The sequence below is a fragment of the Lipophrys pholis genome (genome assembly GCF_963383615.2).
Source record: "Lipophrys pholis genome assembly, chromosome: 6".
NCBI lineage: Eukaryota > Metazoa > Chordata > Actinopteri > Blenniiformes > Blenniidae > Lipophrys > Lipophrys pholis.
In genome coordinates this window covers 4,214,763-4,358,941 of record NC_137629.1, presented here as the reverse complement: position 1 = coordinate 4,358,941, position 144,179 = coordinate 4,214,763, and positions in this window count along the sequence as shown.

Below are 144,179 nucleotides of genomic sequence, written 5' to 3'. Positions count from 1 at the left end.
ATTTATTACCATGAGCAGACCGCTGGATGTTGGGCTTCGCTTCCTCACAGCTGATGATGGGAGAGCTGCGTTGGTTGCCCGAGCCAAATGTTTGAAGGTCCGGCATAGATTGCTGATCTCCGGCACAGATGCACAGATTGCAGGGCTTTTTTTCTCTCGCCTGGGAAACCACACTGCCTAATAGTTTACTTAATCATGCAAGCATGAAATTCAGCCTAAATGCTAATTAGAGTCCACGCTTACAAAAAAAGCGGGTTTGCCACGCGAAATTCCAAGATGCTGTCCTGTTTTTAACAAAATGGATGCCGTCAACACTAATAATTACTTGTAAATTGCAACTACTTTAAGTAACACAACTTTTTTCAGTTCAAAACCTTATTTTGTTTGTCATAGAGGATGAAAGTTGTTGGGTTTTCTCAACAAGTGACCATTAAGGGACATACATGTTTGTAGTTCTATGTACAATGCTTAAAAATTTCAGTTGTTAAGCTGACTTGGTAAAAACAAAGTGGCGTAAGTGAAGCACAAAATAAAAGGTACAAGAACAAACAGCATTGCTACTTCACTTTAAGAAAGGCAAGAATGAGTCTCAATGAGATGGTCAAATATATTAGAGAACTGCACCATAGTGATGAGAAACCCGACTCCTTAAACTGACTCAAGGGTTTTTGAGTCGGTCATCCAAGTGAACCGGGTGTCTGAATCATGAGTCAGTTGCGCATGCGCGCCATTTCCACCCTCTCCCGGACCTGGACGCTGAGCTGAATTGCATCATGAAGCACGGGGAGTGTCACGTATCAATAGGAAGATGCTGAAACACTTTTGAGGGAAATAAACAATAAGTACACACTAGTTTTTAGTGGCACTGGTCTGTTTATTCTACATTATTTGTGTTGTTTTTAGGTTAATTTGAACCAGGAACTAAGTTAAATAAATCATTAAACATAAAGTAAATACCAGGTATCCAGAATGGTAAATATATCGTGTATATATATATATATATATATGTATGTATGATTTCGTATATATGATTTTTTCCTCAAAAGTTGAGATTTTCTTCTTACAGATTTCAAAAATAGTTTTACTAGTATTAATAAATAACGTAACGTTCAAAGGTTGGACTAATTATATGGGACAGCATTAAACGCAACACAATAAACGGTACAGTCGTATTTCAACATTATTATGTATTTATTCATGTATTTATTATAACGATTTGTCCAAACTCACACATCACTACTGCGCAAGGCTGTACAAGTCAGACCAGGGGCCTCATCTCTAAAGGTTGCTGAAGCACAAAACAGGTCCTGAAAGATGCCTACGCCACCTCCCACGCAAAGTTTGTGATCTAAAAAAATTAACTTTGCAGTAGAATGTGCGTACCTGTACGCAAACTTTGAACCTTACACAGCACATTTTGGAGAAGGGGAACCTGACAGTGCTGATTGTGAAGTGATGAATTGAGGCCAAATTCATGTCATACATTTAATATCTTCAGACTTACAGATCAACGTTATCATAAATAGCCAAGCTGCAGTGTTCTAGATGTTTCTTTAGTGGAACATTACTACTGAATCAGCAGCACCATGATCATCTGTCAGACTTTCATCTTCTAATAAAAAAGAGCGGATAGAACTGATTAATTATCAAATGTGACAAGGTGTTTAACAATCAGCGTAATTTCAGAGTGTTGGGCTGAAGATTCCATTGAACTGCTCCAGAAGATTCTCCCCCAGAGGAGAATCACCAGGGACAATGAACAGGCCAGAAAACAGCAGGGGAGAAGCCAGAGACCCCGGAAGTTTCCAACCCCCCAGGTTGGCAACCAATGAGGATGGTCGAACCCGACCCGGACACCACAGGTGTCCGAAATTCAAGCTTGGTGAAGCTTTTTCTGCCAACGCTCTCTGCTTCTCAATCCGACCTCCGAGAGACACACACGTCTCTGCCTCAGGATGGTAAAGAGAGCACCAAGTAGGTCCAAGAGACAGAACCAACGCCAGCCCGTTGGACGAGCAGGACACAGTTTGGACTACTTCTTCTCTTTCCTTTTTCCTTTTTTAGGGGATTCTGGAGACCAGAGCCAGCATCTCCTCTCCAAAAGCATCTGCCTCGCTGTCCACTCCTGCCGCTGAAGCCAGGCCTCTGAATTCAGGACGCTGAATTCAGAACCGGTAACAATCAGTTACCACAGCCTCACAGAACCAACAGCACAACGGACGGTGAGAGCTTTTGTCTGGGCATAATAGGTAGAATGATGTTCTGTTGAGATTTCTGTGTGTTATATTTTGTACCGCTGAGAAGGCCGCAGCATCTCATATGTTTGTGTACGCGCGTTCACGCGGACCAACCAAGTCCGAGAATCGGGTTTTCCACCTCAGAACCAGAGGTCCAAGTGAGCTCCAGGCCCACTGGGAGCTCTGGGTGGAGGAACCAGGGTTCAGAACCGAGCGTCGCCAGAATTCTCTGTCTTTCTCTTGTCTTCCCCCTCTCTCATTCTCCCCCTTCTTCCACTAACCCGGATCTGCCCGCAGCCATGCGCCCCTGTTATCTGATCAGATAAGCTCACAGACACACACAGCTGCATGTAGCAACCAACTGTTATCTGTCGCAAGACCACATCTCCCTCCATCACCAGAGTTCTAACTGCATGTCCCGACATCCACTTAGAACTCCGGTGCTCAAAACCGGGCCAACGGAACCGCCCGTTTGTTACGCCCTTGGTAGACTGCCTCGCTCCGAGACCGCCCTCGCACATGCGCGCTCGACGGACGTCTTGTTTATCTGGCCGCTAAGCAACCGAAGTCCCCCTGAAAGAGCGAGTCAAACGCCTCTAGTGGTTGCGTGGGTCATCGCAATCCCTCTTGACGTTCACCTGGTGGACACATCAAGTCATTGCGCTCTCCCTCTGCGCACATAGTGTTGAAATATGAAATAATACATTTTGTTAATAAACGCCTGTTAGCTGAATTGAACACTTCTTGGTGATTATTGTGTATTTACTGTTGACAATTCACTTGTTTGTAACAGTCTGTGCTCGGATCTCACACCTTCCCCTTTTATTTAAGATTGTTATATTTTATGCAGATATATTAACTAACTTAAATAAATCTGATATTTAGAGACTGATATTTTGGTATTAGCTATTTCCAGTTTATCTGGTGGTGCCCCAATTTATTATTAATACATAAATAACAAAGGTATGCAAATGAATAATTTTTCATTAATACATTATTTTTGATAATTTATTCATTATTAAGAAAATTACCCAATTACTTTAGGAGTTGTTAATGAGTAAATGACCATTTACTTCCATTAATAATTTAAATTTTCCATAAATTACTTCCAGTGATTTATTACTTTCAGTAATCTATTACTTACAGTAATTTAATGCTAATAACCAACCATAAATCCCAACAAGAATAAACACATATATAGTACGTAAAACTGCAGTGTGGATGCTCTACACCGCCATTCGCTCTGGACGCTCTGGAGCTGCAGACAGACGACCTCCTCCACCCTCCGCCTCCAACTCTCTAGTGAGTCCACTGAGCCTTTTTACAGTCCCTGTTTAAATATTTAATTCATACATTTGATATACAGACAAAACTGAACTTTATCGGTCTGCTGTGTCTCCACCAAAATGTCTCCTTCCCGCTACGACACTCTGACAAATGGTGGCCATCACAACCATGAGGGCTGTTTTGGGGTGCGCTGGGGTGCTGAACCATGATGTCACTCTCCTCTGGCCTCCATGATGTCACTCTCCTTCATGATGTCACTCTCCTCTGACCTCCACCTTCAGATCAGATTCTTCTCCACCACCTCTACAGTCACTGATCTCTCTGTGACTCTCACACTATTTCCAGCGGTGACGACGAGTTGCTGATCGTTTGTTTTTCTTTTATTAGTGATTCCACTACTGTGACACCAAATAATATCATTCTCCTGACCTCCACCCCCTCCATGACTATTTCTCTCCGTAAAATTCCTTTTCTTCATCTTTTCTGTCAGGATTTAACGTCCAATGCCGGCGATCAACAGGCTGATCAAGATGCAAAAATATTGACGAGGCACTTTGTATTGACAATTTATGGTAAAAAGTGGGCATGTTGAGGGCGGGGCCTGAACTGTCAACCTTATAGGTGGACTGTGACCTATAAAAGGAAAGTGTGTACAGATGTGCGTACGTACGGTTTTACTGATCTGAATTTTTTGGGGCGCACGGCATTTTCAGCTTTTGGGCGCACAAACATTTTTAGTAGGAATCCTGTGCAATGTTTTATAAATGAGGGCCCTTGGCCAGTAGCATTTGCACCTGGAACAGCGGCCAGACTTCAAGCCACACTCAGTGAGCTGTTCACAACTCTTTGCTATGGGAGAGTTCACTGTCCAGAAGACTTCACCTTCTTTGCCAATCCTCTCCCATACCCAGTCAGCTTCCCATCATTGAGTGTTGTGGAACACTCTGATGTGGCAAATCAAAATAATCGGCTCCTAAATAGCAAACCTGGGCTCATATCCCTTCAAATTCTGACTGATATTAAAAGGAAATTTCCTGTTATCAATAACCCATTCCATGTCAGACTGATAGAAGACCACTTCGGGATATCACTCACAAAGTCCAAGCCAATTCTGATTTGTCATTTCAAAATAATAGCCAATTGACAGTTTGAAAATAACTCCACATGATATGTCCCGATTTAAAGTTGGATTATCTTCAAATGTCCTAGTTATCATAATCATAATGTCATTTCTCATCACATTGATAGTGGACCCTGGATACCATTCAGTTAATTTTAGGATATTCTGACATTTCAAAATAAAGGCATTTGAAAATTGCAATATGACCAAACACTTGATATGATATTGCCTGATTTACAGTGATGTCAACGCTGCATATAACCTTTATAGAAAAAGTAATAAGAGTTGTATAACAAAATCTGTAAAATCATACATTACAACAAAAAAAGGAAGATTAAACCATTGATCACAAAAGAGATAAACAAAAATGCTCATAAAAAGAAGGACCATCTCTACCCCCCTTTTATAAAAACACAAACAAATGAAGCAGAAAACCAGTATAGAAAGTATAAAAATAAATTACTATGGATCATCATCAAAAAAAAAAATGAAGATTATAGTAAAAAACTAAGTGAGAAATGTTTTTTTTTTTTTTTTTTTATTTGGGTTCATCTTACGGGCATTTGGTCCTCATTATATTCCGAAGACAATTATTGCCTATATTAAAAGTTTGGGGACTATTAGTTGTGGTGAGTGCATTCAGGTCTTTGGGATATGTTCTTTTTTGATTGTTTCGGCTCCGCCTATAAACAGGCTGGGCTTCGCGCTCACCTCTGTCTTGCTCATTCAGTTTATCTCGGCTTCCTGGGATGCTGATCGTCCCCGGCGCACTCCCACCTTCAGCTGATCCAGCTCGCCCTTTAGGACTTCCGGTAGCTGGTAGATTTTAGGCGGCTTCGGAAGTTCTTTGATGTGGGTGGACCGGCCGTCCTGTTTTCACTTTTTATTTGGTTCCGGGTTGAAGGGATAGCAAGTATTATACTTAACTGAGCTGCTATGCCACTTTCATTTTTAATAACTGAAAATGCCTGAACCAGGGAGTCATCGAGACATCCGTACCAGTTACTGTATGTGAAACACCTGCAGGAGTCTCTTGCTAGGGAGTCACGGTGTCCTTGAGATAAGAACGACTGAAGAATCCTCGACTCATTAGTTGGCCTCATTAGCTTCTCCGGGCAAAACGATACACACTGTGTGTAGGCCTCGCCCCGACATTGGGTTGGTCTTTTCGCAATTGGTCAATTTGGTACTGACGTCTGTTACCAACGGAAATTAGACGTCCCATGTTTGATGAAACAGTTTTAAATACAACACAGTCATCTCACTTTTACTATTCCGCATGATAAAAGCAGAGGAGACGAGGAAAGGGAAAACTCCCTTTTAACAAGACGAAACCTGCAGAACCAGCTTCACACAGTTACACTGAAGACAAAATACATTTACAGACAATTACAAACTACTTCATGGTTCATTTTGCTGTCAATCGATGCATTTCATTCAATTTAACAGTTTCAAAAACTCTGAAGGACTTGAAATTCGACTGTTTCTAAAATTCTTTACTAATATCATTCTTATTGGCCATTGAGCAAGACCCCAAACTGGTTCCATTGGATGATTGTGCAGAAGAACTATTGACCACTGCCGCAGTGCACTGCACAGTAGCTGTGCTTCAGAACAGTTGCGTTTGCCTTGTTTCCATGGAGAGGCAGTTGGAGCATTTTCAAAAAGTTCCACTTTGAGAGCTGTTTTCACACATTTGTGTTTTCATTGGCTCAGCGTTCCGTTGTTCCCTAAACAGACACTCAAAACACTATGAAAGTTTGTTTACACATTGAGGCTGAGTTTACACGTCAACAATGATCGCTCTTGTTTCTGCCTCAATGGCAAGGTGCAAAGATTACTATTCTAGGTGGCTGTTTAATTATATTATTATAATTTTTTCTGCCCTTTTTGTCTTCATGTAATTAGTCCCGTATGGACACAAAAAGCACATCAAATCATGTGGAATTTTCGGGAATAGGTTGCTATGACTTTTGGTTTATGATTCCGTTAACTGTATCCAAATAAATCGCAAAAAACTGTGGAAAATGGTCCCATACAAAGCAAATGCGAGAGGCACCTCATGGAGATCAATGGAGACCAGCGTCTGTTGCTATGGAGATGCTGAGATCAAAAGATGTCGGCAGCGAGAGGCAGGCACACAAAGTTTCCGGTTACCGTCGCCAACGAAAGTTGAGTGACCAACGAAGCAGAGAGGGTTATGACTTCAACCGCGTATATTTATTTATTTTATTGGTTTGTATGTATTTTACCAACTTTTAGCAAAAACTACTCACTCAAATTGCATAAAATCATCAGGGATGAGTTGTCATCATCTAAAGACCAATCGAATAGATTTCGGGACGTTAACGGCTAGCTGTTTCTGAATAAATCGAAAAAAAATGTTAAGAAATGTCCCATACAAAGTGGATGAGAGACGCACTGTTACCATGGAGACGCTCCATGCTCAGTGTTTCACACAGTGATGTAGCGACCTGACCTACCTGGGCCCCGCTTACACGACAACGTTTCACGTGACAACACCTAATCCACTAAAAAAAGGAATGTGTTTACACTGCAGCAGCAGACACCCTTACAACGATGTAGTTAGTATGCCGGGCCACAGGAGGGCGCTGTTGTTTGATTTTCTAATGAAAGCACAGAGACATGTGTGCAGAGAACAAAATGTGAAGAAAATGGAGCGATCCCAACATCCGTATGGACTGATAACGCATCGGATGCTATCAAGGTACAGTCTCAACTATGAAACTACTGATTTGGACGATATAGCTAGAATATGGACTGCGAGTAGTACCACTACAAGTCCGCCATGTCTGTTTACATGTTTGCAGATATTTAAAAAATGAACTCGCTGTAGTCAAGCAATAACTTGGGGGAAACACAAAACAACCATTTGTTAACTGGTGAAAATGTCTACAATCCATATTTCAAAAAGCTTCCATGTTAACATGGACAAATGGCTGAGAAAAGCTTCCGCCTGTTAAATTGAGTTAAAATCCCTGTGAGGTTCATCCATCACTGTTCCTGCTCTTTGTGTGTTACGGGGCCTGAAGCCAAGCAGTTCTCTGCCGGGACTGCTCGTGTCAGTCAGATTACATGAAGTCCTCACGTCCGTCTTTCTGTGCGCCACATGAGTAATTGCAGTGCGTTTACTGCCAGCCGGAGTTTTGAGACACGAGCTCCGAGAAGCCGATGGACAGGTGCGGCCTTGTTCTGCTCATTTCCAGGCTCGCATTACCGCCGTACATCTGCGCTTTTGGGTTTTGTTCACATTTTTGTATCTCGGACCGAGAATCTGCTGGACACCGGGAGCATTTTTCACATTTTCTCCCATTCCTGCATCCACGGTGGTGTAATTAATCTGGCTGACAGGTGTCTGCTGCGCAGGTACAAACAGCCAAATAATAGGGTCTGTTCAGGATGTGACGACTCCCGCTGCGCTGCGTGGAGAGGGGGAAAAAAAGCAAGCAGGTGTTTACTAAAAATGAAACAGAGTGGAATCAGCAGTTTGCAGCAGATCGAGCGAGCGCAGGGAGATTTTACTGATGATTCTCATCCTGCTGCTGCTGTTGGTTCCAGCTGCACAGCTGAGACCTGCTTCACATTCAGACGTTACCCTGCAGGTGATGTCGCAGCCTTGAGACCAGCGCCGCCGTTTTCAACCACCGACATGAGTTTATGTACGAAAAAAAAAACAACAACTTTGAAGTGTCAAGAGATCAGACCGCAGCCCTGACAGCATCAGATTCAGGCCCTGTCCACACGACGACGCCGTTTCATGTAACCGCATCGTTTTTGTCTGATCATCCACACGGCGCAGCATTTTAGGAGCCGGAAAACGTTTTTTATTTTTTTATTTTAGAAATGAGTTCCAGCCTGGAGACATTTTAAAACACGCCTGGGCTTTGACGTGTGGAGGGACAAGACATACATTAGTTGAAAAAACAACATGGCGGACGACCTGCTGCAGGTGGAGCAGCAGAAGCTGCTGAGGCTCATCGCTCTAATGAGGCCAGATGTGGGATGTCTCCAATTCAAGAACTTTTTTATGTTCCGTGTCGTCTCTCTGTTTTTTTTGTGTACTTCTGTGGCAAAGTTACAGCACCACTTAAAGGCCTGGCATATGTACTGCATTGTTTTGAGTCATGTTCACAGTGACGTGTGGAGAGAGGTTTTTTTAAGGGTCATATTATGTAAATTTGACTTTCTGGAGGTTTTCCAACAGTAATAATCGTCCCCATACCTGGAACAATGCCCCAGAAGTGAAGAGAGTCTGTCCTCTCGCTCCCTAGCTTGTTTCAGTTTTTAAAAAGTGTGTTGCTCCAACCAGCCAATCAGAAATCAAACCCTATATAATGTCATCAGGGGATTAGCCAATCCCAATCAAGGCAGGCCCTCCCTTTGACTCCTCCCACAATTAGGAAGCTCTGCTCTGGCACATGGCACCACGAGAGGAAGTACTTCCTTCTCTTCACAAGATGGGCATGTGTGGGCGGAGCCAGTCCAGCTCGCACAGACACAGCAGATTCTGAATGTAGCTCCTATGATCCATTATTCAAATTGAGGAGAATCAAGGAAAAGCAAGAAATGTTGAAGACAAGGGTTTTGGAACAACGAAACCATGTGGAAGAGTTAAAAAGCTGGAGAATATGAGCCTTTAAGAACAATGGGGAATAAAAAGATTGTTGTGGCTCGTCGGGACAGGGACTTAATTCAGACATCATGGCTTAGAGCTTGGTGATCACTTTGCACCTGTTTTTAATGTAGTTTAATAGAACATAGATTGAGACGTCCAAATAGGAAATACTAAACTTCAAACAAAGAATAACAATACAACACAAAAAAAGTTCATTTTTATCTAACAAAAACCCATAAAATCTTGGATTTCCACCTGTTATGATGAATAAAACCAAATCCCTGATATCTTTTTGTGTACACTTGTCACTGAAAAGGTGGAGGTGGCTCAACGCTCATACAACATATTTTACGCTGTTGTTCCAAATAAAAAGCCTGTCAGGAAAATGAGGGATTAGAGGGACTGAGGAGGGCTGAAACTGTCCCCCAGGGCCCTAAAATCATACTCACAATGAAACATTAAGCGACAGCAGCCTTTAAAAAAAGATGTGCTTGTTTGTCACTAATGCTGCTTTTATTTTAGGATTAATTGCAAAGTGTTTCGGGTGGAATATCTCTGTCGACGTGACAATGGAACGAAATGGCAGTTTTACAGAGCGCGTTGGGGTAGCAGAGGTGTGTTTGAATTTACACGCTCATATTTTAATCCAAGGCCCTGGACGGAGGTTTCTCTACTCATCAGGTTTTTGCAATTAATAAGAATCAGTTTTAGCTGTACAAACAATCAATCTTTATTCTTTATACTCTGTCCAGCCAGTGTGATTTAAAAACAAGAACTGCATTGGGGGGGGGGTTCAAGAAACTCTCTTGATTTTAAAGGGTCTAACTTTTTTTATTTTTTAAAAATAGGTGAGTCTGCATTCAATTCATTCATGTCACAAAGCTAATCATTTTAAGTATTTACAGATAAGCAATCATTTATTTTAGATGTGTCTTCAATACACACAAAGGTAAGCCCTAATCTATCTGAATTGTCTAAATTGAATAAACTGCATTTCACATATGATGTGTTATGAGTTATGTTCTATCAGTATTTTGGTAGGTAATTGCACAGATTGTGATGGGGGGGTGATGGGTGGAGTCTGTCTTTTTTTATTCTTTCATTTCAGGCATTAGGCACTTCACACGTGTACAATCACATACTTAAACCAATATCCATATAATCCGTACACACACACACACACACACACACACACACACACACATCTCATATATCTAGTTAAGATTGACTTCTTTCTACCCCTTTTCAGGCAAGTTATCAAATACTCCCTCTTATCCAATTATGAATAGCTCTATTTTACAAATATCTTTCTGTAATAAGAATAGATAGTATTTTATATATAAATATATACAGGAAGAATCTTATCTAAGATAGAAGACACACACACACACACACACACACACACACACAAACATATATAAAGAATAAATGTAAAGTTTTGCATTCACTCCACTCCTCCCCAATATACATGTTCACACCAAAACCCAACATAGAAATATACCATCAATCCATCGTTTATAGTCTGTTCACAGTGTAAGAGATGTCTGTATAGTTTCGTCGCGATCTTCATCCCTGTGTCAATTTTACAATGGATCCACCAAGAAAAGGTTGTAAAACCATTGACCTCCACTTGATAATCAAACTCAAACTCCAGCAACAGGAGAAGCCCAGTCATTATCAACCCCACATGGGGTGAACAAAAAGCCACGTCTGAAACTTAAGGCAGTGTCTGGACAAGTCTATCTCTTGTCTGGACCCCCCACCTCACCTGGTCTAGACCAGACCCGGTGACAGAACCACTGTCGCCAAAACCCCCAACCAGTCGTTCAGGGTGTTCAATTAAGTATTCTCTATCTTATTCTGTTATATACACATCTAAATAAATAAATGAATAATTGTATATTATATTTATGGACCAGCAGTAAAATATAAGGTGATCAAATGAAAAGTAATTAAAAGCCTGATTAAAAAAGAGGTTTTGAGCCTGTTTAAGAAACTGTGGATGCGCTCTGTGGCTCTCGGCTCCCCCTGTAGGCTGACTGAGAGAGAGCGGCATCTTTGCAGGTTTCTGTCTTAACGGAATACCTGAAAGTCTGGAGCCAGAGGACTTGGGGGGTCTACCAGGGGTCATGAGATAAATCTTCTGGCATGTAGGCAGGAGCTAGATAATTATTTGGCAGTAGCTGCAGTGAACAGTATTTTAAAAGATGTGACAAACCGACCAGGAGAGTCTTCCTGCAGCTCACTCTGTAAAACCTCAAGAAATCAACTGAAACAAGCCAAACTACTGAATGTTTTTTTGTCTCTCCAACTATAACAACGAATTTAGTCCTGTTGTGACCTTGCACAATTTAATTTAACTAAGTTAAACTGCTACTTGTGTGGCAAAAGTGCACACGTTTTCACTGGATTTATCAAAATTCTGACCGAACAGACCCAGTTTAGTGGTAAGTTGTGTATTCTCTCTCTCCTCTGTGTTTTGCTGCCTTCAAGCATACCGAGCGTTGAAAACGAGGAGCCGGGATGAGAAGAAGAGGCTATTGAACACAGCCGGTTTAACCCGCTCACCTTCAGAGGAGGAGGTAGAGGATCGGCGGCTCCTGTGAGGAGCTGATAGCATCAGATGTGAACAACCGTACATATAACTGATGTATAACCGCTGGATGGGCTGATGAGGAACTCCATCAACACTTTATGGAAGGAATTAGGACGAGTGCGTGCGGATAAGCTGCCTGCTCGGGTCAGAGGGAGCAGCTGTAAAAATAGTTTATTGGAGGAATTAGAGCTGATCATCATTAACCCGGAGCCAACATGGAGCCATAAAAACCACCGCCAGAGAACCGGCGTGGAGGCCGACGAGCTCCTCGGAGTCCTGGCGGAGGAGAACACACCGACATGGAGCTGGTTGAGCGGGTTCAGCCCCGGAGGAGGAAATCACCTCCACAGCTCGATAACAGAATGCTGCCTGCGTGCGCCACATTAGCATTAACACAGCCTTCGCTACAGTTTGATTTTGTGGGAAATAATGAATATTTACATGAATTCAAAATCAACATTAAATCAGAATTTAAAAAAGCTCACTGGAATGTTGATAGTTTCTACGTTAAAATCCACACGTATGGGACTGGAAATTACATCAGCCAAGATTTCTCCTGATCATAATGCACAGCTTGGTTTCCAAATGATAATGCTGGTGTAACTATAAAATAGCAGTACGGTTTACTACTAGTAATTCTATCCTAACGACATGGAAGACAAAATTGCATCAACGGGTGCTTCCGAATAGTCCCTCCTTTCTTCTTTCCTATCCACTTTTCCTTAACCCCGTGGATGACGTCACCGGGTTAAGGAAAGGTGTTAGGAGGCTTCCTAAAGGAGTTGGGGAAAGGCGATCACGTTGGTGTGACCACACTTTCACTTTGTGACATCATAATGATGAGCCGGCAACGCAGGTGAGTCACGTCAGCAGTGGTGAAAAAAACTACAAATTTCTGAAAATGGACTACAAAAAGTGCATTTCTACCACTTCCCCCTGTGGCTCTAACCGCTGATATAATCTCAAATATCACAAGGGTTGAATGTAAATCAAAGGAAAAGAGGCTGCCAGGCTAAGAGGAACTAAAGGTAAACGGCTGCCAGGTGAATAAATAACCAATCAAACTGAAAATAGGCTGCACACAAACTTTACTTTACTGTGTTGGTTTTACAACATCCGCATAACATTCGTAGTTGGGATCTGGGTTTTAGATTATTTAAACATATTATGCCCTTTCCAAATTATAAAAAAGCTCAGACCGTCTTTGAGATATCACCATAAATGGAAATTGCAATCGAAAACAATGTTGCATCATACCAAGAGCTCATGGGCCTATCGCCGGCCGGTGAGTTAAAAATGTTCCTCCATCATAAATAAAACAAATTTAAGTATTATTATCAGGTACTTCTGCTTTTAAAATGACTCAGTACAATTTCCAGCCAGTAATATTCTCTTTAAAAGTGCCAATTATTTTGTAAGTGCTCATGACACGAAAAGAAAACCCCAAACAAAGTATTACAGTTTTTCTCCTACTACGCTCACAATTCTACACACAAATCAAAAAACACACACATGATGGTAAAACCCCTCAATTCTCCAGCAAAATAAACTTCACGTTCAATACAATGTTATTTCTTCTCAAAATTGTATTTTGTTTTCAAAATGTACATTGTGGTATAAACTGGGTTTTATTCTGGTTTGTGCTGTCGTAATAATATTTTGTAACTTATCTGGTTTGTTCAGCAAAATAATATGAGCTTTTTATTTCTGAAAGCTGAAGGTTTATTCGGATGAAATACAAATTCTAGGTTAATAAATCTGCTTCACCATCATCATGTTATTTTAGATTTATCCGGCAAAACAGTATAGGTTGATTTTGGGGCCTTGTTGAAGTCAGTTTCACTGCATCAGAGCAAGTTGAAGTTAGCATTAGCTCCATCTGGCGACTGAATCTTGATTTATGAAGGCGACAAAGGAAAGAGGCTAATGCTAGGCTAACACCAGGTTTAATAATTCAGCATGTCGGTTGAACGATGAGACCTTAGTTTGCTTAATAAAACAATTTGCCAAACTGGTGAACGCACACATTTGAAATACCGGAATAATTCAGTGTCAAATCCTCAGGAGTGATTTATTCTGGTTTCTTTTGACAGGTGCAAAGCTCATTTGGACGACCAGAGACCCGACAGTCTTGTGATTATTTCCCTCGGGCAGGACATGCTCTCTGTTTGACTTGTGTTTTCATTTTCCTCCAGAAAAAGAAAGAAAGCTGCGTGTGCAAGAGACCACATCAACCCTGCCGGTCGAATGAGCGGGCATCACCTGCAGCAGCCGCTCGGGCTCGCACGATGAGGAAGTGGCATTTTAATGTGGTGGATAGATCAAAACAGCTAATGTTTTATTAGCAGCCTGCCATCAACTGCAGGTGAAAACTGCTTTTATTGGTGCCTTTCCCTCTGCCGGCTTCTCTGTGCAGAAATAAATGAAGGTATTAACATTAAGCACCGCTCTCATCCAGGCGCCGGGTCCCTCTGCGCTCGCCGTTATGTCCTCCGGTCAGAATTTACCCACAGAGTCACCGCTCAGCTGCCATTTCCGATGCCCTCAGCCAAGCGGATCCAATCGCTCCTCGGTTGCGGTTACAGCTGTTGTATGTTCCCGTTTGCGGGGGATGTTGTTAGAATGAATCGGAGGCGTCGGCTCAGCGCCGATAGCAGGCCGGGCGGCACCGCCGTGTTTTTCAGGTGAGGAGTGAAAGACGAGTGTGAAACAGCAGGAGTCACACTCCGCTGGCAGGTGCTCACACACACCTTCAGAAGCCTCCGGTCTCAGGTACTGTCACACCAAACCCGTCTGATTGGCTCAGCCGACTCCCAAGCTTCCCAACCAGAAGGCTGCAGGTTCGATTCCCATCACCACCTGTCCACATGCCAAAGTGTCTTTGAGCAAGACACTGAACCCCAAATTGCTCCCAGTGGGTTGATGACTCCAAGGCCCCGTTTACACAATCCCTAAAGCAAAAATGCTTCGGTGTGAGTTTTTGTTTCACAATAATTTTGCGTTTGCACGACCAAGTTTTGAACATGGAAACAACAGAAACGCGGAAAACAATGTCGTGAGCATGCCAAGCCACTAGTTGGTGCTGTTGTTTGTTTTAATACTGAAGTGGATTGTTTTTATGGTGACTGTCAAAATAAAACTACCAAGTTCAATTGTTATTACGATGACTGTGAACATAAAAGTATCAAGTCCCAGGAAAATGTGGACTGGGATTCATGACACCACGGAGGAAACTTTGTTCTGATTGGCTCTACTGAGCATGTGCAGATACGGATGATGGAACTCCTTCGTTCTTGCAGCTACTGGTCTTTTGTAAATTGGTCTGTGTGACGTTTTTTTGTCTTACTGCCAGCTGCATCCGACACTGCCTCTCTGGTCTAGGAAAATAAAGTTCACCCTAAACCTAAATAAATAAATACATAAAATATATGTTTATATGTATGTATATATATATGTATATGTATGTGTATATACACACACACTATCAGTGTTAAGTATTACATTCAAAAGTGCTCTATCTACCAGTAGAATTGGACTGTTTGGGTAATTCCGGGCTGTGCGGTCCAGATGTGACAGCGGCTGCTGATGGCGGCCTTCCTGTGTCACACCGGTGCCGCAGATGCTTTTTGTTGTTGTCTCTTAACTCTGCACACCAGGAGTGCGACACTTGACAATCTGGAGCTCGTAATGTGCGGCGAAGAGGAGCGCTCGTCTCGGCGGCGCGCCGCTCTGTGTTCTCCCCCGCTCCGGTTCGAGCCCTGGAGGAACGGGATAACGATTCATAAAGAGTCGAGTTCTTCTTTTTTCTTTTTTTTTACAGTTATTTTATTTTTATCATCACTCTGCTGCTCTGAACTCCTGGTAGTATTGTGTCAGTTAGGCTGCTCTTCGCTTGGTTGCATGTTTCTTTCAGGCTTGTAAAGGCATCAAGGCAGTTTTCAAGTTTGATGGGAGGAAAAAAAAAAAAGAGGAGACGAAAAAAAAAACCTCATGTCCAGAGTTGCAGTTGAATCGCTGAACAAGTCAGAAACTTTGATGCCGTATTGTGCAGCATGACGGAAGTGATCTCTTTTGGTGCTTCCACTTTTTACAGTTTTTCTCCGGGCAGCATGAAATGGCACATTTCATCTGGCAGGCTTTGTAACGGCGAAGATGTGCTGAGGTTTGAGTCACTCAAACGCACCCCGGCACAGGAAGGAGGGGGAAAACTGGAAAGAAAAAAAAAAGACCTGAAAGAAAAGTGTCCTGCCTCTGAAAAGTTGATGACATGCTCGGCGGGCTCGTCTGGCAGAATGGCAGCTGTGATTTCGAAGCTTTCAGGTTGTTCTTTCGCTCCAAACTCGCCGGGAGAGTCTGGGTTTGATTTCCTGGAAGTTGAGATCACGTCACATCATCTCGCTACTTACAGGTGTCAGAAGCTGTGTGGATGCAGTTGGACAAACACCAGGAGAGGAAAGCGCCGCTAAACACTGCAACAACAGCTCCTGGTGTAAAAACTCTCAGAACTGATAACAGCTGGATAAGACTGCCTCAGCTCAGAAAAAGACAAAACAAAGGCAGCGAGAAACAACATCAACTCGGTGGTTTGCTGATAAGAACAAAACAGGTCATGCACCAACAGTCCATCCGTTCTCTTTGAAGACTTTATTTGTCCATCTGTGCTACTGATCCGTGTAGAGTTTCAGGACTTTTCCTCTTTCTGAATTCTCCCCCCAAAAACATTGGCTTGGCTCCATTTCAGCAGTATTGGATTGCACTCGCACACTTCTAGTCTCACCAACAAACCTTCAAAAGAAAAGCACTGAATATTTCCCCACGTTAGCTCCAGGTACGACGTTTCCTCAATCTGCTTTTCTCTTTCAGTTCAAGTCTCGTTAGGCCAACGCCAATAATTCATTATTCATGTGTCTTTAGTTCATATTTCATGTTTACTAAATGTAGACTCTGCAAAGATTTTTTGTTTAGAATATAGAATAGAAAAGGGCTGGTTCAGGCCACAGTGCAGCTTTTTTTAGTGAAGCTGCTGCAGGTTTAGACTGCTGGAGCGTTCTCTCTCTCTCTCTCTCTCTCTCTCTCTCTGTCATATAACTCCCTGGTTCTGCAGAAAGTCTTACCCCTCAGTCTGGTTCTGCAGGTTTCTTCCTGTTAAAAGGCAGTTTTTCCTTTCCTCCGTCTCCTCTACATGCTCATGCAGAATTATTGCCTTTCTCTGTAAAAGTGCTTTGAAATGACTGTGTAAATATAATTGGCATTGACTCAGGACTACCTCTCAGGAGACCTATGGACTTAATCTCCACTCTTTGATTTTCTAAAACATGAGCGTAAGGTGCACACACCCACTTTTACCAACATACAATAGCAGGAACCTTCAAATTAAAAGCACTGGCACTTTGGCAAGCCCAGAACTTCGCCCAGTGCTCTCTGGTTTCACCCCCAAGGGGCTCCTTGCCCGAGAGCCATTGTTCCCAGCTAACTGTCTCCAAGGTTGCCACATGAGAAAACAGAGTTGTCCTCTAATGTGACTGTTTGGAAGATTTCTAAAACTTTGAACAAATCCTGGGTAGTGAGTCACTCCAACAACCTCCAGCAAATATTTAATGCTAATTCCAGATCAGTGAGCGACCCTGGTATAAGAGCAGTAATCAGTCCTCGTGGAGACAGTAATGGACTGAGTGAAGGAAACATCCACAGAAGTCCATTATTATCTTTGTTGTGTGTTTGCTGTTAAATTTACTGTGAAGTTTCATTTGCTAAATCCTGAAGTTAGCGCTGTGCAGCACTCTGCTGTGGGAGTCCTTTCTTCTTCCTAATGGTTCAGACACAGTATTAGCGCTGCTGTTTATTTAAATACAGTGAAAAATAAAGCAGTGAGATGTTCCCAGTAAATGCAGCAGTTACATAAAGAGAAGTAATGCCATCTTAGATGCCGCAGAGCCTCCTCACTTCTGACGCTAATTCACTTCTATGCAGAAAGCTCTTTAATGGGCTCTTATAGACTTTGCCCGAAAACCCGGGCGCCTTCACGTCCGCAGCAGACATTAATCCATAAACTTGTACAGTATGTAATTTTACGCTTCAGAGTCACTTCATGTCTCTGTGACTTTAATGGCGCTAAAAGATAAACAGGAGTGAACGCTGCTTTTCTCTGAGCTTATGAAGGATTGAGTCGAGGCCAGCGGCGGATCCTGATGTAAATCCAGGACGTTGCTCATGACATTAAGGAAGATAAGAGTGGAGGGATGATGAGGGGATTTCGCTTTTGGTAATTAAACAATCTCATTACTCTTAGGATCAGATGGAGACGAGGACTTTTCGCACCACTCCGGGGAGTCTCCGGCGTCGTGCAGCTGACAAACAGCAGCCGGTGGAAGCCAAAAAACATCCCAGCCGAGAATACCACAAGAGTTCCTGAACTTTTGTTGTTTGGATCTGCAAGTGGGAGCTGATACAAACTCTTCAGAGTTGGATTTCTCAGCTGTGCTGCATTTAATCAGGTTACCACGTCTGTCAAAACATTCATGGATGTCTGTTCCTGCATTACGTTTCATTGTGAGGTCATGTGTTTTTCCAGCATGCCTTATCAAGAATTCCCGAGAATATAAAAACTAATTCTATGAATTTAAAAAGCACCTTTTAGAATCTAATGTGATGTAAATGTAGCCATCCGTCTTTTGAAGCTGATAATGAATGAAGGCACAGTGATAGACTCACATTCACACCTAGTCAGAGTCACCAATTATCTTCAAATGTGTTTTTAGACTGTGGGAGGAAGGTGAAAAAAAACCCCCAAAACATGCAAACTCCATGCAAAAGATTGCAAATCTGGACATAAACCAGAGATTTTCTCACTGTGAGACAAGGATGCAAGGCATGGCATGGCAAGGCCCTCCGGGTTCAGTATCTTGCTCAAGGACACTTCGACATATAGACAGATGGGGGATCAAACCTTTAACCTGTCACAGTGCACATTTTCTGTCTGGTGTTTCCAGTTTAGTTTAGAATTTCAGGCTCATTGACTTCCCCTCATCATGTCTGACTGTGTTTTGCCTGTGTGGTCGTCTTCACCTGATAACGGCAGTGTGATATTGGGCTTGACTTCTGCGTCTTGCGGCCGACTCATTTATGTTTTTAACTGTGAAGCTGTGTTTTGTAGGATTCTGTGTTACAGTGTTTCTTGGATTCCTGCGTTTCCTGTTGGTTACTTCAGGGAGCGCTCATCTTTTCACCTGCACTGTCTTTACGCTTCTCATGAAAAAACCTTCCAATTGAGAAAAAAATACAATGTCCATACTAATAAGCTAAAAGTATCTGAACAATACTGAATACATAGAGTATGTGCAGGAAAATGTTTCAAATTGTCAAACGGGTATTCACCAGCAGCAACATTTTGAAGTGATGAAGCCTCTTTTTGTTTATTAACTAACTTGCTCAAGTTGATTGTCACATCTGGGCCACATTTCATTATATCTTTAGAATTCTCTGTGAATTCACCACAGGTGTCTGTGCAGTGCTATTTGCAACAGAATTCAATTTGAGTTAGTAGGTGGTCTGTGCACTATGGTCACCTACCTCATGAAAGAGGACTTTGCGGGATGGTGTGTAAACTTTAAAGTCTGAAAATTCACCAAATGAATGCTGAGTGACATTCTGAAGCCATGTTTTTATTCAGAGCATTCAGTGTCCTGACTGAGGAAACGGATTGATATGGTAAATTCAGCAGTCAGTTGAATTTTTACACACAAATCTGTATGACCTCAGTGAGTACACATGTTGGATGTGCCTGAACGTTCACTGCAAATGCCGGTTCCCACCAAACAGCTGCCGAGCCTCCGCGCTGCTGCGCCGCCGTGTCGGAGGCCAGCGTTTCCATTAGTGCTGGAAGCTAGCAAGGTGTAGCCAGCAGCGACTGATGCCGCTGGCGACGCCATGCAGCCGCTCACCGCCTCGTGCTCGTACACCAGAGGGAAACAGGAAATGCAACAGGGAGTAATGTGGAACAGATTTGACTAGTCTGCAGCCAGCCACTTTATTCTGCCAATGGCAATAGCTGACCAACACGCCGTCCAGGATATCGTTTCATCAGAACGGGGGGGGGGGGGGGGGGGGGGGGGGGGGGGGGGGCAGCTGGACGATACAGGAGCCAGAAACTCTGCACGACTTTACAGCATGGAGTGATGCTGCTGCAGAGGAGAAATCTAGGCAAACACTAGAAAAACTGATGCTGGAAAATCACACAAAGATCCATCCATTGATCTTTATAGAGGATGGAGCCGGTCCCAGCCTAAACTGAGCGACGGCGGGATACAGCTTGCACAACTCGCCAAAATCAGAGAGACAATTGCTCACATATTCACACCTGTAGGCAGTTTACGGTCAGGCATGCACCGCGACACGCAAAGTCCTGGAGAAAACTCCACTGTCTCTGACACCACGACGCAGGGAATGTAAAATAAAATGATGAGATTGTAAATAAATAGAGACAGGAAAGAGAGGACATGATGGATTGTAAGAGGTAAGAGACGACACGAGTGGAGAAATGACTTGATCTATCGCTCCCCCTCTCGATCCTTAGCATGGTGGCGCTAATTAAAGCTGGACGGTTACAAGCAAGCAGCGGCGATCAATACCAGCCTCAGAGCCCCGCGGAGGGGCCAAACGGGGGGGGGGGGGGGGGGGGGGGGGGGGGGGGAGTGAATTTGCTTTTGCTTATTGAATTTCAACTTGCTTTACAACACGGTGCTAAGCCGAGGCACGAACTGCCTGCAGCCATGAGTGGCTAACCAGCAGCTCGCCGGACCACACATGCTGCTTTCCCACGACACTAATTCACAGAAGGCTTGTCTCATAATGGACCTTTTTCACAATTAAAGCCTGAAGACACAAGCTCAGCGTGTCTCTGGGCGGAAGGCAGAACCTCCAAATTGATCGCAAACGGAAAAGTGAAATACATCAGCGACTGGACTAAAGCTGAGAAATCACTTTTCTCTGTCACCGAGACAAAAAATCAAAACCACGGTGCTTAATGATAAAATCAACAACAAAGAAACATCACAAAACTCCAAACACAGTAACTGGCATCATGAACATGAATGTATCAGGAGTCAATACAGAGCCATTCAGTTGAATATGTGTGTGTGTGTGTGTGTGCGTGTGTGTACATAAAAGAAAGTTCACTAAAACTCATCAAAATTGAAAAAAAGTTATGTAATATAGGTTTTTATAATAATGATATTTAATTTATGATAAATATAATAATGTATAATCATGATTATGCTATTTATAGTATTCATATTATATTTATATTATTTTAAAATATGACAACTACGGAAAACATATTTATTACAATAGACTAAATATTTCTCGACATGTATGTACACATACGTCGCAGATGCTCACACTACTTAGCTGACAGTAATATCTTCCTCTTTACACATTTTAAAAATGATTCCTTTATATTTTTGCACCTGCACACAGATGGCCCGGTGGTCTTAATGTTATGGCCGATCAGTGTCTTCAGAGCACTGCTGGTTTCCAGGCAGAAGGACGGAGTCTCTCCAGTTGGATCGATGGCGATAAAGGTGAGCGACCCTGTGGCTGCTCTCCACACCTTCACGCTCTCCATCCCAGCTGGTGTGAGCTTGTGAAGGAAGAAGAAAGAAGTGAGGACGGGGTTGGGCGTGCTGGTGGCTCTGCTGCTTTGATTACCCAGAGGCCTGCCGCCGCCGCTCGCTCCAATTAGTGTTATAGATGAGTTTGGTTTCATCCACAGGGCTGCCTCTCTTCACTCCTCCGTGACGGCGTGTGGATAACCGACCGCAGCGATGGAAGCCGCCGCCGGACCTCTGGGGAAAGGTGGCTGAGGTTTGTGACACCCTCAAAGAAATACTGCGATTCCAATGAGACCGTTTTCGCTCTGGCCAGGCGAAAGAACGGAAGGCACGATTGAAGAAAAATGTCTATCCTGGGATGATGGCTTGAGAGCCAGCCTGTTAACTCACAGTAATCCATCTGCTCTGCGACTCATTATTCCCAAAGAAGAGCTGATCAGGTCAGAGACAACCCACACACGCAGGAATATACGGCCAGCTCTCGGAAATGTCAATGAAAGCTGAGAAATGAGACGTGCAAGGGCCACAGCAGGTATCCGGGTCCTTGAGGACGTCGCAGAGATGCCCTCAAACAGAACCAGGTTCTGTACAACGCAACATGAAGCCGCTTTGCTTTTTCACTCCTGTGGTATTCGTACATGTGAGTGACACGTCAGTCCACTGAATTACCCATTAATTGCCACTTTAACCAGGTTAGTTGACATGAAGTGAAATGCAGTGAACATCCGGGAACACACACACACACACACGGACCTGCAGGAAATGTAGGGCTGTCAAAGCCCAAAAACAATTTATTGGTGCATGTTTGAGATTGTCATGTGTCCCTCCCTCACGTTGGTGTTGCTGTTCATCAGTGCATCCAATAGGGGGCCGTGCCTGCCGTTAGTTTCATTTGGTACAACCTTTCAAATCTCACCTGTCTGCTTATCATGAGTCGGACATATTTGGGCATTTAAGACGACCAAAAGACACTTTTGGTGATAAGTGAAGATGCCTAGTCACCAAATGCAGTAGTGTTCAGGTGTTAACAGACCCGAGCCTCCATAGCTTTTTCCTGCAGAGGTCTGGTGACGAATGGAGGAATGAAGACTTGAGTGGCCGACAGCTTTCCTTGCTGTTTGCTGTGGCTCCTTCACACATCTTACAAGGGCAGAGTGAAAACTGGAACAAATCGAAAAGACAACAATCTTTGTTTACTCTGCAAGATGTGCTTTTCCACAACGTAAATCATTATAGATCATACAAATAACACTTCTTAAAATTAACTTGTGCATTTATCTATGAAAAGATTTACTCACGACATTGCTTCTGTGGCGTACTGCCCAGGGGAAACTCACGTGTGCAGATTCAGAAAGTTTCCTCAAAACTACTAATAGGAAGTAAACTCAGGTAGGATAAACATATTTCAGAATAAAGTTTTTTTTAGTTTTTTTTCTAAATAAAAAGAAATTCAAATGTATGTCTAAAAGGCAACACACTGGTCTTTTAATGAGGAGCTGCTGCCTCATATTGACTGATGGATATCATAGCACTTAAACCTGAAGCGTCACAGTTAAAGTTACCTCTCAATGGAAAGAGGGATGTGGAAATAGACAATACTAAAAGACAATTTTTTGCCAGAGGGAAATGTTTGGAATAACCGAAAAGATTTTGATATAACAAATAAAAACACACAATACACTTGTAAAATGAACAGATATTGAGAGTCGCATACTGCGCTACGTATTTCCAAAGTCTTTTTTACTGCACCAGAGGCAATTCTTTTGCTTTTCAAACCGAGGCATGAATTGTGGTAAGAAAATGAAAAAGAATCAAAGAAAAGGTTTTAAAACTAAACCTCACTCCAGAACACAACATGAACAAGAGAAAAAAATGTTCACCTTTACCGCACTGAAAGAAAAGAATTACTGAAAAAACAATTCCAAATCTAGTGTGAACACAACAGAATAACAAAAACCACTCACTGTAACATTAAATTTCACTCGGCTCACATACTATTATCCTTTACTTGGTTTAAAGCTTCACTGACCATCAAGTTTTTTTGTTTTTTTCCTCTCCTTACCTCCTGTTTTCCTCTTTTTTTTTCATTTGCTAGGGGTGCTGCGATGCTGGCTGCCTCGGTGGGGTGCCACAACTTTGTCTTTTTACCTGTGTTACAATGACAATAAAGACATTCTGATTCTAATTCTAACTCCAAAACGGTTTGTAGTTTAACTTGTCTTATCTCCTTTGATGTTCCAGATCATGTTTAGACTTGGCTGCAAATACATGATTCAAAAATGCACTTTATTATTATCTTCATTCAGTCATCTTCCTTTTTCTTTTAGTTGGAGAGTCATAAGAAAAATCTCTCGTTCAGTTTGAATTCCAATCTCCAAGCAAAAAGAATCATATTTAGCGACTCAAGCTTGTCTGAAACAGTTCGAGAGAAACTGCAGAAAATCCCATTTTAAAATGATTACAACCCAGAAAGAAAATAAGTGTCAGTTTGCTCTGACAAAAACTGAAGCTGAACGACTTAGAAAGTTCCCAGTAAATTAGAAAAGTGTGAAAATGTATTTTTTTTTTTGCATTTCACTCACTTTGGCTTCAACATGTCACATTCGTTGTGTGTGTGTGTGTGTGTGTGTGTGTGTGTGTGTGTGTGTGTGTGTGTGTGTGTGTGTGTGTGGAGAGAAGTGGAAAGATGGAATTCACCAATATTTTGAAAATGTGTCCAAAGAAGAAAATACAGATTTATGACATGAGACCAAAGCAACAATATTTGCAAGTTAGTCCACAGTTGGAATGAAAAACGCATCATTCGTCCTTTCCAGACGACTCAGGGAACACAGACAAACCGGCACAAGACAAACAACAGAAGCCGATATATCATGCTGCCACCAGGTGCAGACAGTCACACACTGAGGCACAGGTGAAACACATCAGGGCAGGGAGCAGTAATCAGACATGAGTGTGGGAAGCCAATCGGCCTGAGGCCACGTTTACTCAAGAATGTTTGTGAAAGAAAACACAAACTTTTTGTTGCATTGTAGGGGTCCGTTCACACAACAGCAGTGCTCAGAACCACTGAAAGCACAACTTTTTGAAAACAGCTCCCAGAGTAGAACTTATCCAAAAAGCTCGAACTCTGCCTCCATGTAATTGGGAAAAACACAAATTTTCACAAACGCTCTGACTTCGTCTCCGTGGAAATGGGGAAAAGAACCACAACTTTTCTAGTTGAGTCAACTTAACAGCAGTCCAACTTCATAGTCTGCTCATACGAATGTCAGTGTTGTCCCATTGTTAATGTTTATAGCATATTATTCTCTGTAATGTAATGAAACCACACACATTCACACAATCAACAGCACTGATTATTGGCTTAATGAAAAACTACATTATTTTTAGCATTTGGAGCGTTTCCGTGTAAATGTACATTGTTTCCAAAAGATTACTAAGTCAATGCTTTTCTGAAACAAAAATGTAGAAACAATGTGTTTTCAATTGAAACGTTGTGTGAATGGGATCTAGATTTTAATAGGAGGCTCTGATACTGGTTTGGTTCAGATCAGTGTGTTCATACAGAAACTAGCCAGACGTTTGGTCTTTGGAAGGATACATAAAGAAAACCTCAGGGAGAACTTGCAGACTTCTCAGTGAATGGAAATGAACGTCGGGACAAAAGATGATGTTTTAAGCTGAATACTTCGAGAATCCTTCATAGTTTTTCTCTATTGTTTTCTGACTTTACAACAACCAAACAAGTAAAATAATCAACGACACTAAGCAGCAGCTATTAAAAGATGAACACTTGGGAATGCATGTTTCCATTGTGTCGTATCATTCCACAAAAGTTGTGTGCGAGCATTTACCGAAAAAAGGCTGTAAAACTCGTTAAAAGTTCTCAAAACTCTGTTGATTCCAGAACATTTCCAGGTGGAATTAAATCCATTTTCCAGGGAAGTCGTGACTAGAAACCCTGATGTTTGTGTGTGTGTGTGTGTGTGTGTGTGTGTGTGTGTGTGTGTGTGTGTGTGTGTGTGTGTGTGTGTGTGTGTGTGTGGCGGGGGGCATTCCAACACTCTTTTGACTTAAATTAAGATTAATTTCTCCACAGTCCCATCTTATTCTATATTACAGTGCAGCCAAAACACAGCCAAGCAATACATTGTTAACATGAATTATGAGGGCCGGCACTTTGGCCCCCGGGCTGCCGCTCAGGGACGCAGGACTCGACGCAAATGAACTATGTGCTGTCTCACGGCCAACCAGGGTCCGTCCTTAAATCATATTCTTGGTAGTTTGCTTCTTTCAGAGACGGGAAATAAAAGTTTTACACGCTCTCAGTGTTGTTTGCCTCATTTATTGACTTTTGTAAAAGCTTAAAATGGCTCATTATGCTGCATATAACCCTAAATAAATGTGGAAAATCTAGTAGAGCAGGAGCAGAGAGCAAAATCTCTGCGTTCAGGAGTCAGTTTTTGGCATAAAGGCTGAAAATTGTGTTTATTAATGAATGTAACAGCAGGGTTAATGAAAGCACTGAGCTGTGTGTGTGTGTGTGTGTGTGTGTGTGTGTGTGTGTGTGTGTGTGTGTGTGTGTGTGTGTGTGTGTGTGTGTGTGTGTGTGTGTGTGTGTGTGTGTGTGTGCAGATCTTCACGCTGCGCTCATCAGGGCTGCTTCTCCCCCGGGATCAAAGCTCCTGAGCACATTAAGCAGCCGTCGCCAAACCTTCTTCCCACTGAAGGTGTTTTTTTTTCGACTTTCTTCTGACTGACGAGTAAAGTCAAAGTAAGAGGTGGGAAGAACAAAAAAGCGGCGTGAATTCGAGACACGACATTAGCCAAGTGAGCGTGCGCATGCCAGCCAGGGGGCGACTCGTCCTCCTTATCAACAGGAATAATCCTGCCGTCCAAATCCTCCTGTCAGATGAATCAGCCGCTTTTGTTTATGAGAGTTTGGTGAATGGTCGTCCTCTGAGCGCGTGACACTCATAAATCGCAGCGGTGTATTCTGGGAGGCAGCCCGGGTTCACGGAGGAGGTCACCGGCACCAAACAGAAGCAGCGTGAGATAACAAATAGTCGCATAAAGAGGAAGCGAGAATAACGTGTGGAAGAAAGCTTGTGTTTTCGCTCTTTTGTCACCCGGACAGGTGTGACAAAGAGGAAACCGTCCTCGGCGGAAATGTGCGAAGTAAGCAGCATCTCAGCGGAGGCAGAGCGGCGAGAACGTGGAGGCCCACAACAACCGAGGGAGAAAAAATAAATAAAGGAGGGCAAGAAACAAGCTCAGAGACACGAGCCGTGAACTGGAAAACAGCCTTATCTGTTAACTGTGTCCCACGGTCCAGAAACAGGGTGTAATTCATTTTAAGGAGCATATAGCTGTAAAGAAAACTGAACAGAGGACTCACACCAGAGAGAGGACCTTTTTCTTTTACTCCATATATTGTGTTTACTGAAAGCAAATAAAAACCAAGCTTCACAAGTCGTCATAAACCCGGAGAAATATTGTAAATATAGACGATCATCAGTCTGTTATAGAAGAGATTACCTTCCTTATTCACTTAGACCCCGAAAAATACTTTCTCTTGCTATCAGCACCTTCCTCCTTTTACCGAGAGGAGAGGGTTGTTTTTGTCTGCATGGATTTATTTATTTGTTTGTGTATACGTACGTATTTTACCAACTTTTAGCAAAACCTACCCACCCGAATTGCATAAAATTGTTCATAGCTGTCATCAAAGGGCCAATCAGTTATATTTTGGGACATTAAAGGTTTTCCGAGTGAATCCCCCAAAACTGCAAAAAGAAAAAGTCTCATACAAAGCGGATGAGAGAGGCACCTGATGGGGGAGATCACAGGAGATCAGCGTCTGTTGCCATGGAGACGCTCCTTGCTCAGTGTTTCACAGTGATGTAGCTTTCGTGCTAGCGATGCTAACTCGGTTCCGCCAACAAATGTGGCGTTGTTGAGGGTCTGCGCTCTACCGAGTGTAGCTGTAGTTCTTTCATTATTCTGCGGTTCAGTCCCACAAAACAATAGTTTTTAGTTCTTGCTGACTTCAGGAAGACCTCCCTCCTCCTTGGCTCTGAAATAGTGAAACCGTTAATGATCTTTTCATGCGACACCAGCAAACAAGAATTTCCCAAAAAGCCAGTGTGTTGCTCTTAAATAACATATGTGCATGCTTACAGCCATCGCTGGAGCTGAATCTTTTGGGGGCAACTCGGATAGAAACGATGAATAATTCAAGCCCTCGGTGGTAAATAAGTGTCCTCGCAGCAGAGTTGTGTTGTGGGATAAAGTGTAATTATTGGAGCTGCCAAGGTGCGTCTGAGGCATATGGCCGCTCCTCTTCGCTGGGTGGCCGTTGTTTTTCCGCTGGGTTTTGGAGAAAAAGGACACCCGTCTTTGTTCTGGGATTTGTGACAACAATATGTGATTACGGCTGTTTTATTTATGGCCGCCTGTTTTTCTTACTTTCCAGCATCCTTGTTTCTTCTCCCTCCCGCTGAGGATTCCGCCTGCTGCCGAAGGCTCCATGCCGGTCATCCATCTTTCATAGGTGCCAGTCAATAAATTATAGCAGCGAATGATTCATTCAGGCACTAAGTGCAAGCAAATACTATGTAAGCTACTGTTTGTGTTGGTGTTCAGAAGAAGAGCTTCCTCTTTAATTCATCACCATGTTTCTCACTGAAAACCCCCAGGACTTGTCCAGACACCTCCTACACTGTAAAAAACAAAAAACAAAAATCCTCTCCTATGTTGGCTAAATCAGCAGCTTTCAAGTGTTTAATGGATAAAGAGGATCTTTGTTTCTTGGGTGAAGATTGTCTTTTTGTTTTTGGTTCATACAGTTATTTAATATTTCATTTAGATACATGTAATAAAAAAAAATGCAGGATATAGTTTAGATCTGCCGGACATTTTTTGCCCAATGTGTGGCGTCACCACTAGTGAATTCTGATTCTCTTTGTTCGGCTTGTGTTCATCCGTCTGGGGAAACTGTTGACCAGTGACATCTCGAGGGAAGTTTTTCACGAGGGGCTCTTCATTATTATTTAATTTCAGCCATATTAACTTAAATACAGTGCGTTTATAAAGCACATGACAACAATCTTGTCTCTTTTACATTGCGAGAGGCCCAGTGATGAAAATTATTGTACTTTTAAACGGCGAGTGAACAGAGAGTACTTATTAAGATGAAACCTTTATCAACATACTTGCTTTATTTAAACTTTGTGAAAGCGATCAGGCAAATTTCTTCTTCCAAACAGTAAATTAGAAGAGCTGTAACAGCTTTAATAATCAGGGATTCACTACTCGTTGCCGCCATCTAGACATCTTGTAAAAACACGCAAGAACAAACCAGAACGGAATTTCAGCCAATCACAGAGCAGGTCTAGCAACGGACGATTTGAAAGTCGCTCCAAGTCTCAGGGTGCATCCTAATAGTCCCTCCTTTCTCCTTTCCTATCCACTTTGGTGGAAGGCGTTAGGAGGCTTCCTAAAGGAGTTAGGGAAAGGTGATTATGTTGTTGTGACGCTCGGACTTCGCTTTCACTAGATGACGTAACGATAAGCTAACGGCGGCGAAGGTTAGTGACGTCAGCCATGGTGAAAACATTTCTGAAAATGGACAACAAAAACTAATTTCTACCACTTTCCCCCCGTGGCTCTACCCACTGATATAATCTCAAATATCACAAGGTTTGAATTGAAATGAAAGGAAAAGAGGCTGCCAGGCTGCGAGGAACTAAAAGTAAACAGCTGCCAGGTGAATAAAGAACCAATCAAATTGAGAATAGGCTGCACAGGAACTTCACTGTGTTTATTTTAACAACATCCAGAACATTCCTCGGTGGGATCTGGGTTTCCGATCTTTTAAAGTTGTTCAAGGCAGATTATCGCTTTGGTAACAAAATATGATCTGCGTTGATTTCCCTGAACGCTCTGATGAGCGGGCCCCTTTAAATGTTGTCGCAGCATGGAATTGTGGGGCAACATGAGCTGGTCTCTTTTGGTAAAGGAAGCATCAGTGGTTCCTATGCTAAAGGAGGTTCTAAAGGAAGTACTGAGCCTCCTTTCCTTAGCTTAGTGAGAATTCCAACATTCCTTATCATGGCCGCCACTTCAACACTTCCTGGGTTAAGGAGAAGTGGATTGGAAAGGAGATAGGAGGGACTATTAGGAGATAGGAGGGACTCTCGGGAGATAGGAGGGACTATTAGGAGATAGGAGGGACTCTCAGGAGATAGGAGGGACTCTCAGGAGATAGGAGGGACTATTAGGAGATAGGAGGGACTATTAGGACGCACCCTCAGACTTCAAACTATGCTGATTGGTTTCATGTCAGTCACTCATATGGTTGATCTCTAATTGGTGAAACCGTGACTAAACCCCGCCTCCTCGGGGCGGGATCTGGAGCACACAGGCGGCTCACTCACTCACTCACACACACACACACACACACACACACACACACACACACACTAGACCCGAGAGAGAAATCAAGAAATCCTCTTATATTGAAGATTATCTATAGGATGTTCAGGAATAAACATTATTACTGTTTATTCATTTATTTTATCTATTTTTTTTTTTTTTTAATGCTCTGGGTCTGAGGGGGTGCGGGGCGCCCTGGCGCCCTCTATTGACCAGCCACCACTGCAGTTGAGGAATTGCACACCGTGCTAACCACAAGGCCAGAATGATTACATAGGAGAAGTCCATTAGCCCAATAAGCATACACACACATTGACAAACTGTACAACTCCTGTTTGTATTCACATTTGTGCTGAGCGATGCGAGCAGTGTGGAGACATATCAGCGTGAGGAACGAGCAAATAACCCGACAAAAGAGACGTCGTTCTGAAATATGGCGCTGCGATGGGCTCGTCCAGTCGGTTTCATATCGGAGCTTTATCTGCTGCACCATCTCCATTGTGCTGATCTGTGGTTTCCCTCGGCAGAATGATGAGCAACAGCAGGGGTAATATCCTGCTGTCTAAAAGCTCATTTATGCTAATGTATGAGTCTGAGATTACACTTTCTTATTTAAGTGTCAACTGGAATACAGACGCTGTAACATATACATCACGTTCTGTGTGTGTTGCGTAAGTGAGTGACTGAGCAGGCAGTTGAAACAAAAAGAAAGCGTCTCCATTCTCCTCACATCACCTCTCACCATCGTAATTTTTAATATGAGCGCATGTGGTTTGATTTAGTCACTTCTGTTCCCTCGGTTATTTCCGTGAGCGTCCCTGTGAGATTTTCCAGCAGGCAGTGAAGAGGACAGCCGTGTTTTCAGACGTGACTGAAACAAAGGGACTTCAAAAGGAAAATACTGCAGTTTTCCACCTTATATGCACACTTTTTATTTTTGAAGGAAATTTAAGTGTTTCAACACGTTTGTAGTGAAGTTTCTTCAGAAACACTTCCACTGATCCACAGGCATTAAAACAGACCAAACTACACTAGTTTCTGTAAATACTGAAATAATAGTGATGTTGAAAGTCTATGTTAGTATAATCTTGGGTTTTGAAAGCCAATTCCATTATTTTTCAAGCTGGATCCAGATCCAATAACAAAGGGCAAAAGCATTTTAATGCAGACGCAGACCTTGTAATTTTCTTTAAATTTTTTATAACCTTTTTAATTCAAATTCCATAATTCTATGCTGTTGTCAACTATATGTATAAACATTGTTCTAATCTAAATCATCCAGAATAACTTCATAAAATATATAGAGGTTATATAAACATATATCTAAATACTGTATGTTATACAATATTTCTGAGTGAAATACTATTTTTTTCCCATTTACATCTAATTATATAATATCTAATCAACATAATTCCTCTTCCTTTCATCACTGAACAAGGCTTACAGTAGAAATGCTTAATACATAAGTGAGTCCAGTGTTCCTCCAAGTGAAAGAGTCAATTGTGACATTCAGAGAGCAAATTAGATATAATTTACTGTCATGTTGTGTATTTTCCAAGGGAGCCCCATTTACTTCCGAAGCTGCATCCAGAGAGGCAGAAAATGGACCGAACCATTATGAAGCCGATGGGGGTGATCAGATCTTTTTAAACTGACAAATGTGTCATTTATAATTTGGAAATGTAAACCAGTTCAACCAGTTGTGATGTACAGAGATGAGTTTAGTCATAGTTTTGGGCCTTTTAGTGTGTTTTGAAAATTCTTACAAAAAAACAGTGTGTGACTCTAACACAGATTAAGATGTTTGTTTTTGGTTTGGCCATATTCAAAGTCGACCTGGAAGTGAAGTCAAACCAGATCAAACCATAGTGAAGGAGGAGGATATAATCTTTCCAAAATTACAAACGTATTATTTTGTGAATATGTCAAAGGTTTCTATGTTTATCTTTCTAAATCAGCAAATGCATCCATTCAAGTTTTTATTTTCTTTAACAAGTGCTCACATAATGACTTGTTTTTGAAAATTATATGCTGGGAAGACAATTCTGTGTTTTTCCAGACGTTCTAACCCCGCCGACACCCGACGAGCTCTACGTGTGAGTAGAATGAATGCATTTCATTTTGATTGAGCTGTAGATTAGGTTTCCTTCAACAGCATACAGATCTGTTACGATGTAGGTCGGTTGGAAATGGTGAAAACTAAAACCCAACAGGAAACAGTCGTCTTCATGCCTGTGCTCCTCCTCGACTCCAACATTGTTTAAAGCTCTAGAGCAAGTTACATAACCCACACTCCTCCATTTAAAAAGGCAGAGTGCAGCAACGACAGATTCATTTCCCTGTCACACTCTCCATATCTGCCGCTGACGCCGCTCGGCGACAAGAGGCGACGTTTTCCGGTTCAGTGTTTGTGGAATAAAAGCAACAGGAAGACAGACAGGCGCTCGCCACCCGAGGCCATAATTATCCTGTTTGTTTCAAGGCCGCCGTTTTTGTTTTATTCAAATCTCCGCGGGGCCGACGAGGCTTGGGAAAGGCTCATTTTGCTGTCATGTCAGGTTTGTCAGGGCAAAGACGTGGCTTTGCATTAAATATCGCAAGTCTTTTGTTACAGTGCTGAGTGAAGTTCCGGAGAGAACAACAACAAGGCTTCAACATCCACAGGAAACCTTTAGAAAGGAGATGCTGGTTCTGGTCTGACGTGCGGGTGAACGTGCCTCCATTTTCACTTGTTGTGTTGGTTCAGTTCCTCTGTAAGTGTGTGTTTATGCAAGTTTGTTTTCTTGATGGTCTGAAGTGATTTTTGATCTGTTTTTGATATTTTGAAGACAGCAGGTAGGACAGATGTTTTCCAGGGTTGGCGGTTTGGTCTGTTAGGATACAGCTGGCCTTCTTTATAGGGTGAACGTCTCTAAGGGGAGCCACTGGTGTGTTTGTGCTCTGCCAGCCTCACCGCCTGCTGCAGGTCCTTCCTGTTCTCTCATTGATTGATTGACTGATGGAAATGAATCAGGGGACAACATACAATACCCTTGTTAATGCTACATATACTATTTAGTTATCAGACTGATCCAAAGACTTTCCAACTGTTATTAGATGAAACCAGCCTGAGCAGCTCTATCTAGACAGTGACATGAAGCAGGAACATAAATGAACAAAGAAGCAACATTAAAAGAAGAACATGATTTTGAAAGTTGAATGAATGATGGCAGAAAACAAGAAACATCAGCAACACATCTCATTGATCTCATTGATAAATTAAATGACTTAATGAAAGCACTGAGCTGTGTCTGTGCGTGTGTGTGTGTGTGTGTGTGTGTGTGTGTGTGTGTGTGTGTGTGTGTGTGTGTGTGTGTGTGTGTGTGTGTGTGTGTGTGTGTGTGTGTGTGTGTGTGTGTGTGTGTGTGGTTGGAACAGTTGTGGGGAGGCCACGGCCCAGCCCAGAAAGCACCAGGCTGCCAGCTGGGCCCCCACCAGGCCACCGCAAGATCCCATCCTCCAATACTCCAACCACGAATGGGGAGGGAGAACCACACCCCAGCCCCCCTGGCAGAGCCATGCCTGAGCGAGTGTGCCCCCCGCATTCCAGCCGTACTTGCCCCAGGCCGCGGTGAGACCACAGCGGGAGGTTCTGGTGGGAGCACCCCCCTCCACCCCCCCAACTCTTCCCTCGAGTTTTGGATGCATGTCGGGGTGTGTCTTTGTGTTTTGAAGAGGTGGATGTAATGTGTGTGTCTAAGATGCGGTTTAAAATTGAGGGGTAGCTGTGGCCCGGGCGCTGTGCTGCTGCCAAGCGGTAGAACCCCGAGTTTGGAGGGAGGGGCAGGTACATCAACAGGTAAAATGTGGCGGTGATGGGTGTCTTTAAAAAGCACGGTTGCAGTCTGTATGTAAAATGCTCAGAAGGAGTTCAGCTTTTTATTGTCCATTGGTCTCAACTGCCAAATGCCATTATGTAATTATAATACATAAGAAATGAGGAAATTCTACATATTGTGCCTCATGTGAAATGGGAATTTATGGTTAAATGCTGGTGAGTTGAGGAGTTTAATCTCGTTGAATTTATCTGTCTCAAGTTGACCCTGTGACACGACCTGCAACAGTTACGCAGCAAACAATTCAAAGTGAATAATACACTTATAGCTGGATGTTGTTAGTGTTTATTAGTCATTTGAGTTTTTGCAAACTGAACAAAATACAGTCCACGCTGGCATCTGGAATGAAATCAGGTGGTTATAACCTGATTTTAATTTGCCATTAATTGTATAAACGTGATCAGTTTGCGCAAAGACTGATGGAACCCATCGGTCTGATGCTGCTTTTGACACGGTGCAACTTGTCCAAGTCCTGCTGGAGACAGACGCTCCGTAAACACCTGATAATGAGTGTTTAAAACACCTTTACAAACCTGCTGCTAACCACTACACGCTTACATTGATCCACACCATGATCTCTCGCCAGCCCCCCTATAGGGTCCCATCAGGCAGGTTGAGAATCACTGTATGTCGTACTTCTGCTTGGTATTATGCAGTTGGCAGCTTCTAAAAAAAAATACACTCTTGGATACATCAATTGCTCACAAACCTGTATTTTGGACATCTCTTCAGCTGTGTGGTTACTGTAACTGTTGAGATATGAAGGCGTTCCTCTGAAATACCCCGTGAAAAGCTCAGAAATCACTCAGCATCCTGAAAGTAGAAAAAGAAGAGCGAAAACAGACGCTCTTGGACGGTAGTGGGTCAATTCTCCTAAACATCCCGCTGCTTGAAATGAGCACACAGACTTTGTACATGGATGAAATAACTCGGTAAAAGAGAGAACTTTCCTCTCCTGCTGTGGCTGACATGATTATTTCATGTAATGACTTTTTCTTTGGAGGTGATTTTCTGCAGAGCTGTGCTCTCTCGTTCGCTTCCTTCCAGCCTTTAAAAAAATAAAGAAATATTCCTTCTCTCTCTCTGTTAACTTGCAAGATGCTCCCTGTTCGCTTAGTGCCGTGGTGAGACGATGATGACTCTGTTTCTGTGTTTTTTGGGCTTTTAATGCTCCAAAACACACAGCGAGCCGAAGTAATATTGGAAAGCAGTTTTGTGACGCTGACGACTGAGCTCGCTGTGTGCTGAATCCTGAGAAAGTGGAATGAAAATTATCAAGCAAAAAGATTACAAAAAGAATGCTGGATGAGTGACAACGCTGTGGCGCTTTCCTCTCGCTTCACTCAGACTGAGGAGATCACAACAGAGTCACATAACTTAAACATTGTGTTACGTTCTACTCCTCTCACACGTGAACCTTTCCTCCCTTTAACTTTGCTTCATGGCTAGTATTTTGAATGGTATGAGGGTATCCTCGTTAATCCTGATCTACCGCAATACGATTGACACCAACATGGAATATCTCTCCTTTGTTACTGATTTTCAAGTTTGGCATTAGCTGTATTCCTACAGCAATATAAAGGATGTAAGTATTATATGTTACTATAACTCGAATTACCTGTTGTCGTAACTGCTACAAATTCAGATTTTAGAGTATCTTCCTCCTGAATTATCATATTTTCTGGACTACTAATGTTTTTAGTTTTTTGCTTGGTCATGCATAGTAAGAAGCAACTTATAGATCAAAATATACAGCTACATACCACCTGTGACCACTAGATGTCACTGTGTGACACCAGCAAGCTGCTACTTCATTTCAGAAAAACCTCAATTACTATTGGATTGTAGAAACAGAGAAACTAAGTAAACAATCGGCTTCTTTCTAAAGGAAAGAAGAAGATTTAAATGATTTGGTGAAACATTGTATTCATGTGTGTTTTCTTCGCTCAACAGAGACATTTATTCATCTTTTAAAGCGCCATGGTGTGTTTGATCACCAGCGACCAGCCGTCTTCCATTAAAAAAGTAAAAGTGAAAGTCAGATGAATTATTTTGCTTTATAATCATATTCTCGTCAGAAAACTGCTCTCATTGGCTCTCCTCACTTTCAGCCTCTCTCCTGGGCTGCAGCTGACTCGTCCCGTGAAGAGGACACCGTGTCCTCCCTCCTCCTCCTCCCGACATGTCCTTGCTCGTCATCGGCTTGGTGTTGGCGTCCTGACCGCTCTGTTCCCCCCGTCCTCTCTCCTCGTTCTGTCCCGGCTGCTAAATCAGTCCACTCGCTGTTCCTAAAAGTGTCTCCAGCTTGCATCAGGGCTTCCTCGCTGCCCTCGCCCCTCCCACCTTGGTGGTCCAGCTGCTGTGTGGCTTTGTGGTGGATTGTGGGCACCATGCTGGAGCTGATGGATCACCTGCCCGAGCGAGAAGCTGCCAGGTTCAGGATGGTGAGGAGGATGAAGGTCCAACCTGGTCACACACTGAGGACATCCAATTCCAGTTTAATATGATTAAATAAAATCATGTTTAAATGATTATATTCATGCCCCAATTACATAACAATGTTTGAAGTACAATGGGACAAATAGAGAGCACAGACATTCCAGTGGGACAACCGGAATAACAACAGTGACTGTCAAAATAAAGCTACCAAGTTGGATTGTTACTATGATGACTGTCAGAATAAAACTACCAAGTTGGATTGTTATTACGGTAAGTGTCAAACTAAAAATATCAAGTTGGATTGCTATTATGGTGACTGTCACAATAAAACTACCAAGTCTGATTCTTATTACGGTGACCATTAAAATAAGAATACCAAGGTGGATTGTTATTACGGTGACTATCAAAATAAAAGTACTAAGTCCAGGAGAATATGGACTGGGAGTCATGACACCAAGGAGGAAGCTTTGTTCTGATTGGCTCTACTGAGCATGTGCATGAGAACTACTAGTTTCCTCTAATTTCGGCAGTGGTGTACATGTGCATTTCCACACTGTTGAAGTGTCTTCAAAAAGTTCTACGTTGGGAGCGGTTTTTAAAAAGGCTCTGAGCACCGATGTCGCGTAAATAGGATGTCAGTCTTTAAATCCCACAACTGAAGCCAGAAACCAAACAGATGTCGGCTGCTACGTGCCATTGCAGGTAAAACACTCATCGTAAAAGCATTAAACTGACCAAATATACACGTTTCCACCCTAAATATATCCCAAATTGGCAGAATTTCTCAATGGATTTCTGGTCAAATATTAGCAACACACTTATGATTATATCTTTCTATTTCTTGTTTTATTATGACTAACTGGCAGCATCGGGTGTACGTTTCAGCTGGAACAAGTTGGAATTTGCACTATGTTTAAGTGCATGCTCCTTATGTGCACATTTTAAAATAATTTTGGAGTTAAAAGCAGAACAAAAACATGCAATAGCTTCTGCATAAACCTCCGGGTCAGTAGAGTAAGAAATGCCTGCACATTCCTCACAATACATATTAAAATACCATATATGTCCCACGGGGATGAGGTTTGAAGAAATGTACACAAAACTAGTATAGACTGAATAATTCAACTACAGAAAAGAGCTGTTGGATTAATAAATAATGTTGGTTATTTTGATTCCATGAGGTGGACTCACAAAAATACTGAGGAATACAAATGGAAAGTCCTGTACAGTATTTCAATGTTTTATTCTTATTTTTGAGTCACATAATATGAACACAACTGTACAATAAAGACGTATTTCAATTATGGGAGTTAAACTGTGGAACGCACTCAATGATGAAAAGTAAGTACGGGCTTTCTTTCAAAAAATGCTGTCACATACGACATAATTAAAGAATTGAGTTTATACTAATATTGAGAAGAGTGTTACATTTGTAAATTTCTTTTTTTTAAATATTGTTCCATGAATTTTTAAGACAGGGAAAACCAAGCCTGTGTTTACTGTATTTTTTTTTTTGCCATTACAAGTGTGTCTTAGAATAAATGGCAAATAAACAATCCATTCAAAATAGTGCATCTTTTATAAGAAATATTATATATATATATATATACATATATTATATTATGTATATAGAAATGACTAAAGGAAATCTGATGTCTGCTTAAGGTTGACCTGGGCTCATTAAAAAAAAAAAAAAAAAAAATAATTGGATTAGTTTTGACATAATCTTGCTCACAGAAATAGAGACAGACTGACAAATATACGCCTTCGATTTCATTACGTCCGCCAAGAACGTATCAAATGGAGTTGATCTAGTGCCTGAACCTATCGATCGATCTATCTATCTATCTATCTATCTATCTATCTATCTATCTATCTATCTATCTATCTATCTATCTATCTATCTATCTATCTATCTATCTATCTATCTATCCATCTTTTTCCTAATATAAATAAAAACATTTGTATTTTATATAAAAATATAGTCACACAAAACAGATCATCTATAATTGACTATACATACGCAGATACTTATGAACATGCACACATTCAAAGATACATCCTATATCTAATGAAAATGCCTGAAAAGGGGTAGGAGGAAGTAAAACTTTTCTAATCCTTCCCCTTCTCCTATATTCGATGTATGTGATGTATGTGTCGAGAAAATTTAAACTTTATTTGTTTATATTTCCAATCAAATAGCTCTGAATCTTTGATTAATAAAGATCTTTTTTGTCTTGTACTTTGTCTCCTCCCCCCGTTATACCAAATTAAACATGTCTACCAAGATAAAACCCTCTGAATTAAATTGAACAAACGTCTTTGCGTTTTGTCTTTGACCTGTTTGCTTTGACTTGTTTGGACAGCAACGAAAAAAGACATCATACACCATGGAAACACGTTGTCCCAGCATGTTTTAAAAACCTGCTCGCCTGAAAAGAACACATCAAAGTACTTTATGAACAAACTAAGTGCATCATGTGAGAAAGAGTGGGGTCTTTACCCCCCAGTTGTTTTTGCATTTGCAAACACAATCTGCCATTTTCCCCAACGTTTGCCTTGCTGGATGCTTGCACCTGAACGCCTCACGCTCCAAGACAAACAGTTCGACTGCGACGCCCGGTCCCCCCTGAGCGCTGTGTCACTATTTGACTCGGCTACACCTGTAGCGGCCGACAACTCCGTGTTAGCAAACAGGCTAACACGTGTGAGAGCGACGACGCCTCCTGACAGCACGGCGAGATGAAACCAGAGGGGGACGCCTTGTTTGAAGAGAAAACAAACCTGATTGGAAACCTGCGAGGTTGACACTGATGTAATTATGACTCCGGTACACACGCCACCGTGTCGGCGGCGGCGACCTGGCTTCCTGACAGTGAGGGGCATTGTGGGAATTATCTGTCGGTGGTAAACACTCAGAGAACGCTGATTTCCAAGATAGTCAGATTCACTGTTGTGGAGGTGAAAGAAACAAACGGGGGGAAAAATGGCGGTGACAGGAAATAAAATCAGAGGGAGTTGAAGTGACTGCAGGAGGAAGGTTAGCCGAGCGCGCCGTAAATAGGCTACTCGCAGGAAGCGTCCCCGGGGAGGACAGACCCAATTAACAAATCCCATTAATTACCAGACTATCACAACTGATTAGGATATGGCCGTCTGCTCTCGGCTCACTGCGGCCGCACATTTTCTGCTTCACGGAGAAGAGTTACAGAAAAAAAATAAATAAAAAAAATTAAAAAAAACTTGAATCTACAGACTGCCACGTACCATCAGATGCTGCTTGAGTGGCCTCGCTAACACGAGCTCGTTAATACTGAAACACCACAGACTGTGACGAGGGAAGAGGACAGCAGGAGATTAATACAAGAGGAGCCTCAGCCAGGGTGGAGAGGCTCCATTTGTTCCCACTGCTGCAGGAATCTTCTGAAAATGAGCCTGTGCATGAATTTTTATTGAATCAACTAAACATAAATTTGGTTTAATTTGTTAACGGAGAAGTTTTTTTTTTTTCCCTTTTTTAAACATGTGCATATAAAGCTGGATCCTGAAAAACGGGACTGTGGAAATTGCCAGAAATGTCATTTATCCTCAAACATCGCGAAGCCAGATGAGGAAAAATGAGCATCCAAACCATTAAATAACAATGTGAGAGATAAAGTGACGTAAACATGGCAGAGGGATTAATGTGTGGATGTGCTGCTGATATCCAGAATGAAAGCTTAAAATGCAAAATCTTATCCTGCCGCCTCACTGCCAGGCCTTCTGTTGTTTGCAGACTGCTGATTGGCTGGAATTTGACGCGATTCAGTGATTATATAACCACATTATCTCATTTATTTGAGCTGATGTCAATTAATTTGCATAATCGTTGCATTTGTTTACATACAGTTGGATAAGAGCTGCACAATGGTATCGTGGTTTGAACTCCTTGAGTTCATGTTTGCGGGCCTTTCTGTGTGGAGTTTGCATGTTCTAACGTTTCATTCTCCCTGTTCATTAGTTGAGGTCAATTGATGATTTATTACTCCATATTTGTGTATTTGTTTGTACTGTGATGGACTGGTGACCTCCGGGTTGATAAAGAGGAAATGGGACGGTGGAAAAGAGAATCAAAGGCTTTGCGTCGTGGACCGAACAGGACATGTGGTTTTGGAGGAGCTGGATACTGACAAGTCAATGTTTGGTGTCGTTGCCGCCGTGAAACAGGAATTTCAGACTTTCAAAATCACCTTGAGGGCCGGTTTTGGCCCTCGGGCCACCATTTGCCGCCGACAACGGTTTACAGGATAAAGAGGTTGAGTGAGTGAGAGATATTGTAACTGTGAATAATCATAGAAGTGGAAACAAGTAATGACTTGCAACAGTAAGAACAAATACTTAATGACTTGCCACCTCTGGTAAAATGTAGTGTTAATGATTTGCTTGGTGAATTTAGTGACATTCTTTACTTCTGTCTTTGTTTGTGACGAACTGCCATAATGCTCTCCTGAGCACCATCCTGCAGACGCCGCTGAATGAAAACAAACGCGTCTCTCACCTTCCTTTTATTCTTCATTCTTCTATCTGCTGTGGGCCGCCCGCCCCGCTGCTGGAAGCTGATGACCATGATCCAATAGAAATCCCAGCGGCAGGTCTCTATCGTCACATTTCAAACCCAGTGGAGACTGATGGTGCGATTTGGAGCGAGCTGTTTTTTCAGCGGGGGACGATATTGGAGGCAGGAGCTGCGTACTCTTAGAACATAACAGCCCCAATAATTATCACTCCAGTGAGCCGATAGGAGTCAAAGTGTTTCTTTACAGAAGCTAAATCATTTTCATTATGAAGACAGTGGAAATCAATATGTTGTCTGTACATGCACTCCCGCGCTGCGGGAAGTCAAATATCCAATTATGCTTATCTTATTGTCATGATTAACAGTGAGCAGTTTGACCACACAAGAGTCGGCCGTATCGTCTGAGGCAGCTCGTTCACTGCTGCAGCAGCTTAAAAGCCCTGTGTGGGAGTGTGGGTGGAGACATTATGAACAAAAACAAGATTATAGAACACTTTAATTTTCCAAATGTTCGAACTAACTGTTTGTAAATTCAAACCTTGATGAGCAAACTCCCTCTTGTTCTACAAATGCATCGTTTCCTGCCCTTAAAATGTGAACGGTACTCCACTTGTCCAACTATAATTGCGTACATCGTGTATCATTTGAGGGGGGCAGCTTCAGGGGGCTTGTGGGCAGAGCCGTTAATGCAGTTACTTGGGGCCTTGCGCCTGTGAAAATTTGGTATATTATTGTGGATAAAGTGCCAAGTAAACTTTGTGAGATGTTATGCAAACATGGTCTGATGAGACGTCTGTCACTTTTCATGTGCAAACCATGAAACCACAGTGACGAATCGTCTTGCTAATGAAGCTGTTCAATCACAACAAACATACCTACAACCTGACGGCTGCTATTTGCTCTGAATGAAATCTGCAGCAGGTGGTTGGGAAGGTGGCGTGTTGGTGTTCAGCTTCTACTTGTTTCATTATTACGTGGGTTTCTAATCCTGCTGGTTGAGATCTAAGGTCCGACATGTTCACAGTTGCAACACACCGAACGAAGATGAGGGTCGAAGTCGCTCACGGCCATAATGCTCCAAGGATCAGCCAAGACACCACATCAAAGTCGCTGGTGATGTTTATTTTCTGGTCATAGAGTTGGACAGTGACGCTGTGAATTATAATCTTTGGGAGCAAACGAGCAAACACAAGCTCACTTCCTGTACGGTGCCGTTCATGTTATTGCAAAGCGTTGTGGATGCACTGCAGCCACATGTTTTTGCTCCGCCCCTGGGTGGTGTGTGCCATTCACTTTTGAATTCAACAGCTTCTCCAATAAAGTGCACATTTATCGTCATCTGGCCCAGGAGGAGTTTCTTAACATGCCCCATGACGTAGTAGAACGATCAATCACAGCCCTCGTGGTCTGTGTCGCACAAGATGTGTAGTTTGAGGCTGTTGGAGGGGTTTGTAGCGTCGAGGGTTCGTGGTAACAAATATCCAAGAGACACATTTTATGTCTTACAAAGAACTGATATTGAATTGATCAAAGTAAAGAAAAGAGTTTCAATGTTTACAGCGTACTGTTCTGCATGCATCCATACTGTAGCTGGTCTCATTACATAAAAACAGTATGGATGCATGCAGTTGTCCTGTAGGGCCACTAGCATTGTTCTCAGCATTTCCTCGTTCTCACTTGAAACTTTATTGTGTCAGCAGAGCTCCAGTTTACCGGTGGAATGAGGGACTTTGCTCTCAGTCTTCTGTTCCACTCTCTGTCCATAACCTTCACATTCACTCAACGGAATCCTCCTGTCCACATCTTGTCCCTCGCAGTTTTTAATAAAAACATATTACCTGGAGAGTTGGAGTTTGCATTTGGGTCCATTAACTATTTAAAGGACCTTAAGCCCCAAATCAACAAAGAATGAATCTTTCCAGACGGTGGTTCATGATTTCCCGAGTCTGCTGTTCTGGCATAGCTTGTGAAGGGCAAAGTTCAGTTTCTTCAGCAAAAAGCCTACATCATCATTGGCGCTGTGCAAGCGCTTTCGTGCTAATTCAGCTGTCTGACACTAAAAGAAAGACCTTGTCAGCACGGCGCTGCACTTGCACATGTGGCGTGAAAGCAGGAAGCACTCGGAAGAACCGGACTCGTGGAAAACGGAGCGCCTAATCAGCTGATTCAAGTCGAGGGGAATCAGAAGCAACTGAGCGTGAAAAATCAGAACATACCTAACAAGGGAACAGCAGAGTGTGTTAACAGGGAAACAAGATGGCGAGGAGCCAGGCTGCAGAGCTGTGATTCAGAGGAGGGCAGAAACAGCCGATTGGCAGGCTAATGAGGAAGGAGAGGTTGTTACAGAGCTACAGGAACTGCAGCCAGGTAATTTTAGCCCGATGGTTTCCTTAAGATCAATAAAATGTAACTTATCAGTGACAAACAGTGGAACAGCTAATACTGTGAGACTCGAGGGCCCGCCGATTCTCCTCAAGTTCACTGATTGAGAAAGTTCCAGAAACTAAACTAAACTAATCATACTTTATTAATCCCTTTTTTTCCGCATTGACCATCCTATTTTTAGAATACGGGGAAGCAGCCACATTCTGGATATCTGGGGAGACGATGGGGTCAAGGGTCTTGCTTCGGACCTTTGAACTGCTCATCCTTGAAAAGCATTGTGGGTGATTTCATAGTCATCACCTGTATCCTGCCAATTGAGTCCAGGACCTCCATCCATCCTCCATGAGGAGGGAAAGAAGCAGAGTGGATGATTTTAATACGTTTCCATTTCCACTAGTTAATGCCAAGATGGTGGCGCAGTTCTTCACACTTCAAGACATTTCGGGTCAGATCGTGAGCTGCTCCTATGTAAACGGGCACACAATAGATTAATAGATTAATAAGACTAATAGGTTGCACTGACGATCCAACTGACAGACTGGCAAAATAACACACACTATCCCATTTCACGCAATTGACTTCATGAATATGGAATATCGGGGGTGTCTACCAGATCCTGCAAAATACAGTGAGGACTTTATGCTAATAAACTAATGGAAACGCTTGCTTAGTTGATGATTGAATCTTGTTCAAGGGTGTTTGAAAAAGAGGTGCCAACCAGCTCAGCCGTCAGCGGAGATGTTGCTGTTAGTGTGGTGAGAGACATTTCCTCAGCTTTCTCACTAAGGCTTTGGTTGGCAGTCTCCATTATAAGATATTTTCCATGTTGTACTTTGAATTCTGAATTTGTGTTCTGTTATGTTGGATAATTTCCTTAGCATGCATGTCCAACTCCATTTTATTTTTTCTCTTTGGGGCTCAGTCCATCCAAACACTCAGTGGACAAACTGGTCAACGTCCAGCTGATAATTTCCATGTAAACAGGGCTTAATGCTCACAAAACCTTACTTTGAATACTGCTGCAATGACATCAATCACAGTGTTATTCCATGTCTTTCAACATGCTGTGTGCTGGATCTCAGTAAATCAGGCCACAGACAGAACGGATTATGTCGCACCGGACAGGACAAAAGGTCCTGGTCCTCAGCAAAAGCAAATAAAAAAAAAGAAAACAGATTCTTTTATTACCTTTATTGTTGGATGAAATATTGAAACCTGTGAAGAAATGCCAGTTCGCCAGGCTGAAAAGTGACTGTGCTTTGCTCCTATTAGTCATTCAGCAGTTATGAATCCATCTCCCCAAGCCCTGGATCACAGGAAACAGAAAGGATCGATACATTTTATTCCGGGACCAGGACAAGGACAAGTCCTGAAATATCGAAAGGTTTGGATATGGGCAGGAAGGCTCCGGCTCCAGAGCGGATCGGGACAGATTTCTTGTCCTAAGCAAAACTCAGTCCCAATCCACTCTGCTTGCAGCATCAGTTAGTCTTCAACAGGTTTTTTTGGCTGCGGGAGGAAACTAAATGTAGCAATATGAACGCAATCTGGTTACAACCATATCTGTATTCAACGAGCGCCGTAACAATATCCCTGAATGGGCTTGAAGGTCCAGCCCTGAGGACTGGGTGTGAACAGTGACTGCTGTTCCTCCTCTGGAGTTCGTTCGGCTTCACTCAGCGTCACTTCCTGACCTCCACTTCATGTGTCTGAGCCGGATGCTGCTCTGCTCTCAGTGTGTCTTTCTTCCTCCGTTGCCACAGACTACAGTCCATTAACATGTTTAACTAATCGCCACGAGCAGAGCATAGCGCTGATCCAGCTCAGCGTGGAACGCGTCACAGTGAAATAATGCTAATCAGGCCGGCAGAGCTGACCGGCTCTCCTGCAGCTCGGTCCAGCCTAACAGGCAAAGAGGTAATACATTTTTAATTGCAAGTGTGATTATACGGCACGAGGAACCTGCACCGGCTGATTAAATGCATTTGGGTTAATATTAGAGGCCAATCATTCCCAGTGACAAAGCCTCTGGAGGGGGGAAGGTAATTGCGGGAGGACAATTATAATCCCTCATATTGTAATAACGGAAAATAATGTCCTCCAGGAGTTTTTTTTTTTTTTTTTTTAACCAAGCAGACAAAAGATAAATGATTGGATGAGTCCTCATATGAGCAGTACTGGCAAAAAAAAAAAAAATAGGTGAGATTCATCAGAAACTATGATTGGACACTTATGTCAGCTTTTTAGGCTGCGGTACAGAAACAGTAGCAGCAATAACAGACTGGGCATTATCAACAAATAATATCACACGGCTATGGTTTGCCGCTGCTTTGTTACTAAACCAGATACTTTCCATTGAAATCTGTCTCCCGCACAGAAATGTCCCGTATTGCACCCACGGAGAGTAACACCTCCTTCAGATGTCCGTCACATTTTGTGCATCAGGCAGCCGAAACCGTTCACACTTGTTTACAGGTGTGAGTCCAGAGAGTGAGGGTGGACGCAGGATTCTGCTGACAAAAAGCGAATGTACGTTTCGTCCTTCACCGTGGAGACCCACTTATTGATTTGACAGGAACAGGAACATTGATTAACAGAACAAAGTTGTAAATGAGCCAAAGTTGGCCCAAACAGGCTACTTTTCATCTGTTGTCCTTGGTCAGTTCTTGGAAATGGCAACTTGAAATTAAAATGAAATAGGACCGAGGACACAGGAAAAGGGCACAGATACTAAAAGCCGGCCTGCTTTTCACGTTTCTTTCCATAATAGGGTGTCAGCAATCTGTTTGTGGTGCAACAATAAAGAAAAATGGACCATTATCACCAGTCTAGCATGTCGTCTCCAGGAAACCATTTGTGCTTCAAACACAATCAAAGCTGAGCTGCTTTATTAGTGCTGGAGAGCAAAAGCTTTGAGTGTTTCTTCTCCACCGGTGAGAAAACGGTTCAGTTAACGGCTCACCAGCTGACAGTGTCCATGACCTGCAGCATTTATTACACTCGTCCTTCATGCTGGACTCTCCGGGGATCTACAGGATCTACAAGAACATTCAATCAACTGTTTGAGTTAGAAGCTGCAACATGAACTTCCCCGCTGTCTTCCAACCTGATAATGTCGAGTTGTTGCTGTGTACACAGCTGATTTAATTGGTCCAAACAAACTTTGAATTCTCATTTACTTTAATTGTATTCAACCTGGAAATCACAACATACATGAAAGCATCTATTTTCCAGTACAGAGAACTATTAACCGAAGAACACAACAAAATATCCCATCCAATGACACCGCAGTGCAAATCATGGATGTAATTTTCATATATGCCCATCAAATGTTGCTTCCTGAAGATGGCTGGAAAGTAATCCTGGAGAGGCTCAGATTCATGCAGCAATGATTTCATTCTCACAACGGGAACCAAATATTGCGGTTTTCCAATGAAGTGGCGAGGCCTTGCAGGCAGAATACATTAAAGCCTTTTCTAACTTCATTCCGCGTCGACTTCAGGGACCATTAATAAATATGAGCGTTAGAGAAAAAGTGGAGAGTCATTGACACATTTTTATCCCGTGAAGTTTTTTTGTAGAGATGATTTTTAAATAAATGTGTGAATCTGCAGGATGTATTGATGTTTAGCAGAGTTGTGACCTCATGGACCAATGATGATGTGTTGTTGCAATAGTAATATATATATATATATATTGCCTTAAAAAACTCTTGCATGCCAAACGCTGTAACTATCATACATCATACATACAAACTGAAGTTCACGTGGTGACTTTCGAGCCCGGTTCGCACGACATCTTCAGGTGAAAACGCTAAACTTTCACCGTTTTTAGGCGTCCGTTTACACAATGAAACCGGCTCCCGAGGTGGAGCTTTTCGAAAATTCTCTAACTCTGTCTATGTGTAAATGGGTGAAAATGCCACACTCTGAAAACGCTCAGCATCTGACTCCACAGCCGTCGTAAGCAGCTCTTCTGCACATGCTCAGTCGGGCCAATCAGAACGATGTTTCCTCAGTGATGTCATGACGCCCAGTTCATATTCTTCTAGGACTTGGTAGTTTTATTTTGACAGTCACTGTAATAACAATCCAAATTGCTGGTTTTATTTTGACAGTCACCATAATAACAATTCAACTTTGTAGTTTTATTTTGACAGTCAGTGTAATAACAATCCAACTTGGTGGTTTATTTTGACAGTCAGTGTAATAACAATCCAACATGGTGGTCTGTCCACTAGAATGTCCGTGTTCTCCCATTCTTAATGTTCATAGCAATACTTTTCATAGCTCACCCTCTATAGTGGCGGTTTGTCTTAAATGGCATTATTTCCAAGCATGGCCTAAAATATTCCTCTTCAGCATTTACATTGAATTGATCCCCTGAAAAACATTTGTAAATGGTACTAGAGAAGTTAAAGTTTTTGTGTTATGGTTGCATATTTTAGAGTAAAGCCTTTTTAAGTCATAAAAAAAAAAAAAAAAAAGGTAAAATAAACTACCCTGATACCTAAAGCAAAAAAGAAAAAGTGTGTGAGTGAGAATGTAAGTGCGCCTTTGGTCATACAGAACAAAAACATACATTCTTCAACAAAATGAAGCCCGTGTTTTTAACCTGGAGACTTGGATTTTTCTGAGGCTCCAGCGCTTTGTATGAAAATCAAACAATATGATTTGTACAGAAAACAAATAAAAGGTTTCACCCGCAGGCCTTTTTTTCTTCCACGCTTTATTTGCTCTGAGGAAATGAACACACTCCGAGCGGCTGAAAGACAAATCTCTCCTCTCTGCACGTCAGGCTGCAACCGGGATCATTCGCTCGTGTCTCGGGAGGTGAACCGGTGGTTGCTGCACGTTGACCAGTACACCCCCCCGTCCAGCCACCCCCCCACCCCCTTTACCCCCCCTACACCCCTCAGATGGGTACTGACAGTTGCTAAGTAACTGCACACTTGGACATCATGCAGACTGAGTCGGAGGTAGAGAGGCATACCGGGCAGGGTGCCTCCTTCAGCACCAGGAATATTATGTTTGTGTGGTAATTGGGTAGCGGGATCGATACGGTCCACAGTCTGGCTTATCCTCCTCATCATCCGGGAAGACCTGTCACTGATGTGAGCCGCTGCTCTGAAAGACATTTTAACCTGACTTACTTCTCTGTCACTGTTTTTCTGTTTTTATTGGTCATTCAGAAGCGACCACAGTCAGATCTTTTCTTAAAACTAATGCTGATGATGCCAGAAAGTCAAATTTGCAAGAGGAGATTCACCGAGTAAGTTTCTCAGATCTTTTAGGGGTTTGATTCATCAGTCCATCCATCCATCTTCTGTATCACTTATCCAACGAACCACCAAAGGGTGCCGGATCTGATCCCAGCTTATTACAAACGGAGGCAGGTTGCACCTTGAAAAGTGAGTTGCTTCCTGCATCTACATATTGAAGTGCATCATGATTCTGCTTTGGTGCCCCAGCTAGCTCAGTTGGTAGAGCATGAAACTCTCAATCTCAAGGTAGTGGGTTCAGGTGCCACCTTCCCGTGGGCTCACCACCCGCAGGGAAGGTTCTTAATCGGTGCAATGTGATCTGGGTGACAGTGCTCAGACTGCCAACCCGGAAACGGATAAGCGGGAGAAAATGGATGGATGATTCTGCATTGACTTTCCTGATGAAAACACATGGATGGAGAGAAAATGTGAACTCCACTGCCTGATGACCTCGGGGTGGGGGGTCTTCTAATTCTATTATATTTCCATAGCGCTAAATAAAACACAGCTATTTCAAGACACTTTTACCAAGGGAAAACCCAACACATCTATAAGAGTACTAAGCAAAGGTGGAAAGCAAAAACTAACATGCATCTAGCATGGGCAGATCTACTTGTTGCTACGGCCGTGATGAGCAGTAGCTGCGATTCCGCCTTCTACAGAGAAACAGAGCTTGAGCGTTTCCAGAAAGTGCTGTTTTCCCCTGTTTACACGACAACGGAGTTGCGTTTTCAGTGGCTCCGAGCAACGTTTCACGTTAACGGGCGCCCAAAATTCAACCATAGTTTTGGGTTTTCTCTTGCTTGTAATGTGTGCTTTGTAATGAAGCCACACAGACATGTGCAGAGAAAAATATGCTATAAATGTGAACAAAATGGAGAGATGATGATGATGATGATGATGATGATGATGATGATGATGATGATGATGATGATGATGATGATGAATCCACAACCTGCAAGGTGCTCGTTATCTGAAGAGGCAAAGCAGATGCGAGTGGTGTGGGCACGTCATCTTCTACAGGACTGCTTTAGTTCCAGTGCAAAAACTCTGGTTATTCTTGTTAAAGTGACCCATAATAATTAAGCTGTTTGATAAAAAAATATTGTGGAAAGAAAAGTACTTGAATCTCATTGTCAGAGTGGCCACAGTGCACAGCCAGCGTGAAATCACTTGGACAGTTGTTGAAGCCAGAGTCTTCCGGTGGATTTGGAAACCTGCTGCGACCGAGTGGCTTCATTATGAGTGACTCTCCGTTCCGTTTGCCTCGTGCAGGAACGTAGCAGCGGCACAGTATCGATCAACAGGAGGCGATAATGAGGCAAGAATGCCGACGACATGCCAACACAGGCAGACAACAGTGAGAACATGGAAACAACACGGGTCCAAACAAAACAGCGGCTTCTACACAGTCCTCACTGGGAGACATTTAATAGGAGGAGAGTTTGTGATTTTAAGTGTTTTTGTCCAAAGATACTGCTAAATATTCTCTATTAAAACTTGTAATTCCTAAAAGCTTAATTACAGACTAAATTCCTGTTTCTAAAGAGTGCTTTTGTTTCACCTTAGCATTTATTCCTTCATATTTTCTTTGTTTTGCCAGTTTGCCTCTCCTGACCATTATCTCATCATGTTTTCTGTGCCTGCTCTTTTTTTTCTTTTTTTGTTCTGGTGCTTTTCCATTCATTTTCACAATGTTACGTGTTACGGTGAAAACCGGCTGTGCTCCACCTGCATCCAGTCAGTGTTTTACTTTATCATATTGACATTTCATCACATTTTCTTTGAAGATTTATTTATGTGCCATGTATGCACGAAAGAAGATATGTGCATTTAAACATCGCTGCATGCAACCAATGCATTGGACCATTTGGTACTAAACATCCAACCAGCAGTACTCGCTAAATACCAAGAAGAGGAATGGAGTTCTTTATTTGTAAAAAGAAGGTGGTAACTGATATATATGATTGTGATGGTGTCGCAGTGATTTTGATATTGGAAAACAGCCTGATCAGGGTCAGTGGTCTGTGAGGCCTTTCGACACCCTGATGAGCTTCTCCCAGTCGTTATTCATTTCAGATTGCAACAACTCTCCAACGGTTATTCGCATGGTAGTTCAATCTGGACCATACACGAAAAACATGGGCTTCATATACTGTATATCCGCACATTTACCAGGGAAAAATCTACCTTTAGCCTGCTAGTTTAGTTGTAAACCTCTCGTGGCCACAACAGTTATGACAGGACTAATGTTCAGTTCAGTCCAGCTTTATTAATGGGAAAGGTAATTCATTTTTCAAATGTTTCGCTCTTCACTTGAGGTTTTGCTACAATGAAAACATGGAAACTGTTTAGTTGTTTTCAGTTTATTTTCAGTGCAAGTGTGTCTTCACACGTTTGTCATGCTGCTTCGTTATGTGCTTTTATTTTCTTAATTAAGCCTCTGTCTTCCTTTAAGTGATGGACTGTGAGGCCACGCTTCCACATACCTGGATATTTGAAAAAACAGTGATATTTTTCTGCATTTGGGCCACACATTTACACATGAATGCAGCTACGAATCACAACAAATGATGATTCCTGAAAACTCCGGCCACAATGGAGATCTGGATAAACTCTGTGTCTCCGGTTGCATCCACAGAGGGGAGGCGGATATTTAGGTCAAAATTCGTGACGTCCTGATTTATTTTTCCAGGATTCCGATTTGCTATCATGGCTTCGTGCCCCTCGCTACACTGCCCCCTACAGGTTTGGCTGCTGATAGCAGCTCTGAACCAGGGGTATGTGCAGGTCCGTGTCAGGACCCTTGTCTGCTTTTCTGTGTGTTTAGGTCAGTTTAGGCCGTCTTCTGTTTGTTTCTCTGCATCCTGCTAAGATTAGGTTTGTCTCTGCATTTTTTTTGGCAGATTGTTTTACATTGGCTTTTTATCATTTCAGAACTTCTCTTGGTCAGTCACTTTGAGACATTTTTGTTATGGTTTACATATTGTTACTTGTGTTATTTTTGAAAATCTCTCTAATTTCAGCTCCTTAATGTCCCCTCTTTGTATCTGGTTGCTGCTCCCCGCCCTGATGTGTTTCACCTGTGCCTGAGTGTGTGATTGTCGTCACCTGGTGTCTTCTGTGTGTTCTTGCTGTTAGTTCGTCTGTGTTCAGCATTCCACCATCCCACGACCATGACAATTTACCCGTTTCCCCTTCACAAAATGGACCAAATAAGGTGAAGAAGGCACATTAGAGTTCCCTGGATACAACGGTCTTCATGTCTTCATCTATGGCTGCTGCGTGTCAGTGGCAACGGTAAATAAAGAAATACTGCATTCTGAAGCGAAGCAGCTTCTGTTATTAACTCCAAAAGTGACCGTTTCTTAATCTAACAGAGTGGTTTTGGTGCTATAACTAACTGAAACTGCAACCTCATCGACACATTAATCATGTGTCCACTCAATCAGTTATTTCATTCATAAAGCACTTTGTAAGCAGGCTGGTAGAATTCTAAGAGTTTCACGCAGATTGATAAAGTGGCAAATCAAAACAAGGTAGGATGAGGTGGCATTACTTGAAATACACAAAATACAAAAGTTTAAAGGAAACAAGAGGGATGACAGAAATGAACAGAAAGGTAAAGTTAATAAAAAAAAAAACATATACACCATATTACCCTGTATAGAGTACTCATTAAAAAACTTGAAAGTGGAAAATTTCGAGCATCGATTTTTACCCGAGACATTTCAAAATCACACACACCCCCAACAATTTTTAAAAGCATTTAATTCTCCTTAATTTAAAGCCAAAGTGTCATTCTTTGTCATAATATACACACTTATCAAAAATCCTACAACAGAATCTTTGGTAATTTGTCTCACAGCCTTTGTTTCATGAATCATCATCAGTTTGGATGAAATTTAGATTAAGAAGAAAACGAGACCAATAAAACACAAAATAGATTGACAAATAGAGGCTAAAACTTAGGTTTAAAACAGAGAATTCAGTGTCATTCTCATAAAGAGGATTTAGTTAAAGCAGAATGCTGGTACACTGTGAAAAATAACATGTTGACTTTAATAACCCAAAAGAAAAATGCAAACTCAGCCTTACAAAAACTAATGAATGTTAACTTAAATTACTTCTTGTGAGTTTGCAGTACTCAAATTATAGTAATTTGTTTATTTTGATTTTGCAGTACTGAAAGCTTAAGTTTTAGTCATTCATCATATTAAAGTCAACATAATAATAATAATGCACTGGTTTTATATAGAGCTTTTCTTGACACTCAAAGATGCTTTACATTGCATTATTCATTCACTCCATACTGGATGGTGGTAGACTGCTGCTCTGTGGTAGACTGACGGAGGAGAGGCTGCTAATCTGCACCATCGGCCCATCCAACCACCAACAACCACTCACTCTCACACAGGCACTTTGGGGTTCAGTGTCTTGCCCAAAGACACTTCAGCTTGTAGGCAGGCAGAGATGGGAATCAAACCTGCAACCTCCCCTGCAACCTCCCAATTGGAAGACAACCGCTCTACCAACCGAGCCACGACTGCAGACATGTGCAGACAGGGTGTGGGATAAAAGTATTTACACATGTCCGAAAGAATGCGCAAAGGACACTGGGAAAAGAAATCATTTTTCCCAAGTGAATGTAACTGGGACACATCAAGTTAAGCATGTTTTCCAACCCCAAGTTACTACTCAATTATCTAAAAGTGGTGTTCTCAACAGGCTGGTAAAAACTGAGTTTGGTTAAATTATCTTTTTCATTAATTTGTATGTTAGCATTTACAGTGTAGATATGATGCACTGTTTGTGTATGAATATGGACTTTTTAAGAAATATATACAATGCTATCACAACTTTTTGAAGACTTGGTGGAACGATTGAGATTCTAACTGATAAAATCCTGACTCTAAAAGTTTCTTTGTAGGTCAAAAGCTGCATTTGAGTGTCAGAAAAGAGTTTATGGTGGAGAAGCTCAGAGAATCTGGGTCGTGTGCTTCTGTCACAACGGATCAATACCAACAGAGAGAACAATACAAAGTACAAGAACGGTTTGGCAGAGCTGGCCTGCTTACACAACACACACATAAAGAAGAAAGGTCAGGGATGGAGAGCAACAGGCCAAGAAAAGAGGAGAAGTGGCTCCAGAAACCCTGAAGAATTCAGCAAAATCCTTTATCGGCGACAGTGGCGAGCTCTCCCTCATGGTGCTCCTCGCTGCTCATAGTGTCTGAGTGAGTCTCCTCACAGGACATGCTAATGCTCTCCCACTGCTTTGCGACGTCTCCTCCTGCCTTCACATTTAAATGAAGTGTAAAATGCAAGCTGGCGGTGGGGCGTCGTCACAAACTAGGCAGAAAAGTCTCACGGCACCGATTCGCAGCCATGAGACGATGCAGCACCTGCTTCCTATCTTCAGAAAAATCACACCACGACACACGAGAAGCCAGGAGACCGAGTTCCAAGCCGACGATTCAGATATCAACACGATCATACGTGCTACTTATACTGCTAATTCACCCATCTGCTCCAATCAAACTTCACCTTCCTCAGAGCCGCTCTCAATATTCAAGTAATCTCCATGATCCTTTCAATTAGTGCTGTGTAACTGAAACGTATCGTAATGTTTTAAAAGTATTTGCTGAAGCAGGATAATCAGTATGTTTTCATTGTTGAATTCATTGATTCGAAGAGGAGATAATGCAACATGACGTGTCTCGGTATTCACTCAGCAGAACCAACAGCCTCAACAGCAAACCACAATTGAGCTTGCAAACGAACCAATAGCATTGAATTACCAACCTGGCCTGCTTACACAACTCAGCTCCGTAGAGAAGCATCACAGCTGGGAGCACTTTTCTGGTATACTGGGCTGTTTAAATGGTTTAAGATGCAAACATGGTCAAGCGATGTTTCTGGGCCACATGCAACAGTGATACGAGGTTCACAACGATGTTTACTTCATCCCATTTCAAAAACCGAATCTGGAGGAATGTCTCCAGTGGACGAAGCTGTCTAATGTTTATTATGATATCGTTTCTACACTGATAGCTGCCATGTTATCACGCCGTCAGCTGTGACGGCCTGTCCGAGTTAGCAACAGTAACTAAGCGGGGGCGGAGCTTAGCTCAACATTGCGAGGCTCATCAAACTGTCACATTGAGCTTAACTTTGAGTAAAACTGGACTTTGTTGGATTCATCAGCCTGCTGGCTCAGCTACAATCACATTGGAATGACAGAGTGTGTTATAACAAATCTTTACTTGGATTCTTTACTTGCAGTCAAACCTACTGTCTACCAAGGTTTGACAAATCCACGGTGCACAACGTAGCAGGTATAACGACTTTGTCAAAGTGGCTCAGTCTTAACTTGGATTAGAAGACAGACACAGGAGTGGTCAGTCTTCCTTCATCTGGAGTGAAGTTGTAGAATCAGACGCTACAGTATTCACCCAACCCTTTTGTCTTCGTCCGTCTCCAGTTTGAACCCGTCAAAGCTTCAGTGGTCTGAGCAGATGAAACATTATAGTACCATTTCAGGTGGTGAAGAGTTTCCAGGTTCCAGGCCTGAGAATCACACTCTGTGGCGTGACAGAAGCTGACAGCGTGGTCGCTGTCGTCCTTGGAGGCTGGAAACCTGTTTGGCCTGTAGAGCAGCTCGGTAAACTGACAGCGAGAGTTAGAGGAACGCCTTGACACCGTCGCACCGGCCAAGCGTGACGCTCATCCTGTTCATATTGCCGGGGAGAGAATAATTGGACAAAGTCTTCATGTAAATTTCCCCAGGCCACAGAATTTAAGGTGGGATCTGTGCATTCATGCAGATGACAAGTTGAGCTCCCATTTTCTCCGGACTCTCCGTCTGGATAATGTGAAGGAGAAAGAGGTGACGCCAGAAAACCAGCCAGAGAAACGGGATGGTGGCAGGAATTAAAGGGCCACATGTTCACCTGAATTGAAAACAACAAACAGAGCAGTTTTAGAGGAGCTGCAGCTCCCAGACAAGGATGTCCGCCCAAATCCATGTTCCACCCGTCAAAATCAGACGTCTGACAGCTCAAACTGAGCCGAACGCGCCCGCAGAGAAACAGACGAAGGGCTTGTTGAATTAGATCTGCAACATAAATGAAAGGGAATAATTAGGCAATCATCAAAAAGTTCAATTTGTAAAAAAAAAAAAAAAAAGAAATCTTGACAAAAAGGAGTGATTGAAGCTGATTGTGTTGCGGAGGCAGCGAAACACAGCGAGAGGAGGAGGAGGGAAGAGGAAATGTTTGTGAAGCTCAGACGGGGAGCAGCGTGTTGCTGTTGATAATTCAGTCACAAACGCTCCGGTCCACAAAAGACGCTGATTTCTGAAAGTGAAACTGGTTCAAAGATTTCACTTCATCTTCCGTGGATCCGTCCTGGGAGACAGCAGAGCAGGAAGAGAGGAACATCTGTCTGATTATCAAACATAAACACTCTGTGTGGATGAGGCAGGTTTAGTACAGCTCGGATATTATCTGTGTGATTTTCCATCTTTCCTATGAGTAGTAACATTGAACTCGGGAAAGAAAAAGAAAATCAGAACCAACAAATTAAGCGAGAAGTTAGAGACTATTATTCTTCTTCACACAAAAGGTTATCAGTCATTTTGATTTTAAGAGCCACTTCACATATGCAGTTTTACCAACAGCTGTGTTTTTGTGTGTTTCCATCATCGAGTTTGGCTGTTTTGGTTTTTCCATTTTGGTTATTAATTTTATTATTTTGGGATTTTGTTTTCCAACATTTGGTTTCATATTTATGAACGAAAAACATAGATTTTCAGGATTACTCTTTGCTTTAACAATAAAACCGATTCATGAGTCCATCCACCCACTGTCTTCACCAACTCGATTCATCGATTCAGTGATTTGATTTATTTATAAAAAAAAAAAGTCATGCAGTGACAGTATAAATAGAAAAACAGAAATGTGATCGAAATATAATAAGATATTTTGGAGAATTAAAAAATTAGCAGACGTGGAGAATTATTTCAGAACTTTTGGCTTGGACAAACATGTCACGAGTTTGGAAAAAAAATGACAAAACAATTGACTTTTCTGTAATTGTTGAATTGTGGAATTTACTGCAACATCAAACTCCTAACTGTGGCACTCTGGCCTTTCAGAATATTGGTATCAGTTTATCTTTAGATAAATTCTAAACTGTTCATGAAATATCTTTGAACGTTTACACAGTTTTAAAGACGTTCATCTCAAAATTGTCAGAACTCTTCTTGTGTGTGATGTCATTCGTCTGGGTTGGAGGCAACTTAAAGAAAAATGAGAGATGACGTGTCAGAAACGTGTAAAACTACTGAAAAGTGTTATTGAGAGTGAGTGGATGTAAAGAAAGCAGCTGTAAACGCAATCTTTTCATACAAGTGTCACATTAACACAGCGAGGAGGCAGCCGGCTCTCTGCTGATTGAATGAATGACAGATTGATTACCTGTCTCTTACAAGTTGCGGCCTCATCCATTACGGTGCCGCGTTCAGACGATTGCGTGTTTAGCGTTTATTCAGAAAGACGCGGCAGCGTGTCCTCTCCTCCCTCGGGGCGCGCTCATTACCCAGATGCCTTTGACATCTTCTCTCATCTGGCGGGAAGTGGAGGAGGGAAGGAAGACCAGGCGGTGGAAGTTGAAGGCGCTCATTGTTTCTGTTGCTTCACTTTTCCCCAAGCTTTGAAGGGGAAAAATGTTGTTTCTTACACAAAGAATGCCAGAGCGTCAGAAGCCGCGAGCTGCCAGGCACGCCAACTCATTAGGGCCATTGCATCAAGAATAAGATGGAAATGGACGTCCACCGTCTTCCTGACTGGAAGACCTTTCGTTATTCCGCGAAAAAACAAAAGCTTCAGTTAACTCAACTGATTCCTCCGATCCCGACAGTCAATCAGGAGAAACATAAAGTACCGAGCAGCAACCAATCCGGTGCTTTCCTGTGAGTCAAAGCAGAATAATCACATCGGCTGCATCGCTTTGACGAAACACAGAATCACAACGGAAACAAACAAAACTGCGGACAATGAAATCTGTAACGATGAACAATAGCGGGTGGCGGCAAACAAGATGAAACGTAATGGGAGGTGGATGAAGAGCGTCTGCAGCACAGAAAAACAAACCGCCTGGCTTCGGGCGGGGAGGACGGGAGTGGCGAGGACCGAGGCGGAGGATAATGGCTGGATGCTAGCGGTAGGATGCAAAGCTAATTGGAGCTCACTTGTAAATATTGTCTCTGTGGCCGAGAAGGACTGTGACAAATCCAGTCTGGAGGAAGTTTGCAGCTACAGGACGTCTGTGTGAAACGGTGACGAGGAGGAGGAAGAGGAGGAGGAAGAGGAGGAGGAAGAGGAGGAGGAAGAGGAGAGGTCCGGACTTCTGCAACTTATTTGACAACTTCATCAAACCAGTCATCTTCTGTCTTCTACGTATGCAAGATGTCCAGAGAAAAAAGGAATAAAAGGTTATAGTAAAGGCCAGTTTACGTTCTGAGTTGGGAAAGTCACAGATAATTACGTCATTATGTTAATTATCAACAAAGGGTCTCAAAATCCATCAAGAAATTAACACCACTTGGGTGAGTGTACAGCATAGGTTAACTAATAATGTGAAAACAAGAGGCCAGACCAAAACAATTTGAACATAAAAAACTCCAAAATCAACAACGACAACTGTTTCCATTATTTGTCAGCATGAAAATAAAATCCATAATTATTTAAATATATCTTTGCAAAAACTGAATTGAATTTTTTTTTTTTTTAATTTAGGAAAAACAACCTAGTACCATGTTTAAAGATTCCTTCTGGCGAAAACGATACTGAGCCCATGTCCTGCTACTTTCAATCTGAATCTTGTAAGAACTCAGGCAGAAGCTTGACTTTGTGCCTTATTTAGGCGTTTACGTAAAAGATCTTAAATCCTCCTGCCACAGCGATTCTTTGAGACGCATTCACGACACATCGTTCTCAAACTCACGCTGTCTGTGTGTCTCCGATGTTGACATCTGTTGTGCGACCTTGGAAGAAGTTTCTGAAACATCAGTCGCTGCCTTGATTCCAGCGCCACTGTGCTTCACGTCACACCACCATTGTACAATGTATTTAGATCCAAATATTTTTCTCCACGCGGACTTTAAAACCACTGACGGGTAGAATAGAGGACGGAGGCACATGTCAGGAGCTGGGACTCTTCCTGCTGTAACACACAAATGAAATGAACGCCTCTTCATTGGGGTTCCTTGTGGGCTTGGTGGTGATGTAGCTGTTGGATTCAGGTAAGCTGAAGCAGGTATGATGATCTGAAACATGCAGGACAGAAGCCCTCCATCAGGGTTGGATATGAAGGCATTCGCCTTTTCTACTGAAAGGCTTTGTGTATAAAAACAATCTGTTAAAAGGCCATTCTGATTGATCTGATTGCATCTGAGAAACATGCAAAGGGAAAACATTCTGGGAGGACTTTTGCTTGTAGAATAACGCACAACGTACAATGTGATTTATTACGCCAGGAAACTTTTGCATTGTTTATGATTGCTTTAAAAAAACGAGACACACAAAAAGATATTGCTGAAAGGCTCAACTTGAACAGAAATGCTGTCATTGTGCTGGCAGACATTCTTTCAACTGGCTTTCAATTACTTTAATTTACGACATTTCTGTGTTGTTCTGTCACCTCCAACTGGACTAATTGAGGGCCTGCAATCTACATGCAATCAAGATTCATGCAATTGTATGCAGGATCTCTGTAATATTGCAGTAAAATAGGTGACACAGACACAACAGTGGCAGCTACACAACTGAGTCAGAGTGTCCTCAAACTCTGCAAGGTGTTTTCAGGTAAGCAGCTTTTATCAGAAGCACCAAAAGAAAATCAACGGCAGCAGGGTCACGGGTGTCTGAGTCTCACTGAGTGAAGCCTGGACCTGCTCCAATCCCCACGGAGGAGCTGCTGCAGCACAAACCCCTGAAAAACACCTTAATGCTGCGACAGAAAGGTCTGAGAACATCATCATCCTTTCTGAAACGTCCATATTATGAGCTTCATTATCTGCATTACAGGTCTGAGTGACCCTCTGGAGGACCTCAGATGTCTCTCACATTCAAAAGCTATTTTTATCATGAAAAGCTTCTGTGAATCACTTTCAGGACAAAAGTTCAACATTGAGATGGAGCCGAGCTCATTCAATGCTTTTTCTCTTTGGTCAAGCCTCGCTAGTGTAAGACAGTATATAAGGGGCACATTTAGAGTGGAACATTAGAAAATGAGAATTCTTTTTTAATAATGAAACAAGGATAACTACTTAGTTTTATGTAATAATAAAGCAAATATATTTCTTGGTCCTGAATGTGGCTCTGATATTTTCCCGTCTTTCTTTTTCCCACTTTTGTTTATCCGATCACTGTCAAGCCTCTTTATTCAAACACATGTCCTCCTGCTCATTAATTTAAAAAGGGCTCAGGCAAAGTGGGAAGCTTCATTTAATTTGAAAGACTGTTTTTCCTTTCAGATGAAAACAGACGACACCCTTGTTTTTCCACGTGACCTTGAAATGGGGTGAGATGTGTATTATGACCAAACGTGTTAAACATTCATCAAAGATTTAGGGATTATAGCTTTTTCTCGGCCTCAGCCGTCCTTGAAGCACTTTACATGGTTAAAAGCATTCACCCACTCACAAACCGACAGAACTCAGGCCGTCAGTGAGAGCGACTTGGAGTTCAGTTTCTTTCACTTGCAAGGCTCCAGGTTTGATGCACGATCTCCCCCGTCCACATGTCGAAGTGTCCCTGAGCAAGACGACTCCACTAACCAACTTTTTTGCATTCTTCCAAGTATGTAATAACTACAAATTCAAAGAAATATTTAGATTGTTTTTGAATAAAGGTTGTTTGAATGTGTGTAACTTTTGTAAAAATCGACAATTCTAACCCCACATGACGACCTCTAAAAACAGTATTTCACAACAGTGATGCAGCTCAAACTGTTTACACTGATTATTCACAACCTTTTCTCCTTGGAGTCCAGTCCACATTGTCTCAAAGAGAACTTCAGGTCTCCTCATGGTCCTGTTTCAGGTCTCCTGTTGCTTCACCCTCATTGTATCCTCACTCTCTCTCTTCCTGATTGTTCCCACGTGTGTCTTGTTGTTGTCCCTGTGTGTACATAAAGGACTAATATTGTGCAAAATTGACTTTCTAAAGGTTTTCCAGCAGTAATAATCATCCCCATACCTGGAACGACGCTCCAGAAGTGAAGAAAGTCTGTCCTCTCTCTCCCTGACTTGTTTCAGTTTCTAAAAAGTGTGTTGCTCCAACCAGCCAATCAGAAATCAAACCCTATATAGTGTCATTGGGGGTTTAACCAATCCCAATCAAGGTAGGCACTCCCTTTGACTCCTCCCACAATTAGGCAGCTCTGCTCTGGCACATGGCACCACCAGAGGAAGTACTTCCTCCTCTTCCCAAGATGGGCATGTGTGGGCGGAGCCAGTCCAGCTCACACAGATACAGCAGATTCTGAATGCAGCTCCTATGATCCAATATTCAAATGGAGGAAAATCAAGGAAAAGCAATAAACTTTCAATACAAGGTTTTTGGACCAACCAGACCAAGAGGAAGAGTTGAAAAGCTGGAGAATATGCACCTTTAAGGCTACGTTCACATTGCATTGCAGGCAAATGCGACTCAATTCTGATCTTTGCCTCACCAGTGACTCATATCTGATCTGCTTTGTGTGTCAGCACTCCAGGTGTGTCTTAGGCCATGTTTACGCGTACCCAGTTTTAAACCTCCCCCCCGGGATATTTCCCTCTCTACGTTTAAATATAAATCTTAATTCACACTGACCCACATATACAGCTGGTTCAGAGCTGCTATGAGCAGCCAAACCTGCAGAGGGCAGTGTAGCAAGAAGCATGATAGCCAATCAGAATCCTGGAAAAAAAACAGGACGTCACCAATTGTGACAGAAATTTCGCCTACCCGCCTTCAGATGCAAACAGAGACATGGATTTTATCCAGATCTGCAGTGTGGCCAGAGTTTTCAGGAATCATCGTTTGTGGTGAGTCGTAGCTGCCTTTATGTGTAAATGTGAGGCCCAAACGCAGAGAAATATCACAGTTTTCTTCAGATACCCGGGTACGTCTCGCGTCTGTGCGTCTGATGTTCATATGCGTCTCCTCTCACATTTTCAAATAACTCTGCTCCTCACGTCATCACCACAATGTGTTCCACCTGTGTGTCATCTCCTCGTGTATATTAACCCCTTCTCTCCCAGTGTGTCTGTGCCAGATCGTCTTTGTACTTTGAGTCGGACATCCAGCATCTCTGTGTCCTCCTTGTGTTCCTGTTTTCTGGTATTTCGGACCTTATCCACATCTCTTGACCTCGGCTTGGACCTCCCCTTGGAAACATTTGTTTGCTGCTTCGCTGAGACTTCTTAATAAACTCTTTTCAGCATCTGATTTCTTTCAGTCCGACTGCCGTCTGAGTGGTCAAGTTGCATGTATGCGACGGCCACTTCGTTGACGTGAGACTGACGTTGCCAAAATGTGTGAGGGTAAAAAATGGAAGAAACAGACACAGGTGATGAGGTTAATCTTTGGAAAGATTGCAAGGTTTTGTGTCAGTGAATCTCCATCCATATTTACTTCTGTAAACGGAGCCTCAGTTGTTTCTTCCATGTTGCCAGTTATCTCCTGTCGTTAGCTTCTGGACTTTTCTCTCTCGCCTCACATACAGACTTGGTTGGTTGTCATGGTTACGACCCTTCTTGTTCGGGTTACTTCTTCACCTGATTGTACATTTGTACAACATACTACATACTGTATATTAACTTCAGCCTGAAAGACAATATGCAATAAAATCCCTCAGCCATGCAGTTACTTTAGAGGAAATATGGGAAAGCAGAATATATCAAATATTGCTTATGAGCACAGCACCTTTGTGGGATTTATTCTAATCTCAGAAGCTATGCATGGCCAGGCATGGTTGTTACTTTAATGGGAAAAGGAATGGGAATACCCCATAGTGGGAGCTTTTGGGGATGGTGAAGTCTTTGCAAAGAGGTGGGTTGAGGGTTTGAACTACCTCTCTGGTTGCTCCACAATGAGTCACAAGTCACTAAATGGTTAAATGTGTTTTTATAGCTCCAAAAACTCAAAGCTAATCCATATCACGTTGATTCAATGAGAGTATTTTTGTCCTAACATAAGAAGAGGAGGAAGAGGCTGCTGCATAAAGAGCTCTGAAAGATGAGTTTAAGCAGCTGCTGTGATTCCGTGCGACTGTCCCATCCCTGGGCCTCCAGTCGAGTGGAAACTAAATCACTTCTCGTTTTAAAACCCTGATGTCGTGTGTTTGTTCCTCCACCTGTTCTCTTTCTCTCCGTGTTTTCGTGTAGCCTCGGGGAGTTTTGTTTCAGCAGCTCCCGGAAGAGTCGGGGTATTAACGCCAAAACACCAACAACTGTATTTCCATCATCTTTCTCCTGCTTTGTTTTCAGCTGTACAGCTGTGGTTCTTCACTTTGGATGAGAGAGCGAGCGGAAGGGAGGGAAAGCAAGTGATTGTATTCTTTTTTTTTTTTATAGTTGTCTTCTTCCTTGCAAGAGGAAAATAGACATATTTCATTAGTGCCAGAAATATTCTCCCCCATACCCGCACAGAAACACTTTAGCGCACCGACTGTGATCGTTTTGTGTTTCCCTCTCAGAGGACCGCCTGTTTCTGGAAATCCGCCCCGACATGCTGCACACGATGCAGAGCCAGATTTTTTTTCTTTCTTCTTATTTTTTTACCTGCACTCTTGTTTTCCATCTCTTTTCTGTCGTTTTTAACACACCAGTGTGTATTCTGTTTTGATTTCTGTTTTAAAGATGGGTCATGTTGTTGGCTGCGCGGGATTGGAGGGAACAGATGGATGGGGAGCAGACGAAGGGGAAGGTGGGAGGCCTGAGTCATCGAGCAGCAGCAGCAGCCTTCATGTGAACGTGGGAAACGAAAAAAGCCAGGGATTACAGGGAAAACTGAGACTGTAGAAAACAAGAGGGACTAGAAGCGAATTAGAGGTGAAAAGGATTCAAATGAGCAGATAAATGATGACAGACGGGATATATTACGGGGGGGGGGTGGATGAAGTAAAGTGTGAGAGAGAGATGATAATATATTTATTTTCTGTTGCATTTATCCTGTTTTAGTTCCCTGTTTTATGATTCCATGTCTAACTCTGAAGCTGCACATGGTGTAGTGGTTTGCCCCGTTGAGGGAAGGTTCTGGGTTTGAATCTAGGTTGAGCCTTTGTGTGTGCAGTTTGCATGTGTGTTTTTCTCTGGTACTCCTGGTTTCTTCTAAAAGTCTTCAAACATGTATGTGGGGTCTTCAGATATGGCTCATAAGGCTGTGGATCCTCTCTTTAATCTTTCACAAAACCTTCCAGTGAAGCCTAGAAGACAATTACAAGCGTCTCAAAAAAGCACCGATCAGTTTCCAAAGTCTGTTCCGGATTCTAAAATGTTTGATTCGACTTGTGCAAGTCAGATTTTAACAACTTCACAGTAGAAAAAGCATCAGACCCCCTGTGATCTCTGGGAGCTCTAGAGTAATCCATCCATTGTTCTCGAACAGGAATATTCACAATCACATTATTTAGACATTGTTGAATTTAAGTCAGTGTAATATCTTGGGATTATATCAACCTGATTAAACATTGTATTATCTAAACAAGATAAAATGCTTTGAAAATAACCAAACTTACCACTTGATCTGTGGATTTGTGCGAAAATGATTCATTAACTCAGAGATAGCGTTTTTTGTCTGTACTGAGTTCTGCCTGTTCTCTGAAAGTGATGGTCAAAAAGAAAAAAAAAGGCAATATGTGACCAGATATGAATAAAACACACAGAACTTCAAGTTTAAAGTCAGACCTGCCTGAAAAAAGTATCATTGTCCGTGCAGCTTCTGCCTGCCGGGCGAACGCCCCCCATCAGCTCACCCTGGGGAGCAGCTCTCCCCCTCGCCATCACGCTGAGCTGCAGCTGCTCTAATTGACTCCTTTGCTCGTCGGCATCATTTCCACATCAGCGTGGGTTTCCCGCTGCGCGTGGCCCTGGGTGGCTTCAGAGGGAGAGCCTCCGCTGTCGCTCATCAACCCGCCTCTCTGAGAGGAATTACAGCCGAATACCTGAACATGTAAAGTGTGCTGGATAAAACAGCAGGAATCCCCTCTGTGGTCAGAGGACGGAGTCTGGCAGTGTGAGCATCAACAACCACTCTGGATTCGTTTAGAGCTGCTCCGAGTGTTGATGCCACATTGATGTTTAGTTAGCGAGCCGCAGAGGAATAAAAGCACAAAGAGGCATTTCCAGACCTTCTGTTGGGCCAGATGAAAGAGGCTCCTCCAACTGCTCAGTGACCTTTTCTCATGATGACGATTCAATAGACAATTTGTTTCCCTCCACCAGGAGGTTTGTTTTCATTGCTGTTGGTTGGTTTGCTGGTTGGCTAACAGGATAATTCAGAGAGTGATGGAATGAGGCTACGTTTAGACAACGACGGTGCTCAGAGCCACTGAAAATGCAACTTTTTAAAAACAGCTACTGTCTACTAGAATGCTGTGTGTACATGTATGTGTAGTTTCATTACAAAAACCAACAGCACCCACTACGGGCAACATGAAACCTCCATTGTTTTCATGTTTTTGCCATTTCAGTGTAAATGGACATCATTTTCAGAACATTCTCGTAGAAACACAAAATGTTACCAAACAAAAACGCAAAATCAATAAGTTTTCACTTGAAGCATTGTCCTGTAAATGAAGCCTGAATTTGATGAAATGGGACCACAAAGAAATGATTACATTTCCGATAGAGTACCATATTCTTGCCAGTTTTCTATTATTTTCGATTCTAGCCTGTTTTCACTTAACAAAGAAAAAAACAAACAAACCCAATGTTGCCTACACTTCTCATCTTTACACTTTTCTCTTCTGCACAGGGACATCAAGCAGTGAGCCCCATTAGGAGGATCCTAAATCCTCATTGTTGCAGACATTGTCTGAGTAAAGGGATCCAGAAAATTCGCACTAATCTTGACCAACGTCCACCGTCTGGGGGATGGCCACCTTCCAGCTCAGCGCCTGAGGCTGTTGCCTGACTTAACTACCCCGTTGCCTCGCCTCTGCCCACCTAAACAGAGGGACAGGCACTGATGCGTGAATCTATCTGTGTTTTGTCATGTCTTAATACATCATTACATCAAATTGACCATGAAAACCGTGAAAACATGAATGTTATCAATCTTGACACATTTGGTTACCAGGGTTTGACACTTCTTTGCAGCAGTAATGATGCAAAAAGTTTTGATGCATCTATTGAACAGTGAAGGAGCCACTCTGCAGCTTGTGCAAGACCTCACACCCGTTTACTTGTGATCTGCGGTTTAGATGTGTTTTTAGTGTTGATAACAACAGAGATTTAGTAATACGTTACTAATATCTTCATTTTTTGGTCAATAGGGGATCTTCATCAAGTTGATGAAATGTGCAGATTTGGTTACAACAAAAAGTAAAAGTGTTCTGACCTTCATGTGAAAAGTGTGAAGATCACAGATTCTCTCATCTCTCCATGGCAAGTAACACAGGCCATAACCAACTTGTGTTCAATTTAATCAGTGAAGCCAGCCAACCATCAGTAGTAAAATCTGGTGTTACTATATGTTTCGATTTTTTGGGCCAAATGTAATAACTTTTGTTTGACGTGAGTACAGAAACAGACCATTACAGCTTGTCCAGGCTTGTATGTCTTCAAGATAAACTTTTAATTTGGCAAGTCGATCAGTATCTATTTTGTCATTTTTATTTGAAGAAATCAAACTTGTAAAAGAAGGGTTTATCTGTTGGCAGCTTTTTACCTGTAGAGCTACCTCTGTGGAAACGGAGGTAGTCGAACGAGGACAGAGATCCACAGTCTTTTGGTTCAATTATGCAAATGTTCTTTTCATGAGCACAATAGAGGGTCGACTCTGGGGTGAAATGCAGCGGAGAAACAAAGTGATGATGATGAGCGAGGCTTTGATCTCCTGACTCCGAGGATGAGAGACGCGGCGTAATGGTGGCTGTGCAGAACAAAAAGGCCTCGGAATCTTTCCTGTGGGGTTCCAAATGTTTCCTGTCAGGCTGGAAATGTTTTGCTCTTGTTTGGAAATGCTATCTCCCAGGCAGCAAAATGTTGCCTCTCTCCCTGACCGTTTTAATGAGCAACACATGTAAGGGCCAAAGGTGCGCCGCAGAGGGTCTGTGGGCGGGACCCGTGACCTATGAAATGGCTTTTCATGGTTTGATATTTTCAAGATAAGATCAGATCATCGCATCCTGTAGATTAAACCAGGACTAATTAAACGCTCGCAGCCGCCTTCAAACAGGAAGCAGTGTGTGGTCTGAGCATTGCTGTTGACGAGCGTGTGTGTGTGTGTGTGTGTGTGTGTACAACTGCGTGGTCGCAGACAGCTGTTAATGCAGATTATTGCCACTGTGAAGCACCGAGAGCACCGCTGCGCCACAGGAGCCAACAGATGCGACTGTTGGTGACCCGCTGAGAGCTGCTGCTGCAGGAAGCATCATCAGAAAACCAGCAGGGCTGACTGCTACCGGACTGGAGACTGCTGTTTATACTGGTGTGTGTGTGTGTGTGTGTGTGTGTGGGGGGGGTGCGTGCGTGCGTGCGTGCGTGCGTGTTTGGATTGAATCACGTGTGAGGGAGGAAAAGACGGACTGTGTGTGTAAATGAGTGTTTTTAATTTGCTCCTGCTTCTGCTTAGCCAGCAGTCAGAGCTGCTGCCTGTTTGAATGTACAGTGATGGATGAGAAGCTGCCACACACACACACACACACACACACACACACACACACACACACACACACACACACACACACACACACACACACACACACACACACACACATACACACACACACACACACACACACACACCCACACACACACACACACACACCCACACACACACACACACACACACACACACACACACACACACACACACACACACAGGCAGACTGTGCTGTCGCTGTCCATGGTGCTGAAGCTCTCCCAGCAAACACGTCATAGAGGAGGAGCAGGTCGCCGTGTGGCAATGATGATGATGATGATGATGATGATGATGATGATGATGATGATGATGATGATGATGATGATGATGATGATGATGATGATGATGATGATGATGATGATGATGAGGATGAGGATGAGGATGAGGATGATAATGTTGCCGATGATGTGACCATGATGACCGTTATGGAGATGATGACAAAGGTGACACTACAGATGATGATGATGAGGGTGATTACCACAGTGCTCTGACAATAATTAAAATGACCATGAAGGTCACGGTGGACATTACAGATGGGATAATGTGCCTGCAAATCATCTTATCAGTATTTGTTTTAATGTTTTAAAATGGATTTTTAATTTCTGTTTGATACGACTTTTTTTTTTGTGGGGTGATTTTTACACATTTCATCGATTAATTAAGTTTCTTCATCATATCATCCAAGTTACGTAAGAATTCTGTGCAGCTATCATCAGAAAGGAGGCGTGCAGCCATGTACTGTAATAGTGATAATCAGACATATACAATGACAGGCAATGATCAACCTGACAAACATGTCTTTGGATTCTGGGAAGTACAGTTAGGATATCAAATCAAATGAGAAGAAATTGTGGTTCTCTTTTAGTTATCACAAACTCTAAACAGAGGTTGTTTTCATTAACTCTCATTCCACCTTCACAAAAGTTAATAGTTTTTCCATCACCATCATCAACTTCCTTTATTGCCTTTTGCACCAGAATATTTCATTAAAATTGGCTTCGTGTTGAGATTCTAGTCATTTTTGGAAATAATTGTTTGGTTTTGAGAAAATATCGACATTTTCATCACAGATATTACACTGCACTACATTACAGTTAAAGGTTATTGTGGCACAATTCTCCCAGTCCAGAACACTCAAGATGAAGTTGGGCTGAATGTGGCCCTTGAGTTTGACACTATACGATGTTCTTTAGCTGTTAAAGTTCATCAAAAATGTCCTCTCTGCTGTATTTAACACAGATTACACCATGTCGAGATATATAGACTGAAACTACAGTTAAAAAAAAATATCCTTGAAATTGAAGAGTCAGAGCAGTAAACAGAATATATTGAATATTACAACAGAAACAGCAACAACAATGGTCATGATCTGAACAGACCCGCATCATTTATTTATTCCATATTTTTACTGCTGTTCTCCTGGTGCAAGTCAAGTGTTGACCTTGACATTGACCTGGGTTTGACGCTGAATCTGAGGTAAAAAAAAAAAAAAAAAAAAAACCAGATGCAATGACTTCCTGTGGTGAACTCCTGTAAAATGAAGGAACTGCTGAATAAACTCTCCTCGTTATGTTATTTTCTTTAGCTTTTATTTACATTCCCTGAATATTTTCTCCCTGGACTAAAGAGTTTGACCATGCTGATCATAGCATCGCTGATATTAACTGTGATGAAGAGGAGAGTGTTGATTTTTAAACCTTCCAGCAGTTTGGATCACTTACACTCCCCCCTGCTCTCACTCAGTTTTATATTTCCACCTGACCTCTGATTGATTTCAGTTTGGCTTACTGTCAATGCTCTCCCTCCTCCGCATACATCATATTTCAGATATTAAATTCTCCGCTGCGAATTTGTATTCCTCAACATCGAATCTGGTTACAGCCAACACTTAATATCAACGACTCATCAATTCTTAATGTGGTCAAATCCAAACAGAGAGTGCAGGCAGAGACCTCCGGTTTCAGCAGGATGGACTGGACATTCATCATCGTCCTCATCATCGCCGTGATCAGGGTCAAACCCTCCAATACTGTTTCTCCATTTAACACACCCTCCTGAGCTGTGGCCACACAAGTGAGACACAGTGAGAATCTGCAAAAAACCAACAGCTTTTATTGGGCTAATTTAGACTATCGGTTGCACTTTGTGTAGCACAGAGGAAGACGGCAGACCAGCAGTGAAACTTCCTCCAGGGAATAAAAACAAGCCCAGTTTTCCTTACAATGGACATATTAGATATAACAACATAACCAACTAACGTGTAGGTCCTCCTCTTTAATCGATGGAGGCATAAACTCGAGAAAACCTCTGGAGGTGTGCTGTGGTATCTGGCACAGGTCTGAGAAGTATATGGCTATACAGCACATATCAACGTATTTTCCAGTGACGGCCTGACCAGCCAATCAGACGCAGAGTCGGGTGGCGGGTCATTACGAAGCAATTATTTCTATCTGATGAATTATACTTAAATTTTGTGACAATGAGCAAATACTATGGATGAATTCTCACTAAGTAGAGCAGTCTCACATGCCACTGCTTCTAAATATATGGCATATCTGGGCGGCTTTATAAAAAAAGAAAGGCAAATATTATTACATTTTTCTCCAATTATAGTTTAGTTTTAATTAGATTTGTTATGCATGTTTACAAATATTGTTAGTTTTGGCCCTTGTGAACTGATAATACAGTATATATCATTATTGCTTAAATAATATTAGCTTATTCATTAATTTGAGTTTTTTTGTAACATAGACTATTCGTCAGGGATTTACAAAACAAGCTTACTGTTTGTTCTCCCTCATCGCTTCAATCTAAGTCACATTAGCCTCCTTATACAAACGTTTTAAATGTACTTTAAGCGTTGAGGGGTTTGTTAAGAATGCACCACATCTTTCATCAAGTTCTACCATAAGCTCCTACCTGACACAAAGTTGCTCTCAAAATAATCCCAAAATGGACTCTAGCACTTTCTCCTGGCTCCATGCAGATGCAGATATGCAGACTCACCTGTCTGCAGGTGTATGGACGAAGAGCAGCACAGACACACCAACAGATCACCTGACGTCTGTAATCTACTGTCAGTTTAAAAGACAAAAACTAAAGACTAAAGACAAAACTAAAGTTAGTTTTGTTTGGACTCTTTTCCAGATGCTGTAGTTAAAATATATATATATTTTTTATAAAGTTTAGTTTCTATTTTTTATATCAACAAATATTAATTTCTGGTTTTCATTTTCTTCTTTAGTTTTTGTTCATTATAATTATTTGATTAAAATTGATTAATCAATTATTTAATTGATTGACATTAATGTCATAATAACCTTGTGTCCCTGTCAATGTCCTTGTTTATCGAGTTCAGGGTCACACAGCACTGGAACTGATCCCTGCTAAATATGTGACGTGAATTGTGTGAGTGAAGGTGTGGTACAAACTGAATAGGCTGCCAGGCAAGTGCACACACTCACATTCTACCCTCGGGGCAATTTAGGTTCCCGGATCAATCTCGAATGAATCTGTCGGGCCCGTGGAAGGAAATTGGTGTTCTTGCCAACTCCAGACTGAAAGGCCCAAGACATTCCACAACTCCACTCTGCAGCGCTCAGTCGATGTCGAAGCAGCTCAAATCTGTACACTTGTCTATTTTTCTGCTCCTAAAGAATTAATGGTATTTACTTCTTTAAGCAGCAGCAGTGGACAAAAGAGCAAAGAGGCAGACTTGGGGCTTGAAATGGGAACTTTACAAGTTCGAATCCTACATTGGACAGATCACCACTGGGGGTCCCTGAACCTCCTTCAGCTCCCCGGCACCAGGCTGTGGCAGCCCACCACTCCCAGAAGTAGGACGGGTAGAATGCGGATTGATTGAATATAAAATATTCCCAAAAGATCCACTTCATTAGTCTGCAGACGTACAGTTATGGCTCTATGAATCTTTGTATTTCTAGATACACCATAGAGGGGGTGACAACTACTTGTACAACCAATCAGTCATAAAAAAGGGCCTTTCAGTCAGAGTACAATCAGAGGAACATTCCTTCACGTATTGAAGGACACACGCACACACACACACACACACACACACACACACACACACACACACACACACACACACACACACACACACACACACACACACACACACACACACACACACAGCATTTTCTTTACCTTTGGCAGGGGAAATCACTTTGACTTAAATTCACTTCACTTTCATATTTACTCCAACCTTCCCCAGCACTACTTAAAACACTCCAACCCGAAAAGCGGCAATGTTGAAAACAGGAGGAATCAAAAGGAATCAAAATGGAAACTACTTATAAACAAGGATTTGGGTCACTTGCTGCCATATTTCAAAACAGCAGTTTTTTTGTTTTTTTCTGTGTGTTGAAAATGTTCACATAGTGTAATCAGACATCGCCAAAGACTTTCTAACAGGAAAACCTCGATCAAACGTAGGACGACACGTTGCCTTGTAAGCACTTTTAAAATTTTTACGTTCAGTGTGTGAGATCAGGGATGTTGTCGACATTGATAAAAGTGTTGTTGTGTCACAGGATAACTATGGAAATACTTGTGCAGAAGTTAAACAAACCCAGAGTTTGATGAACTCATCAAAACTAGTAGGTTGATAGTTGACAGTTTGTGGAGTCCAGTCACAGGTTCACTTAAGAAACTCACATCAGAACATCTCACACATATTGATATCATATTGATACCATATGATAATAGCTTCAATATTTATTTCAAACTCTTAGGTTCATCTAAATTGTTAGTTTGTAGTGGATGTTTGTTGAGTTTGGTTCAAAACAACAGATCAAAATCATTCAGGGAATCACATTCAGAAACATACTCGCACTTTTCGCTGACCTCTTAACCTAAACTGAAAAAAACCCAACACAACAAAGAAAATAACCAAAACAACTGAAGTGCTTAGTACGTCAGATATTTAGGCTTTAGAGCAGACCTGGACGTCATCATGCAGTATAAATCAGGATTATGGTCCTTTGGATCTGCTTGACCAGCGCTCACAGTGTCTCTAGGAAAACAAATCTAATTAAAGTGAGTTTCCATGATACACGTAATATTTGCAAATAGTTTTTGACTTCATTACGTTTTATTTTTTATTTTTTTCCCTTGTCCTGTTCGGCAGCTTGGGCCAACAATATGATGTGATTGAGAGCCTTCGGAGTCAGAACAGTTTTTGGTCTTGCAACAGGCGGAGAGACCTGGAGTCTCCGCCTGTTGCCTCCTCCGTACACGACCGGGGGGGAAGGCACAAAGAGAGAGAGAAGAGGAGTTGAGGGGGGGGGGGGGGGATAACATACAATATCCTTGTTGTGCTACATATATTATTTGCAGTTATCACACTGATCAAAATACTTTCCAACTGTTTTTGGATTAAACCAGTCTGAGCAGCTCTATCTAGACAGTAACGTGAAGCAGGAACATGAATTAACAAAGAGGCAACAACAAAAGAGGAACATGATTTTTAAAGTTTGAGCAAATGATGACAGAGAACAAGCAACTTCAGAAGCACCTTCCGTGAGGAGTGGAAGTGTGTGTGTGTGTGTGTGGCTTGTCCACTGGGTGTGACCGGAACTGTTGTGGGGGGACCCGTAGCGACACCCCGGGGTCCGAGGCCATCGGGCCTGGACACCGCCACCCCGTCAGACGGCAGCCCCCCAGGCCCGGGGAGACCCCAGCGAACCACCCCAGAGAGCCACGCCCCCGCCCAGAAAGCACCCGACGGAGAATGCAGAGAGGAATCCCCCCCAGGCAAGAGGGGCCCACAAGAGAAGGATAAAGGGCACAGGGCCCCAGGCCCCGACCCAAGCTGCCAAGCCGAGAGAAGGCCGGAGCAGGGCCCCCGGGCCGAGCGGGCCGAGAGCCCCCCCAACCCCGGCGGCGAGTCCCGCCGCACCCCCGGGAGCCGGCCCACCCACCGCCCCCCCCCCCCCCCCCCCCCCCAACCCAGCAAGGCAGAGACGGCCCCAGTCGCCGCGCCCCGGACCAGCCCCGCCCCCAGACCCAGGAAAGTGAAGGCCCGTGCCGGCCCCGGTCGGAGGACAGTCAACTCTACACCCCCAGGAGCCTCATATCCCACCCGCCCCATGATTCTCCCCCCGATCTTGATTGATAGACCCACCCCCCCACAGCCACCCACCCCCAAAACAGACACAGACATAGACATAGACGCAGACGCAGACGCAGACGCAGACGCAGACACACTCAGACGCTCACACACTCAGAGTGACTTCATTACGTTTAAATGTAATTTTTTTCATGTTATTGGCCATTGATATGTTATTGGTTGCTACATGGTGTCTGGCACCTTGGCAAGCAAAGCAAACAATTCTTACTTTGCAAAATTGGTGAAAAGATACCAATGAAATAGTATTGTTTTTATTTTTGTTTACTTAATTAATGAACTCAAAATTCAAAGAAATGTAATCATGATTACCAGACTGAGAAAGACTGAGAACAAGTGAAACAGAGCTACGGTTAGTTATAAACAGTGACACAAACATCTTTTTATCAAGAGACAATTTTCAAAATAAGCAAAACTGAAGTCAACTTATCAATGGCCTAATGTACAATAAACTCATGTGGATGCTCCTGTTTGCAGCTGATGTCTCTCATACTAATGTTTTAAAAGCTCACCTGTGAAAAAACAACTGAAAGCTCAATGAATTTGCATGGACTTGCAATTAAGCACAATTTAAGAAGGCTCAGGAGAAAATCAGTCTCTAAGTGTGTAATGATACCTTAATCTTACAGTAATCTCCAAACTTAAACCATATATTGACTGTTAAAAACAAAGTAAAGCTCCTGGATTTTAACATTCAGGTCCCTTCAAATGTGGCAACCACACACACACACACACACACACACACACACACACACACACACACACACACACACACACACACACACACACACACACACACACACACACACACACACACACACACACACACACACACACACACACCCAAGGGTGTAGGAAGGAGTTTAACTTTGGGGAGGGGCACATGTTGGAAACCTGACAGATCCGTAAATAGTTTAAGCAGAAATGTTAAAAATGAACTACATTGGAAACCACTCAGAAACTCTGCTTCTCCCTCTTTCTCCACAACAAAATGGCTTGAGTCTTAAAGCATAACGATTCTGTCATCACAGGACTGTACACTTACGAGCAAGCGAAATATTTCAGTAGAACAAAGACAAATTTAGTAGCACACACAGGTGCACGTTTTAATAGGTTTGTATTGGTGAAAATCCATTTGATTGTGGTAAAAATGCATTTACTGGTTGTCTGGCAATTGAACTGGTTCTGTCATTAACAACTTTCTGACATAAAAAAAACAAGATGAATAATGTGACAAAAGTTATTCACTTTTGAATATCACATAATTATAATGCAAACATTCTAAGTTTTAACAGTATATAATTATACTCCTTATTGTTACGACTGTCACCTGCCTAGCTCAGTTGGTAGAGCATGAGACTCACAATCTCAAGGTAGAGGGTTCATGTCCCACGCCGGGTGCCACCTTCCCGTGGGCTCACCACCTGCAAGAAAGGTTCTTAGTCGGTGCAATGTGATCTGGGTGACGGTGCGCAGACTGCCACTCCTGCGACCCGGAAACGGATAAGTGGGAGAAGATGGGTGGATGTTATGTCTATTACTAAAACCTTAAGTAAAACAATAGATAGTATAATAGACATACTCAGTTTGAAACTCAATACAGCAAATTTGGACAATGAAAACAAAGTCTAATAAATAAACAAGATTTGTTCTTTTCCAATAACAAATGGTTCAGTGCAAAAGTCTGGCCATCAAAAATAAATAAAAGTGATACCTCTAACATCTAATAGATAAGCTTAGTGCCTCACTGAAACCTGCACTTTACAGCCTTGTATTCAATAATCTGCATGTCAGAGGAAACATGAACCGACACACAAAAGGTTGAAAAGCTCTGGCCTGAGCCAAGGAGACTCAGGGTACTTCCGAATTGTCCCTCCTATCTCCTAATCTATGGACTTTACCTTTACCCCTGGATGGCGTCACGGGGTTAAGGAAAGGTGTTAGGAGGCTTCCTAAAGGAGTTAGTGAAAGGGGATCATGTTGGCAGTCGGACAGCACTTTTACTTAAAGGGGCTTTTCCACCGGAAAGAACCAGGTGCTAGTTCGGAGCCAGGGCCAGCCTTAGCACCAGTTCTTTGTCTTTCCACTGCCAAAGCCCCGGCCAAACAGGGGCTAAACTGGTACTACGCTGGCCCCACTTCGTTGCTGGACCAAAGAGGAGCCAGACTGGGACCCGACGTGTCATCGGCTGGGGGCGGAGTTATCTCTGGAGTTATCGCTTCCTACAAGGTGGAAGCGAGGCTGTACCGGCTTTCTGAAAACTACAGCGAACACGGAGCCCCAGAGTGGTTATCGAGAAAAAATTTTTAAATACGCGTTGGAACGATATAATAAATCGCTTCCTGAAGTTAATAATACGAGGGAACGGGATTATTTAATCTGCGTTCGCGGAGCCGCGGCTCTCGACAGCGCTGCCGTGCTCCTCCGCTGTCAGTCAGCTACGTCGGCTATAATTCAGAAGCAGTTTTCCATTGTCGTTTATTTTTCACACTTTTCATGGTAACATTATTTTAACTAACGTCACGTCCAGGTCTTGTTTCACCTTCTGACCGCCGGCTGAGGAGCTGCAGCGGCTGAGCAAGGCAGTCTGAGGCTGCAGGGGGCGCTCTGCTCCGAGACGCTCCAATATTATTTTGAGAACTTCTTTATAATGAATACTTTCGGTTCATCAGCAACTAAAAAACAAACCACATATTACTCTAAATGAAAGCTTGGATTTTATAGGCATAAAATGAGCCTTTTAACGGTGAAAGCAAATTTTAATCAGTGTGTTTACGGAGTTTGCCATTAGAAACAGTTTTAGAGCTCCGTTCTATCATTCTACACCTCCATTCCTCCATGTTGAAGCATTTGATTCAGACAAATCCAGAAATAAAGTGAAAGGAGCAGAAATTCACAATGTAATGCCCAAATGTTGAAAAATAAGCCCCAAACTCATCCACGCGTTATTTTTTTTCCCTCTATGGCCACTCCGGGGCTCCGGACTAAAACAAGACGGACGTGAAAAAACTCCAATAGAGATACGAAGAGACGTAATGTCTTCTTTCTCTTTGGTGCATCAGGCCAGACTAGATGGAGCGAGCCGGACTAAACCGATGAATACAGTCCGTCTCCTTGTACCTGTATGAGCGCTGTCAGCGCAAAATTGATGAAATCAGTGTCGTATCATGTTTTGGAGGGACGCAATGACTTGGCTCCCACTTGGCTCCGTAAACGGTGGAAAAAGAACCGGTTCTTTGGCGGTGCTCATTTAAGAACTGGCCCTGAACTAGAACCTGGTTCTTTTTGGTGGAAAAGCCCTATTAGTGACATCATAATAATCAGACGGCGCAAGTTAGTGACGTTCACCATAGTGAGGGAAAGAACTACAAGTTTCTGAAAATGGATTACAAAAAGCGCATTCCTACCACTTTCCCCTGAGTCTCTCACCGCTGATATTAACTCAAAGATTATTGCTTTGGTAACTTACATGATCTGCTTCCTTTTCCGACATTGTGAGTTTCCCTGAATGCTCGGATGAGCAGGTCCCTTTAAATGTTGTCGCCGCAAGGAATTGTGGGGCAGCATGATCTTGTCTCCTTTGATAAAGGAAGCGTCAGTGGTTCCTAAGCTAAAGGAGGTTCTAAAGGAAGCGTCAGTGGTTCCTAAGCTAAATGAGGTTCTAAAGGAAGCATCAGTGGTTCCTAAGCTAAAGGAGGTTCTAAAGGAAGCAACAAGCCTCCTTTCCTTTGTTTATTGAGAATTCGGACAGTCCTTATCATGACCGCCGCACAAAACACTTCCGGGGTTCAGGAAAAGGCGATAGATAAGGAGTTAGGAGGGACAATTCGGATGTACCCTAAATGTTTTTTTCCTCTTGTCATTTGCAGCCAGAAATTGCTGACATATTCACTTTTTGTCCAAAAAGGCTCCAAAAAAGTAGAATAATGTTTTTAGCGAACTTTTGTAAAACATCTGCTGTTCTATGTTATTCTCTCTCTGACCTGCTCTGCTCCTGTCCCTCCCTCACTTTGATTCACTGTCTCCAGCCTTACATGTCCCTGCATGGCATTCATGTATTTAGAACAGACAACATTACAAATAGCAATGTAACAGCATTTGACTTACAAAAGCTAAAAAAACGCCAGTGATAACATTTTGGTCGTACAGAATAAAGTCTTTTAACAACCGATATGCAGATGTAGTATATAGGCTCACACAATGTTAACTCTGTTTACAGCATAACTTAACCTTTACAGTGAAATATTTCCCTACTTTATTCTAAGACCTCCCCTCCGTGCTGTCCTCTCCTCCTCCTCCTCCTCTTCTCCTCCTCCTCCTGTCTCCTTCCTGCTACTGAACATACAGAATGTCTTCAGAGATGCAGGTCTAATATGCAGCACTGGGAAAAAAAAAAATTACTCATTGTCATGATGGAGCATCTCACCATATAGATATTCAGAACACTGGTGGGGTATTGCTGCTGATCAGCTAATCAAAACCTAACCCAAACCTTTATAGTACTAGGAAATAATTTAATATTTATTGAAAATGTATGTTTAAATACAAATCAACTTGACATTAGTCTTCACCTGTTCTTTTTCTGAAACTATTATAATAAACAATATGGTTTTTAAACATTTTACACATAATATCTAATATAAAGTCATACATGTCGATAAATGTCGGAGTGATAAGGTTGTTCTCTTTGTGTAGTATATGAATACTCACACTGACATTACTCTTAAAACAACAACAACTCTTGTTGCAGTTTCAGTCTTTTCTTCTGTGGCGTTGTACTGAAATAAGATGACAAACTATTTAGTCCAGTGTTGATGATATTCACGAACACAGACAAAGTTAGCAGTTAAATAAATAACCAATGACCGTCCCAGGATTAAGACTTCATTCAACAGATTTTGTTCCTAAATATGAATGTAAACGAACAACCTGACGTAATGGGCCATATTCTTTGCAGCGTTCTCTACAGACCGTTTTACCTCCTTAAAAAGAAGTCCTGTAATTAAAAACCTCGCTGTCCACTGCTGCCCCTGGGGGAGGGGGCGGGGCTTTGACACGTCGCTGTGCTGCAGAACGTGAGTTAAAAATTTCAACGTCACATAATTTTCTGCTCTGCGGTATGATTATGATTATTGGGAGGGACAAATGCGCCAATCTCCAATATTGAGAGGGACATGTCCCCCTGTCCCCCCTGTCCCACCCAGTTCCTACGCCTATGCACACACCATTGATCAATCTCTGTTTTCTGATGCTGTTTTCTCGTAAATAACAGAAATATAATGCCAGCAAACAATAAATGAATGAGAAATATTACAACTGTTTTTAACACATAATCTAAGCCGTCACTTCAGGGTGCAAACAAATATCATCGAGCTAATATTCTCCATCGTGACGCAGTGAGCAGGGTGTCATACTGGAGAGTGAAAAAAACACAAGAAAATGCTTTGTTGCATCAGAAGGACAAACAAAATAAATTTCCTCAGGGGGGAAAAACACTTGAAAACCACACTGTGTGTGTGTGTGTGTGTGTGTGTGTGTGTGTGTGTGTGTGTGTGTGTGTGTGTGTGTGTGTGTGTGTGTGTGTGTGAAAAGAAGAACAAAAAAACCCAGCATCAGACACAAGTGGATAAAAACAAGAAAACGGATCGAAAGTAAATAACAGTTCCAGAGAAGAAGCGGAGAATAAAAATGCGAGAGGAGTTTATTTCTTTCAGCAGAACGTTTCTGCCTGCAACAGCTTATTACTGTATTCAAAGAAGAAACTGGCTTCATTTACTTCACTGGTGACGCTTCGCCTGATTCACTTCTACTTCTGTTGCACTGCTGTCACTACTTTGTTGGTTCAAAGGAGTGTGATGACAAACGTAGAGCTTATTCTCGACCGATCGCTTCCTTTTCCTTCAAACCAAAACCGAATCCAACACGTGAAGTGTAGGATTAGTGTAGTTCGTACTGCATTAAGGGGCTTTATCTTCTTTTAATGTACTTCAAACGTTGGAATGCATCATCAGCTGAAGATGTCCCCGTAGTCTGGTTAAAAGGTGCCAACAATGTAGTATATAAACACACACACACACACGCACACGCACACACACACACACACACACACACACACACACACACACACACACACACACACACACACACACACACACACACACACACACACACACACACACACACACACACACACACACACTCACAGGTTTACAGGCCACGTGAGGTCTACGAGTATGAATTCATAAACTGTGTGTGTTCCCGGGTGAAACTGAATTGGTATTTCATTTCTGAGGGTCCGACTTGACGCTGCTGACAGACGTCGTCACATATTACTCGCCGGGTTGCACCGAGGAACTTTTACGAGAAAGAGTATGCTGTGCAGTGTCAAACCCAATACTCAATACTGGTATAGGAGCATCCACACAGTTTTATTTTAATAAAATTGTGGAATTGTACAATTTGTGATGCAACTCTTATGGTTTCATGTCTGAATCTGGGCAATGTGAAAGTGCCTGCCACTGAAATAAAACAAACCAATCATTAAGCTGTTTACATTCTCATCTGAACTTAACTACTTGTGCCACCTCATAGGTGATGGAGCACTGTGGCTACGGCTAACTAGATGTTAACACTACTTAGCAAGACATGGTAATTAATGATCAAGATTAAAAGCCCAGTATGGAAGGAAAATTTTACAAATAACATTAGATTACATTAAACACTATTAATTTGGGCGGAGGGGACAATATTCTGACTGACAGCCGCAGTACACGTTGAGAAAAACTGTATATCTACTACACTTAAAAAAAACATTTGTTCATGTAATTTAATCATGCTACACATTTCCATCTATTCCGTTTAAGTAGATTGAGTCCCTTTTATTTATGTTATCTGAACAACATGTATTAGAAAGAAGCATTTAATAAAGACATACTCAGTATGCTCATGGTAATCATACATATTTCTGATATGCAAAGTCAACAACAACTTGAGATGATTTTTTTGGAGTGTATAATGTACTTTCTGTCCTGTATCTCCTCTGCACGTCATGTGATTATATGTAGATGAACAAAACTAAACATACAGCTGTTGATAAATCAATATTAATCCATCAACTATATGTAGTATGGCACAGTGTCCAGTTCTGGTTACAGGTTTTCACATCTCATGCAGGGACAATTCCCATTCAGAAAATAATGACTCCTGTAATATCAGTTGTGGCCACAGAGGCCACTGTTGCTCCTGCTCAGACCAGTGAGGTTGAATTGAACCTCCACTAACAGAGTGTTTCGGATGAATGTCCTCTGTTTGTGATGTAACAGCCAGTGATGTTGAAAGCTGCTTCACTGACTCCCACACACACACACACACGCACACACACACACACACACACACACACACACACACACACACACACACACACCAACCTGCGTTACATAATGTGTTTATGTAACAACTGCAGCATTCAATGTGATTCCTGCCCGGTTTGATTCAACATTCGGAGAAATATAACTACAGTCAAACGAAGAAGCAGGATCCCCTTTGATTCATCCACTAAATAAGAAGAATAAGGAAGTGACCTCAGAGACCAGCTATTGTTAAGCAAAATGTCAGAGTGGCCTTATGTGATATGGCCTGTGAATAAAAGCAGAAAAGGGAAAAGTGCAAACACAAAAACAACAACAACAACAACAACATATGGAGCAAATACAAGATTTGTGTTTTTCAGAAATACATTAAAGGCAAAAGACAATTACTTTTTAAAACTTCCATGTATTTTCAGTTTACCTTGTCTCCATTCAGAATGCAGCTTTGGTTTCTAAGGGCTTTTGGAAACGGTTTTCTTTCTCTCAGCAGAGAAACTTTGAAGCCACATTTGTAACCTAATAAAAATGTCTCAAAGGAGTATCATCAGCATAAAAATGTGCTTTTATATTGTTTTCTTCATCAGCAATTACAGGCGAGATAAAAGCAAACTACTTCCAACGACCAATGAATGAACCAAATTCTCAAGTTTCATTAATTAACATTTATATCAGAACCTCGTATTGCAGAATATGTTGGCAAGCTTGTATTCTTTTAGATCTGTTTGAGGGCACAGGCTTTAATTTGGCATTGAATGTTGAATTATTGATATTACATGTAAAAGATAAACAGATGGTTCAGCTCTTTTTTGAAAGAAATGGTGTAAATATGTCAATCTTTTGAACAGAAGCATCCTTCTCCATTGCCGTCTGATGAAAGACGACAGATTTTGATGTATCTGCTACTGGAAAGCAAATCTTTTATACTGTTTGAGACACACAATCACTCAAAATACCACATGCAGAGTACATTTATGAGCTGATCTGAGCAAGTACACTTTATTGTAATTAAATACCAAACACACACTCGCTGTCAGTGGCTCCTCTTTTGAATTACAAAATGTTTAAGAACACATCTTGCTGAGCTTAGATTTGCCTTGCTCGGGGATTTAGTTAACACTGTGAAATGTGTTCATATTATCAGGTGTGTGTGTGGGTGCATATGTGTGTGTGTGTGTGGGTGCTTTGTTCTGTTGTTATGTATGTAATGAAGTGTTATCAGTTGTGCGCATACAGACGTTTCCCGATAGAGAAAATCAAGTGGGTCGTATTGCCCTGATGGGTCCTCTTGTTAGTTCAGTGGAGACGTGGTTAATATGGGCACCTTATAGAGAAAATGCTACCATGTTTAATCCAGACATCATTTTCAAAACATTGCAGTGTAAACATAAAGCCTTTCTGAAACAAACAAAATAACAAACAAACAAAAGGATTTTCACATTGTTGTTTGAATGGAGCCTCAGACTTCTCAATGAGTTAAACTACTTGCCGGTGTGACTGAGTTCGTGTGACTTTCCATTCTGCTGTTTTTTGTGTGTAAAACAATACTTTTTCCACCACAATTTATCTTATTTAACAAGATGTGGAATTCTATTAGTATTAATGTAAAAAACATACATTCTTGGGGCAATTATTTGGGCATTATGAGGCTTAGTCTGTAATTACCTGGAGGATTGAACTGTTCTGACCTGCCTCTCTTCTTTCTTTTTAACTGCTTCAGTTGTTATGCTTTTATCAGGTGTATTTGTCATCTCTTGTAAAGTCCTCACTGCATCACAGCCACAAATGTGGCTGTGCTGATTGAACCGATAAAGACGTCACCTGCAGCCTGAATGCAGGTGACATTCTTGAGTTCAGTGAGCAGCAGGGCTCTTGATCTGCTTCATACACTGTTGACATTACCAACATGTCAGTGTGTGTGTGTGTGTGTGTGTGTGTGTGTGTGTGTGTGTGTGTGTGTGTGTGTGTGTGTGTGTGTGTGTGTGTGTGTGTGTGTGTGTGTGTGTGCATACAGTATGCTCAACTATGTGTGTGGGAGAGGCAGACTGTATGTAAGAAGATGCATGAATATCTGTTGGTGTATTTGTATGGCAGCTTTGTGAGTATTTCTATGTGAATAATATTGTGTGTGTGTGTGTGTGTGTGTGTGTGTGTGTGTGTGTGTGTGTGTGTGCGCGTGTGTGTGTGTGTGTTTGTGTGTGTGTGGTGGAGCAGCACAGTGCCGGGCTGCATTTCAGTGATAAGCGGTGATGAGTGAGCGCGGAGAGAGTAAGAGGGGGTTGGAGGGCTGAAGTGTGACATCCAGCCAGGGGCTTTTTGGTGGTGGTGGGTTGGGGGGAGGCACAGAGGCACCCTTCTCCAGCCCTCCACCCACTACACCCCAGTCTCCACACCTCTACCCACCCACTCTCCGTTTCCGAGTGGAGAAATGAGAGCTGCTGCATGGTGGTTGACTCTGCCTGATGCCTGGCAGCCCCGCTGACGTCCCCGTCACTGCCGCCCTCCCACTCCAACAGCACCGGGGCTACAGAATCCAATCCGTCATCAGATACGCCTCTCGGGGCCCCCACTCGGCGTTGGAATTGAACGCCTCGCATCTTGCAGATTGTGAAAGTCTAACCGGCTGCTGCACGCGTGGCTGCGCTACCGCTGGATGGATCCACCGTTCGGATTAAGGCGTTAACCTGCGTCCCGCTCCGCGACGCTGCCAAGCTGAGGCTGACAGGCCGCAGGCTGAGGCGGCCAGGCGTGCTGCCGCTCCGGACCACCGCCATGTGGGTACGGCGTTAGGCAGGGTGGCTGGTGTCACTGCAGTGGATGAGACACGGCCGAGCAGGGCGGCGTCTGCGCTCCAGCAGCCACGAGGGGCCGACATGAGATCAGAGCAGAACAGTGGAAACAGGTTTAATAATAATAAAGATTATATGTTTATCCGCTGCAGTAGACTGAACAGAAAGTAACTTTAGAAACATCACTGAGCCACCACAAGCTGGGTGTGAGGCAGAAAGAGGAGAATTTCTATTCAAGGCAGGAGAAACTTTTCTAAACTGAGCTTTTCAACCTCTTTTAGATTTGCTGCACATTTATCAGGTATCAAAGGGTCACATTATTCAAAATTCACTTTCTCAAGGTTTTCCAAGAGTACTAATCGTTCCCATACCTGGAATGACGCCCCATAAGTCCTCTCTCTCCCTGGCTTGTTTCAGGTTTTAAAAAGTGTGTCGCTCCAACCAGCCAATCAGAAATCAAACCCTATATAGTGTCATCGGGGGTTTAGCCAATCCCAATCAAGGTAGGCCCTCCCTTAGACTCCTCCCACAATTAGGCAGCTCTGCTTTGGCACATGGCACCACGAGAGGAAGTACTTCCTCCTGAAAAGCTGGAAAATAGGAGTTCTTTAATGAACCAGGTGAGTCAATTTGAGAGAACATTCTTTAAAGGAGAGGGGGCGGGACTAAGATAGAATAAAAGACTATCATCAGATACGTGGGGTTCAGAAGCAGTTACACGCATCAGTGTGAATGTTCATTATTGATTTGACATCTGACTTGGAGACAGATTTAAATGTATTTGAAGAATATTCCAGGTTGTGAGACTAGAAGGTTGGATTAAAACTGAGCAGCTTCACTGCGTGTTCAGGGGCTTTTCAACAAACTGAGGCGAGCAGAGGGGGTGTGGTGGGTAGCAGTTATTTGAAGTAAATTACACAGGTACTTTGCAGTGGTGGACTCTGAAGAGGCGAAAGAGGATCGCAGCGTGATAAAGAGCATTAGGCTTGTGGAGAGGCGTCGGTGTAATCCAACATGGGAAGGGTTGTCAGGTTTAGCCAAGGTGAGCCTTCCACTTCTGTGGAACAAAATGAAATAGTTTCAGCTCTGTGAAGGATCGTGTTGGCTTTAGATCGCCAAAGATGGGCCGGACAGTGACCAGCATCGATCTAGTCCATAAAATGAAACTACTTGATTCGACTCTCAATGAAAGCTATAAAAATGAGCTTCTATTGATTCAGTCTAAGGCTTTGTTTACACAACATTTCAAGTGAAAACACATTGTTATCAGTAGCATTCAAGGCCACGAGTTGGTGCTGTTGGTGCTGTTGGTTGTTTTTGTAATGAAACCACACACACACACACACACACACACACACACACATGCACGCAGAGAACAATACACTGTTGTGGGTTTTTTAACTGGCAATGAAGCCTTAGGTTCTTTATCTCATGAAGAATCCTTGACATGTCGTTAATGATTGAATTTGAGCCGGTGGGAAATGCGGAGAATCTCGAGACCCTCAAACAAAACAAATAAATCTCATAGTAGAAGTGAAGTGGAAGACTTAAACTTTTACTTTGCTGGCTGTCTGACAAAGCGTTTCTAATCGTACTTCAGTTTCTATTACTTTCTTCTAGTTATAGTCCACTGAGGAGACACAGGAGCTTCGGATCTGAATGAAGGTGGTCCACGTCTCGCTGCGCTGCGCTCCGGCTCTAAAAAGTTTCAGTTTCATCTGAAATGAACTCCGTGTGTCTGATTATCTACCCGACGGGGTGGAACTTCATTTTATTAACCCTGATTTCTGCAGGGAAGCTTCACTGCTTCCCTACTGCTGCTGCACACACACACACACACATACACACACACACACACACACACACACACACACACACACACACACACACACACACACACACACACACACACACACACACACACACACACACACACACACAACTATAACTCTCAGGACTCTGACTTACTGTGGACAGATCCGAACTCCGTCCATCCAACTGACTGCTGGATCTCATCCCGGTGCCCCGGCGTCCCGGCGCCCCGGCGTCCCGGCGCCCCGGCGTCCCGGCGTCCCGGCAGTGAAAAACTCGACTGTCCATCGCAGGACGAACACAGAGAGACAAGGAGTCCCACATTCACACCCACAGGACATTTAAACGGATTTCATGTCAAAAATGGCCACATTCGGTCCCTCGTGCATCTTCTATCACCTTCTTTTAAACTAACAAAGACAAATTCAAGGAAATACTGCATCATTGAAAATAAATGTGTTTTTTTGAAGGATTTCTAAAAATAGCACAGCTTAAATAGCTAAGTGGACCTGACTTACTTGAAGTTTGCATTTTTCAAAATGCTCACATATTTGGCATTTTATTGTCCACTACTCTTAAGAAATTTGTCTCAAAAAAATCAATGATTGCTTTGAGACCATTCATTCTTTTAAAAAGGGACTAAAAACTTTCCCATTTCACAGCTCTGATTGATATTTATTGCTGAAGAAGAAGAAGAAGAAGAAGAAGAAGAAGAAGAAGAAGAAGAAGAAGAAGAAGAAGAAGAAGACGTTTACAAATGTCTTGGTGGTTTGGCCAATTGGAGCCTCTTGTGTACTGGTTCTGGCCCCCGGGCCTGATGTTTCATATTGAGTTCACTTTTCTGTAAATGAAAAGCATTGTTTCACAGACAGTAGTTATCAATTATGTAAAAGTAATATCTTTTTAGATTTTATAGATATTTGATGGATAATTCAATGTGATGGTTTATATGTATACTGCTTTTAAAGTATTTTATAGTATTTTAAGGTATTTTAATATCCTTCACGAAATATTTAACAGCCTCAAATCAAACGAGGCCTCCTCAAACTTTTCTGCAGCTTTTCTACAGCCTGCACTGTTCTTAAAGGGGCTATATCAATAAAGTTATTATATTATTATTATTTCTTAACCAAGATGTCAGAGCCGGTGTTTCACTGCAGCTGAATAAGACTTTGATATTCATGAGAACTCCAGAAAGTTTGAGCTTTACACAAGAAATGGTGCTGCAGAGGAAAGACGAGCATGTTCTCACAGTCATGAAACACCAGAAGTTTCTCCAGGATAAAAAAAAAAAAAAAAAAGAAGAAGTCTGGCATGAATCAAAACCTCCAACTTTGATGCTTTGTTGTTTTTGTTTGTCTTTATTGTGATGAATTTTGTATACTAAGCTCGGAGGAGAAAAGACAGTCTCACCTGACCAGCAGCGCCTCAAAGAAATTCCCTCTTTTTTTTATTTTATCAACTGAAAACACTTGAGAAACTCTGTTTAATCATCTTCAAACGCTTTAGAAAAATGTCTTTCTGTGTTCTCTCTCCTTTCCCCCTGTTCTGTTATTAATCACACCTGGCACCTATTGTACCTACGAGCAGTTGTTGCAGGAACATATTTAATTTATCTTCGTTTCATTTACTACCAAACACTTTGAAAACTGTTTCAAAGAGTTTTCTTTTTGCTGCAGGTTAATTGTAGTGCCTGTAAAAGGTTTAGTTTCTCTTTCTGTAATGTACATTTGTACTTTCTCCACTTTACATGTCCAATTACAGCAAATAATGTGAAAGCAGAGACTTTGCACGTCGATTCAACAAGTCCAGTTCACCAGGATTGAATTAATTTAATGTGGTAATGTGTATTTAGCTGTTCCCAGCTATAGACTCCATTAAAAGTTAATGCATCTGGCAATGTTTTCAACCTTTGAGGTCAAATCTAATGTGTTTGCTGCAGTTCAAGTGCACCACGAGCAACATTACAACCAAAGGTCTCAGTGTAGATAATCACATCAGAGGTCAGGAGCTGAACTGGAGCAGGAGTTAGATAATTAAGAAAACGCAGAAGCACATAATGATGTTTATTCTCCACCAAATATTTGCTTCTTTTTCCACCTCTCCGGTGAATTATGAGATAATTGTGACTCTGAATGGCTGGAAAGATGATTCAATGAGATTACTCGGTTTTCACATGTCACAAGTCATAAATATTAAACCACTAATTTTATAATTACATGCCTTAAAAAGAGAATCAACATTTTCTAATGTGACATTAACCCACTTTAGAAACCATCAGGTCACTAACGGACGCATTTTTTTAATGAATGATCATTATGCGTCGCTTCTAAAATGTTAATCGGCTAATTGTCAGATTAAAAAAAAAAAGGAAATATATCTTCTAGACTCGGGAGAAACTTTGTCTTCGTTAAATGTCAATTATTTAGAACTGATTGATCTCAGGACAATACAGTGAATAATCTCATCATACGGGGCCTGAATGTGCGTGTGCGTGTACGTGTACGTGTACGTGTACGTGTACGTGTGTGTGTGCGTGTGCATGTGCGTGTGCATGTGCGTGTGTGTGTGTGTATGTGCGGTTAAATTACCAGTCTAACCTTAAACAGAGGCAGGATGTAGTGACAATAAAACCACAACATTCAAGTCGTCAGTCTGCCCTAAGCCAATCACGAGTTTCCCAGAAGTTTCACAGGCTGTGATTGGTCGATTGGGTAGAAATGGACGGAGCCTGAACCAGAGAGGCCGACTCCTGTGAAACATCCTCCTTTTTTTCCCCTCCTTTTCCTACAATCTGACTCCAGGGAGTTTTCGAACCTCAACGTTTAAATTGAAGGGCATGATGAGACCATGAAACTGAGTTTGTGTGTATGTAGATATATAGGCAATGTTTCTTTACATTGTTTAAAGTCTCACTGAATGAACATTTGAATCTGTACAACCTGTAGCTGTCTGTGTTTTCAAGTTTCCAGTTGGTTGAACTGAGTGCAAATCTGAGAGACAGAGTGTGATTCTGCAAACACCACCACTCGCTTCATTTTCTCTCCACAGCAGCTGAACTGCAGTGTGAAGGCCAAGAGCTCTATCAGCACACACTTTCTTGTTCTTTTTATTTGAAAAAAGACACTTTTGTGAAGCTCACTGCGTAAATTTAAATTTCAAAAGGTAATCTGCTCTTTGTGTGTGTGTGTGTGTGTGTGTGTGTGTGTGTGTGTGTGTGTGTGTCCGCCGGTGCACCATCACATGGGAACGTCAGATCTGTTTCGAATGGCAGCATAAGAAATGTTCAGGTGTCTTTGAGTCAAGTGATAAGAGGAAAAATACGAAGCCTCACAGTGAGTCTGCAATGCTCATTACAGAGCGGCGGTCACAATGACAAAGAAGCTTTTCTAACCACCAGGAGTCCGACTAAGAGGTGCTAAAAGAGTTCCCTCTCGAGAGCCATTCAGAACCACGCTGAAAGAAACTTTTGTGAGGAGGAATCTAAGATAGGAGCTGGTTTGATCCCACCGCTATTGATCGCAATATGTTTTTGTGTGACCTCAGCAGCGTGTCTGATTTCAGGTAAAAAGCAAAGAGCTTATTGAAGGTTATGTTCAGACAGTCGGTTGGTTCATGTTCAGATTCGACGTCGGAGCAGCGTCTGTCCTCCACTTCACCACCTGATTAGGACCAGTTCCAAAAAACTCAGTTTTCTTCCTTAAGCGACATGATTTCCAGAATCACATTTGAACTTCAGCTGAACGATGTCAGATGGAAAAGTGACAAATGAAAAACATTGTTGAGTATTGCGATAACGATTTCAGAAAAACACACAATATGCAGATGATTCTAAAAGTCTTTGCACAGAGGATTCGTTTCTCAAAATAACACTGATGGTTCTCTTGCCCATAATTAACACAAGTTGTTGCTTGATTTTGGTTCATTTTTCTTTAATTGTTTGTTATTGTGCTCTGTGGTCTCTGAGATAATTAAAGCTGTCAATCAATTGAACTTTTTTCATGAATAAAATTGCACAATGTTACTAAAATTATTTCAATATTTCACGCTGCTGCCATATTTAAAATTCTGTCATTTTGAATTTGAAAATCATGAATCCACAGTGCATGAAAATATAATTATTGGCAGTTCAGTTAATTTGCAATAACAATACATTTCCCATAAACCCTGACGTCTTCGACTCACCACAGACAATGATTCCTGGAAACTTTGGCCACAGCATTTCTCACACTTTCCTCTTCCAGTCTAACCTCTGATATAATGTCAATTATCATAAGATTTGAATGTAAATCAAAGTGAGAATAGGCTGCACAAAAACTTTTCTGTGTTGGTTCTACAACATCCAGAACATTCCTAGTTGAGATCTGGGTTCTAGATGATTTAAAATTGTTCAAGGCATATTATTGCTTCGGTAACTTAATATGATCTGCGTTGATTCATTGGGAGTTTCCCTGAACGCTCAGATGAGCGGGTCCCTTTAAATGTTGTTGCCGCAAGGAATTGTGGGGCAGCATGAGCTGGTCTCCTTTGGTAAAGGAAGCATCAGTGGTTCCTAGGCTGAAGGAGGTTCTAAAGGAAGCATTGAGCCTCCTTTCCTTAGCTTAGTGAGAATTCCAATGTTCCTTATCATGTCCACCACTTAAACACTTGCGGGGTTAAGGAGAAGTGGATAGGACAGGAGATAGGAGGGACAATTTGGATGCACCCTGTGTCTCTGTTTGCATCTAAAGAGGGTTCGGCAGATATTTACGTCACAATTCATGACGTTGCCTTGTTTTCCTGGATTCTGATTGGCTACCATGGCTTCATGCTCCTCGCTACACCGCCCCCTACAGGTTTGGCTACTCATAGTAGCTCTGAACCAGGTGTATATGCGCGTCCGTGCCTATGAAGATTTTTTTGTAAACTTAGAGGGGGAAACACAAATTTTTGTAAAACCCGTGTAAACGAGGCCTTAAAGTCGAGCCTCCCCTCGTCGTGTGTGTAACTGTGTTCAGCTGAGTGAGGAGAGTTGACAGGATGTGTGTAACCAGACCTTCGTGACAGGTGCTCAGCATCACACCCTGATTGGCTGCCTTTTTAAACCCTCTCTCAGGCACGCCCACGTTCTGGAGGGAGACAAGCAGAGATTGTTTTGCCTTTGTTTCACCTTCTGCAAGAGTCTGCTTCAGTTCAGTTGTTTGGTGTTTGGGTTTATTGTGAGTTGCTTCTGTGTGGTTATTAAGTTGTTTTTGTTTTTTTCCCATCATGTTTGTGAAGGGACTAATTTCTGATATGTTTACCGGTTTAAAGACCGTTCGCACCGAACGCAATGACTGAATCGTTTTTGTGACGGCCATGTAAAATGGAAGATTTTGTCGTAGGTTCCTTTTATTTAGACACTTGTTTTCCAGTGAGACTCATTTACGAGCCCCCCCATGAGAATCATGTTTCATCTTGGCTTTTTTTTGTTGTTGTTTTTTTTGTGGCTCTGCCACTTCTTTAGTTTTCATCTGAGCTCCCAGCATGATTGTCTTAGCAGTCAGCTGACATCTGAACACATCTCAGCCCCTGACGTGAATCTCAAGCACCAAGCATGTGTGGTTCATTTATGCAGCGGTGCTGGCATCGCTTGTCTCCCGTCAGAGGAAGCTTTAATACTGGGATAATGTTTAGCTTTGATGGAAAAAACAAACAAATAGCAGCTACAGTGTGATTCTTGACATTTTAAGATGGGAGTCCATCTGAAAATAGACATGTGGTGTCGTGAGTATTGATGTTTTGGTGTTGTTCCGCACATCAGTAATCAATCAATCAAACTTGGACACTGAAGTTTGTGTCCCACGTTTAAATAAAAGTCAGAAAGTGACCTCCAGAGGCCTGACGGCGGGAGAGCAGGGCAGAATAAACACGTCCGCGCTGCAGCTGTGCTGTTAGAGTCAGAGCGGGTTGCAGGTCGACGGGCCTCCCCGGAGAAATAAAGGTGTAAAACAGCTGGACAGGAGCCGCTGCAGCTGTGGTTGATGGAGCTCTGCCGGTGTTATACATCACTCGCCCCACTGCTCCCAATTAAAGCCTGGAGGCAGATTGCTGCGCCGCTCCGCAGAGGCTGACCTTTGAGTCACAAAAGCTTTTGACTCTCATTAGCCAACCAAGCAGTTCGCACCAAACACAATCCAGCATCGATTTTGGATCTGGCATGATCTCTCCTGCTCGCTTGTTATCTGGCGTGGAAGATGCATAAAGACGACGACCCCCCCCCCCCCCCCACACACACACACACACACACACACACACACACACACAGACACACACACTCTGTGGGTTAAAGGACTTTCTTCAGTGTATAATTGTCTGAATGCCTTCAAATCAAACTCAAATCTCAATAAATTGCTCAACAGGCTTGATTGTGAGTTGGAAACTGCAGACGTTGACGTGCTTTTAAAGTGTACAAAAGAATTATAAAATTTACAATGATGTTAAATATGTTTTTAGGTTGTTTCAATATTCCAAGTATTTAGAAAAATGCACAAAACATAAAGACCTAAAAATATTTATAATTACTATACATAGGAGACACTGAGTTGTGTTGAAAGTTTGAGACAAATCTAAGAAGAAGAATTTTTAAAACAAGTTTGAGTTTGTTTAAAAGAAATTATATAAAATTGTTGGTTATGTTGTTCTTTTAGATTTCACCTTCATTTTCTATATATTTAATTTTAAAGAATTTCCCAGAGAAATAATAAAGCTATTCTGTTTAATATTTATTTTATTTTGAAGTATTCCCTATTTTTCATTATGGCTATATTTATTGTAATTTATTAAGAAACTTTTTTCTTTTAACTTTCATTTAATGATTACATTTTCATGGTGCATCGTTATATTCATGAATTAGTCATGAAAGGAAGTAATTAATATTATAAAGACTGATACGTTTAGCTTCAACCGATTTCTTTTTTTTTAAAGTTACAGTTCGACATATGCGCCAGACCTCTCTGAACAAGTTATATCTCTTCTGTTGTTGTTGCCGGCATGTTGTTTTGTCCCGTAGCATTCACCTTAGAATAGTTCTATCCTCTGCCAGATTATTCAGCTGTTGGTATTCCAGCCCGTAACCGTCTCTGATGTTACTCCACCATTTCAGTCTGGGTCGCCCGCGCCTTCGCATCATCTCCTCCAGAGCCTGTCTCACCATCCTGTCAGGGTCTGTCCGCAAAACATGTCCAGCCCACTCCGCTTTTTGCTGCCTGGTCCGCCATATTAGGTTATCTTGTTCGCATCCCGCCATATTGTATAATTGTGTATTTGGAATCTTGTCCTCCCACTTGATCTTTTGGACCGATCGCAGGTACTTTGTGCACACCGCCTGCACTCTTTTCTCATATGCTTTGCCCATTGACCAGCTCGCTGCACCGTATGTAAGCAACCTCTATAAATTGGTTTTTTGAAAACAACACTATGACTGATAACCTGGATGAAATAATAATTTTAACACACACACATTAACATCCTGTACCTCTGCTTCCCTACAGTAGGGCGCAGGGGCCTCGTGACTTGCAGTTTCTTTAATTCGTGAGTTGCATTGAAACATTTTTTTAACCCACCACCCAACTGTTGTGTTGGATGAAGTTACTTCCAGGTGTTTGTGGTCGAGGAGGAGGAAGAGGAGGAGGAGGAGGAGGAGGAGGAGGAGGTCGCATTGGACCACTCGATAATGCATTCACGTTCCCACACACAAACAGCAGCGATGATTAGCTTTAATAATGAATGAGCTGTCCTGCCTGCTCCTGTTGGAGTCCGTCCATCGCATGTTTTTCTCTCTTTTCAATTCTCAGACATTTTATCAGCTGCTTTCCTCCTGCAACCCAGAGCCGCTTAATGATGCTCTCCCAGATTTCCTCAGACAACCTTTCCCATTCCCCCCACGATTCCACTACGTTTGCTGTTTCTTTGTCACATGTCCACAACAAATTTATATTTTCCACTGCGGGCCAAATCACTGAAACAAGGTCTCAACCACTGAGACTCTTTCTAAGATGAGCCCTGTTACAGAAATCTGTGGTTGGAACACACTGATCATCCAAAATATCATTCTCTCTGTATCGTAGCTTCTGTTAGTGGTCATGATAATTAGATCGTTGGCTCTGAAAGTTGATGTTAGAAGCAGAAAACAATTGGCAAGTGTGAGGATTTCTTGCCAAGTGGACGATAACTTTGTAAGATCGTCTCTAAACCTGCTGCTCTTATGGGGAGTTTCCAGTCTGTGTTGGACCGAGGGTCAAGCGGTCACCCAGTGACTTCGAGGACAATGTCCTTGATGGAGAGTGACGGCTGGCCAGTGTGGTATGATCCAGCAGATGCGCTCAAACTGGAGCAGAAGTTCCGACTGGATCTGACAGAAAGCTGCTTGCTTCCAAGCTGCAACACAGCTTCATCAGCTTGCAGAAGCGAGGTTGTGTTCAGCGATCCCCAGGTTCAAATCCCATCACCAACAGGGTTCCACTGTGGATCCAGAGAAAGGCCTTTAGCATCCACTGTTCTGGATGTGAAGGAAGCTTCAACCATGAGCAGGCTGCAATCGCTGAGGGAGGAGAAATGATCCTTTGTTCACTATGGACAGAAGGGGAGTCGTGAAGCAGTGGGAAGCTTTGAACAATGATCTTCTGTGAAACCTTGGTTCTGTCCATTCATGTGAAGGTTACTTTGACATGTAGCTCCCATGAGAGAATTATTTCAAACCATGGTAACAGTATTGATGAATTCCAGTGGCCTGTTTCAATAGGAACAGACAAATAGTCTGAGATGTTGACTTGGTTTCTATAATTCCTCAATCAAATGGAGTATCTGGGATGTGACTCCATCTCACAACTTCTAGGACTTAAAGTATCTCAATGCTGACGACTGATTCCAAAGCAGCGACAACATAGAGACAGAATCGTTTATTACTGTTGACTGAAAGATGAAACAATAAGACATTTTTTGTGCTGAGGTCTAGATTATCTTTTGTGATGCTAGTCGATTCTGTACAGTTCCTCTTGTTGGCTGCAACAAGGACTACAATCCACGATGGCCCCCATGTGTGCACTACAACAACCACAGTCTTGAGGAAAATGAAGTCAAAGGTCGCTGCCCAGCTGGAGGCAAGGAGCTGATTGCCACAGTAAGAAGCAAGAGTGTGAGGCCATGTTTACACGTACCCGAGTTTTTACAAAAACTGATATTCCCCTTCTACGTTTACAGAAAAATCTTCATTGACACGGACCTGCATATACCCCTGGTTCAGAGCTGCTATGAGCAGCCAAACCTGCAGGGGGCAGTGTAACAAGAAGCATGAAGCCATGACAGGCAATGATCTGGTAAAACACAACGTCACGATAGGCGCAAGTTATTTTCGCAAGATAAAGTTTTTTTCTTTGGAGCGATAAAGAAGCAGAGCTCCTCCTAAATGTGGTGGTAGTATATAAAGTAAAATGTAAAAACAAGCAGCTTTCAGTGGATCCATTTTCATCGCAGCGTTCAAACTGGAACACGGTCGCAGACAGACAACGCCGATGATGGTTTGGTCGCATATTGTGACCTAAATATCCGCCCCCGCCTCTTCAAATGCAAACGGACACAGAGTTTTTCTAAATTTCCACTCTGACCGGAGTTTTCAGGAATCATCGTTTGTGGTGAGTCGTACCTGCATTTATGTGTAAATGTAAAAAACGCTGAGAAATATCACTGTTTTGTAGAAACCCAGGTCTGTGTAAACGTGGCCTGAGACTGTCATGCTTCCGGGAGGGCAGACCCAAGATGCAGAACACACGAGACCACGTTTGTTTAGAGAGGTGAAAAACTCAAAAGTTTAACAAGGGGGATCCTTCAGTTCCCAGAAAAGACTGCAGAGAAGCTTCTCCACGGTGCCGGATGGGAGTCCGGCACCGTCTCTCAATGGGAGACTCCTGGCGACCCAGGCTTCCCTGGATGGGCTCGATGGAAGTCGCCAATGAGCGAGGGGTCCATTATGAAGGAGCGAGGTATCCACGTACGCTCCTCGGGCCCATACCCTTCCCAGTCAACCAGATACTGGAGCCCCCGGCCCCGCCGTCGAACATCCAGGAGCCGTCGCACCTTGTACGCTGGCCCTCCTTCCGTGAGCAGGGGGGGTGGTGGGGGTTTGGCTGGGGGGCAAAGCTCCGAGGTTTCCACTGGTTTGAGCTGGGAGACGTGAAAGGCCGGATGGACCCGCATGGACCGAGGGAGTTTCAGCTTCACCACGGTGGGATTGATGATCCTTTCCACCAGAAACGGACCCAGGAACTTGGGAGAGAGCTTGCGGCAGTCTGTACGCAAGGGAACATGTTTAGCGGAGAGCCAGACGGCCTGATCTGGTGCGTAGGGAGGGGCCTCTGAACGTCGGCGATCTGCCAAGCGCTTATTTTCTTCGGAGGAGCGGAGAAGGGCGGCGCGGGTCTCGCGCCACAGCCTCCGACACCGACGAAGATGGTCCTGAACAGAGGGGACGGCGATCTCAGCCTCCTGAGCGGGGAACAATGGGGGCTGGTATCCTAGGGAGGCTTCAAACGGAGACAGTCCAGTGGCACGTGTGTATTATGGGCATATTCCACCCAGGACAGATGGGAGAACCAAGAAGCAGGGTTATTTTCAACCACACACCTGAGAGTGGTTTCCAGGACTTGGTTGGCCCGCTCCGACTGTCCATTGGTCTGGGGGTGGAATCCGGAAGATAGGCTGACTGTGGCGCCCAACGCCTTGGCGAAACAGCTCCAAACCCGGGACACAAACTGAGGACCTCGGTCGGAGACTATATCCGAGGGGAGTCCGTGGAGACGGAAAACTTGGTCCACCAGAAGGCGAGCGGTCTCCAAGGCCGATGGTAACTTGGGTAGGGCGACGAAGTGGGCAGCTTTGGAAAAACGGTCAATGATTGTGAGAATCACTGTGTTTCCCCGAGAGGGGGGCAAACCTGTCACAAAGTCCACTCCGATGTGGGACCATGGCTGGGACGGAATTGGCAAGGGATGCAGGAGGCCAGCGGGAGGTTGGTTTGAGGATTTGCTACGGGCGCAAATGGGACAGGCTCGGACGTAGGCCCGAACATCTGGTAGGAGAGAGGGCCACCAGAAACTGCGCCGAACTAATGCCGCCGTGCGATGGGTTCCTGGGTGACCTGACAGCCGAGAGTCGTGACCCCACTGCAGTACCTGGGACCGAACAGAACTGGGGACAAAAAGACGATTTGCAGGACCCGTACCTGGATCAGCCTCCTCCTGGTGGGCCCGGCGTACTTTATCCTCGATGTCCCAATGGAGGATTCCCACCACCAGAGAAGCTGGTAGTATCGGTACAGGATGCTTGTCCACCTCGGCGGGAGTGAACAGGCGAGAGAGGGCGTCTGGCTTTAGGTTCTTCGACCCAGGGCGGTAAGTCAGGGTGAACCTGAACCTGCTGAAGAACAGGGACCACCTGGCCTGGCGGGCGTTGAGCCGTTTCGCGTCCTGCACATAGGCCAGGTTCTTGTGGTCCGTCCAAACCATGAAGGGGGTTGAGGTTCCCTCCAGCCAGTGCCTCCATTCCTCCAGGGCTAGTTTGATGGCGAGAAGTTCCCGATTTCCCACATCATAATTACACTCAGCCGGAGACAGCTTCCTGGAGAAAAAGGCACAGGGATGGAGAAGGTTCTTGGGGCTGTGGCGTTGTGACAGGACTGCACCCACTCCGCAGTCCGAGGCGTCCAGCTCCACCACAAACTGTCCCTCCGGGTCCGGTTGTACCAACACCGGAGCAGAAGTGAACAGCTTCTTTAGTTGGAGGAATGCTGATTCTGCTTCTGGGGTCCAGGAGAAGGTGCGGATGGTGGAGGTCAGCCGGGTCAGAGGCAGAGCGACTTGGCTGTAGTTCCGTATTAACCGGCGGTAAAAATTGGCGAAGCCCAAGAATCGCTGCAACTCCTTACGGGTGGACGGGGTAGGCCACTCTAACACCGCTCTCACCTTCTCAGGATCCGTACGGGCTCTTCCTTGCTCAAAGATGAACCCCAGAAAAGGAACCGAGGTGGTGTGGAAGGAGCACTTCTCCGCCTTGACATATAGTTTATTCTCCAATAACCTCTGCAGGACCCTGCGGACATGGGAGGGGTGTTCCTGGACGGACTTGGAGAATATCAGAATATCGTCCAGGTACACAAACACGAACCGGTTGAGGAAGTCACGAAGAACATCATTCGCCAAGGCCTGGAATACTGCTGGAGCGTTAGTGAGTCCAAAAGGCATAACCTGATATTCGAAGTGGCCCAGAGGGGTGTTGAATCCGGTCTTCCATTCGTCGCCCTCCCGCATTCGCACCAGATGCATTGCGAAGATCCAGCTTCGTGAAGATCACCGAACCTTGGAGGGCTTCAAAAGAAGAAGAGAGCAGCGGCAGGGGATACTTGTTCTTGACAGTAATGTTGTTCAAACCTCGATAGTCAATGCAGGGTCGGAGGGATCCGTCCTTTTTCTCCACGAAGAAAAACCCTGCTCCCACGGGAGAAGTTGAGGGTCGGATGATGCCAGCTGCGAGGGACTCCGAGATGTAAGTTTCCATGGCCGCCACCTCGGAACGTGACAGGCTGTAAAGTTTACTGCTGGGAAGTGGCGCGCCAGGAAGCAGATCAATGGCACAGTCGTAAGGCCTGTGGGGAGGTAAGGAGAGAGCCAGATCCTTGCAAAATACCTCCCCCAGGTCGTGGTATTCGGCCGGGACCAATGTTAAGTCGGGGCGGGTGAACTCTGGAAGTCTTTGCGGAGGTGAATGGGATGCCGCGCTCAAACAGTGAGCGTGACAATGAGGGCTCCAATTGAGCACCCTGCCGGCCTGCCAGTCTAATTGGGGGTTGTGGAGGAGGAGCCAGGGGTAACCAAGGACAATAGGATTTATCGGAGAGCTGATGACTTTGAATTTGAGGGTCTCATTATGATTTCCGGAGACCGATAACACCAATGGAGCAGACGTATGGGTCACTTGGGCGAATGGCTGGCCGCTAAGGTTAGTAGCTACCAAGGCCTTTTCCAGTGGGAATAACGTAATGTTAGCTTGACGGGCAAACTCATAGTCGAGGAAGTTGTCCTCTGCTCCGCTATCTATGAACACTGTCAAATTTAGGGCTGCCGGGCTAATTTGTAGTCTTGCAGGGAGCAACAATCGTTTTACCTGGGCAGGGTCTAAGTTATGACTCATCCGGACCCCCACACGGCCGGACGAGTCTAGTCTTAACGTGGCCGGACAGTTGGAGATGAAGTGGCCTGGCTTACCACAGTAGAGGCAGTCACCATTCTTTAAGCGTCTGTTCCGCTCTGCTGGGGTGAGGCGGGAGCGACCAAGTTGCATGGGCTCCTCTGAATCTCCGGCGGCCTCACTGCGAGAGGCGGGGCTGGGAAAGGCCCGCTGGGACTCCGAGCTCGGCGGCCGCTGGTTGGAAGCTGGTGTGGGGGGGCGGCTCCGTCCTGCCCGTTGCTCCCGGATCCGGTTGTCCACCCTGATAGCCAGGCGGACCAAGGCTTTTAAGTCTGTTGGTGACTCAACAAGGGTTAAACGGTCTGTTATAATGTCATTTAAGCCTCGTAGGAAGGCATCCCGGCAGGCGGAGTCATTCCAAGTGACGTCCGGGACTAATGTCCAAAACTCCACCGCATACTCCGCCACAGACCGGGACCCTTGGTGGAGCTCGTGTAGCCGGCGCGCTGCGTCCCCGCCGCGAGCCGGATGATCAAAAACCAACTTAAAGTCCTCTAGAAAGTCATTATAACTTAAGTGGGTTAGTGGTGTGGGGGAACTATTAGCCTCCGCCCATGAAAGGGCACGGTTCCGCAGAAGACCTAAAATAAACTGAATCTTTGCTGCGTCGGCTCCAAACACAGCTGGCTGGAGTGAAAACACCTGCTCGCACTGCAGCAAAAATCCCCGGCAACAGTTCAGATCCCCGGAAAAACAATCTGGCGTAGGAATCCGGGATTGAAGGCGTTCGGGTGGGCTTACCGGTGCAGAGGGGTTCTGGACGGATGAGGCTGGAGCGTCGGAGGCAGCAGCCGGCAGCTGATCCAGTTGCTGCTCCAACCGGTTGAACTGGGCCTGTATCCGAGTCATCATGGCTTGAAGTGTCTGGTCCACTTGACCCAGATGGGCTCCCTGCTGCGAAATGGCATGACGGAGCTGGGCGACCTCTGTGGGTGTTCCGACGGTGTCTGCGTTCTGGCCAGTCCGTTCTGTCATGGTTCCGGGAGGGCAGACCCAAGATGCAGAACACACGAGACCACGTTTGTTTAGAGAGGTGAAAAACTCAAAAGTTTATTAAACAAGGGGGATCCTTCAGTTCCCAGAAAAGACTGCAGAGAAGCTTCTCCACGGTGCCGGATGGGAGTGGATGGCGAGGTCCCGGAGTGCACAGGAAAACCGGAACTGTTGGGGGCTCAGGGATCATCACCAGGGGACAAAACTCTGAAGAGAGAGCTGGCACAGACGACTATTCTCATAGGAGGTACGGACTGGCAACGACCACTGGCAGCTCCAGGCTTTTAAGGGCGGCGCCGCTGATGAGCCACAGGTGGAATGAGTTATCCTCCCCCACAGCTGCGCCTGCTCTGCTGTCACAATGCGAGGGGGAGGAAGGAACACTATACACAGAACAGAAAGACAACACTCACCAAAACAAACAGAACACAAAACATAAAACATATAACTGCCAGGACCGGACCCACCGGATCCTGACAGAGACACAAGGGGAGGAGCATCTTTTTGACATTGTTGAAAACATAAAAACTTTTGGCCCTTTTACACATCACACTATGAATAAAGAATAAATGTATTTAAACCAGATGATTACAAGTTGAATGACAAAGTAATCCACCCTTCCTTGCAGCAGTGGTTCTGGTTCGATCCCTCACTGAGGCCTGCAGATATGTTGAAGGGAAAAACCCTGTAGCTAAAGTTTACGGATCGGATTTTCTCAACAGTTTTTCTCTAACATCTTCAAATCTTCGACCGTCTACCTTATTTTGTCTCATGTTGACCTGAAATGAGAAGCACAGAGGCGATCCGACCAGACAATCCGGTACAGTGGTCAGCGGAGCAGGTCACGTGACCTCTCAGTCTTTGGGGGGGAGGAGGAAATAATAGCAGCTTATGAATAAGATGCAGCAATGACCCTTTTCTTCCTCATCTGCCTGGAGATCCTGGCATTGTTTGGCAAACTTCTCAGGCACTCCAACATTGATATCAAATCAGCCGTCGTCCATCACTTGGCAGTTTGACTTGGTTCAGGAGGAGTAAACACTGCAAGTCCACATGTCTCATGTTTCTGATGTTCTGAGGCAAGTTTAATCGTGAGAATCAGATGTGAGTCACATAATAAAGTATGTGTAACCACAGGGTTAAAAAAAACAACAGATTTAGGCATCAAATCCGATCAGGACATTAAGACTTCCTGTGGAAATGTGAAAATTGTGAAAAGCTTTAATTCAACATATCAATGTTTGAAGGTATTGCAGAGGGCGAACTGAACACTACAATGACTGAGTACTCATCCATATTGTAACATCACAGAGTCGCTGGCTGGAGAGTAGTCTTGTGTTGAGTTTCATGTTGTCTTCTCAGAGCTCTCTGAAATTACCACCTTGAAGTGGGAAATTCCCAGTCGGACCTTGTGGAGATGTACAGTATCGTTCAGACTCAAAGGCTGGAACATTTCCCAAACAGATTAAAGAGTTTCGGTATAAAACTCTCCGGACTGACTGATACTTTTCAGTGAAACAGCCACAGTTTCACACAGAAGTCGACTTTCTCCATCTCCTTTACTTGAAGACAAAAGTCAGACGCAAATCTTAAAGAGTCTGAACATCAGAGAAACTTGTGACTGTGGATGAAGATAGGATCTCTCTCGGCGTGGAAGTGATTATCTGCTCTCTCTGCTCTGCTTTCATGTGCTAATATCATGTTAATTCACCATTAATATTCCAAATTCACTCATATTCGACTTACAGTCTGTTCAGAGTTTAATTTAATTTCATCTGTAGTTTATGTGGTTGAACTTGTGACCCTGGAAGTCTGCTCATTTACACACACACACACACACACACACACACACACACACACACACACACACACACACACACACACACACGCGCACACACACACTAATAATTAGATTTGGACCAGATTAAAGAGAAACTCAGAGTGTCGCTGTGTAAAGTCCTTAATCTGATTATCTTAATGTCACTGAGGTTATAGTCAGATTAGCACAATAACAGATCTGTTGTCATTGTAGAGGTCAGAGGGTGAGGAAGTGAGGATTATCTGAGCCACATGGAAACTTTTTTTTTAAATTTAAATTCCTACATTTTAATTTAAATCCTACATTTTAAGAAGCTGCGAGTTAGTTAAGATTAAAAGATCTTCTGTGTGAGTTTCACGATCTCTGTGTTAAAGGACGACTGTTCATTGCTCTGGTTTGTGGAGATCTGTGACGAAGGAGAAGATAGAGGAGGAGGGATGGAAGAAGAAAGGAGGGTGCAAAGGGGAAAAATCAAAAGAAGGAGAGAACACTAGCAGATTGATGAAGATGAGGGAGGACAAAAAGTGAGGAAGAGAGGAGATGGGTTGAGATGGGAAGGAGGAGGAGGAGAAATAAAAGGAACACAAGGAGAAAGACAAAGAAGAGAGGAAGAAGGAGGAAAAGGAAAAAGAGAGGAAGATTGAGGAGAAAGAGAAGAAGAGAATAAGTACTACTACATATACTACTCCTTTTCGGATATGATGGGTTATTTAGGTCCCCCGGCTAGCTCAGTTGGTAGAGCATGAGACTCACAATCTCAGGGTAGTGGGTTCATGTCCCATGCCGGGCGCCACCTTCCCGTGGGCTCACCACCTGCAGGAAGGTGCGATGTGATCTGGGTGACAGTGCTCAGACTGTCACCCCCGCGACCCGGAAACGGATAAGCGGAAGAAAATGAATGAATGGGTTATTTTTATTTTTTCGCTTTGCTTTGCTTTGCTCTGTTATGTTATGTTTGTCTGTTTTATTGTGTTTTTATATTTTTTTTTATTTTGGTTTAGTTGTTATTCCCACATGTCCAAATTAAACTTTTTCAATTCAAGCGAAATAAGTAAAATGGGAGATAGGAATAATAATAATAATAATAATAATATCTCGAGATTTACTATTAAATTTATATATATATATATTGTTGCTTTCTGCATGTTGATAGTTCATCTGGGCTCTTTTGTTGCTGCATGTTGTGGTGGTCTTCTCATTGTTCTCCAGAAAAACATCACAGAGCTGAAATCCGAGTCGACCCGCTCGTCACCATAACGTTTCTATCACACTCAGACAATATTGCACTGGTTGTGTTAAAATGAATTAGAATGCTCGGTTTCAGGTCTGAAGACTCACTCAGAAGCTGCTTCCTCCGCATCTTCACGTCCTCTAACAGTGGAGAGGGATTTGCTCCGTCCTTGTGCCGCTTGTCAATCACTGGCCAATGTGGCTGCTTCGTTTCACTCCGGCTCGTCAGGAGCTCGCTGTGTTTTTGTCCATCACCTCATCACTTAGTGTCTATAAATAAAAACACATCACCATCAGCTCTGCGTCTGTGAGTCGATGGGTAACTTGTTTTTCTTGGGAAGTCATCTCAGGTGGGATGGTCACGTCAGGAAAAAAAAAACAAGCTGAGACTCGTAACAGAGAGGTTTGATGAGGCTTGTCCTCCTCCGTCTTTATTTTACCTGCTCTTGTTTTTACCTCCAAAGTTCCAAAGTTCCTGCTTGAACTATAACAAACATCTGTGAAGGTTTCATTAAAGGCACGCATTGAATTTTAGGAAACAACCGTAAACCACTCGTCAGAATGTTTGCAGAAACTGTGCCATTGCATGCACACAATGGCCGGAGTAGCTAGTTCTCCTGCACATGCTCAGTAGAGCCAAACAGAACAATGTTTCCGCCGTGGTGTCACAATGTACTTTTATTTTGACAGTCTCCGTAATAACAATTCAACCGGGTGGTCTGTCCACCAGAATGTCCATGTTCTCCCATTATTAATGTTTAGAGCCTATTACAGCACTCACTACTGCCCCAACATGAAAACTACATTGTTTTCATGATTTCTGCCGTTGTCGTGTAAATAGACATTGTTTTCAAACCATGAAAATGCGAAACCTTTCTGAAACAAAAATGGAAAAACGTTTTCAATTGAAACCTTGTTTAAATGGCGCCTACAATTGAGGCGACTGTGGCTCTGTTGGTAGAATTGATCATCCCTCAACTTCAATTGCAGTTCTGATTTCCCATCTGGACACATCTCAAAGTGTCCTTGAGCAAAACACTGAATCCTAAATTGCTCCCAGTGGATGAAGTGAGCACCTAGCAGGTCGCTGCTCAAGCAGTGGGAAAGTGAAATATAGCCTATATGTATGTATATGTATGTATATATATATGAAATTCAGAAAACATCTTGGCAACAGCAAACTGCTGACTATCTCACTCACCACTGCTGCCTCTCTGCACACAGACGTGGCATTACCTAAATCTCACTGACTGTACCTTTAAGGAACAATCTGCCAAAGCTGCCTTGCAAAAGCTCAACCTTGAATGTGCTTTCACAAAGCAGATTTGATTACAGTACAAATTTTCCACCACCCCCCGTTCCGAATCGCCTATTAATCATGCAGTCCAAGACAAGACAATGGCAAGCTGACTGTGTAACATTTACTCAAAGACTGCAGATGAAAAATAGCCTTTTGGCTAATTCAACAATTCAGCAATGTTTATTAATGTGTACTTCCCTGGCCTGAAAATCTTTGCATCACTGGCTTCATTTTTTTTTATCCTGCTCTCCATTCAGAGCGCCAAATGAATCCAGCTGTTTGATCCACTTTGCTGCACACTCTCCAAAACCAGCCTCTGCTCCAGCTGACGGGGTCATCGCTCGCTTCGCTTCTCGCCACGTTGTTGAGGATGTTCCTCTCAGCTTCGTCTCGACTCAAACACACAGAGCTGCCCCCTGTTTTTTTGTTTTTTTTGCTTACTGCTTCCAGAAGTGTTTGTTCTTAAGGCGGTAAGTCAGTGGTCTTGACCTTTTAAACTCTCAAATATCCTGCAGGTCTCTGAGGTCTCCTGACCTTAAGATGCTGGCAGTTCCACTTTCTCGGCTGAAAGTCCGACGTCACGCAGCAGCTTAGCAAGGCGCCCTCACTCGAGGTGAAGCTGCACCTCAAAGGCAGTTTCCATTTCGCTGCAGAGCCTATTCCATCGCTCCCCAATCTGTTGCTGCTTTCAAAGCGTAATTCTCTTCCACTGTCCCCCCCACCATTGCTTTTTCACCCTGCTGATTGTATCCTAAAGAAAGAAGCTCCAACGGTATCAAACACGCTGCCTTCAGGATCAGTGGCCTCCCTTCGCCTGACCTCTCAGCCTCTGCATGACACACACACACACACACACACACACACACACACACACACCCACACACACACACACACACACACACACAATGCTCGTCACTCTTCACATTACTTCTGCCTGCCTGCAGATACACTTTAAAATAGAAGAAACGTTTTCTGAGGCGACCTTGCACACAAACAGATGAATGAGGGTATGCGGGAGCACGCATGCACCTCGAGTGTTGCTGTGAAGAGGCCTGGATAGTCTGTGTTCGTGCTCAGAAGCCTGTATACGTACCAGCATGTACAGACTGTGTAATGAATTTGTGTAATTAAAAATCAACTTGTGGACTGAATTTGTGTAATTATGAATCAACTTGAGGAGAAATGTTCCAAGGTGCAGCACTCTAGAGCTCTCCTGTCGGATTCAGCGTCGCCTTTGAGCGACATTCAAAGATATCGGTTCTCAGAGTCTCATAAGAGACTTTGACTGTTGCTAATGCTGATGAAATGAAGATTATAGTTGGTTGAAATGTGAGGCGACTCACGCGTTACCCAACATGATCTTTGGATTTTTTTAAGAAAACATCAAGTATGTTATTGGAAGAAAAAATGGGATTTATCGTAGGTGTAGATGGCCATATCATTCAACTGCTTGATTTCCAAAGGTCGGCCTTGACGAGCCTTTGCATCTTGCACTGTGGACAACTTCTGACCAAAAGTTCCCTTCCTTCACATGAGGACTAATTAAAGGGTAATTTCGGGCAAAATCTTATGATTTATAGCAGGACCAATAGATACAGGCTGTAAAAAAAGACTTAGACCCTGCTTACACAACATTTCAAGTGACTACGAATCGCTTTTACGTTTTCATTTCAGAATAGTTTTGTATTTACAAGGCAACAGCAGGGACGTTGACAATGATGCATGTTGGTCCACTAGTTGGTGCTGTTGTTTGCTGCATGTATGGGTGTTTTCATTACATAAACAGAGAGCAATCCGTTGTAAATGTTTTTTGGGAATGTGGGAGGAAACCGGAGTACCCGAAGGAAACCAGACACACAAAGGGAGAACATGCAAATGCCATATTTAAACCCACGACCTTCTCGCTGTGAAGAGAGAGCACTAACAACTGGGCCACTGTGTGGCCGAATGTGTGCTAAATAAATAAGTAAATAAATATAAACCATATCTACTCATGCACGTGCAGAAGAACACTTTACGACGGCCGTGGGGAGCGTGTGCACAAGCAGCATTTCCGCCGTCTTCATGGAGCGGGAGTTGGAGCATTTTCAAAAAGTTGCGTTTTACTTTGTTTACACGGACACAGAGTCTGAGCCTTTTTGAAATGTTCCACCTTGGAACAAAAAAGTCTCATTGTCATGTAAACGGACCCTCAAAACACAAGGAGAGTTTTCCATTTTCCATGTTGTTTAAATGGGGCCAAAATATGTTTTTACTCTATTTACTTTAGAAACATCTGGTGACATGTTTTTATGAATAGGTTTTAGTCTATTTTTATTTTGCTTTCATATCATTTCACCTAAAGGACTGTGCTTTTCAATTTTGTCTGTGCAAGGACAAAAAAAACGACACTTAGGTGTCAAGACAAGATTTTTATTGTGTGACTTGTGGATTGTTCAGCGCCGTCTTTGCCCATCGTCTGCTGATCGAACCTAGAAAAAAGTATAGACCCTTCATGGATTCCCGTGGGAAAGGTTTTCAATCGGTGCATTGTGATCTGGGTGACAGTGCTCAGACTGCCACCCCCGCGACCCGGAAACTGATAAGTGGAAGAAAATGGATGGATGGATGGAAGCTTCATGGATTTCTACATCATACATCTATCACAACTGCCATTAATGATATCAAAACACAAGGATGTGTCCTATATATTAAATGAAACCCAACTACAAAGTAAACATGTTTAACTAATCCATTTCGAGTGTGGGGATTGTACATCAATGTGTAAATAAAAGCGCCATGTTTCTGAATTGCTGCCTTCTGTTTCTACATTCCCAAGCCAGATCACAAATAGAAAAATTGTCCGAAACATCATAAACAATGTTGAGTGGATGTTGAATGGTTGTACACATGGGAACTCATCACTGAGTGCATTGAGTCAGATAAGGTACACAAAGAAAAGTAAGCATGTCTTTTTTCTTGCAATGTGTCTATGATCACAACAGCCTGTTAACATCCGAGAGAGGTCTACATGGTAGGAGGCACTCGGACACTTGTTTCCTTTTTGATGGATAATATTTGCGTCTGACAAGCACACGACTGTGGTCGTCAGATGGTATCCTGAGTTACTCGTCGTGCCTGGATTGCTCTTCACCCTCGCAGCTCTTTATGCAGCTGCTGTCCTCCGAGGTTTAAATCGACACTCAGCGATGCAGAGACTCTCCCAGCGTGTAATCAGTGTTCCTCCAGCGAGGGGTCGCAAACTCATCATCAGGCCACGTTAATTCACAGTCAGAGTGGAGCCCGTCATCACACACCCGCGATACGCATGTTCTGACGTCTTCCTCCAACCTGGCAACAACTGGAAATACACCGGTGATGCTTGGACTCATCTCAGGCTCTAAAATAGCTCGAGATAAAGTGGCTAAATCTATCGTTAGTAGACAACTGGTACAAGTAGCACTAACAGCAATAATCACATTGATATCGTTTTTTTTATTTTTTATGAATGGTTTACTACAGTTAAAGTTACAGTGAAAAATTTATAATTTTGTGCATTCAGTTTTATACTGCTTAAAAGTTCACACACTTTTTTTCTTTTTACAATTTCTGTAGCCGAAATGGATATAGGCTGATGCAAAGGCTTATTTTTGCCAATCCCTTAAAAATCCATAAAGTTACCCTGAACACCAGTGATACAAGACAAAAAAACTGAAAAAAAACAACATAGTCGATGTAATACAAAAGAAGAGGGGGGGAAAAAAAGCTAAAACTTACTCTAAGTTATTATGAATAATTTCTGATTGTCATTTTTCATTGTAACCATTAATTATTTTACATTTTAATGATTGTTTGAAGCACAACAGAGATTTACACAATTTAAGTCCATCCCATAATATGACTCTTACACTCCCTCTATCAAAAACACCCAATCCTCTTAAAATATGATTATTTTCTCTAAATTCTATATAGTTTTTACTACCGGTGGGAAGATTGTTTTTTTTTTCATTTGAAATATTTATCTTATGTTTTTATTTGATAGTGTTTTACCAAAGTAAATGGCAAACAGAAGAGAGAGAAAAATATACAGAAATACATAGAAGTCTTCAACCCAGACAAACCAAAGCAGAACAGCCAATCAAAACGTGTCAGCAACAACGTTGTCTGAGACAGATCTCCTGATTTGATGTCGGATATAAGAAAGACTGGGATCATAAACCTGAAAAGGAGAGAGCCTCTAAAGGTTAACATTCAGCATAGCTGTGCTTTAGTGAAACGTTAAATGCCAACATTCCCTCCTGGAGTCGACTGCAGTCCGCCAGGTTCACCGTCCAGCTCTTCTTAAGGCTGCAGTAGGTTTTGTTTCTGAACACTTCAATGTACTTTCTTCTCTTAAAGTAAAAGAGGCGGGATACACAGCCCAACAGCATTTCAATGTCATACAAGCCTTAATATAACTGCTTTACCCAACATTATGCAGGAAATCACAACATATCTTATTTATCGGCCTCAAGCCGGGTGGGTTGGGCGGGGATGCACAACTGACCCCTCCCAATAGTAAAATGTCTGTTAAACCTTGACGTATGCCGGGGGTGTCAAACAAACAGTTACGAATGGAACTATGGTTCTATGAATTCTGAATGACCACCAGAGGCAGTGCATTAAGCACTGAATATTCCCCTTCGCGCATGCGCAGTGCGAGTATGTATACCAACAATGTCAGCTGTGACCCCTGGATGACCCGGACAAAGGTCATATCTTCAGGTGTCACTCCAGGGCACTTTCCTACAGAAGCGTCTCACGATCACACGAGGATTCTGACTGACAAAGAGCTCTGGCGGTCATTCGGGATTCATAGAACCATAGTTACACTGATAACTGTTCGTTCTATTTCATCCCTGCTGACCACCAGAGGCGGTGCTTTAAGCACTGAATGACTAATACCAGAAAGGTCACGAAGAATCCTGCTTACCACTTTTCAGTGTGTAGGGCCACAGGACTCTGGCTGAAGGACTACAGCCAATGGATGAGGTGTGGCCACATTCACCCTGTAGAATCTGGAGAAAGTGCCCGGCGATGCCCATGATGCCGCGTCACAGATGTCCACCAGGGGCACTCCCCTCAGGGCAACCCATGACGTAGCAACACTCCCGGTAGAGTGGCACCGCACACCAGATGGAAGGGGATGGTTACTTGCCAGATATGCATGGGCAATTACATCGACAATCCAGTGGTACAGGCACTGTCTGGAGACAGCACATCCCCTGTTAGGACCACATGGAAAAAGCTGATCAGATCCCCGAAAGCCAATAGTAGCTGCAATGTAGGCCCTCAGGGTGCACACGGGGCACAAAAGTTCAGGCTGGACCACTGGCTCCCCAGGAGGAGAGTTGAAGCGTGCCAGCCAAATGGGCTGGTTGAGGTGAGTGCGGGACAGCACCTTCGAGAAAAAAGCTGTGTTAAGCCACAGAGTGTGTCACGATTCACACTCGGAGACTCAGGTGCTAACAGAGACACAGTACCAGGGGTTCTCTCTGTGTACTTTAATAAAAAGTGGCAAGGGACTCAAACCAATAAACAAGAGAGTGGAACTGTTACGAAGAGGATAAATAAGAGGACTGAGAAGGAAAGGAGTGGGAGATGTGACTAAACTATTAACAAACACTAGCAAACAAATAAACAGCTGAACTAAGCAAAAACTCCAAGATGAGTACAAAGACAGAAACACTGCCACTTCTAAGGTAAAAGCTCAAAAGTAACTATTAGGACCCAGCGAGAGACTGAAGTGAGCACACTGCCTGGTATGAAGTAGGTAAATGTAGGAGGGCATGGTCGGCGGTGAGGAAGCTGGACGGTGGGCATACGCTGCAGCCTGATGGAGGGTGATCAGAGCCTTCTGTTGAGCTGAAGCCGTTGAGCGGTGCCAATGAATGGAGTCACAAGCAGGGGCTTGGTGCGGCAGGTTTGGTCCAGAACTGCAGCAGGGGGAAGACAGGATTAATGCAGAGCAGAGCTGAGCAGAGCAGAACAGAGCAAGGTTCAACTAACTATCGATAGTTTAAAGTCTGGCGCCGAGTCTTGACCTGAAGCCAGCTTTATGGGGAGAGATGTGAATTGATTGGTGTAGCCACGCCCTGCCTCAGGTGAGCGTACTCAGGTAATCAGATGACTGCACTCCACACTTCACACAGCATGCAGCACATGCCCACCTCGGAAAAAGGAAAGGAGAGAGGGGGAAGGGAAAAATGCAGCCACTAGGCAGAGCCAGAGGTGGAGGTCATGACAGAGTGACTCCTGAGCCATCCGAATTCCACGTCAGACATGTGTCACTGATTGACTGGACGTGCAGCTCACTGATACCCTTCACAGAGGAAATGGCCCGACGGAACGCAGTCTTAAGCGTAACCCACTTTAGCTCTGCTTGCGCCAAGGGCTCAAATGGTGGAAGGCGTAGTGTCTCCAGCACCAGGGGAAGATCCCATGCTGGGGACCTTGTGGGACTCGGAGGATGCAACCTCCGAGCCTCTTTCAGTAAAAGGGACACCAGCCTGTGTCTAACAATCGTGCCATTGTTGACCATCATATGGTCACGATATTGCTGCGACATAGACTTTTAGCGTTGAGGGAGAAAGTCCTTTGTCCAGAAGAGACTGGAGGAAGTACAGAATAGTTGACACAGGGCAGTGTACTGGGTCCTCCTCCTGCCTTGTACACCAGTCGGAAAACAGTTTCCATCTGTTCTCGTACTGGAGGTGAGAAGATGGCACTCTTGCATTCATTATAGTGTATATCATTGGGTCAGCAAAGACACGTAAGAGTGTCTTGGGCACCCCAGTGGCCAAAGGCACTTTGTTAAAGGCATTTAGGATTGGGGTACCAGATCTGCCCTGCCAGTTGGGACAGGAGATCCCTCCTGTCGGGAATGCTCCACAGTGCGCCACGACAGAGGCTGTGCAGCAGCAGGAAACAGCTCTTCCTGACCAGAAGGGAGCTACAAGTAAGATCCTGTGGCCCTCCTGATGGGCCCTGTGGAATACCAGCCGAATTAGAGGAAACGGTGGGAAGGCATACAAGAGGCCATCTGGCCAAGGATGAGCCAATGCGTCCTGGCCGAGAGGACTGGTTGTCTCAGCCAAGGAGAACCACAGAGGGCAGTAGCCCGACTGCGCTGACGCGAAGAAGTCCACCTCTGTTCTGCCGAAGAGGCTCCAAATAACGTTTACTACCTCCAGGTGGGGGTCACCCGGCTAGCTCAGTTGGTAGAGCATGAGACTTACAATCTCTAGGTAGTGGGTTCGTGTGCCACCTTCCCATGGGAAGGTCTTAATCGGTGCGATGTGATCTGTGACCTTCCCCTGACCCGGAAATGGATAAGGGAGAGAAAATGGATGGGTGGATGGATGGACCTCCAGGTGGCGGTGGCACTCCCCTGACGGAGGATTCTGACGGGAGAAGTGGTTCTGCTCTCCCGGTATATGCAAGCTCGTTAGCTGAACAAGCGGGGGGGCTGCCAATGTGAGGAGCTCCCTTGCCACTTCCAGCAGCTGTGCAGACTTTGTACCACCCTGATGATTTATGTGATACACTGTTGATGTGTTTTCTGACTGCTAGGTGATGTGCAGATATGAGAGCGATCCATTGTAGTTGCACCAAGAAAACACCGCTTATCTCAGTTAACACAGCCGTTCTTAACTCAACAGAGAGGGGGAGCATGCACGCTGCCTGTCCAGTATAACCCAGCACTCCTCGACTTAACCTGAGCACGGACGCAGTAGATTGGCCGCACGCTGCCTGCACAGTAGAGGCTCAAATATAATAAACCAAAAATAACCACTGTACTGTGGTCCTCACCTGAGCTGGGCTTATTAATAGAGGATGATAGCAGTTTATAGCATGTGAGCTAATGTAAACAAACCCACGCTGGGCTCTGGGGGCAGGCGCGCGACTCACCAGCACACAAATTAAGTCGGCTAACTAAAACGACGGGACCGTATACTGGGGAAGGGAGCCCACATGCTACCTGCACAGTCGAGGCTCAAACATAATAAACAAAAAACAACCACTGTACTGTGGTCCTCACCCGTACTGGGCTTATCAACAGAGGATGATAGCAACTTACAGCCGGTGAAGCTAATGTAAACTAAACCTACTAGCGACTAGCGATGGAAGCTGTAGCAGTAGTTTGTAGGAACAATCTTCCAGCAAACTGCGTGCGAGAAGATAAAAAGGTGCTGTGCAGTGACACCTGAAGATATAACCTTTGTCCCGGTCATCCAGGGGTCACAGGTGACATTGTTGGAATACATACTCTCACTGCGGAGCCAGGAGGAGACTCCAGGTCTCTTCCTGTTGCAAGAGGAAAAAGTGTTCTGACACCGGAAGGCTCTCAATCACATCATATTGTTTGCCCAAGCTGCCGAACAGGACAAGGAAAAGAAAAAAAAAGTATAAATAAAAAAAGAAGAATGAAGTGAACTGGGAGTGGCACCAGTTGTCATTCTGCTGGTGTGTTCCACTGAGCCGGGCTTGTTTATGCATTCACCTTCCTGCAGAAGATAAACTGTTTCTTCAGCTGTGAAACTTCCTCTCCCAGTGGGGTAAAGTGGAGGGAAAAAAAAGAAAGAAAGAAGGGAAACAGTTTAATGACGCTGCTCTCCTCGGTACAGATTTGAACTGATAAAAAGAAGAAATTAAATCTTGTTTATGAGACAGCTGATGATGCTGGATGCAAAGTGTCAAGGCGAACGTGCCCTGTGTCGGGTCGTCGCCGGCAGATTGTTCTAGAAGTGTCGACATGATTGACTAAGTGAAAACATATGGCGAGGGACGTAGAGACCGCCAAGCCCCCCCACCCACCCACAACCCTCCCGTCTTCGTCCTTTTACCTTCCCTCCATCACCCCCTCGCTCCCCTTCTCTTTCCAGCTGAGTGCCTCCTAATTGAAGGGGGCGTGTGCTGCGTGTCAACAGCCATCAATGAGGTCATAAATCGTATGCGAGCGACCGTCGTGCTTCCTTCGTTCCTCTTGTCTTTCCGCAGCTTGTCAGTCCCTTAATGATTCAGTTTCAGTTAATAACTCGACTCCACAGCATTCCCAATAAAAGTATTTCTCTTGTGCCGTAACTGTCAGGTTCCAGAACTCGTAAAAAACCAAGCCCAAGCTACTGTGCGCCTCACTCACTGTTTATAGAAATCACAACTTGGATGAAAAGTGCTTGGAAATGGATCCTGAATGATTTTGAAGTTTCAGGTGTGGACGGGTGAGCTCGGAGACGATGTAGTGTAGTCCGCCTCGAAGCCGGTGGCATGATGAAGTGTCCTGGAGCTACGCCCCAAGTTGCTCCCAATACTCTGTGTGTGTGTGTGTGTGTGTGTGTGTGTGTGTGTGTGTGTGTGTGTGTGTGTGTGTGTGTGTGTGTGTGTGTGTGTGTGTGTGTGTGTGTGTGTGTGTGTGTGTGTGTGTGTTTAATGGATCATGTGAACCGTGTTCAGAGTGCTCATGCAGTGCAATTACTATGTGAAAGACCGGTGGCGGCTGGACAATAGATGGCCAGAGTTGGTCGAGACAGTTGTAGACTAGTGTTGTTAAGCTTGTTCCCTCAGGCTTTCTGGAGTTTACATGTTTTCACTGTGTGTGGGTGTTTGTTGTTTTTTTTTCTGGGAATTTTCTAAATTGCCTGTAATATAAATTCTCTTTCAGTGTGATCATGTTGAAAAAGTGATTCCTGTGATAGACCAAGCTGCAAGCTGCCTTTCACCAATGTTGACTGACCCTGTGCTTCAAAGTCTTTAATAATAAATTGTTCTCTCTCCCAAATTGTCGTTATTTACTCACATCTCATTGTAGTCACACCATACGAAGCAAACCTTTCCATCATGGTGTCCAACAGCTACTGAATGCCTGCTCAGACGTTTCAACTGAGCATAGTTATAGCGGATAAGCCGGGAGACAGTGGGAAGGCTTTGTGAGGACTTTCCAGGATTTCTGCGCTTGTGTGAAATAAGAAACATCCTGGCCAGAACTACTTTTGTTCTTGGTTTTGTCAACTCAAGAAAACAAACTTCTCTTTTCATATAAACCTTAATCCACTTGGTGATTGTACACAAATGTGAAAATAAACACACATGTGAACACGTGGTGCTTAATCCCCTTCGACACCAACCGAGTTGCCTCATGGCTACGATGTGAAAGCAACCTGGACCAGACGACCTTAGACCAATCGGGGATTTTTGGCATTGAGGAGGCGTGCTCGGGTTCAGTGGCCGTGACAGTTCTGTATGGTGTCAACGCTCTCCTGCCCCAACACAATTACATTTCTGGTTCATCAATATCCTCTGCAGAAAACTGAATTACGAGCCACTCTTCGAATCAGGTGTGTTGAGGCGGGGACGCATCGGAACCTTCTAGAACATGGGCGTCAAATTTAAGGCCTGTGGGCCACAAGCGGCCCGCAAGAGTCTCCAATCCGGCCAAACCAGAATCAGAAGTACTTTACTAAACCACCAAGCAAATTACAAACATTCAGAAGAAACCATTGAAAAATGTCTTAAGAGTAGTGAACCAAATACCCAGAATGCAACAGCTAAAGGAAAAGTTGTTTTTTTTTCCATTGTATTTTGCATCAGACGGGTTCATTAAATTTGGCTTTATGTTGAGATTGTCAGAATTTTCTATAGTAATTGTTTGGTTTTGTGAAAGTATAGATTTTCAAAATGGCGCCACAACAGACAAAAACTTTCAAATTTAAATTTAGGCATTACTGTAGCACTATTATACTGTTCCTGCCCACTCGAGATGATGATCACTTGTGGCACCTGAATTAAAATGTATTTGTCACCTCTGTTCTATGAGCAGATCGTTGACGGTACAGTTGTCGTTATATTCTTTATAAGCTGTTGGAGAGCTCCCAGTTGGTAAAAACACTAACACACTGATCCAAGGAGTGTTTTCAGCCCAGCACACAGTGATGTATTGTAAATGAGGATGATATTGTTGTATTTACCACAACATAACATTTCCAAAATGTTCCTGATTTAAAGTATTTTGCTCTGAAGGTTTTTACAATCGCTGTGAATGCAAACAGTGCCTTACCGAAGTGTGATTTCTTTTTTTGTGAACAGAGCTCTACATTTTCAGATGCTGTACATGTCACAGAACACACTCTGTGAATGCAAACTACCTGCGGGTGTTTCTGTTGTCTAACATTTCTGTGCAGAGCTCATATTCATTATTTATTTGACAACACTTTTCAGATGGGTTCAGGTGAATTCCCCCGTGCCGAAAATGCCTCTGCAGACAGAACAAACAGACGGGCTGGCCTGGCAGGCAGAACTGAGGGCAAAGCAGACCTCACGCCTCTCTGCTGAAGCCTCTGTTCTCTGTGTGAGCGCACAGCAGTGGAAATGGATCCTGAGCTAAACCGTCTCTAGCTACCAAGACTCTGCAGCAGGAGGAGAAAGTGTTAATCCAACACAATGCAGCAGGACATTTCATTTCTTCCCACGAACCGAAACACTATTTTTCATTAACTTCATCTGTTCAATAAGAACACTTAAGCTCATTTTTTAACCAATTGATATGTCGCCCTTGAAGCAGCGGGGTATTCTCCCTGACACACGTCTGCAGCTACTGTGTCGGCAAACTGCTCAAAGGATGAAGAAGAAGAAAAAAATAGACTTCTGAATTTGATGGTGATTCTGCAGATGCTTCCACAAAAACCTCCACAGAGTTGTATTTTGTTTGCCGAAAAATTTCGCTTTGTGTGCCGGCGGAAAGGAAATCAGCTGCCGCTGCCACCGCCGCCGCAGCTGTCGACGCAGCTTCGGTTTTGGCAGGAGGCCGGCGGGTTACGGCTCGTGGCGTATAGAGACACAAACAGATAAGATGAGGAGGATGTGTGTGTAAACAGATGGCTGTAAACAAAGTAATGATAAGTAACTAAACTCAGCACTCAATCGCCAGCTGAACACCGCTCCTTTTAGAGTCTCGGAGGAAATCTCTGAAAACGAGGCGCTCCTCGCATCTTGTGTGTGTCTAAGACTTCTTTTCTCAACTCTCCAGGGTTCTCCTCCTCCTCCTCTTGCTCTTCCTTGGGAGGTGACATCGCCTTGCTGCTGAGCTAAGAAATAAATAAACTGATGTTGCTTCTGCCGCCACTACTGTTGTTGCTGCTTCTTGGGTAGAATTGATCCCCAGCGAGATGTGGACTTTCTTCCATCTGCTCGCTGCTAATTAACAGACAAGAGCTTCCCAGAAGAGAAACTTGCGCCGCTCTTCCTCCTCCTCCTCCTCCTCCTCCTCCTCCTCCTCCTCCTCCTCTTCTTCGGCTGCAGATCTTCAGGGAAACAACTCGCCAGCCTCAGCAGACACTTCAGCTGGAAGGTGAGACATCCAATCAACAAGCTCTATCACTTTAATCAGCAGCGACTCAAAATGAGATCCGTCATCGGGAGAAAAACTTCCTGTGGAATTAAAATCCATCGTTGTGTGTCACTGAGGGATTTGTCAATATTTGGCAAAAAAAGAAAACAATCTTCCGTCTTTTAATTGTACATTATAAGAAACATTGTTGGTGGCTGTTTGGTCAACAAACCCGCTTTGATACAATTTTTGCTTTCTGATCAGGCATTTCGAAAGATGGAGCTGCAAGAGAATCAAACATGGGAAGCAGGTTGTAAAGTCATTCTGCTTTGTGGCGGCTAAAGCTCAGTCGGTAGACCAGGTCTTCCTGATGTTGGCGGTTCGATCCATCAACTTGAAGAGAACAGAGTTGAATAGAAATATTTTATTAATCCCTGGAACAAATAAAGTTGTGATTCTGCCCAGAGAATTAAGCAAAACACTAAAACCAGACCATCTTCACTCGTTTCCTGTTTACAGACAAACCAGAATCTGGATCCATCAATCTCTTTATGTTTCCTGATTGACGGCATCTTGGGAAACCTGCCACAAGGGTTTCTGGGATATCAAAGATGGCGTTGCAGCAGCTCCAGCCAGAATATCAACATTTGACCCAATCAGGGTGAAACAAAGTCAGACTTTCTCAAAGAAAGATCCTTGAAGCCACAAGAAAAGTCTGAAATGTACTGAAACTGATGGCTAATGGTTTTTCCAGTGAGAATCCAGATCTGGAGAGATCCAGTGGACAAACGGGATCTTGCTTTGGGAATCTTTGTGCGTTTCAGTGACACTAAAAAGTCAACAAACTGGGCTATCTTTCAAAGTTAAAGGTTCAAGGTTAAAACCAGGATAAAAACATTAAAGAAAGAGTCATGATAATAAATACAGAATAAAATTGAAGCTAAAAGAAAAGTACAATGTCTTATTCAGTTCAGTGATGGCGACAGGAACAAAGCTGTTCTTAAAACGCTCCGTCCTGCACCGTGAGACCCGGAACCTTCGCCCACTTTCCTGAAATATAAATGCTCGAAAAACTGTACATGTTTGTCTGAGTGTAATCATGAATTTGCTTCAGAAAGCATTGACAACATAACAGAGATGAACATCAACAACTAAAACTGGCTACTAGATTAAAAAGAAAAATTCTGTGTGGATTCTGGTAGAGGAACTTTAATATATACAGGGCTAAGTGGTGACTGGTATTGGCAGAAAACAATGAATTTACCAGAAAAAAACACTATTCACAAAGAGGTCTTCTCGAGTCACAGGAAGGAAGGATCTCCTGTGACTGTACTGCACTTTGGTGTTGACCTCATGAAAGACTGAGACGTTGCTCAGGATGGACCTTGGTTGATTTATTTGAAGGCCACATGAACATTAACCAAGAAAGGTTCAATCAACGCCAAACCTCAACATTATTTTCTCCCTTTAAATCTGCCTCAGGATGCCACAACCTGACATTTGAGCACGTTCAAAGTCGATCAGGTGATTCGTAAGTTGATGAAACGACAAGTATTACCAACGTTACCTACAACAGTTCCACTTCGTTCTGTCGATGCCTCCCTGCAGACTCGCCATGGGCCCAGGAGAGCGGCGATCTGCCGGGTCCCTCCTGTGCAGATGCTGTGGTGGAGAGTAAATTACACCAGCTGTCAAGCAGCTTAAACTTCCAGCAGACTATCGAAGGACAGCAGCACTTTGTGCAAACTTCAGGAGTTTCTTTAAAATATTAATTAGCATGTTGCTAAACTGTCTGTTGGGGATTTGAAGAACCCAGAATTAAAACTTGTCCTTCCCAGTGGTCTGATATGTAACATTCACATTTTAAACTTTTTAATGGATGTTTAATGTCGTGAAAGTTTGATCCTTTTCAGAAAGCACGTTGACTTCTTGATACTTTTAGAAAGTTAGCACATGTGAGCCGACTCAAAACAAAAGTTTGAATGAAAACAACATGGCCGTGGATGATGAGTATTGATAATTTAAATTTGGTGCTTAACAGATGATGAACAAACATATGATGAACTAAAGTGTTTGCATCCTCTGCTCCTCCTCTTCCTCCTTCCTGACCAATCAAATTACAAGCCCCACCTCATCCAATACATTTGCTTCTATCTGGAGGAAACAGCTCATCTCACTTTTTGTCTCTGATTTTGTGCTTGTCAGTTTTCACATTAGTATGTGATGCCTGATAGATAGATAGATAGATAGATAGATAGATAGATAGATAGATAGATAGATAGATAGATAGATAGATAGATAGATAGATAGATAGATAGATAGATAGATAGAATATCTTCTACAGGAAACATCATGGGGACTCGGATCTGAAAAACCAACCCCGAGTTTTGTTTTAATCCTTATTTGTGTTCAACACTTTTGTGGTCATGATCGTTTTTACTCACCTGCTTGTGTGTTTTCTAAAGGTTTTAATATTACCTTTGTCAATAAAAGTTGGCCAAGAAGGTTATGTTTTCATCTGCGTGTATTTATTTATTCATTCATTGGTTCTAAGTATGTATGTTTGGATGGATGGATGGATGGATGGATGGATGTATGGATGGATGGATGGATGGATGGATGGATGGATGGATGGATGGATGGATGGATGGATGGATGGATGGATGGATGGATGGACGGACGGACGGACGGATTCATGAATGTCTGTATCTTGACAACTTTTCACAAAAAACAACACACCTGGATCGCATGAAATCTTCAGGGATGATTTGTCATCATCCAAGGAAAAATCATTTAGATTTTGGGACGTTATCGGCAAACCATTTCCGAAAAAATCCCCAAAAACTGTGATTTTTTTTTTCCCCCATACAAAGCGGATGAGAGAGGTACCTCATGGAGGAGATGAAAGGAGATCAGCGTCTGTTGCCATGGAGACGCTCCCTGCTCAGTGTTTCACTCAGTGACGTAGCTACCTGACCCTCCGAGTTCGCATTGATATGAGCTAATAGCTGTCATGCTTACGATGCTAACTCAATTCCACAAACAAATGTGGCATTGGTGAAGATCTGCGCTCTACCAAGTGTAGCTCGAGTTAAACTTTGCTTTCCTCTTCTCCCGGTTAGTTAATTAATCTGCCTGTTTTTATAGAATAACGTTTGTTTATCCAACAGCATCTGGTCTTATTTGGCATCTCATTCAACGAGCTGAGTCACGGATTGCAGTATTTTGTGAACTCTGCTGATATGCAGCTGAAGCCAAACGTCAAGGCAAACTTGGAATAATCGCACATTACAACATGCTGAGCTCAGTGATCATGCCCTGTTCTTCTTTGTCACTTTAACTCTCCCTAAATGTTCATATTTCCTCATCAGACTGAACACAATCGCATCTTTTGAAGCGTTGCTGATGGAGTCAATGCAAAGATTCCTAGTACTCTCAGGCGGGACAAAGACGTGTCTGCGCAAGATGAAACCGTTTTAATCTGACGACGGAGACAGAAGGGACAACTGTCAAATCCAACAAAGCTTCCAATTCACTCTGAACACACCTTTCTATTATTTGCCAGACTTTGTAACTTTCACATATCAATGTAAAAGGACTCATAATATGTGGTGACGCCTGCAGATCTGAGGGTAAGTGAGAGGGGTTATTTGTGGGGTCAAACATCGTCTCTGTTACCACAGAAACACAGTTTATATATAGCCGGGCTGTAAGTTTCCCCCGCGTCTGTATTTATGTGCAGCTGTCTTTACTTACAGCAGAGTAATGGTGAGTCAGTCCGGAGTGCGCAGGGCGCTCCGTCAGATCTGTGAGAACATGCAGCGTCTGGAAATCAGCATTTATGAAAGAGCTGCTGATTCAGGCCGAGCCGTCGTGATTTGCAGCCCAGCTTCATTTGCAAAAATCATGACCGGGGCAATACACCCGACAGGCTGTGTGTGTGTGTGTGTGTGTGTGTGTGTGCAGAAAGAAACGAGGCAGAATTACAGTTTCCTCCAGCGCCTGCTCTCAAAAAAATATGGTCTAACATGCTGCTAGCAGGCGAAAACAATCCTGATAATTCACTTCCTATTAATGAAGTTCTTCTCAAGGAAGTAAGTAAGATTCATTTCTTTATTTTAGATGATGTTGTACTCTGGTAGGAGGGTTGAAACTAGTTATTTTAGATCCATAAATATTTGAAAAAAGACTGATTCTCAACATTTCAATGCTTAAAGAGGCAGCAGACTTGATGGATGGTAATACCTCTGAATAAAAGCTGAAATCCTGCAGTTAAACTCTTTTCATTTCTAATCAGTTTTAGTGCTGCACAGATATGAATTACTGAGTCGATGTACAAATATTTGTGCGGTTGTTGGTTTAGAGCAGGCGTGTCCAGAGTACGGGCCGACAGCCAATCACTGCCCAAAGTCACAGTCTTTCCTGGCCGGCGCCCTCCATCTCTCTGTCCGAGACCAAGATGTTCTTCTTTTGTTCAACAAAACCAACATTCCCATTTACAATCCGTAGCAAAGCACCTGGGAATGGAAGTATTGTGTGGCTCAATCATGAGCAAAACAGACTGTAATCAACTCATCCTTCATCCTTAGTGAAAGGAGACAATGAGTTTTTTATATGCATGAACATATTGTGTCTCAAAGTCTACTGTAGGTTTTGTGTTTGCACAGCAATGTTTTGAAATTGATGTTCAACAAAGAAATGGTGGCGATGCTGAAAATAAAAATAATAAAAGAACCAAGTTGGATTGTTATTACGGTGACTGTCAAAATAAAACTACCAAGTGGGATTGTTATTACAGTGACTGTCAAAACAAAAGTACCAAGTTGGATTGTTATTATGGTGACTGTCAATATAAAACTAGTAAGTTGGATTGTCATTACAGTGACTGTCAAAATAAAACTACCAAGTCCCAGGAGAATAAGAACTGGGAGTCATGACACCATGGAAGAAATTTTGTTTTGATTGGCTCTTCTGAGCATGTGCAGAAGAAGTAGTTACTATCAATGTGGTGACCAGGACCAGGAACAGAGTTTCTAAAACTTGTGTTTTCCCCCGCAGCACCATTCTTTTGTAAATGGGGCAAAAAGCTCCATTAAACTGTCGTTTTCCGGCTCCATTCTGGCCGCTTCTTTCTCCTGTCAGATCGAGCAACACTGTGACATCTAGTCTCTTCAGGCCAGTTTCAGTGTGGGCGTGGTCTTCACGTCTGCCCTGCTGCGTCACACCAAGCACCGCTGGCTCAACCAAGAAACCACATCCGCGAAATCATCTTGAAAAACTATAAGATCCCAGATTGGATTCCTAAGAAACTAAGAAAATTGTTGGATATTTTTGTTCCTCTGTTGGTGCTTCAGCCATTCAGTCTGTCAGGGAACTTTCCGACTGCCGTGACTCCACGGGGGTAAAGTGAAAGAAATCAGCTGTTCAGGGCTCATTGTGTGTGTTTGTTGCTATCGAGGTGACTCCAGGTCACGGTTCCCGCTGTCGTCTCGCAGCCTTTGTGGAGGTTTTTATCAGTCCTGCAGGCGGATCAGGGAGCGTCCGAGTCCTCGACCTTTGAAGTTTCCTCTCGGCTGACGCTATCGGCCGACTCGTCAGCTCTGAAGCTGTGCGGGCTGAACAAAAGGCGGGATTAACCCGGCTCAGCCTCCCTCTGTTAAATATCCATCAAAGGCTCTCTCTCTTGCTCTCTCGCTGTCTCTCTCTCTCTCTCTCTCTCTCTCTCTCTCTCTCACCTGACGCTGCGCTCTCTGTCTGAACTCTCCTGCAAACCAACACTTTTATTTTGCTGCTTCACTCTCTTTACATCCAGCGTCAGACGTGTGAGAGGAAGCAGAAAGATTTATGCACGGAAGCAGAGAGAAACTGAAGTTTAGGTTTGGGCTTCACGTTGGTTTCGATGCAGGTGAAGGAAACAGAATTGAGTTTCAGTTTTTCAAGTGTACAACCTGTGTGTCCAACATACGGCCTACCAGAGGGTTGTTTTCTGCAGTTTCCTGAACTCAAGCAATTTTCTTTAAAGGATCAATAAAATTCTATTCTGTTCTACCAAACAAAAGATGCTCCTTCTTTATCCATACGAATATTTGAGAAGACTGATGTCTGGATGTTTTTCACTTGGATTCAGGAGGTCTGGGTGTTTTTCTGTAAATAGAAACATTTGAAAAGTTCTGAAAGTTAAAATGACGTTTTTCCTGGTTTCCAATGGAAATAAAGTAGCACACGCTAATGGCAAATTAAACTTTTAAAAACACGTTCTTTTTTTTTTTTTGCAAGGTGAGAAAGTTTCCTGCAAAAAAAAAAAGGTAAATAACGATATTTGGAAATAAGTGGAATAAAAATAAGCATAACAAGACCTTAAAATGTGAGTTTGAAAACTAACGCTCATAAGGAAGAAAAAAAATCCCTGCGTGTTATTGAAGCTGCTGACTTGTGAGTAACGTCAGCCGTGCTCGCTAATTACCGGCGCTACCTGCTCGAACTGTAATTTTCAGAGGTGATCAAAACTCTTTTAATCAGCTGTGCATACATAATGCTGTGGCGATAAAGTGGTGCAGCGGCTGGAGACCGCAATAATAACAATACTCAAATATATCTGAACACAACGGCTGCTAAAAGTTTCTACCAGAATGAATCATTTGTTAATTTTCATGAATAAATTATCTCTTCATGCATTAAAAGCGCTGGTAATGAGGAAATCACTCTTTGTTCTTCCATTTGGAGTCGTGTGTGTGTGTGTGTGTGTGTGTGTGTGTGTGTGTGTGTGTGTGTGTGTGTGTGTGTGTGTGTGTGTGTGTGTGTGTGTGTGTGTGTCTGTGGGTTTAGGTGTATTAAAGAGAAATTGGCACAAAAAATTATGCACTGTACTTCAGACCTCAGCTTAACACACACACACACACACACACACACACACACACACACACACACACACACACACACACACACACACACACACACACACACACACACACACACACACACACACACACACACACATAGTTACACTCATGACTGCTGGTTATTGTGCAATTATTATTCAGTTTTTGGTTCCAGGAGCAAACATAACTTCCCATATTGACACCAGATTGTGAGAAAAGTCAAAAAGTAAAAGTTACGATTGTTAAATGTCTCACAATGAAACAAAGCCACACTGATGATTTTTAATAGAAAATAGGAACCGTAGTTAACTTTGACTGTATTTAACTCTGCTGGTGAGCTGCAGTTTCTCATGATTCACATTAGATTAGCACCAAAACAAACATTTTCTCAGTCATTTTCATTATATTTCTATTAGCTTTAAAGCTAATAGATCCCCAGGTGTAGGAGGCGAAATATATAGTTTGTCGCTTGAGTATTTCACTGATTGAGAACGATAGCAATGCTTTTCCATCGTTGATGTAGCGTGTTGTTGTGGGCACAAGTGGAGTCACATATTTTTTATTTTCATCTCTGATTATTAAATGACATTTATTTTGTAAAGTAAAGAATCAAAATATTACAGATTTGGGTTTTGGATTTCTTTTGATTTAATGTATATGGAGGTGGATTTAACAAAGAGAGAGACTGGCAGGTCACATGGTTCAGCTTTGGAATCCCAGTGTAGGTTTCCAAAGTGTGGGACAACTGTTGGATGGAACCAGACATCAGACCAAGGCCCGATGCTTTGCCTGGGCTGAGGTTGTTGAGACATGGCAAAGAAAACAAACATGAGACAGTTTTGAGAATCTAGATCAGACCTGGGAAAATGCCCGTTGCTTTTTTTTTTCTTTCCTTTTTTAAGAACCCACGCGGTGGCTTCACTGTATTGTGCTTAAATGCAGGTTTAGAATAGTTAATTAAGGATTCAATTCAATTCAACTTTATTTATACAGCACCAAATACAACACAGCCATTTCTAGGTGCTTTTTACAGAGAAAAGAGAAAAACCCAACAAATCCATATGAGCAAGCAGATTTATTTGTGACTGTGGAAAGTAAAAACTCCCTCTAACAGGAAGAAACCTTTGTAGAAACCAGACTCAGAGGTGGGGTGAGGGGATAGAGGAGAGGAAGGGATAGGATAGGGCAGATAGGACAGATAGGTAGATTGGGGGAGGAATACAGACCCTGGTTCAGGTAGGGGGCAAGAAACAGACCCTGGTTCGGGTAGGGGGAGGTAGAGAAAGAGGCCGGGGTAAGAGAGGACATAACTGAGGAAAGGATAGGACAGATGGGACAGACAGATAGATTGGAGGAGGGATACAGACCCTGATTCGGGTAGGGGCCAAGAAACAGACCCTAGTTCGGGTTAGGATACAGACCCTGGATCATTATTCCTTTAGTTTGTTCATAATTATTTAGCTCTCCTCTCCTCAGGCATCATACCTCTGGCATGTTCCAACAGTGTTTTCCCATCTTCAGCAGAATCGTCTCCTGATGGTAGTGTGTGACGCATCTTTTATCAGCTGATGTTACTGAGGTGCATCAACTCCGAATTAAGAATCGCTGGCTGCCATGGCTCGGTCATGTCCAATGAGCGGACAAACAAAGTTTTCATGAGATTGAGTCCAACTGGAAGGAGGAGGAGACGCAAAACCACCAAACACCAGCTGGTGAATGAGCTGCAATAGAAGGTCTGTCACGGGGCGAAGCGCAAGACAAAACTCACAACAAAGGTTTTGGTGCCAAAGTATTATTGCAGCTTTATGTACCCAACAGAATGAAGAGGTTCCTGAGGCCTGACCGACGGATGTTTTTGATATTTTGTGCCATTTTTGCTATTTTGAAGGCTATTGCTTTGTGATGTAGATGAGAAGGGGTTTATCTTCATTGGGCGACTCGAAAGGAAATCAAGGTGAGAAACAGAAAATTTTGCAGTGGAACCTACGAAGTAAGAATTCTGTTAGTTGGAGGATAAAGAATTCAGCCTGAAAGCAGAAATTGAAGGGGGTGTTTTCACAAATGATCAAAAGCCATTTGAAGGGGAAATCTTAGAGCCGATGTATGAAAAAAAGGGTGGGGACCATTCAAGCTTTATGTTTCAGGTCCTGTCCTTCGACAGTCATTGACTGTAGAAATGATCATTTGAGGAACGTTTCCCTTTCTGCCATGTCCAGCCTGTGCACAATACTGCAGACATGGTTCTGTTTGAATCATGAATCAAGCCAAACATCTCTGATGCTGAACTGGACCTTTAGCAGCTGGTCTGCACCGTCTTGCTGTCCTGCGATTGGCTGGTTGGACCAGTTAATGTTGTGGCTGGTGAGTGTGAATCATGCAATTCTGCAGAGAAAAAAAATTAAAGGTTTGGCATGGACTCATAGGATTTACTGTATATTGTGTACAGACCAAATATTTGGACAAACTATGTCAATGCTTTGCCAACATTGCTCTTGAAATTTTCATCTCCATAATGCCACTTTGAATTTAATTTCCCCGTTGTCATGGAGACAGCACTCTTTACTTGCGTGCATCTATAGAGTGGCGATGACAACAAACTGGAAAAGTTTGAGACGTTCGAATGAAATATCTACTTTTCCATGAGAGCTTCTATCTGCCACACATCACTACTCGCCTCACAGTCACAGCACGTCAGGAGGCTTGGTGAGCCTGTATGGAGTTTGCATGTTCTCTCGCTTGGCTCCACACTTCAAAAATTACTTTTAGGTCAAATGGGGAGTTTATTCTGCCTCCATCAGTTGGAATCGACGCCTCTGCTCCGTGACCCCGAGTCGCTTCATGGATCTATAATTGATTGATTGTTGGAGTTTCCCTTCATTGATCACCTGATCCATTGATCACCTCATCCATTGATCACCTGATCCACTCACCTGCCAACGTCTCGGCCACTGCTCAGACACAACCAGCGTTTCTGAAATGGAGAAACCATTACCATACCAGTTTGGTTTGTCTCTGAGTTTAACTTTTTAACTTCACAGTTATCTGCTGTTCTATTACCACATGCTCGTTATCACTGCTACAACTCTCAGGGCCTTTACTACTTAGATTTCTGTCAAATTAAGATCCTGTTGACATATTTCAAGTAAAAACACATTTTTTTAGTTTTTCATTTCAGAAAAGTTTTGCATTTACTCAACATTTTCAGAACAAAATACAGAATTGGCTGAATCAATGTTGCTTTCATGTTGGGCCATTTGTTGGTTATTTGCGCAATAAAACTACACACACAAAAAAATATGCTAAAACCATAATGTATAGAGACATTCTAGTGGACAGGCGACCAAGTTGGTACTTTTATTTTGACAGTCACCGTAATAACAATCCAAGTCCCAGGAATATATGTTCTGTTTTGCTCTACTGAGCATTTGCAGAAAACCTAGTTACTACTACTGTGGTGCAGATGCAAAGTAGCGACATTTCAGAAAAGTTTCCATTTCCACGGAGTTGGGAGTGTCTTCAAAAAGTTGCGGCTCTGAGCAACGTTGTTTTGCTGCAAGGCTAATTTACATCTGACAAGTTCCTCTGTAGCAGCCAGACAAAGCTCATGCACAGGCAGCACATGCAAACTCCACATAGAAAGGCACCAGAAGTCCAGAGTTGAACCTGGGACAGGCTTGCTTCGAGGCGAGAGCGATGACCACCTCTCCGATCTATACCTATCTGTCACTTTTAAGAAAAAAGAGAGAAGAAAAAGGAAACGCTGTCTGTATTTCTGCGCACAAACAGTATATGTCTAAGTGCACATGTACAAACGTGTGTACAACACAAATCTAAAGATCCAGAGCAAAAAACTGATTGGGGAGATGAGTTTCAACCCAAAGCTGCTAATAAGATAATGCAAGTTGAGGAATTAGTGAACAACACACAGGAAAGCCAATAAAATCAAATCAATTAAAGGGAATTCAAATCTATAAGTTTACCTGAAATACACAGATATCTGTAGTAATTCATCATGATTGATTTTTTAACTTCAATGAGACTGAGAAAGAAGCTTTTGGATACAAGTTTTATTCATTGTCTTTCCCAGTGTTTTGTTTCATGATAAATTAAAACTTACTCACTGAAATGGACTCTTGATGTGAAATGAAACATTCACCACATCTTTCTAGTTCCTCCCTGAGGGATCGTTTGTCTTGGGATCTGTGGGCCGACGGCGGGAGCTTCCGCTGGGAGCCAAAGCCACGTGGCAGTGGGTTTGCTTGCTTCCACTCCAATCTCTGAAATATGAATGTCCATTTTATATTTATCTACTTCTGTTGTGGAGGGAAGCTATAGGATGGAGCTGGGCCGGGAGGTCCGAGGAATAAACTTTAATTATACATGCCAGTGTCAGGGATACGCAGTGGCGAATGGATGGAGTGATTGATTCCCCATCATCAGGGGCGGGGGCCGAGGTGGGCGGAGCGGGGTGATGGAGGTATCTGTGGTGACGAGCAGCAGGCCCTTCATCACTTGAGAGGCAGCCGGCATTAAGGCAGCTGTCAGGGACTTTGATTTGAAGTGGGAATTACAACACACACACACACACACACACACACACACACACACACACACACACACACACACACACACACACACACACACACACACACACACACACGCGCATGCACTTGCATAACACACGGTCTCACACAATACCCCAGCTTGCATAATATACATGACACACACACACACACACACACACACACACACACACACACACACACACACACAGAATGGCTGTCCCCGCAGGCAGAAGCTGCAGCAGCTCCTTGACGTGACACCGCATGAATAATTTGTGAGCAGTAGTTCAGGCTGGAGGTGAAACAGAAACACAAGGCTGAAAAATCCCACGCCTCCCGAACACACCTCATGTTATGCTGATGGCGCCATAAAAAGACAGCGGCCCGACACTTCACCTGCAGGCTGAGACGAGGCTGCGAAAACCTGAAACACTTCAAAACAAAGAAAAATGCAAAGCGCTCACATGTGAGCCCGGCGGCAGGAGGAAGCATGAAAAAAAAAAAAAAAAGATGACACAAGACCAAAGCAGCTGAAAGCAAAAGCCGTCACTGCTGGACGTTTGAAATACCAGCTCCTGATTGGACACACCTGCTGCAAGAACATGCAACGTTTCATCATTGAACGAATCTCTGCACGGTGGACTGGACAGCTCGGAAACATGAACACTCAGCCGGGAAGACAAACGCTAATTTAGCAGCACGATTAGCAGCATCTGGACAATAGTGATGGATGATAATTAAATATATTGCATGAATCCAAATCCGCTTATAAAAAGTATATTTACACATCTCAGAGGAGGCAGCTAACAGGTCAGCGTACGATCTGCTGCTCAGTGACCAGAAAACTTGCCATCATGACCACAGGTTGTTGTTTTGGAGGCTTGGTGTTAATAACCAGCAGCGGCCGGAGCTGCAGAGCAACAAAAGGATGAGAAAGAGAAGGTCAACCGTCAAACAGGGTGCAATGTGGTTGCAGTTCTTTAAAGGGAACGTTTTAGGTGTCTCGTTTTTAAGGAATTTAAAAATGATGTAAGATGGAATTTCATGTTTTTTTTATTGAATTGCAACTTCTTGAAGGGATGAATTAATTCAGAATAACGGATCACCATGACAACACAGTGTTATAGTGATTGAAACTCACAGCCTCACAGCAAGAAGGACCCTGGTTTGAGTCCAGTTGTGGCCTTCTCTGTGGGTTCTTCATATTGGATGCTTATAGAAGACTTTTGCAAAGCATAATCTGGTATTTTTTGCTTTTAAACTGTATGATCTGTTACACTTTTACACTCTGATTGACACCAAACCTTCTCATTACGTCAAACGTCACCTCGCTGACAGGGAGTTTGTACTTTCACCTTTACCAGAGCACTTTTCACACTACTACTGGTACTTCTACTGTAGTTGAGAGTGTGAGTACTTTTGCTATCTCAGCAAAACTGGCACATTTCCACCACCACTTGTTTTTTTTTTTTTTTCACTATGTAGATTCAGTGCCAGAAACTGGGATAGAGTGTTTTATGCTCCTATAATATGCACTAACGCAACCCCACATTGTACAGCAGCACAGTGAGAACTATATATAGCAATAAGATATAATGGTGGAAGTGGGACAGACTCTGCGGCTGCCTCCCTTTAATAGAATCATCTTTCCTTTTAGTCTTTGCTCGAGTGTTCGCTCGTGTTGGTACTTTTTCATTTGAGAAAGTGTGGCTCCTCGAGCTGAAATGAGCTGAAATTTACCCCCTCCTCCTCCCTCCCCCTCCATATTGAATGATGCTATCAGAGGGGAAGTGACAGCTCGGCTCTGCTTTATTTACTTTACTTGCTGTGGTCAGAATGTGAAGCTCCTCATATTCACGCTGATGAGAGGCTGCAGATCACCGTGTCATCAATCAGCCGGGCCGAGCAAACATTAGCACAGAGAGCGAGTTCAGAGAGAGCGAGTCGCCTCATTTGCAAAGTGAATGCACTTGTGTATTTACCCTGACATGGTTTATGATTACCGACCCCACCACCAATACTCCCACCCCCACCCTCCCCCGCCTCAAGACTGATGAAAGAATAATGAAACTCGGGAGGCAGCGGTTAGATAAAAACAGACAGAAGAATCAAGTTTGGAGAGATTAAAGAGCTTATTAAAACCTTTCAGCGGGAGCAAAGTTTTGGTTGACTGTGAGTCACTGTCTGACTGGATCATTAATGCAGCACTCCGTCTATCTGTCCATCTATCTGTCCATCTATCTTCTCATCCGCCGGAGACGTTCTCAGATGAACCATCTTAAGGTTTTGAGGACCTAAAGACACTTCTAATCAAAAAATCTTCAAATCTCAGTAACTGAGAGCTCAATATTTATCCTGCTAAGAATTCATGTATCGTATCCACTTCAGGGACGCTGGCTGCAGGAGCCAATCACAGATGACTGTGGGTGAAGGCGGGTTACACCAGGACAGGTTTGCCAGTCCATCACAGGACAGATAAACAGGGTCCGTTGAGATCTGCCGTTAACATGCTAACTTGTGATTTGTGTGATCCGATCACATGTGGCGAGCCCTGGCGCAGCCTGTTCATGTTTAGAGATGGGATTGTGTTTTTACCTCCATGTCACTTCTATTAAACAGCTCGCTGCGCAGTCACGAGTTATCCAGTTTGCGGTATCTTGTGCCCAGGCTGCTATGAAGCTCCTTGGTTCTGCAGACCTTCAGGCAGGACGTCCAGATTCTTTTCCATAGTTTCCTTGGAAAGTTGGAAATCCTGTATAATGCCTAGTTCACACTGCAGGGGAATGCAACCTGGTTCTGATGTTCTGCTCACAGCTACCCAGATCAACCTGTTTTGTTAAAGCTGCAAGTCTGATGTTTTCCCACCAGACCCAGGCCTCAATCATACGTGGCACCAGTTCGATGTGTTTCTACATCGACTGCTTCATCATTGACATGTAACTGACATCACTGATAAGCACGGGAGGAAGTGGTTCTGCCAGAATAAAAGATGTGCTCTCTGTTTTCTTCATTCTTCTTCTTCTTCCCTCCTCATGTTGTCTAGATTCTGTAGCTCGTATTTAACAACCACTTGAAAATGGATGTACACGCTGACCAGTGTTGCCAGATATGGCGGTTTCCCCCAATTTGGGGAGCCAAACTCTCTTACCTTTTAACTTTGTTTATTTGGTGCATTTGTGTGTTTATGGTGTGTTTTTTATTACACATAAAATAGCTTTAGGGTTTCAACATGATTGTTTACACAGGCTGAGATTTAAGTTGGTTTTAATTGAGGTGTGTGGGTTTTATGTTGTTTGGGCTGAAAACAGTAACATCTAGCAACCCTTTGACTCCTCCCACCATTAGGCAGCTCTGCTCTGGCACATGGCACCACGAGAGGAAGTACTTCCTCCTCTTCCCAAGATGGGCATGTGTGGGCGGAGCCAGTCCAGCTCACACAGACACAGCAGATTCTGAATGCAGCTCCTATGATCCAATATTCTAATGGAGGAAAATCAAGGAGAAGAAATAAACTTTGAATACATGGTTTCTGGACAAGAGACCATGTGAAAGTGTTGAAAAGCTGGATAATATGACTCCTTTAAGATAAGTGATTCATCTTAGCGTGACAATACTGAATTCAAATATTAAAAAAACAAAACAGCTGGAGCATGGAAACGACACAGGAAGCTCAGACAATCTTCATTCCGACTGAATCAAAATACCGTAATTAAACCAATATATGGAATATTTGGGACTGATTAAAAGTGGTGGTCAACAAACTTTTTAGAGTTTTGTACAGAGGCAAAAGTTGTTACCTAAGGCCCTGTTTACACCACAACAAATACGAGTGTATCCGTAAAACTTTCTTCACTTTTGGGGGGTCTGTTGACACGACACCAGTGTGCGGATGCACCGTATCCGCTAAATTTTTAATCTGGCTCCCAAGGTGGAAAGATTCTTTCACGGCCGCTATTCCCTCCTGCAGAGACTGCCGGAGGCTACAGAGCCTGTTACTGCGCATGTGCATCTCTCCCCCTCCCTCCTGCTCATCCAGTTGTAAACAAACATAGCGGACCCCTAGTGGTATGACACGCGGTCTGTATTCTAGTTTTATTGTCTATATCAGTAGTTTAATAGTTGAGACTCACCCCTGATAGCATCCGATGCGTCATCAGTCCATGCGGCTGTTGGGTTCTCTCCATTTTTGTCACGTTTATAGTGTATTGTTCTCTGCACACACGTCTGTGGAGTTTCATTACAAAATCAAGCAACAGCGCCCTCCTATGGCCCGGCATACTAACTATATTTTTGTATCTGTGACCGCTGCTGCAGTGGAAAAACATTCCTTTTTTTAGTGGACTAGGTGTTGTCACGTGAAACGTTGTGGTGTAAACAGGGCCAAAAGCTTGTTTATTGGAAACTCTGTAAATGAAATGAATTCTTCACGTTAAGGTGTTTGAACCACGCAGCGGTTTAGTGTTTGGGAATCACACCTGAAAATGTTTGAGTTTGTGCCTGAGAGCCTTTCAGTCTGTCAATCATCTGTGTGCTTTACTTGCCTTCAACAGTACATATAAATGTATAGGAAGTTAATTGATGAGACTGGTTGTTGTTGCATGGAGGTCGTTTGACTCTTTATGTACAGATGCACGATACCCCTGAGCGTGAATGGATGTTCCCCAGATAACCTGCTTTCTTCCAAAAGCATGCGTGAGAGACTTCCTGATGATTGTAAAACCTTTGAATTAGATAAAACAGTATAAAGATGGATGCATTAAGGTTTCTGTCATGGAGGCTAGCGCTGTCTTTACTTTTAATGTTAGGCCTAAAACGATTTGCTTTCGCTGGTTCAGGCCATGATGGATCATTTTCAAGTTAAGCTTTTGGAGGTTGAGACTGCTAGGAGACCTTTACTGCACTGAGGTTCTTTCGACTTTCTCTCTTTATACAGTGATGTTTCACAATTATCACATTTTCCCTTTCCTCCAGCAGATGAGTTGCTTGTTGTGTTTTTCATTTTTCCCCACCTACTGTACCTGAACCAGGGTTTTGATCCCTCACCACAATCCATTTCTCTGTCCCCTAATCCCAACTTGAACAGGAGAGAAACTCCAGCCCTGGGTCTGGTCCTGCAGGTTGTCTTCCTTTCCACAGTTGTCCATGCTTGTCCCAGTGAATTTGTGGGGTTTTTCTCTGTAAAAGTGGTAAATAATAATACACATCAAATCTATATTGCGTTTTTTTGAACACTCAAAGATGCTTTACATAGCAAAAAATAAAATGTTTATAAATAACAGTGAAAATAAGATATGACTTTAGGGAAAAGCAAATTTGAAAAGATGGGTTTTGAGGAGTGTTAAAGTTCAGTAATGAGTCTGAGTTCCTGATCGGTTAAGGGAGGGAGTTCCAGAGGGCGGCGACAGCGGCGGCGGCTCGTTCCACCAAGGTCCGGTGCACAGTGTGGGCTGGGGGTTTGAGGAGGTTTATGTTGGCAGAGCGGAGGAGGGGTGAGTTGGAGGAGGTTGGTGAGCTAGGTAAGGGGCAAGGTTATGGAGGGACTTGTCGGTGAGGAGGAGGAGATTGTATTGGATGCCATATTGCACAGGCAGCCAGTGGAGGTGATGGAGGAGGGTGTTCTGGACGTATTGTAGTTTTTCTAAATGAGTGGTGGGGAGTCCATAAAGAAGGCTATTGTAATAATGGAGTCTCGAGGTGATGAAAGCGAGGATGAGTATTTCAACTGAGGTCTGGTAGAGGGAGGGATGGAGGCGGGAGAATATTCTGGAGGTGGAAGAAGGATGTTTTTTAGTAATATGGTTGAAATGAGAGAGATGAGTCCATTATAATACAAAGGTTGCGTACGGAGGAGCCGGAGGTGGGGGTGGGGGTGGGGGTGGTGGAAGGTGAACTGTGGCGATGAGGAGGGTGATATTGTGTGAGGTGATTGTTTTGTTTTTGGTTAGGGTTAGTGTCATCCCACCGATTAACACCCGCAAGTCTGAAAATGCTAATCAGATGCAAAATCTGACTGCCGCACTTTAGTGAGTTATATTTTCTTTTAAAATCAGATCATTTCTATTATTACGTGGAAAACTGTATGTCTGCAAGTGTGTTGTCTTTTGTACACTGGAGAGGGAGCACTCGCTCTAATGATGTAAGGTGTCATTGACAAAAGCTATTCTATTCTATTCTATTCTATTCTATTCTATTCTATTCTATTCTATTCTATTCGTGCCTGAAGCCCAGAGTTATATAAAGTGTTACAGAAGTTATAGCTCTTCTGTTTTGATGATCTCTCTTTTGCCATTAAGAGCAGCCTTTGACCAGTGTCAGCTGGTAATGGCGCCATCCTCCTGTGATCCTATCTCCAATAAAGAGAGTATAGAAGATGTATGTGGGTGTTTTGGGATCCATATCCTTTTGACTCTCATCAAATCATCCGGACTCACGATGGAGCCAATAAAGCTACACAAGAGGTCTGCCTGCACTAAAGCCTGTTGCTCTTTAGTTTATGAATCTGAACTGAGTGCTCTGCGTCTGTGTCAGTTCCATCTAATTGTTGACCCAGCGATTGACCTTCCACAGTAAAACCAACACTTTGATTTCATCAGTTTCCGTCTGTTTGAATTTGAATCAAAAGCACAGAGTCTGCCGGCAATATGAGAATGACTGCAAGTAAAAAAAATTAAATAAAAAATATAGCCTCATGTAAGCTTTCTTTCCCCATGAAATTATCAGTAACGTGGGGCTGGAGCAGCTTTGCTCTCATCTTCGCAGGACCACGACGCTGCAGGCAGTAAATGGAAACATTGAATATTGATGTTGTTATTATTCAAGGACATATGGACACACAAGTCTCTGTTTGTAAAATTGGTCTCTTTTGATGTGAATTGATAGACTGTGAACCTGGTATTGGTGTTTGAGCCCTGGAGACATTTTGAATTATGTCTACTGCATTTCAAATGAGTTTTTTTTTTTTTTTTTTTTGCAATATACATACAAAATGCATGGTGTTTATATATTGGGGTCGAACACTTTGCATGGAAAAAAGAGGAACCACATAAAGTGCCTGGGAGAAAACCATTCCCTTATTTTGATTTGACTTCCCTTTCTGCTGTGTTTTCTCATGCTGATTGTCTCCATGTGAAAAACGAGGAACCTCAAAACGACGAGTTCTGTTTTTGAAAGTCAAATTCATGCCAGAAAAACAAGTCCGAAAGAGTTAAGAAGGAAAAACAAGGAATTCAGATGAGCGATGAGTATGTTGTTAATCAGACAGTTAATGAGACAGACATCGATGAAAACCTCAACATGAGGTTGTGAAGAGGTTCTGGCCACCAGAAGGACAAGAGTGAGTCTCAAATATCAAAAGCCATGAAGTCAATCCTGAGATTAAGAAACGGAAGGGAAACTCAAAAACATGTCTCCGTGTGATTAACTGCTGACCCATGTACACAGTTTGGACGGGTGACACTAAACTGGATAAAGCAGCATCAAAGATCTTTTCTAAAACGGGATGTCTTGACATCCAGCTGGATGTTGTTTTATCTCTTATTTGTCCCCCTGTGCTGCTTGAGTGTGGCTCCCTGTCGCCATCAGCTGCTTTGACGCTTCACTGTAAGTCTGAGGCTCTGTTTTCATGCTTTCATGTGAAAATAGAAAACGTTTGTAGCATTTTGTGCATCTGTTTAAACACCGACAAAGGTGCTGCCCCCTGAAAACACAGCTTCTTGAAAATGGCTCGCAAGGGAGGAACTTTTCAAAAACACCCCTCCATGAACAACCTTCATGGAAACGGGGAAATGCAACTTTTCAGGAACGCTGCTTCTGGTCCTTGTTACCCTGGTCATAGTAACTAGTTCTTCTGCACTTGCTCAGTAGAGCTGATCCGAACATTCTCCGTGGTGTCATGCACCCAGTCCATATTCTCCTGGACTTTGTAGTTTTATTTTGACAGTCACAGTAATAACAATCCAACTTGGTGGTCTGTCCACGAGAATGTTCGTGTTCTCCCATTGTTAATGTTTTGAGCTCATTGTTGTCTACTGCATGTTTGTGTGTGTGCTTTCAGTAATAAAACTGACAACAGCACCAACTAGTGGACAAGATGCTAACTGCATTGTGTTCAGTGTGTCTTCCAAAATGTTGCCATGTAAATGCTAAACTTTTCTAAATTGAAAAACCAGGTGTTTAAAATACAAAGAAGTAGTTTTAAAGAGAACATTCAGATATTTGTCTCAGAGGAAATACACAAGTGAAGTAAATATTAACAAAATACAAATACTTCCTTACCTGACATTCCTACGTGATATATCATAGTGTGCAAAACGTTTGAATGAAAAAGAACATTGGGGCGTGAAAGTGTTCATCTGTTATCTCTTATTTAGTCAAGTGATCCAACCACCTCAACCTCCATGTTTCAGACTTTTTGTTTGTTTTCTGTAATGCTGCCAGTTGAAGACGCTGCCACAAGATCTTTGTCATGATCCCACGCATTAATTTCAATGGTTGTTGTTTCACATTAATCATGATATCAACTCTTATCTGAAACGCTACAGGATAGATGAAATATTAATATTGAATTGAGTGCGGTACCTCTGTTTGATTCATTCTGACAACACTGTCTTTATCTGGAGCATCCTAGTTGCTCGGCTGGCGGGTTATTTGTCAGTCAGGGCAGGAATATCATCAGTGTTGATTTTGTCCACACCTTTTATAATCTCATGTCGAAACCCCAGCCTTACTCTCAGACCTCGTGATGGAGATTTCAGTGGATAACAATGTTTTTCAAATTAAATTTGGTTTAGCACAAATAACAAATAACAGAGAGCCGGTTCAGCTGTCAGTCAAATTAAGATGCAGGACGTGCACAGTGAGACAGATAAGAGAGGAGGCAAATGAATAAGCAGTGTCAGGAGTCATGCATTATGAATTAATGCGAATGCTTTTCACAAAAACAAGTTGGTAACTGATTACAGCCATTTATTAACATAGTTACTCAAGTTTTGCAGGGCTAGTCATTAAGTAGTTTGAGCATACTTGGAACAGTTGTGGCGTTGCAGAGCCGCTGTCTCTCACTCTGTCCTGCTCACACAGCTCACCCTTAGCATTAGCCTTACATTTAGCCACAGTTATAATCCCACTAAACTCCTTTTCTCCAGAGGAAGGACACTTTATTGATTCACTAATACCCGAGTGTAAGTAAGTAGCATTAGCATTATCATGAATTAGAATAAATAGCTTGTGGATTTTGATCATGAAATGTACATAAACTCTCTCTTTGTGAATATTTCTTTACCCTGAGTATAGTTAGCATTATAATTAGTCAATACATCAATTTTCACATACCTACTTTACCTACATCAAGTCTCTGCAATGATACAAATGTGTAAACGCACTGCTCAAGTAACCTCAGTACAAAGTTAATTATTATTTCACAAACAAGTAAAGTAGCCGCAAGTCTTTTAACAAGTAACTAGTACCTGTAATCAGGAACTAATGTTCGATAACTTTCAAATAAGGGTTATTAAGGATGTTAGAAATGCTAAGAAAGTACAGGAAGAAGATCAGAGAAACTAGGAGTTGAAGAAGACAGAAAAATGAAGAAATAAGAGGAAATGAAGCGGTAAGGGAACTATAGAAAAGACATAGAATTGAAAGGACTGAATGTCAAACGGAGATGAAAATAACACTGTCGGGAAGGAAATGAGACAAAATCACAGTAAAAAAAATAGGATTTTGAGTTGAGCAGGAAGGAATGAAAGTGGAAGCTGGGGGAGGAAAAACAAGCAGGGGAGGAGAGGAAGGCAGGCACATAAAAAGAAAGCGTGTGAGGCCTCAGAGGCTGATGTGCTCTTTAGTATCTCTTTACAACACGAATTGAACTCTCTGAAATCCATTCTACCACAATCTGAAGCTCGAGCCAGAGACGAGTCAATTCCAGGCAGATTTCAGGGCGGTGCCGCGATGTGACTAGACATGTAATTATCTGCAGCTACAGCATGTACAAACAAATTTTCACTTTTATAATCTTATTAGGAGATTAAGAGGGCTCGGCAACAGGTTTAGGCATGGCTGTCTGCTGGGGGTTGAAGGAGGCCCAAAAAAACCAGGAGGAAAGAAAACAAACTTATTTACTCCTTAATGGATTTCATTTTCGCTTTCTCTCACTCCGAAATCAGTTTGGAAACACACACACACACACACAGACACACACACACACAGACACACACAGACACACACACAGACACACAGACACACACACTCACACACACACACACACACACACACACACACACACACACACACACACACACACACACACACACACACACACACACACACACACACACACACACACACACACACACACACACACACACACACACACACACACACAGTAACGCTTTAGCCTAAAGACTCTCAGCCCAAACAACAAAAAGACAAGGTGAGATGAAGTTTGTTGCCTCGATGAATTCAAATGACAATCCAATCACACAGCCAAAAAAAGAGGGAACAAGAAACAAACTGTTCTATGTGTCATTTCTGAAAATAATCCCATTAAAACAGCAATTTGTTCCACTTCCAACAGTACGTCTGGTATTGTGCTGCAATAATGTACCGCAGGAAGAGAGAAGGTAACAACAAGGGAAAGAAAAGGCATAGAAAGGGACACTGCTGGGATTTTGAACTGCAACACAGGCATATTCAAAATCTAAAGTTAGTCAAGCCGCCTTGCCAAGAATTGAAGACATGAAAACACTTCAAAGACAAACTTTATGGATATAGATATATTATTTACTCTTGACAAAGCCTTAGTATGTGATTCCATCCATCCATTGTCTGCACCGCTACATTCAGTGGAGTGCCTATTTGAAGTTTAACTCAAAGCAGTGGAACGTGGCTTCATTAGTCTTCAACATGGCCCGTTAGTAAGGCGTTCAGGTATTTAAGCTTTTTGTGACTGTGAGAGTGAAAGAGTAGGTGATTTTCCGAGCTTGACTTAAACAGCATTACACACGCGAGCAAAATGACGTCAGTAGCTGCAGTTTCAGACAACTGATCAAGCATGGTGGAGAGAAACCCTTGAGAAGCTCAGAGTTTCAAAATGAGATGCAGAATTTGCTAACTGAAATATTTGTGACGCGAAGTGCGAGGCCAGCGGCGGGAATACTTCTAACCTGAGGAAACTCCTGGTTCAGCACTAGATTTTTCTCAAGACTGAAGAGATTACTCATTTGTTTTGAAGTTATTTGCCTTCATAGAGCCTTGTGACACAATGATTCCAGAAGGAAAAGGACGTGGAGCTGCATTTTAATTTGTGCATTATTAAGAAAAAACATTACGTGGTAGTTCAGGTTTTTCATGTTGAAGAAACTTGTGAAACAACTGCAATGTATACAATACAAAGAGTTGGATGTTGTTTTGATATATTTGTTATTGTTGATATGTTGAGAAATAAATATGTGGAATTGAAAAATTTTGAGATTTTACCATTAAACAAATTATTTATTACCATATAAATATAAATTTGTATATGTATGTATGTATGTATGTATGTATGTATGTATGTATGGATGGATGGATGGATGGATGGATGGATGGATGGATGGATGGATGGATGGATGGATGGATGGATGGATGGATGGATGGATGGATGGATGGATAGATAGATGGATTGATGGATGGTCGTCCATCTTGCTCTGCAGGCATGGGTGTCCATGTTCTTTTCAATTTGGAAAGTTTTAATGATGGTACAACACTGATGGTGTTTATGTGACGTATTTTCCCACGACCCCACCGTCGCATTCGAAGTGGTTGGAGTGAAAGCGCTTTGGTGCCTGTTGTCTTTTGGGCTCGCCACGTGCGATCTGATGTTGATAAAATGTACCTGGATTTGCTTTCATCTCATCAGCTCACAGAGAGCTTGAGAGTCTCTCAGGCCTCCTCCGATGTTCCAACATGTGGGTTCCAGTATGACATGGATGTTTCTTTCACTTCTCTCTCATTCCACCGAGAGCTGAACACTTCTGTCCTGAAATGAATGTCCCTCTTGTGCAGATCTTCAGAACTAACAAAGCCTTTCAGATGAAATGTAAAACATCTTCAAAATTTCAATCAAGTCCAGCTGCTTTTAAGAGATGAGTTCAATATACCATGTCATGGATGACTGAGAATCCTTACTTCTCCTTGAGATGTAAGTGGACAGCTGAGTCCAGCCGCAAGGAGTCGTCTCTCCTTTGTTGTGCTTTTCTAACAGTTGCTTTGTGTCCTTGTTTTGTGTCACTATATGAACAACATCATTCTACATGCCTTGGTTTTTAGAGTTTGGATAGACTAGTTCCGATGTCAGGGCCTTGAAGTTCATAGCGATGAGGTGATTTGAAAGATTTCCTGACACTCAAGGGACATATGAGATGATGTCATGATTCCACTGGTAAGCAAAGCAACAGGAAAAAAGCGATTGTATGTACCTTGACCTGGATGGTTGAGACTTTTCACAGATAATTCATAAATACAACGCAGGATTTAAACAGGCATATAGACGAAGAACATTTAAATTATCAACGGATTCATTTTTTAATGCTTTTGGTTCTTGAGTGACCCCTACAAATTAATCAAGGCTTCAATTATTACAGGCTAATTCCAGTTCATCACATCTCAGGTCTTTGGATTGTAATTTTTTTTTCCATTAGTGCATTCATTTAGAAAAACCTTGTACTCTGGGAACACTGGGACAAAAATCCAAAAGCAGCTTATTAAGACCCACAGTTATGTTTAATTATGAAGTGACCCAAGGCTATTGTATAAGACAGGCACTGCTTTTGCAAATACTCTCAGTTTTCTCTGTTTAGTTTAAGTGACAACCTCCTCTAGTGACTTCAGAAATTATGGTGGATGCACAGGAAGGGGATCGTTTTCATTGGAAGGAGGTCGGGGTGGATTGATGATGTGCAAAGCTTTGGGTTCTGGCACACTACTGTTCATTTCAGAGGGTTAGTTGCTGCATATCATTTAAGAGGGTCAAGCATGGATAACTACTCTCCACCTGATTGGGCTACTTCAACAAGGTGAGTTTGGTGTGGGACAGAACAGTGATCCAGTGGTTTCCAATAGGAAATACCACTTGGACATAGTTGTCACCTTCATGTGTTGAGTTTGCATGTTCTCCAAATCCAAATAAGAGATCTTCCATCCTTCAGTCCTGTCATCAAAAAACACAGCTGCTTTAAAAGCATCAATATAAACACATCTCTGACAGCTTGGTGGGAATTTCTTCACTCATCCCCTGTAAACACACACCCATCTGGAACAATCCCGACATCCTGCAAAGAAAAAAAACATAAAACTTCCCAAGATGGCAAAATAAAGGAATAAGAAACTTAGAACAACTTCTCTCCAATAACTCTTTTATTTCATTTAATGACCTAATAGAAACATATGGTATCAGTCAAAACAACTATCTGGAATATCAGCTTAAGTCAATAATACAAACTAAGTTCAAACTAGAACAGATTGACCTGAACTTACCTCAGACAGTGACAAACCTCCTGAAGATCTCAGCACCTAAACCTCTTTCTAAAATTGTCTCAATCTTGTCAGGTTCAAATATTTCAATATCCCATCCCACCTCCAAATGGGAAGAAGATCTCACCATCAACAGAGACAGAACGTTTTGGTCAAAAATCTGTACTAATACATTCAAAATGGGCAAAAACACCAATATACAGCTCATCCAATACAAGGTCCTTCACAGAGTTCATTACACAGAACACCCCCGAGGGCTCTTTGGGCCGTCAATGGCTGGGACATCGTGCCTTGTGTGGTTGACGGCTCTACGGTCTGGGGGGGTTCTGGCGTCTATGCAGGGGAGGCTGCGGCCTGGCCTGGGGAGTGCTAGGAGATGTGTGTTGGGGGGGTCTGCTCTGGGCCGGGGGTGGTCTCACTGGAGTGGGGTGGGCGGGTGTGGGGCTTCGGGGCTCTGGGGGTGGGTTCCTTCCCGTTTCTGGTGGTGGTGTCTGCTGAGGCGCCGGGGGTGGGACCTCCCTCTGTCCCTCCCTCGGTGAGGGTGGGGTAGCCCCTGCTGCCGCACTCCGGGTCTGCCCCACTCCCGGATTTGGGGGTGGGGTTGGGCAGTTGTCCAGCTGGGCCAGGGCCCAAGCGACGGGTGGACCTCCCTCCCTCACAACCCTCCCTACCTTACCTTTCCTTACTTCACCCTACAACAGGGAACAGTTGGGCGGTGCCTAGGGTGGGGGGGTCCAGGCTTAGTCAGGCAGGGTCTTGAGGGGGTAAGCCGCTTTTGGGGTTCTGCCGCTACCCCTCGAGTTCAAACCGCATCTTAGACACACACATTGCATCCACCTCTTTAAAACACAAAGACACACCACTACATGCATCCAACACCCCACAGGGTGGGGAGGGCGGGAGATGAGGCACCCCCCAGCACCTCCCGCTGTGGTCTCAGCCCGGCCCGGAGTGACTGCGGCTGGAATGCGGGGGGCACTCTCGCTCAGGGATGGCACTCCCAGGGGGGCTGGGGTGCGGTTCTCCCTCCACATTTGCGGTTGGATTGGTGGAGAGTGGGATCTTGCAGTGGCCTGGTGGGGGCCCGGCTAGCGGCCTGGGGGGCGGGAGGCATCACCCTCCCAAGTGTGTGTGTGTGTGTGTGTGTGTGTGTGTGTAGTGGGGGGGTTATTCAAGATCGGAGGGGAGGATAATTGGGTGGGAACGACGTGGGTGGTGCGATAAGAGGCTCCTGGGGTTGGCAGGTTGACTGTCCTCCGACCAGGCCGGGCCGAGCCTTCGCTCTTCCTCTTCCCCCGGAAGTCTGGGGGGCTGCCGGCGGTGTCCGGGCCCGATGGCCTTGGGCTACAGGCCCTCCCACAACAGTTCCAGCCACATTCAGTTGACAAACCACACACACACACACACACGCACACACACACACACACACGCACACATTTCCACTCCTTATGAGATGTGTTGCTGATGTTGCTTGTTTTCTGCCATCATTCGTTCAACTATTAAAATCATTTTCTTCTTTTGATGTTGCTTCTTTGTTAATTTATGTTCCTGCTTGAAAATCATGTGACTGTCTAGATAGAGCTGTTCAGGCTGGTTTAGTTTAATGACATTTGGAAAGTATTTGGATCAGTGTGATAACTGCAAATAATATATGTAGCACTAACAAGGGTATTGTATGTTGTCTCCCACCCCCTCTCTCTCTCTCCCGTCAATCTTCTCTCTTCTCTCTCTCTCTTTGAGCGTTTTCCCCCGGTCGTATACGGCAGCCATGCTTCTAATAAACTTCTAATAAAGGCAGCAACAGGAGGAGACACCCCCCCTCCCCGACAGAACAAAGATGTTTGTCCTCGACTCTTCTGAACGTTTTAACTACGCAGGAACAAATGCACTACATATTTTATCTCCATTTGATGGCTTGTCTAAACCTTCATTCATGGTCCCGTGTGAAGAAACTTTGCATTGTATACTAATAATGTTTAGAGGTATAACAATGGCACAGAGTGTATTATCAAAACATGAAGACTTAGATTTACATGTTCTCTCTCATCTTGCATGGATTTTCTCCTTGTGTCTCAACTTTTTCCTCCAACCAAAAGACACATGGTTTTGTGTCTGTTCATGTGTGTCTGTGTGAGTTCATTTTTATTAGACCTACGATGGACAACTGATCAATGGTGCACCTTCCTTTTTGCACAAATGTTAATGTCATTGACTGCAGCCACTGTGACCCAGACTTGGTTAAAATTGGTTTCAGAAGTTCCCAAGTAATTTTGTTTTGAAGAGTAACAAAAAACCTCTTCTATAAGGACATGTTGGATTGCATCCACCTTGTGCTGCTTCAACACAACGACACCAGTTTAATACAGCAATGTGTGCAGATGAATACCTGAACAGATTCAGGTGCAGTGTCACTCCTAGCTGTTATAGACATACTTTCCCTTTCTGATTTAATGGCAAGTGGAAATTAATATTAGGTTTTTATTGATTGTTGGCCTGATTGACAAATGAAGCACGATCCACCTCTCTTCACTCATCAGAAAGAGTTTTCTGTTTATGATCTGTCATTTGCCCCCGTTGTCTCCTAATCAGGCAGCGTATCACTTATTTAGAACGACCCAGCTTGTCGTCACCACCCGCCATCTTTCAGCAACACACAGGTTTAACTGTGAGTCAACCCAACCATTTATTCATCTGTTTTTAACATTTCCAGACCTTTTGAAACATTGTTTTTCTTTTTCTCTTTGTGATTTGTTTAGTTTTATACGTCTGTTTTTTGTTTGTGTTCAGGATAAATCAAATCCACTGTGGAGCTCGTCTGTCATAG